At 43.8% G+C, this 144,179-nt stretch overlaps 1 protein-coding gene across 2 annotated transcripts; it reads right to left on the bottom strand.

The window, feature by feature from the left end:
• Positions 1–34,125: 34,125 nt before the first annotated feature.
• MAP2K3 (mitogen-activated protein kinase kinase 3) lies at positions 34,126–118,201 on the bottom strand. 2 transcript variants are annotated; one of them, XM_043976592.1, is made up of 12 exons: positions 117,818–118,201; positions 64,133–64,202; positions 62,198–62,246; positions 54,265–54,378; positions 53,700–53,819; positions 52,899–53,015; positions 52,212–52,263; positions 47,091–47,218; positions 45,233–45,310; positions 41,286–41,425; positions 39,665–39,710; positions 34,126–36,805 (listed from the first exon to the last, which is right to left on the bottom strand). In XM_043976592.1, the coding sequence occupies exons 1-12, from the start codon at positions 117,831–117,833 to the stop codon at positions 36,722–36,724; spliced, it is 1,014 nt and encodes a 337-aa protein (XP_043832527.1). In that variant the 5' UTR covers positions 117,834–118,201; the 3' UTR covers positions 34,126–36,721. The 2 variants fall into 2 exon arrangements, with proteins under 2 accessions (XP_043832527.1, XP_043832528.1); XM_043976593.1 differs by lacking the exon at positions 117,818–118,201 and adding an exon at positions 86,206–86,522.
• Positions 118,202–144,179: the final 25,978 nt, after the last annotated feature.

Below are 144,179 nucleotides of genomic sequence, written 5' to 3'. Positions count from 1 at the left end.
AAAATGGCAAAACACTCCAGTATCCTTGCCAAGAAAACCCCATATAGGGTCATGAAGAGTCAGGCATGACTAAGCAACTGCACAACAAAGAAAGAGCAGGAAATCTAGAGACAAATACCTGTGTGTCGGGAGTTTGGGGCACTTCTCAGGGACTCAGTTCCCTAATCTGTAAAATAGAAGGAGTTGGACTAGATGATATCTAAGGTCCCTTCCAGTTCAAATCTGTGTTCCCATGGAAGAATAAATTAGTCAAGTAATAAACTTAACAATTTCTAACTTTGTAAGAGATGAGGAAAGCCACTCAGTGAGAATCAGGCCAGAGGCACCTACAAATGGCAGTGTTATATTTAATAGGACCGTGGAAATAACACTAGGTGTTCACTAGGGCAACCAGATGGAACAGCGAATGAAGTGCCAAGTCTGGAGTCAGGAAGACTCATCTTCCTGAGATCAAATCTGACCTCAGAAATCTAATAGTCATGTGACCCTGTGCAGGTCATTTAACTCTGTTTGCCTCAGTTTCCTCATCTGTAAAATGGGCTGGAGAAGGAAATGGCACATCACTCTACCAGTATCTTTGCCAAGAAAACCCCAAATGAGGTCACAAAGAGTCAGATATAACTGAAAAACAACTGAACAGAAAGAGCGCTGACTTTGGAGGGCGAGAACCTGCATTTAAATCCTAGCTTTTTCACTTTCTACTTATGTGATCTGGAGCAAATCACTTCACCTCTCTGGCTGGCATTGGCGTCAGGAAGACCTGAATTAAAATCCTACCTCAGACACTTAGTTCCTAGGTATATGATCCTGGGCAAGTCACTTAACTTTTCTTTTTTTTGAGGGGTAATGAGGGTTAAGTGACCTGCCCAGTGTCACACAGCTAGTAAGTGTCAAGTGTCTAAGGTCAGATTTGAACTCAGGTCCTCCTGAATCCAGGGCTGGTGCTTTATCCACTGTGCCACCTAGCTGCCCCAAGTCACTTAACGTTTCAAATTTATCTATAAAATGAGGAAGTTGGATTTGCTGGCCTCCAACCTAATGCCAATATCCAACAAAGCTTTTGAGATATTTCCTAACCCTCAGACTCTGCTTCTCAGCCCAATCACTAGGTGCTCCTTCCCTGATTCTTCTTAGGTCTACTGAATTCTCATCCTGTCTCTGTTGCTAATTCCACGTGTACCCTTGGTCAAGTCATTTCTCTCTGTCCCTCAGCTCCGCCCCCCCCCCCTAAAATGGGAGGGCGGGACTAAATGATCACTCAGTTCCTTTCCAGCTCTGACGTTCTTTGCACTGTGAGTCTCAGAGTCAGGGACTGCATTCGGGCTTATCTCCTCCACCCCAGCTCCTCATCTCTCACTGCCCCTTCTCTAGCTTGTCTCTTCCTTCCCCTCCAGCTCCGCCTCTCTTGCCAGCTCCCAGACTTCACCCTCCCCAAAGGACCCCCCCCCCACTTTTGCAAATAAGCCACTTGATGGCTCCAGCTTTTCCTCCCCCCCCCCCATTCTGTTCTGTTTCCAATTTGCTTGCTCACTTTCTTGCCTTGTTTTATTTTTAGAGGCAGGAGGGCCCACTTGCACAAAGAATGATTTAAGTTAATTATAGGCCCCGTAACTGAATTACATCTCTATGCATGGGCTGGGATGCCAGGGAGGCAGGAGCTGTGCAGAGGAACCCAGCCCCTCGTGCGCATGCACACACACACACACACACACACACACACACACACACACACACACACACATGCTGGCCTTCTCTGCCCAGGCTGCAGCCTCCAGACCCCCCAGGGCCCTCCCTCCCCTCCCTGCTGTGGATGGCTACCGGCCCAGGTGCCCGAGGAAGAGTACACTCACTGGCACAGCTCGGCCAGGCCAGCTCTTCTTAAATTTCCCCCTCCTGACTTCTCCTCTCCTGTCCTCACTTCGCCTCTGTCTCTGATCACTCAGACCTAATGTGATTCTGGGCAGTGCTGGCCCTCAACACAAAGCCATGAACTGGCACGTCGGTGCCCAGTCTTGGCATATTAATAACGGCACTATTTCCATTCCACTTTCCTGAGGACACTCAGGTTTAAGGTAGATGGAAGGAAGGCAAAGCTTTATTTAATCCATTCCACTATCCGGCTCCCCTCAACACCCATACCCACAAACCTCCCCCCGCCCCCCAACACACACACTGAATAGATATAGGGACTGGATCTGTTATTTCATTAGTATATCCCATGTCAGGAAATTCTCTCTGCTAATGCAGGTCATCACTGTCTCTACACCTTATGTAGTCTTCTTTTTTTGTTTGTTTTGTTTTGTTTTGTTTGTTTTTGCTGGGCAATGAGGGTTAAGTGACTTGCCCAGAGTCACACAGCTAGTAAGTGTCGAGTGTGAGTCCAAATTTGAACTCAGGTCCTCCTGAATCCAGGACTGGTGCTTTATCCACTGAGCCACCTAGCTGCCCTCCATCTTACGTAGTCTTAGAGAATTATGTAGGGCTTGAAGGGAACTGGTAACTTGCCCTGGGCCAGTACAGGTCAAAGGTAGGACTTGAACCCAGACTTTCCTGGTTTTGAGGCTGGTTATGTCACTATGTCACTCTCCCTCCTATTTTCCCTGTTCCATGCCAGAGGCGATGGAACTTATGTTTCACAAATCTGGAGCTGGAAAAGATATTAGGGGTCATCTAGTCTCTTCCCCCTCATCTATAGAGTAGGAAATTGATGGAGATTAAGAGACTTATCTAAAGTCACACAGAGAATAAGTAGCAGTGAAAAGATTTGAACCCAGATCCTCTGAATCCAAATCCAGCGTTTCTTTATACTGTGCTATTAGATAAGTATTTTCCCATAATCACTGAGTTAGTGACAGAGCTGGGGCTTAAGAGCATAAATTTAGAGCTGAATACAACCTTAGCATCTATCGCAGAGGCCAGTTCCCCCAAAGTCACACAGTGAGTTAGCAACAAATATGGAATTTAGACCTAAGGCATCAGACACTTTGCTATTGTTGTTTAGTCGTTTTTTAGTTGTGTCTGACTTGTCATGACCTCATTTGGGGTCCTCGTTTCTTGGCAGAGATACTGGAGTAGTCTGCCATTTCCTTCTCCTGATCATTTTACAGATGAGGAGACTGAGGCAAACAGGGTTAAGTGACTTGTTCAGGGTCACACGGCCTAGTAAGTGTCTGAGGTTAGACTTGAACTCAGGAAGATGAGTCTTGGTGATGCCAGGTCCCACACTTTGTCTACTGTGCCACCAGCTGCCCCATCAAACACTGGAACCAATGTTTTTTTCAACTATATCAAGGACTCCTGAATACAGGGCCAGGGTTTTTTCCACTAAACCATGTTACTGTTGTTTTTTTTAAATTGTTGTTTTAATTGCCTATCCTGAAGGAACAAGCAGTGATCTGAATCTCCTCTCCAACCCCATTTTAGGATCAAGGAGGCTAAACCTTGGACAGAGCTTAGACAGGGCTTTAATCAAACAATCAATAAATATTACTGAGCCTTAACTACACGCCCACCCCTTAACTAACTGCTGGGTGGGGAAGGGGATGGGAGGATCCATAGAAGTATAGATACCCTCCCTTCCCCCAAAGGACTTAATTACAGTCTAGTTGGAGAGACTGCTGACTAGTGCTAAGCAGTGCGGTGCTGATTACATATGCTAATGTGCAAAGAAGAGATCATTTTGGACGGAAGTGGTCCGGGAAAGGCTTGATGGAGAAGAAAGGATTTGAACTTGGCATAAAGGAAGGCATTCCAGGAAGAGAGAGCAGAATAGACAAAGATATAAAGGTAGGAATAGGTATGACACTTGTCAGGAACTACTGCTCTGAGAGGAGCAGAGCTGGCTATGTAGGATGGAGCCAAGTCATGAAGACCTTAAATTTCATCTTTTTTTTTTTCCCTCTTTTTTTTTTTTGCTGAGTTCCTAAGAGACTTCCCAGATTTCCCTAAAACTATCCCCTCCATAATTTCTTTTTTTTTTCCTGTAGGGCAATGAGGGTTAAGTGACTTGTCCAGGATCACACAGCTAGTAAGTGTCAAGTGACTGAGGTTGTATTTGAACTCAGGTCCTCCTGAATCCAAGGCCAGTGCTTTATCCACTGTGCCACCTAGCTGCCACCTTAAATTTCATCTTGATTCAAAAGGCAACAGGGAGGGGAAGCTAGGTGGCACAGTGGGGCAGCTAGGTGGCACAATGGATAAAGCACCAGTCTTGGATTCAGGAGGACCTGAGTTCAAAGCCAGCCTCAGATACTTAACACTTACTAGCTGTGTGGCTCTGGGCAAGTCACTTAACCCCAATTGCCTCACAAAAAAAAAAAAAAGGCAACAGAGAGCCATTATGGGTTCTTGAGCAGGGTAAGGACATGAAGAAAAAGAATATTTGGGAGAAGATTAATTTTAACAGCCAGTGAGATGGTAGTGGATAGAGTGCCAGACCTGGTGTCAGGAAAACTCATCTTCCTGAGTTCAAATCTGGCCTCAGACATTTAATAGCTGTGTGACCCTAGGCAAGTCACTTAACCCTGTTTGACTCAGTTTCCTCATCTATAAAATGAGCTGGAGAAGGAAATGACACAAACCACTCCAGTATTTTTGCCAAGAAAACCCCAAATGGGACCACAAAGAGTTGGACACAACTGAACAACAAATTTTGACAGCATCAGAGGGATGGGTGGGGGAGAAATTCCAGGTCTGGGAAATAGTTAGGAAGGCACTGCTGTTGCTCTATTCCAATGAATAGGAAAGCTTGCCAGCATCCTCACAAAGTCCATCAGGGAGTGGGTAGGGAGAAAGGAAGGGTTAAGTCGGCTTTGAAAAGCACTGGCCCTGTTGAATAGGTGGTGCATTACATGTGCAGCTCAGACTAATAAAATGATATTCATCTTCTTGATGAAGCCCTTAGGGCTGCTGCATAACCCATTTGAAAGAAGATAAAAACCACAATTAAAAGTCCTCGTCTGTAAGTGCCGACCCAGGGAGTCAACTAGCACAGGAGGCTCAGGTCCTGCAGATCTTTAGTCACCGAAGGATCCAGCCCCTCCCCTTGGGTCCTTGGGTGAGCCCTTGACCTTCTTATCTCCCAGAAGCCCACAATGGTCTTTGTTCCAGAACAAACCTTGTGCCTGCACCCAGCCTCCTTCTCCTGCTGTTTCTTTTGGATCACCTAACATCTATAGTAACCAGGGTGTAAGGCATGATAGATTTGGAGTGGGGGGGGGCCCTTCGAACCCTAGCTGCCTCACACTAGCTATGTGACCTCAGCCAAGTCATTTAACTTCTCATCTGTGAAATAAGGAGATCTGCATGATTCCCAAAGACATATAATGAAGTCGCCTCCTGGCACAAAGGTAACAAGCTAAGGGTGCCGAATGAACCATAGTTTTTAGATTTCACTAATACAGGAATTTGTTCTATTTGACTATACATGTTTTGTTGTTGGTTGGTTGGACAGCTAGGTGGCACAGTGGCTAAAGCACCAGCCCTGGATTCAGGAGGACCTGAGTTCAAATTTGACCTCAGACACTTGACAGTTACTAGCTGTGTGACCCTGGGCAAGTCACTTAACCCTTATTGCCCAGCAAAAAAACAACAACAACAAAACCCTAACTTCTGTTGTTGATTGGGTTTATTTGTTTGTTTGTTTTGCTTGTTTGTTTTGCAAAAGATTGGTTTTTCTTGGGGAAGAGAAAATAAATTAAAATTTTAAATAATTAATTTTTTTTTAAATGAAAGGGTGGGGGCAGTTAGGTGGTGCAATGGACAGAGCACTGGCCCTGGATTCAGGAGGACCTGAATTCAAATCCGGCCTCAGACACTTAACACTTACTAGCTGTGTGACCCTGGGTAAGTCACTTAACCCCAATAGCCTCACCAAAAAATAAAATAAAATAAACGAAAGGGTGGGCTACATGACACCTAAGGTTCCTTCCATCTCTACCATTTCAACAAAACATTCTAAAATTGACTTCCAGAGGGAGTCTGTTGTCATCATTCAGTTATGACCAAAATTTTGTGACCCCATTTGGAGTTTTCTTGGCAAAAATACTGGAATGGTTTGCCATTTTCTTCTCTAGCTCATTTTACAGATGAGGAAACTGAGGCAATCAGAGTGAAGTGACTTGCCTAAAGTTATCCAGGTAGTAAGTAAGTGTCTGAGGTTGGATTTGAACTCAGAAAAAAGAGTCTTCCTGGCTCCAGGCCCAAGCACTCTCTTCACTGCACTAACTAACTGCCCAAGAAGGAATCTCAAAAGCCCTTGACCTTCTCATATCCCAGAACCTCACATTTGCCTTTGTTCCAGAATAGGCCTTGTCCTCCATCCAGTCTAGATAAACTAGAAATCAATCCATGAGTTCACAAGGTCCAGGGGGATAAATGGAAGAACATTTCACTGGGAAAAGATCACAGTGACAGCCACATGAGGGTTGTGGGGGACAGAGAAGGAGAGAGAGAAGAGTGAATCAGAAAATGGAAATAGAAATTATTATTTACAAGTGCAGTGATCAAAACAGGAAACCGACCTCTGTCACTTTCTTCCACTTAACCCAGGGGCTCAACCCTATGGATCTAAGCTCAGCCTTATTTACACTGGTAATGAATTTACAGAAGGCTGAGGCTCAGAAGGCCAGTCAGCCTGGCCCCCTCTGAACCTCTGGCCTTAGAATTTCCAGCAGGAGTGACCTGGATCCTGGGCTCCAGCCTCTGGCAAAAGGCTATGGAGAATTTGCATCTCTGGACTTTGTGGCTGTGGGAAGGGAGGCACAAGGGATATCTCTATAGAAACTTGGTGTTCCGGGTCCCCAGGTCCTGAGATCTCCCCTCATCAGAACAAGGAGCCTGGAAAGCTGTCAGCCCCATGCAAGCCTGTAGTCCCTGGAGAATGAAGAGCTGGTGTCTCAGGCCCTTCCTCTCCTTTCTCTCCTTCCAAATGTTTGTGTTTCCATAAGGGGGCCATGGGTCAAGATCCCTCAGGACAAACAGTACCCAAAGAACCAGGAATAGGCCAGCCCCAAAATGGCACGGTGTCATGGAAAGAGATTATGGGATCATACATTTAGAACTTGAAGGGACCTCAGAGGTCAACTGGTCCATTTTATAGATAAAGAAACTGAGGCCCTGAAAAATGAAATAATGTGTCCAAGGGTATCCGGTTGGCAAGTATCAGAGGCAAGATCTGAACTCAGGTCCTCTGACTGTCAAATCCAGTATTCTTTCTTCTGGATCATGTTCTCTCTCATTCAGAGGACCCCAACCTGAATCCTGACTCTGCTAACATACCTGTGAGACTTTAGACAATGTTCTTTACCTCTCTGGGCCTCAGTATCCTCCTACATAAGATGACGGGTTGGACTATATGAAAGGCAGCATGGTGTACCAAATAAAATACTGGACTTGGATTCAGGAAGATCTGAGTTCAAATCCTGCCTCTGACAGTTATTAGCAGAATGATTACTGGAGGATCACCCAGGTTGCTCATCTGTAAAATGAGGGGTATAGACTAGATGACCTCTGGGATCCCTTTCAGCATTAAACCTGTGGTTCCACTGTCATCTGATCTCTAAGGCCAGAGATACAATGGGTAAAGCACTGGACCTGAAGTCAGGAAGACCTGAGTTTGAATCTTACCTTTTATCCTTACTAGCTCTGAGACCCTGGGTGAATCTCAACTTCTCTCAATTTCAGTGTCTTTACCTATAAAATAGAGATGATAATAACACAGGCTTATTGTGAGGATAGAATGAGACAATATTTGTAAAACACTTTGTAAACCTCATTTCTTGTTGTCCAGTCATGAACAACTCTTTGTGACCCAAGAATCATAGCAAGTGAGGGGATTTTCTTGGCAAAGATGCTGGAACAGTTCAACATTTTCTTCTCCAGTGGATTAAGACAAACAGAGATTAAGGGACTTGCCCAGGGTCACACAGCTAGTAAATGACTGAGGCAGGATTTGAACTCAAGTCTTGTTGAGTTCTGGCCCAGGCCTCTATCCACTGAGTCACCTAGCCACCACCTTCAGAACATTCAACTACTATATAAATACTGGCTATTATCTAAGAGTTTTTTCTAAAAGCTCTGGTCTTAGGAGTTGTCAGTACTCTGAAACCTTTAAGGAAGCTAGGGGACTGAGTTCACTCCCCACCACCCTCAGTGGCCCAGGCCACTGACAGCTTCCCCACTAAAAGGTGCATGAGAGCGTAGGGGGAAGAGAAGACTGCCCTCAAGGGGAAATGTTCTCCTCCGTTGATGCTGAAACAGCCTGTCCCTGCCCTGAGGCCAGGAATGAGTCAGAGTCTCCCAGGGCTCACTTTGTCCAGGCCCAGAAGGTATGTAGAGAAAAAGATTTCCCCCCAAGCTAAGAAGGGATATAGATAGATGGATGGGTGGGTGGATGGATGGATGGATGGATGGATGGATGGATGGATGGATGGATGGATGGATGGATGGATGGATGGATAGATGATAGATAGATAGATAGATAGATAGATAGATAGATAGATAGATAGATAGATAGATAGATAGATAGATAGATAGATAGAAGGACAGATGGACAGATGGTCAAAAGGACTGATGGATGGATGGGTGGGTGTTTGGATGGATGGATGGATAAAAATAGATCTAGCTATATATCTAACTATAGCCATATCTATATATCTCTACATCTATATCTTTATATCTATTGAAATATCTACATATAGCTATATTTCTATTTCTCTATCACTATTGCTATATCTATATCTATGCATATATATTTCTATAGCTATACCTAGCTATATTTCTATATCTTTATATCTATCACCTTTGCTCTATCTCTATATATCTAAATCATGGTGTATATATATATATATATATATATATATATATATATACATATATATATATATTTCTATACCTATATCTTTATATCTATCTCTTGCTATATCTATATATATATGTATACCAATATCTAGCTATATTTCTATATCTTTATATATTTCACTATTGCTCTAGCTTGATATCTATATCTATATGTACCTATCTATCTACCAGGTGAAAGTCTGATTAAAGACAATCAAAACCCTGAAGCTCTGGGTCAGGAGGAAGACAGTAAAGGAAGGGGGAGCACAGTGTGAGGCACATTGTCTACCTAGGCCAGGGAGGGGCTGAGGGCCAGTCTCTGCCAGTAACTGCAGCCTCTTTTTTTGGGGGGGGGGTGAGGCAGTTGGGGTTAAGTGACTTGTCCAGGGTCACACAGCTAGTAAGTGTAAAGTGTCTGAGGCTGGATTTGAACTCAGGTCCTCCTGAATTCAAGGCCAGTGCTCTATCCACTGCACCACCTAGCTGCCCTCCCATCCTCTTCTTTTTTTTTTTTTTTTTTTGGCGAGGCAATTGGGGTTAAGTGACTTGCCCAGAGTCACACAGCTAATAAGTGTTAAGTGTCTGAGGCTGGATTTGAACTCAGGTAATCCTGAATCCAGGGCCGGTGCTTTATTCACTGCGCCATCTAGCTGCCCCCCATCCTCTTCTTTTAAAAGGACTATGTGACTCCTTTACAAATCCTGGATTTTAGCATCATCAATCTCAGGGCCATCTAATCCACCCTTTCTTTTTCACAATGAGGAAATCAAGGTCCAAGAAACATACCTAACCCCAACCACTGGGCCCCCTTGCGGTAGTTACTGGGTGATCACAGGATCATGGGGTTAGAGCTAAAAGAAACCCCTTCATGTTACAGTTATCCTGGAGAGGTTAAGGGAATTGCCCAAAGTCATGCAGGAAGTAAGCATCAGGGGCAAGATTTGAACCCAAGTTCTTTGACTCAGTATGGTGCTTTTTCCAGTATTCCCTTCTGAATCCTCACAGCAAGCAGTGACAATCCTAGAATATATCAATAAGTGCACTAGACAAGGAGTCAGTAGAGAGCTGGGTTCCAGGCCTAGCTTTACCACTGTCAAAATGACTTTGGAGGCAGCTAGGTGGCCCAGGGGATAGAGCACAGGACCTGGATTCAGAAAGACTTGAGTTCAAATTCGGTCTCAGACACTTGACACTTACTAGCTGTGTGACCCTGGGCAAGTCACTTAACCCCCACTGCCCTGTCCAAAAAAAAGACTTTGGTTAGGGCTTCAGTTTCTCCCTCTGTACAACTCTTGATCTCTGAGGTCCCTATCAGCTCTTGTAGTTGGATGAATCTAATCCCTTATAGAGCAGCTAAGTGGCACAATGGAGTCTTCCTGAGTTCAAATCCAGCCTCAAACACTTACTAGCTGTGTGACCCTGGATGAGTCACTTAACCCTCCCTGTTTGCCTCAGTTGCTTCATCTGTCAATTCTTTCCCCAACTCCAATCCATCTTGCATTCAGCCACTTAAGGTGATTTTACTAAAATGCAGATCTGACCATGTCATTCAAACCCTTCATAACCTAGCCCCCTCCTACCTTTCTGGCCTCTTACATCTCACTCCCCAGCATCCAGTGACCCTAGCCTCCTGGCAGGTTCCACAAACAAGACACTCCATCTCTCAGCTCTGGGCATTCTCTCTGGTTGTCCCCCCAGGCCTGGAATGGTCTCTGTTCTCCTCTGTTCTGACTATTGACCTCCCTGACTTCAAGTCCCAATAAAAATCCCACCTACTTCAGGAAGCCTTCCCCAAACTCTCTTACTCTAGTGCTTTTCCTCTGGTAATTCTTATTCATCCTGTACATAGGATACTTTGTATCTATTTGTTTGCATGTTATCTCCCCCATTAGACTATAAGCTCCTTGAGGGCAGTGACTGTCTTTTGCCTCTTCTTGGGTGTGTGTCCACAGCTCTTAGTGCAATGCCTCACATGTAGTAGACACTTAATAAATGTTTACTGATTGATTGTTCAAAGCTGTGCGATTTGGGGCATTTACCCTTCCTGGGCCTCAAATTGCTTCCTCTTGGGATAAAAATCACTCTAAGGTGAAAGTGTCAAAACAAGACAATTTGAAGATGTAAAACTCTTGCTATTTGAAAGTTACAGCTGTGAAAAACTCTAAGAAATGCCTGTGCACAGGTAGACCTTTCCCTCTTCCATGATTCAGTGCAGACTAAGCATTCCCACCCTACAGAACCCTGAAGAAACCAACCCAGAAATAGCTGAGCAGAAAAGTCGAGGTCATCCCCTTTCTCCGGGAGTCGGGAGGCCCGTTGTTCCTAGAACCTAGACACAGGATCACAGATTCATAGGAGCACAGATTTAGAGCTGGGGGCGGGGCGGGGGGGGGCAGCTAGGTGGCACAATGGATAAAGCACTGGCCCTGGATTCAGGTGGACCTGAGTTCAAATCCAGCCTCAGACACTTGACACTTACTAGACACTTAATCCTCATTACCCTGAAAGAAAAAAAAAATAGAGCTAGAAGGGGCCAGAAAGACCTTGGAGTCCCACTCCCTCATTATATGGGTGAGGAAATTGAAGCCGATCCAAGTTAAGTCATTTGCTCAGGGTCCCACAGCTGCTAAGGGTCTGAGGCAGGATTCCAATTTGGGACTTTCTGACTACAAATTCAAGTCACCTTTATTACACTATGCTGAGTAAGGCTTCGAAGTTCTTCTGGGGCTCACACCTCCCAGTCTTAAGGAGGGCACCAGAGAGAAGGGGGAGCAGATTCATGGCTCCATCCAAGTCAGCCCTCCCCAGGGCTCTGGTCAAGTAGCAGGGGCTGAGGGAGGGAGACAAAACCCAGGCCTTACCAGGAGAAACGCCCATCCAGGGGCTGCCTCTGGCTCTCCTAGGAGCCTTAATTCTTACAGCATCCTATCTGCCTCCTGCAATCACATTTCCAATCACCCAGAGAGCCCCTGATGACCCCAGGCTGGGGAAACCGCTTAGAGATGTAAGTGGTGTTGAACAGCTTAACTCTCCCACTCAAAAAGCAATTTGCCACCAGAATAGACTATTTGGGGCTGCTGAGACAAGGGGAGCGTTGGGAGAGAGGTGGAAAGAGAATAGTGACATTCAGGAAATGAGGCTAGAACGGGGATTTCTGGGAGATTGACCCCATCCTCTCTCCCTTGGGCACAATCCAGTCCCCATTCTTTTCTTCCTATGGGCTGGATTAAAACTCTTGTGGAATGCAGAACACCCCAACTTTAGCATCTGGACTTTGTCACCTGCATTTCTATTGCCTGACCTTGGACAAGCCTTTCTCATCATGCCTGCCTACTTCCCAGGGATGGTGAGGATAAAGCTGAGGTGATGCATGTGAAACCCTATTTAAGTCCTTGGAGCAAAGACTCTGTCCTACTAAGGGTCACAGGGTCATAGATGTAGAGCTATGGGGGATGACAGAAGCCATCCAGTGTAACCCTTCCCCTCCTCCCATTTTAAAGACAAGGAAACTAATGTCCAAAGAGTGACACTTAAAACCACACAGGAAATAAGTGGCAGAGGGGGATCTGAACACAGGCCCTCTGACCCGATCAAGGGCTTCTTCCCATACATCATGTTCCCTCTCAGGGGTTTGTTGTCACTCTGAGGTCTTGGATACCAACACCTAGGCTACCCTTTTGTCAAAGTCTCTCTCATGATATGAAGCACCCCACTACACCTACAGAGATTTTTTCCATTCTCTTGACTAGAAGCCCTTACCCAGGAAATCTGGAGCAACATTTGCAAGGTGTAGAACCCAGTAAACTGAGGCCAATTCCCTACATGACATGAAGGTAAATATTTCACAGGATTACAGAATAAAGTTAATTGTTAGAGTTAGCTAAGTGGTACAATGGATAACTTTGTAAAACTAAAAGCACTTCTAGAAAAAGGCAGCTCTAGGTGGTACGGTGGACAGAGCATCAGACCTGGAATCAGGAAGACCTGAGTTCAAATACAGCTTTAGATACATACTAGCAGTGTAACCCTGGCCAAGTAACTTAACCACTATCTGCCTGTGTTTCTTCATTTGTAAAATGGGGATAATAATAGCATGTACCTCCCAGGGCTATATAAATGCTAGTTATTGCCATTATGTAGTAGTAGTAGTAGTAGTAGTAGTAGTAGTAGTAGTAGTAGTAAATAGCATTTTATTTTTTTCTGATTACATGGATATTACCTTTATTATTAGAGTGAAACAAAAGAGGTTTTTGAATGAGTCATTTGTTCCAAAGATTGTGTGTATATATATATATATATATATATATATGTGTGTGTGTGTGTGTGTGTGTTTAAATATAAATACACTTATATATAATATATGCATTTTATACATATGTATATATTTTATATACATATCAGTCAAGTCACTTTGAATCTGTTTCCTTCTCCATAAAATGAAGTTAAACCAAGTAGTAGAACATTAAAGCCCTTTTCAGTTCCAACTTTCTAAGTTCCAAATTCCTTTCTAGCTCCAGCCTTGTTTTCTAAGGTTCCCTCCAGTTCTACCATTGTATAGTCTGAGATTGTTTGCAGGCCCAACCTTTTTTTTTTTTGGCAGGGCAATGAGGGTTAAGTGACTTGCCCAGGGTCACACAGCTAGTAAGTGTCAAGTGTCTGAGATCAGATTTGAACTCAGGTCCTCCTGAATCCAGGGCTGGGTGCTTTATCCACTACACCACCTAGTTGCCCCCAGGCCCAACCTTTTATGTTCTAAGCATGGAGCAGGGGAGAGAGTTCATTGACTCTGGAGTTGGTATTACTATGTGGATGAACTTGAGTGAGACATTTCATTTCCCTGAGCCTCAGTTTCTTTTTCTGTAAAACAAAGGTATTAGAGTAGATGGCATCCGAGATCCTTCCCTTCTCTAAATATATGGTATCTATAAATTACCAGGAGCATAGATCTCATTCCTGATTATTATACCACACAACCTCCCTGTAGGGGGTGCCTAGAGGCAACAGGCTGAGAGGAGTGTGCAAAGTCCAGGCATGCTTTCCAGTTCCGGTTTTCTACAGTCTAAGGTCTCTCTCAGCTCTTATATTCTAGGATTCTGTTGGCTGAGTGAAAGTACGATTTGTATCATGTGTCTTTTCACCAATAAGGCACAAAAATGTATTTTCCTTGAATAGGCCATAGTAGGTCCTGTGTGACCTCCTCAGAGAATCACTAATCTGGGCTTCAGCCCAGAATGGAGATCTCAAGACATCAGAATATTTCTAGGAGGTAGAAGCACAAAGAAAAAGAAATAAGGGAGTGCATCCCCCCATTTGGAAAAAAATCTTGTTACCAGGATTTCAATGATGCATTTCTAAGCCTCATTATTCTCCATTGCACTGACGGAAATTGGAGCCGGTCAATCAAATTGCTGCATGGCTGACGCCTCCTTATTGACTGAAGATAAAAGACATAAATCTTCAGCCATTTGCTGAGCAGCCCGTCTCTCAGGCCAGTCTCTCCCTAAGAAATGGGAACTTGGAAGGTGAGGTTGGCTTTCAGTTACCAGCCATGGCAGAGCACTCAGTGGTTCAGTCAAGCCATGAGAATATAACTGCTCCTCAATGCCTTGCTGCCCTAAAAAGTATCAAAGAAACCCTCAGAAGCAAAGGGAACATCTCATCCCTACTATGTGATAGAGTAGAAAGAATACTATCATCCGCCCTTTCTCTCCACCCTAAGGTACATTGAGCCTTACTGGGTACCCTGCCAATATACTCTCCATGCTCCCAAGGCTTTGTGCAATACCCCTGAGGACCCCCCAGGCCCTTCCATCCACTTTGCAATTGAACCCTCACACATGTGTTATCTCCCCAACTAGACCACTCTTTTTGAAAATGAGGACTGCCTTGATTCTCTCTTTGCATTCTCAACACATACATACTTAATAAATGTTTTTCTCATTCATTTATTCACTGGAGGAATGTGAATTATTATTGCTATCATCACTATTGTACAGCTGGGTGGTATAGTGAATAGAGTGCTAGACTTGGAGTCAGGAAGACTTGAGTTCAAATCCGGATTTATGACCCTAGGAAAGTCACTTAACCGCTGACTGCCTCAGTTTCCCCAGTTGCAAAATGGGATAATAAATCCACTGTGCCACCTGTATATATAAATACTATTAATATTATACTACTAATTATAATACTAATTAGCACTATGTGGTTAATTATATTACTAATTAGCATTACATGACTAGTTAAATGGCTAATTAGCATAATATTGCTGTTATATTACTAATTAGCATCATATGACTATATTACTAATTAGTAGTATGCTGCTAATTAGTATTAAGCTACTAATGTAATACTTATATTATTACTATTCTATCATTAGTAGTATACTACTAGTATTAATACTAACACTGCTATTAATTCGACCTTGGTCATTTCTTCTCTCTGAGCCTTGGTGTCTTCATCTATAAAATGAGGGTTTTGAACCAGTTGATCTCTAAAGTCCCTTTCAGCTCTAAATCCTATGACATTATGAAACCACAACAAAAATCCCCAGGAATCAACAACTATTTTCTCCACTACCCTGTAGGCCCAGCTCTATGAGGCCAAAACTATCGGGGAGAGTTTTCAGGGTCTTAGCTGACTGCTGATTCATTTTCTCTTTTCTCATTCTCTAAAATAGAACAAAGCACCTTCACAGCCTTGGGGTTGCTACCCCAGGAGAGGGAGGCAAGTTAGGGTTAGGATGGCAGAAGTTTCTGGCATAAAAATATATGCAAATAGAGCCAGCTAGGTGGCGCAGTGGATAGAGAGCACTGGCCCTGGATTCAGGAGGACCTGAGTTCAAATCTGACCTCAGACACTTGACACTTACTGGCTGTGTGACCCTGGGCAAGTCACTTAACCCCAATTGACTCACCAAAAAAAAAAAAAAAAAAAGCAAATAGAAATGTAGATAGGAATATCAAGCTTGGCCCCAAAGAAATGAAAAGAAAATATGTCTATCTCTCTTCCAGCCAAGGTGGGGGACAATGGGTGCGGAACATTAAATATATCATCAAGCTTAGTTTCTTCTTCTCCTCCTCCTCCTCCTCCTCCAGAACTGGGGGGAGGGGGGAGAAAAGATTGAAACTAGGTCCCCCCAAGAAACTCATTATTAATAGTTATTTTCTCACAGTTACTAATAATTACATTTTAAAATATGTTTATTTATTGTTCTATAAAAAATGACAAGCAGGATGATTTCAGAAAGGCCTAGAAAGACTTGTATGAACTGATGTATAGTGAAGTGAGCAGAACCAGGAGAACATTGTGCACAGAGACAATATTGTTTGAAGAAGAACTGTGCATGACAGATATTCTCAGCAGTACAATGATCCAAGACAATCCCAAAGAACAAATGATGAAGCATATATCCGCCTCCAAAGAAAGAACTGATTATACACAAACTGAAGCATGCAATTTTTTACTTTCTTTCACTTTTTTCTTTTATTCAAGTTTTCTTATACAAAATGACTAATATGGTGATGTTTTACATAATTGCACATGTATAACCTATATCTGATTGCTTCCCCCTTCAGGAAGGGGGAAGAGAGGGAAGGAGGGATAAAATTTGGAACTCAAAACTTTAAATAAAAATGTTTATTATTTATACATATATAATATACATATATATTTGCATTTATACCTCAGCTAGCCCTAATTCCAACTAACTAGGCTTCACTCCCAACCCTAAGCTTTCAATGCACCCAAAATCTCCTTAGAGACGAGACATCTAAGTGTTGCTGAGAATAGTGTTGGACCTGGAGTCAAGAAAGCAGGAGTTCGGGGGCAGCTAGGTGGCGCAGTGGATAAAGCACCGGCCCTGGATTCAGGAGTACCTGAGTTCAAATCCGGCCTCAGACACTTGACACTTACTAGCTGTGTGACCCTGGGCAAGTCACTTAACCCCCATTGCCCCGCAAAAAAAGAAAAAAAGAAAGCAGGAGTTCAAATCCTACCTCAAACACTTATTAGCAATGTGACCCTGGACAAGTCACTTAATGTCACTCAGCTTCAGTTTCCTCATCTGTAAAATGGGGATAATAAGAGCATAAATAGCACTTTGCAAATCTTAAAGTTTTATATAAATACTAGCTATGATTATTAGTATTATATTCAGTGTGGCTCTCCCTCCCTCTGCACAAACTACAATTCATCCACCCTTTCTGTTCCTATGTGGTTCTTAGAGCTATAACTTATTCAGGATGAACAGTACTTTAACTCAGGGTACTGATATTCAGAGCTATTCCGGGAAGGGAGTATTATACTTCTTCCCTACACTACCTATCACTACTACACCTCCATTCAAGCCCTTCTGCTGTCCAGTACCACTACAACTTTAAACACTTCCATAGTGCCATTGGATCCCCTCTCCTGGAGCCCTTTTCCTAAGCCTCACAGACTAAGAGATGCAATCTCTAGGAGATCCACTCTCTTCAATCCACGTTCCCTACCTCCCTCCTCTAAATTGAATTTGTCCCAGTTCCAGTTCCAACTCTAGTAATTTTCTCCTGTGACTTCCCATAAATTGTCCACAAAGGGTCTATTCAACACACTAGAAATCTTCCTTTAATTCCTTTCAGGATGTTAGCAGATCACCTGAGCTATCTACCTGCCCTGAACCCTTACCCCCAACCAAACCACCTGACTATCACCACCTCTCCCTAGGCTCAGTGCCAAGTATCTACAACACTAGAAGGAACTGCTAATGCCTGACTCCACTCTGCTGAGCAGTCACTGGAGTGAGCAGAATTCCCCCTTGGGGACTCTCTTCAACCGGGTAATTGTTAAATGCAATGTTATATACATCTCACAAGCATGTGACACATTTCTTGAAACTTATATTATAATAAACGCTGGGAAAAGAGACCAGACTTACTAATGGGTCTCTGGGAGCTCAGTGCTGGCACCAATCTGGAAAACAGAGTGATACTACCTGTCCCTACAAGCACAGGATTGATGGGTAACAATTGCTCTTAACCAGGAAGAGAGAAAGGAACCCTTGGGGGTTTGATAGGGATATCTGGGCTTTCTGCTCAACCTAAAGAAGGCCTGATGGCTCTAGCTCTGGGCAGCATCAAAATTGTCCTCCGTAGGGATCTGTTTATAAACTCTCTATGGACAAAACTGTCAACATGATGACCACCTTTCAGGGCCTAGCTTCTATGCCACCTCTTGGATGAAATCTCCCTCCATCCCCTCAATCAGAAGGCCTCATTTCCTGACCTGAAGTCCCTGTACTACTTCTTTTTTTTTTTACTTTTTTTTTTTTGAGTGGGTCAATGAGGGTTAAGTGACTTGCCTAGGGTCATATAGCTAGTAAGTGTCAAGTGTCTGAGGTCAGATTTGAACTCAAGATCTCCTGAATCCAGGGCCAGTGCTTTATCCACTGTGCCATCTAGCTGCCCCCCTGTACTTCTTATAATATAGCTCACAGTCCCCATTTCACAGGATCCCAGTTTCTGAGCTGTAAAGGATATTATAGGCCATATTATCCAACCTTCTCATTTTACACATGAAAAAACTGAGACCCAGAGAAGTTATATGGCTTGCCCAAGGTCACATAGCTAGTAAGTAAGGTTTATCCCCTGGGGATAGAGATCATGTCACTCATTTCAGTATACCCCATATTGCTAAGCATAGTCCCATGGTTGAATGAACCATCCTCTACAATCTACCTTTCCTCCTGGGGCAGCTAGATGCAATGGATAGAGCACTGATCCTGGAGTCAGGAGGATCTGAATTCAAATCTGGCCTCAGACACTTGACACTAACTTAACTGTGTGACCCTGGGCATGTCACTTAACCCCAATTGCCTCAAACATATAGAGCCATCTCCAGTCATCTAGATGTATATCTTGCTACTGGACCCAGATGGCTCTGGAAGAGAGACTGAGGTTGGTGACCTTGCACAGCCCTCAGTCACTTAAATCCAATTTAGTGCATCACCTCTTGACATGGTCCTCTTTGTGAATGAAGGACAAGGGGGCAACTAGGTGGCACAGTGGATAAAGCACCAGCCCTGGAGTCAGGAGGACCAGAGTTCAAATCTGGCCTCAGACACTTGACACTTACTAGCTGTGTGACCCTGGGCAAGTCACTTAACCCTCATTGCCCTGCAAAAAAAAAAAAAAAAGAAACTAAGGCCAAGAAAGGTTATTTAAATGTACCAAGGTCACAAAGGGAATAAGGAAAAGAACCAGGATTTGAACTAAGGCCTTATGATGTCAGGCCCAATGCTCTTTACAGTAATGTACCCTCGGCATTGTGCCCAAACCAGCTTTACCCAGCAAGCCAATTGTTAAGTTTTCTGCAGGAGCATTTATACCTCAGAACTCAGCCATCATTACAAATCAGGGTTTGATTTCTTGTTTTGTTGATTGTCTAGTCTTGAGAAAGTATTGCTAATGCAGATTAAACTTAAAGGTGTTTGTACATACATTTCCCCCCCCCAGAGAGCCAGGTTGTTAAACATTTAACAGAACACCCTCATCTTCCTCTCTAAACATGGCTTGAGCCCAGCAGGAGGGCAATAAAAGGGTCAGGGAATAAAGTCATTTCCAGATTGGAGGCCTAATGACTGGAGGCTAATAATAATGATAAGAAGAACTGGCATGTATATAGCAATTGAAGGTTTGCAAAGTGCTTTTCATCCATTATCTTATTTGAGTTTCACAATGCCTCCGATTACATGGCCATGCTATCCCCCTTGTCACTCCCTGTCACCTGGTGAATCAGGCCCATTCTTTAAAGCCCAAATCAAATGCCACCTTCTTCCAGAAGCCGTCCCTGTCTTTTTCCTCTAGATCTCCTGGGGCAGGGCTTCTTAAACCTTTTCCACTCATGACCCCTTTTTGCCTGATAAATTTTTATGCAACCCCAGGTATAAAGCTATATAAAATAGGTATACATAGCCTTTTACTGTTGCCAAATTTTTCATGATCAGCACATTCAGTTACTTGACCCTATATGGGGTCGTGACCCACAGTTTAAGAAGGCAGGCCATATGGTACCTTGTACCTCTTTAATTGGCTTATTTTGTATTACCATGTATTAGGAGTGGTAGTGTGGCAAATAGGGTGCTGGCGCTGGAGACAGGACAACCTGGGTTCAAGTCCTTGCTCTGTCACCTACTGGCTATGCAACTATGGACAAGTCAACTTAACCTCTAAGTGCCCCAGGTAACTCTTTCTCTCTCTCTCTCTCTCTCTCTCTCTCTCTCTCTCTCTCTCTCTCTCTCTCTCTCTCTCTCTTTCTTTTAATTTTTGGAGGCAATCAGGGTTAAGGGACTTGCCCAGGGTCACACAGGTAGGAAGTGTCTGAGGTTAGATTTGAACTCGGGTCCTCCTGACTCTAGGGCTGGTGCTCTATCCACTGTGCCCCCCCACCCCACCATGACTTTCTAAGATGGAGGACTTACTGAAGAGTTGCTGATTTGCATTGGTGGGGGGAGTTCCTATACCAGAGGTTTCCTACACAGTTCCAGACCAAAACAAAACCCAACCTTATATGTCCATTGTAGTTCATTGTCTTATCCCACTACTAGACTATAAGCCCCATGAGGGCAAGGCCTATGCCTGATATCTCCTCCAGCCCCTCCCCCCCACTGGACTTTGCAAACAGATGTTTAAATTGAATTGGAGTGAACCTAGACTTCTTCCGTCCCCCCTTAGGGCACCAAGGCAGTGCTAGGCTCATGGTAGGGCCCAGTAACTGAGTGCTCAATATCCCATGACCCCCGGAGCTGGAGAATAGCTGTTGCCACCTTCTTCCCTCAGTCACTGGGTTAAAAAAAGACTAGACAAATCTCTGGCCTCATCAAGGAACTTTTAACGAATGAGTTTTCCACTTGGGCAGGATCCCTTGTCTCTCTGCCTCCCACCTCCGACAGGGGCTGTTGCATTTTTAATGTGACTTGATGTGGCTATTAAGGCTGTAATTGAAACAGAGAGTCCTCACCCAGCTTTGTCAGGATGGGCTTTGTCAGATTTCAGCCGGCCTGAGACATTGATCATTTCCAGCTTCTCTGATGTAAGCCCTTCCTGAGACCCCCCAACCACCTTGCCAATGTCCCTCTGGCTCAAAGCCTACCAGGGAGATTAGAGCTTCCTGTTAGTCTCTTGAGAGAAAGCTGGGGGTGGAGAGAGCAGGTGGCCTCCTCCACGGAACCTTCCTTGATTTCCTCCCTTATCTTCACCCCCACTGAAATCAGTCTCCTTCCTCATATTTTCTTGTATCACTTTGATAAAACACACCCTCGCTCCCCCAAACCCACTTCCAGAAATCCCAAGCCCTCTCATTCTCAACCTTTGGAAATCCAAGGACACCAAGCTATAAGTAGAATAGGGAAGTGGGGAAAGGACTGGATTGGGAGAAAAGAAAAAGATTCTAGACATAGTAAGCCTAGCACTGTCTAGCACACATCCACTGTGTGACCTCAGGCAAATCACTGACCCTCTCTGAGCTCCCATTCACTCATCTGTGAAGAGTTAAAGAAGATGAGCTCTAAAGTCCACTCCAACTCAGCTCTCCTGTGGGTCTAGGATTTCTCCATCTCCATGTGGGAAAGAACTACACTGCAGTATCTGGATGGAATCATGTACAAGAGCACAGGAAACCAGAGCTAGAAAGGACCTCAGAAGTCATTAGGCCCAACCTCTCATCTTATAAAGGAGAAAACTTGAGCCTAGGAAGGTGAAATCACTTGGCCAGGGTCATATAGGTCATACAAATGCTTGTTCAAGGTCACATAAATATCAAAGTGGGGAGGAGAGGGGAGGAAAGGAGGAGGTGGGGAACAAAGGAAAGAGAAAGAGAGAGGGGAAGAGAAAAAGAAGGAGGAGAAAGATGGAAGGGGAGAGAGGAGGGGAAGAGGTAGAAACAGAGGGAAGGAGAGAGGGAGGAAGAGGGAAAGGGGGGAAAGAGGGGAGAGAAAGAGAGAGGGGAAGAGAAAAAGAGGGAGGGGGAAAATGGGAGGGGAGGGGGCAGCTAGGTGGTACAGTTGGATAAAGCACTGACCTTGGATTCAGGAAGACCTAAGTTCAAATCCAGCCTTAGACACTTGACACTTACTAGCTGTGTGACCCTGGGCAAGTCATTTAACCCTCATTGCCTTGCAAGAAAGAAAGAAAGAAAGAAAGAAAGAAAGAAAGAAAGAAAGAAAGAAAGAAAAGAAAAGAAAAAGAAAAAAAATAACAGTAGTTCGCATTTCTCTATCACCTTAAAGTTTATAAAACTCTCATCACAACAACTCCATGGGTTGTGGCACAGAGCAAAGAGCACTAAATTTTGAGTCAGAAAACATGGGCTGTAGTCTCTGGTCTGTTATTTATTAGCTGTGTGACCTCAGGCCAGTGACTTTACTTCTCTGGTCTCAGTTTCCTCATGCATAAAATGAGAGAGTTGGATTCCATAATATTTAAGGAACCTTCTGGTCTAAATCTGATGATTTGGAGGTGATAATGAGACAGTTTGCCACTGCCTTGTGGAAGAGACTCCAGAAAAGACCCAAAGAACTTGTCCCACCCTGCTTCAGCCTTCCCCCTTTCTCCATTAAACCCCTTGCTATGCCCAGCCCACGGCCCTATCCTAAGTCCTGAAATCACTAATGATTTCTTTCCACTCAATCTCTGTCCCTTTCCAAGCACAGTTTCCATCACTAGAACAGACTACTGAGGCATGAAAGCTATTTTCAGGGGCTAGAGAGTGTGAGGGACAGAGGATAGGTGGGGAGGGGAGACCCCAATCTACTGGAAACATACCTCAGTTTCTTGAACCAAAGGCTTCCCTGTCTCTTTCCCAGAGCCCAGCTGATGCTCCACCCCCCAAAAAAATTCTTATTCCACTCAGCCACCCAAGAGTGTGGGGGTGCTCCTCCAAGCAAGCCTGCCTCCTATTCCCTATGATCCCTTGGAGGTTATTATAGCTCACTTCCTCAAGCTTCAGTCACTCAGACAATGAGGAACTAACTGTCTCTCTAATTACCCAACTTGATGGTTTTGTTCTGACCAAGTTACAGCGACCCCAGCTCAGCAAGCTGCCAATGACTGGAAGCCCTTTGTGCAAATGGTACCAAGGACAGCTCCAGTGCCCTGCCCCCCTCCCCATACCAGGCCCCCACTCACATCCTGCTTCCAAACCAAAACTCTTCCTAAAGCAAGAAAGGGCCACAGGGTTTCCTACCCATGCTGACCTTTCTACCTGGGGGGCAGGGGGGACTGTGGGAAAGACAACTGAGGAGGCAGTGGAGAAGCTGACCAAGTTCTAAAAATCCCTAGTCTGGTTGGGAATCAGAATCATGGAACTTAAGCCAATATAGCATGTAAATATAGCCTGTAAAGGCTCTTAGAACTGAGAACACAGAAGGTCAAGGCTAGGAGGAGCTAGAAGAGAACTTAGAACAAAGGGCCATTCGGAAGGTACCTTAGCAGTCAACAAGTCAGCAAGCATTTATCAAGCAACTACTATGTGCCAGCTACATAGAACTCAGAATGTCAGAGCCTGGAAGGAATCTCTGATTCCTATCATAATAATAGCTAGCATTTACATAGCACTTTATGTTGTCTCATTTACATATGTATATCTCATACACATATGACAGCTCATTTATATATGTATAGTTCATATACATATATCCCATTTATATATGTATAGCTCATATACATATGATCACTCATTTATATATGTATAGCTCACATACATATATGTCATACACATCACATTTACATATATCTCATACATATGATAGTTCATTTATATATGTATAGCTCATATACATGTGTCTCATTTACATATGTATAACTCATATACACATGATAGCTCGTTTATATGTTTGTTCACATACATGTGTCTCATTTACATATATATTGCTCATATACATATGATAGCTCATTTATGTTTGTTCGAATACATGTGTCTCATTTGCATATGTATAGCTCATATACATATGGTGGCTCAGTTATATGTATAGCTCACATGCACATGCATGTCTCTCGTTTACATATGTATATCTCATATACATATGCTCTCTCACATACATATGTATATCTCACATACTTATGATGTCTCATCTGATAAGACAACCTAGGAGGTTGGTGTTATTATCATTCCCATTTTACGAATAAGGAGACTGAGACTGAGTGAAGTTAGGTGACCTTTCACACATCTTGCCACTGGACTCCAATGACTCTGGAGGAGCTAGTGAGGCTAACAATTTTGTGCAGTTCTGCCTCACTTAAATCCAAGCCAAGACATCAACCTCGTGATATCACTGGTCCTCTTTGAGAAGGAAAGACAAACAAGAAGAAAAAGAAGCAGGATTTAAACTCAAGACTCAGGATATCAGAACTGGGAGGGACCTTAGAGATCATGTAGCCCAAAGGTTCTTAACCTTTCCTATATGTGTCATTGGCCCCTTGGGCAATTTGATGAAGCCTACCCTTCTCAGGATGTGTTTAAATGCATAAAATAAAATATGCAGGATTGCAAAGGAAACCAATTATACTGAAATACACTCATCAAAATATCTTTTGAAAGTTTATGAATCCCCAGATTTGGAACTGCTGATCTAGTCCAACCCCATTCTCCTCCCCATCTTACAGAGCATAAACTGAGGCCCTAAGAGGGAAAGTGCCTTGTCAAGGGTCACATAGCCGATTAGTGGCAGAACAGGGATCTGAGTCTTTTGATTCTCCTGAGGGTACATTTTAGGACAAGTACTAAGCCATAGGCAGATTAGGCAGTTGCCTGTCTGCAATGCTTTGAGGTATTCCTAGGGATACTACTTACATGCCTCTCTACAGGTATATCTTTCCCCACCAAGCAGCACACTGCCTGAAATTGTATCGATTGTCATTCCCTTGAGTTAACCAGCCTCCCCTTTAATGGTGCAAATCCCTGAGTAAACACACAAAGCTACCATCAGACACACACAGAGCCTTTTAGTAAGAATGAATTTATTAAAACACAGCAAGAGCGGGGGCAGCTAGATGGCGCAGTAGATAGAGCACCAGCCCTGGATTCAGGAGGACCTGAGTTCAAATCCAGCCTCAGACACTTGACACTTACTAGCCGTGTGACCTTGGGCAAGTCACTTAACCCCAATTGCCCTGGAATTTAAAAAAAAACACACACACAGCAAGAGGAACTTTGATTAGATTGGGGAGTTAGAGTGAGAACTTTGCAAAGCGGGGGAGAGGGCAGCAGAACGGGGAAGGGGCAGAGAAAAGGGAGGCTTGAAGAACCCAAGACAAACTTCTCAGACTTCACAATTTGGGGGGAACTAGGATAAAGGATGGAATTATTTTGTTGGTCCTCTTCCCTTACTCAAAACTGGACCCTCCGAAATCTGGCAGAGTTCTACCCCATCTTGTCTCAGAATACTCCCCTCCACACACTATACTCTAACTAAACTAAACTAAACTATTCTCTATTCTCTGTCTCCTCAACATACATAGTTATCCCTTGCACCTGGTAGAGGAGGGGGAGAGGGGGAGGGAAGGGATGTGGTGCCCCCTCCATCTGAAAAATCGTGTAAAAGTTGTTGGCCTTCCCTTAGTTTGGCCCTCTATTCAGAGAAGTCTGAATTATTATGGTATTCAAAGTTAAAATATGTTGGCATTATACAATACTATACATATATGTTATGCATTTCTGAGTTTCTAACCTTCTTCTGTGTCATCTGCTGTTTCTGCAAAATTCCCATTTAATTTGTTATGCCAACCTGCGATATATTGAAACCCGCTATGGGGAAAGTTGCCATGTGGAAGGGACAACTCTACGGTATAATCTCCCGGCCCCTGTGCCTTTGCTCTGTCTGGATGCCTCCCATGCCTTCCCTCAGTATGTCTTCCCTCCTTTACTGCCCTTGAGGGAAGTAATCCTGGGACTGTTGAATTCTTACAGCTCAAATGTCACCTCCTCCAAGAAGCATTGGTTCTCACATCAGATCTTACACAGCACTTTGTTGGGACCTCACTCATTCAGCAAGCATTCAGTAAGTATTTGTGTTCAAAGCACCTACTAAGCACTTGTAAAATCCAAAACAACCTCTGTCCTCATGGAGCTTATATTCTCTCTAATACATTTATTTTATTTTATTTTGGCAGGGCAATGGGGGTTAAGTGACTTACCCAGGGTCACACAGCTAGTGTCAAGTGTCTGAGGTCAGATTTGAACTCAGGTCCTCCTGAATCCAGAGCCAGTGCTTTATCCACTGTGCCACCTAGCTGTCATCTCTAATACATTTATAAGGTTGCCCTTATTCAACAGATGAAGGAACTGGTTTAATCACTTGCCCAAGTGCATACAAGTAGTTAGCATCAGAAGCAAAATTTGAACCCAGGTTCCCCTCACTCCTGAGTCAACATTCTTTCCACCATTCAATGCTGCCTATCTTATGTTATAATTGTTGCTGTTGTTCAGTCATTTTCAGCAGTGGCTGACTCTTCATGACCCCATTTGGAGTTTTCTTGGCAAAGATAGAGTAGTTTGCTATTTCCTGCTCCAGCTCATTTTACAGATGAGGAAACTGAGGCAAACAGGGTTAAGTGACTCACCCAGGGTCACAAAGCTAGCCAGCATTTGAGGTTGCATTTGAACACGGGAACATGAGTCTCCCTGACTCCAGGCCCTGCACTCTATCCCCTGTGCCACTTGGCCACCCCATATGCTGTGATGCAATGCGTTACAGTTATCTGAGTAGGCATCTTATCTCCTTACTAAACTGTGAGCTCCATGAGGACAGGGAACTTTATAAGAACTTTGTATCTCCCGGGCAGCTAGGTGACACAGTGGATAAAGCGCCAGCCCTGAATTCAAGAGGACCTGAGCTCAAATCTAGCCTCAAACACTTAACACTTACCAGCTGTGTGACCCTGGGCAAGTCAATTAACCCTGATTGCCTCACCAAAAAAGAACTTTGTATCTCCTTTAGTATATAGAAGAGTGCTTTGCACACATTAGGTGCTTATTAAATGTTTAATTAATTTAATAATAGCTAGTATTTCTTTAACACTTTAAGATTTACAAACACTGTACAAATATTATCTCATCTGATATTCACAACCACCTTGGGAGGAAGATGCTATTATTATTCCTATTTTGACAGATAAGGAAACTGAGGCAGGCAGATTAAGTGACTTGCCCAGGATCACACAACTAATAAGTGTCTAAGGCTCAGTTCTTCTTGACTCCAGGTCCATTACTCTATACATTGTATCATCTATCTGTCCAAAATGTTTCTGTTGTCCCCACTCCCCTTTCCAGACTCCCTCAGGAGAGAAGAGCCCACCTTGTCCAAATATGGCACACAGGTTCCTTGTTCTTCCCGCTCCCTCCCAGTCCCCACCTCTCCCTACCTCCTCTGCTACCACCTCCTTTATGCAAACCCAGCTTAATGAAGATTGGGCAACACGGGGGGCATTCCTTAGTTGACCCATAAAACATACCATCGCCTACTCCTAGAGTGCATTAGTACAAAATCCTGCATACACATCTGGGTCAGAGATCTGGGTATTGTGCTTGGATGATAGGGAGGGACTTGGAGAGGGGGGAAGGGGGCGGGGCAGGCAATCTCCCCTCACTTAAGCTCAGTCACACAAATGTTTTTATCAGACCAGCCAGCAGTAGCCCTGGGAAGCACAGAGAGTCTAGTCTTAATGAACTGGATTACAGGAGAGGGGAATTCCATAACCTCTCTGGACCTCAGCTTCCTAGTCTTTAAAAGGGGACTGGTCACTTCCCAGCCCACCCCAAGTCCTGGCAACCACTTAGCTCCTTAGCCGCACCAGCCCAGGGGGCAAGAGACAAAAGTTGGCCTCTGCTGCCTCTCAGTGGTAAGAAAGGGAACAACCTAGGTTTTGATTCTGCAAAAACATCTTTCCAATTCATTTCCCCAAGACTGACAGAATATAGCCACCCTAGAGTGTCACACACAAACACACACACACACACACACACACACATCCCTTTTACTCTATTCATGCATGTAGAAACAACATATGTGTATCTAAAATCTTGGGGCAAGGGAAGCTGCACCTGTGACTTCATGGTGGTAGGGGATTCCCAGTATAGAAACTCCCTCCACCCAACATAGATGCAGAAAATCATCTGCAACTTAGTCTTAGATTGCTAACTGGAGCACTAAGAGGGTAATGACTTTCCCAATGTCACACAGTCAGTCTCTAACTTGCTGTTTGTTCTTCATTCTCAAAGAGGACCATGACATCGGGGTGATGTCATAACTTGCACTGAATTGGATTTAAGTAAGAGAGGACTGTACAAGATCATCAACTTCATGCTCTCCTCCAAAGCCATCTGGGTCCAGAGATCAAGACGACTGGAGATGGCCCTAGATGTTCAAGGAAATTGGGGTAAAGTGACTTGCCCAGGGTCACATAACTAATAAGTGTCTGAGGTGAGATTTGAACTCAGATCCTCCCAACTTCAGGGCCAGTGCTCTATCCACTGCACCACCTAACTGCCCCAGTCTGTAACCTGTAGTCTCAAGTAGCTGCCTGGGGCATTGACTTTAGATTTCCAGAGTTAAATGGGGACACTGATAAGTGAAATGGCATCCATGGTTGCACAGCTAGAATAAATCTCAGGCAGGACTTGAAATTTCCCCTTTCATCAACTGTGATAAACTTAGTTCTTCTCAGCAATACGATGATCCAAGACAATTCCAAAGGACTCATGATGGAAAATGTTCTCCACATCCAGAAAAAAGAACAGTGGGATCTGAATGCATCTGCATTCAGATTGGATCATACTGTTTCTACTTTTTTGTTTGTTTGGTTTTTCTTTTTTTCCCTTGTGCTCTGATTCTTCTTTCACAGCATGACTAATGCAGAAATATGTTTAATGTGATTGAACTTATATAATAACCTATATCAGATTGCTTGCTGTCTTGGGGAGGGGGGAGGGAAGGGAGGGAGAGAGAAAAATTTGGAACTCAAAATCTTATGAAAACAAATGTTGAAAACTATCTTTACATGTAACTGGAAATAACAAAATACTTGTATGACTTAAAAAAAAAAAAGAAATCCTCCCTTTCCCCTACTGTATGTATGTATATATGTGTGTCCAGCATAAAAGGCCTTCCAATCTCTGAAGAAGCCCCAGACTGCTTCTCTTAACATGTGCAAAATCACATGCACAGGTGTGTGAACTTGGATGTACACGTTTGCACATGCGCATGTGCACACACACACACACACAATGCCACGTGCTACAGGAGATGAGCTGCTCCTCTCTCAAGTGCTAACATGTTCTGAGCATTTTGCAACAGGATCTTGGCCAGAAAAAAAATTTTTTCTTCTGTCTTTTACATTCAGTGACTCAGTTTCCTGCCTCCTTCCCAAAGTCACTGTGTCTGACCTTTCTAATAAGTTACTTTCCCTAGAAGGAGTCAATCTCGCCCAACCTTGTTCCTTCCCCCCTCGTTTTTCCCATACATTTCTGCTTCAAGGTTTCAAGATAAAAAAGGTCGATTAGATGAGCAACAAACATTTTTAAGTGCTTACTATGTACCGAGCACTGAGAATTCACAGAAAAGCAAAAATACAGTCCCTATCAGGGGAAAAATATGCAAATAACAATAAGCATGAGTGATACATACAAGGTATTTAAAGGGAAGGTAATCTCAGAGAAAAGGTCCTGACCAGGGGGCAGCTAGGTGGTGCAGTGGATAAAGCACCGACCCTGGCTTCAGGAGGACCTGAGTTCAAATCCGACCTTAGACACTTGACACTTACTTAGCTGTGTGACCCTGGGCAAGTCACTTAATTCTCATTACCCCAAAAAAAATTTTTAAAGAAAGAAAAGGTCCTTACCAGGGGAGTGGAACAAGAAAGGCCCCTTTGCAGAAAATGGGATCTGAGCTGAGTCTTGAAGGAAGCCAGGGAAGCCAGGAGGCCGAGGTGAAGAGAGATTAATTTTACAGATGGGGAAACTGAGACCCAGGGAAATGAACATATGGAAATAGAAACACCAGTAGAAATGATCTCCTTTTTTTAAAGGGTATTTAAAGCCCTGATAAATGTTTCTGAAATGAAACTGTGAGGCCAGAGACAAAAGGAAAGAATTTGGGGGTTAAATAGGATTAACTTTGGGCTTATAGCTAGATAGCAGGCATAGTTATAGTCTTTGCACTCTCTAGTTTACAGTGACCAACCCCCCCTCCCCCCAAACAAGTGTGTGGGGTAGGAGTGAACTGAACTTGGGCTGCTCACAAAGCTCTCCCCTGGATAGATGAGGAAAATTCGAGTGACAGGGGTAGCTATGTCTGGGAGGAGAGCAGCCTGAGATCTAGAATTTGGGGAAGGGCGGTGACACCAGAGTGTTACAGCATGATGAATGCAGAAGTATGTTTGATGTGATTGGACACATATAACTCATATCAGATGGCTTGCTGTCTTGGGGAGGGGGGTGGGAAGGGAGGGAGGGAGAAAAATTTGGAACTAAAAATTTTATAAAAACAAATGGAAAAAAAAATGGAGCAGCTAGGTGGTGCAGTGGATAAAGCACCAGTCCTGGATTCAGGAGGACCTGAGTTCAAATCTGACCTGACACTTACTAGCTGTGTGACCCTGGGCAAGTCACTTAACCCTCAATGCCCCTCCAAAAAAAAAAAAATGCTGAAAACTATCTCTACAAGGAAATAGAAAATAATAAAATACTTTTAGGATTAAAAAAACAAAAATATAAAAACAAGAACCATTCCCCAACTTAAAAAAAAAACTAGAGTGTTAGACCTAAAGCCAATCAATCAATAAACATTTATTAAGCACCTACCATGTGACAGACCCTGTACTAAGCACTGGGGATGCATAAAGAGGCAAAAGACAGTTCCCGCCCTCAAGGATCTTATAATCTAATGAATAAGGGCAGCTAAGTGGCCCAGTGGATAAAGCCCTAGCCCTGGAGTTAAGAGGACCTGAATTCAAATCTCACCTCAGACACTAGCAGTGTGACCTTGGGCAAATCATTTAACCCCAATTACCTTAAACAGCTAGGGCCACCTCCAGTCCTGATAAATATCTCACCAGTGGACCCAGATGGCTCTGGAGGAGAGAGTGAGGTTAGTGACTTCGCACTGCCCTCCCTCACTTAAATCTAATTCAGTACAAGTCATGACATTACCCTGATGTCATGGTCCTCTTTGGAAATGAAGGACAGACAATATTTTGAATGTAATGGAGAGACAACATGCAAATAAATGAGCACAAGTTAGGAGAAACCTCATCAACAAGCCAATATGCGTTCATTAGGTGCCTGCTATGTGCCAGCTGCTATGCTAAGCACTGGTTCAAACCCCAGCTTCAATCCTTACTAGCTGAATGACCAGAATAGATGCAGACTAGGGGCTAGTTTGGAGTCTGAAAGACCTGAGTCCCTCTGAGTCTTGCTTCTTGATGACACACACAAGCATAGGGTAAGGGCAAGGACAAGACTTGTTTTAGTGTGTTGGGCAGTGCTCTTAAGTTACAGACCTGCGGCCGGTCTACATTGGTGGAGGGAGTCTCCACACCAAGAGTTTCCTCTGGATCAGACACCCCACCCCCCAAAAGTCATGTGACCATGGGCCCCAGTGAGGTCATTGAACCTCTTGGAACCTTGATTTATTCATCTGTAGTTCTTACCTCATGGAGTTGTGAGGATCAGATGAGATAACAAAGGTAACAGTCTTTGCAACCCTAGAGAGGTTCTATGAATGCCAACCCCTATTATTATCCTGGGACTGAACAAGGGTCTCATCTTCTGACAGAGATGCTATTCTCCAGACCTGGGGCAGGGGGGTAGAGCTGGTACCCTTCAAGTCTGAGGAGTCCAGGATCCTCAGGACATGTCAGGGAAATGGAGGATGGGTGGGTGGATGAAAGGGTGGATGGATGGATGGATGGGTGGGTGGGTGGATGAAGAAACATTAATCACTTCACTACATACCATGCACTGTGCTAAGCTCTGGAGATACAAAAACAAGCAATATATTCCCTGCTCTCAAGGAATTTGCATTCTACTACAAGAACATAGCACCTATAAGTGTTTCAGCTACAAGCCAGATGGCACGGTCTTCAGGGCATATCTTCTTTAATGTCATCATATTTGCTCATTTGACAGTGCCAAGATCTCTGGCGGGAAGAATTTTTTTTTTTCCCAGAGCATGCATTTGGCATGTCACATCTCCATAAAGGTTGTTTCTCTGGATGAGGGCTTCTAAGACCCAGGTTGCAAGAAGGGTCTGGTGGTCTGGGGGACTTTACTATCCACAGGGCTCATTGGCTCAGGGCCCCTGCCTGCCTCCTCTAGAGTCTGAGGGGAAGGGGGATTGAAGGTGATGGTGGTTTGACATGCCTGACAAGCTACCTTCTGTCTCTTCCTTAGGGCACTCTTGTTTCAACTACATTGGCCTCCCTGTGCCATTGGTGACAGTTGGTCAGCAGGGGAATAAAACAAATCTATGGGAATGGTAGCCAGGGAAGACTGGTTTGAACAGGGGAGTCATAAGGATTGTGATTGAAGTTATAGGGCAGGGGCAGCTAGGTGGCACAGTGGATAAAGCACCTGCCCTGGATTCAGGAGGACCTGAGTTCAAATCCAACCTCAGACACTTGACACTAGCTGTGTGACCCTGGGCAAGTCACTTAACCCTCATTGCCCCACAAAAAGAAAACAAAGAAAAGAAAAAGAAAAAAAAGAAGTTATAGGGCAGTGACTGACACATCTTTTCTGAGGCTGGAGGGGCAGAGTTGAAAATGGGGGAAGAAAGGAGGCCATGGCACAAAGACAGTCCAGAAGTGGTGCAGTAGGCCTGAGATTAGGTGAGATTAGGTGAATCCTCACCCATCAGAGCCCAGGGTCGTCAATCACAAATGATGATTTAGCAAGAATATGGTGTGGAGCAAAGCAGTAGGAAGAACCTTATTACTGTAGAAAGTGCACTGGAATTGGAAGCAGGAGACCCAAGTTCAAATCCTTAATTACTACCTATTAGCATTCCATAATTTCAACACAACATGAAGCCAACAGAATTCTAGTCTTGGGTTTCAGAAAGGCCTGAACTTTGTGGCATTTACAAAGTTTCCAGAGACATAATTTCTGGGTAGCAATCATTTTATTAATAATGCCAGCATGTGGAGCAGCTAGGTGGTGCAGTAGATGGAGCACCGGCCCTGGATTCAGGAGGACCTGAGTTCAAATCCAGCCTCAGAAACTTATCACTTACTGGCTGTGTGACCCTAGGCAAGTCACTTAACCCTAATTGCCTCACACACCCCCCCCCAAAAAAAAAACCAAAACAACAACAAAAATGAATGAGAGAGGACAGCCAGGTGGCGCAGTGGATAAAGCACCCAGCCCTGGATTCAAGAGGACCCGAGTTCAAATCTGACCTCAGACACTTGACACATGCTAGCTGTGTGACCCTGGGCAAATCACTTAACCCTCATTGCCCTGCCCCCCCCAAAAAAGAATGAGAGAATTAATATTCTAATGAGGGGCTTTGCTATAGTCCAATCAGGGTCTTAGGGGATGTAACTTGGATCACTCAAAGCTTGGTCAGAGACTTGTCAATTTCCATATCACCCATCTGACAAAAGGGAAAATCAATGAGCAGGAATGTACCCATTAGCCCAAACTGAGTCTTTGATTAGATCTCAGCCATCCTGGCTGAGTAGGTGTTTTAGAAAGATTTCCCACATGGTTGATTTCTGGATGAGGAAACAGAAAAGGGGGAAAACCTTGGTTCCGATGAAGTAATTAGTTATTAATACAGAGACAAACAATCATTTCTCAGAATTTGAAACCATCCTAGTTATGTGACCCAGAGCAAATCCTCTGATCTCTGTTTAAGCTGTTTATCCTATGTAAAATGGGAAAGGGGGAGGGGGTGTAGAAAAGGATTCTAATCAGTCTTTTTCCAATTCTACATTGATGACCCAGTAAAATGGTCAGAAATCCTGGATCCAGGGGCAGCTAGGTGGCACAGTGGATAAAGCACCGGCCCTGGAGTCAGGAAGACCCGAGTTCAAATCCAGCCTCAGACACTTGACACTTACTAGCTATGTGACCCTGGGCAAGTCACTTAACCCTCATTGCCCACAAAAAAAAAAAAAAAAAAGGCTTCAAATAATATACTTGTATCCGAAGGCCCCAGAAGGATGCAGGGTTTTTCTGTGACAACCCCCCAAAGAAAAAGAAACAATTAACAGTTGTGGTGGTTTAAAGACGTATGTTCACACAAAGGCTTCTTTCTTTTTTTCTTTTTTTTTAATTTTTATTGAAAACAGCAACCAAGTTCTAGCCAGCTCCCTATCAGGGAGCAGAGGGGCAGGGGCCATGGCAGTAGGACGGCTCTACCTCTTTACTGGGACAGGTATTTAAAACCTTTTTCCCCTTCAATTTTTTTCTTTAAAAAAAAAAATGTTTAAACAATCCACAAAACAAATCATTTGCAATGGGAAAATACATCCCTTGGAAGTCAGAGGTACTCTTCCCACTAGCACCCACAGTGGGGGAGCTGGGTGTTAATGGGTAGGAACTCACCTGCCCCACACTCCAGCCCCAACCTCCTCTTTGAACAGAGGCTTTGGGGGCTCAGTGATGTCCCCATCTGCCCCCATCACTACCAATAGCCAGCCAGACATTGCAAAAGAGCAATGCCTTGCAACTGGGTATGCTAATGCCCCCCCCCCCCCCCCCGTGGGAGGAGTGGAAGGCATCTAATCCATGCAGGAAAAAAATAGCCAAACCCTCAAAGCAAGAGAAAAACAAAACTTAAGATAAATTAAAAAAAAAATTAAAACTCAAAACAACCAGGCAAGTGAATAAAGTGTATGGCCAGACTTCACTCCCTAAGTGTAGGCAGCTGTTAGCAGGGTACCCACACATATTACCAAGAGTCAAGATGGTTTGCACATTTACTCTTTTTTCTTGAGGGAAGGAGAAAAGGAAGGAAGAATCTGGAGACAAAAACAAGGGCCTCTGTTCCCTTCCCAGGACCACCAGTAACATCCAACCCTGGCTGACCAGCTCAGATGGCAAAGCTCCCACAGCCACTCCCCAATGAGCCACTTAAAAACCCCTCCGAATTATACAATCCTTGAGATAAGATGAGTCCCCGCCCTCGAACAGCTTCTTGACTAAATGCTCAAGACAACTTTACAGCATCCATACTATACCTCCCCCCATCTCCACCTCCAGTGGTTCAAAGATAGCTAGACAGTCCTCAGAGACAATCACTGGTCCTACAGTTTATTTCCACCCCCACACCACCCTTGAAAACTGCAACAATTCTGGCTGGACATATAGCCCCTCTTGCTCTTACCCCCAAGGGAAGTTCTCAGCAGGGGAGATCGGGAAAGGTTTCATGTTTAGGGCTGTCCTTGAACTAACCCTTGAAGGAAGCTAGGATTTGTAGGAGGTGGAGGGAAAGAGCCAGAGAGTCTTTTAGGCAGGAGGTGCAGCCTGTGCAAAGGCCCAGGAAAGGGGACGGCACTGACCCATTCACAGTAATCAGGCCTGACCCCCCCAGAGCCCAACTCCCCCCAGGAGGGAGAACTACATCTGTCATCAGATTAAAACAAGGAAGTCATCTGAAAAGTTCATTATATATAGATATAAAAAATATACAACCTATGTTCTGTCTACCTTATACAATTTACTGTTTACATAGGCTCATAACACTCTTGAGTTGTCAGATGGAAAAAAAAAATTTTTTTTTTTAAAAAAAAAAAAGGACCTGATCTGATCCCCAAGGCTGGTATGGAAGAGGAGGTTTGGGAGTCGATTCTGGAGCAGCTTAGCAAGTCACTGGGCCATGGGGCGGCTAGGTGGCACAGTGGATAGAGCACCGGCCCTGGAGTCAGGAGTACCTGAGTTCAAATCCGGCCTCAGACACTTAACACTTACCAGCTGTGTGACCCTGGGCAAGTCACTTAACCCCAATTGCCTCACTTAAAAACAAAACAAAACAAAAAAGCAAGTCACTGGGCCACGAGGGGGAACTTGTAGGGCCTTTTACAAAGAAAACTACCAGAGCACCAGGCCAGTCACTGGTCATGGTTGGGCTTCTTCCCATAGCCTCACTACAAGACATCAAAGGCCACTCAGCCAATGCCATCCCATTCACCACCCATCCCTTGGAACTCAAAGCTCTCCCTCCAAGGAGAGGGAGTCCAGAGTCTAAAAAGAAAAATGGGATTTAGGGAATGGAAAATGGAGGGCACTGGTACGGGGATGGAGCCGGTGAGAGGTATCAGGAGGAGGACAGACTTCTGCAAGGCAGAGAGAAAGAAACAGATCTGGGGGAAGTACTGAATGAATGAACAAAAAACGGCAGAGCTGGTAGTCCCAGAAACTCACTGTACTCAAAAAACACTGGGCAGCTCTGCTTCCTAGGTCAGTTTTCTTGGCACTTGGGACAAACGGCACATCACAAGGCCTGAAGAACCTACCCTCCTCCCTCCTTCGGAACCACCCTCACCCCAACTCTTCAAGCCTCAGTTCCTGTCTAAGCAAAGGACTGTCGGTCTCTCAGTCCGTAGGAGTCTTGGTGACAACAGTGTCACTGGCAGAGAAATTCCACATGTCTAATACCGCGTGGGCTTCTGTGGAAGCAGCGGCCAAACACTGTCCTTGGCCTTGGATGTCCATGGTGCTGGCTAGGGAGCTCTTTTAGCTCAAAGATACACAGGATGGCACGAGAATACACTAACGCCGTGCTCCAGGCTGGAGGTGGACAGGGCTGGGGGCTACGTGATCTGTGCAAACCACCGAGAACGCCGTTCCTCATTTCTGTTTTCTAGGGACAGGGGAAGAGGGTGCTCCACAGGGCAGTAATGTCCTTCCCCTATGAGTCCTCGCCCAGGATCTCCTTCACAAAAGCAGCGATGTCTGTCTCTTTGGTTTTGTGCAAAGTAAAGAAAGGATGCTCCTGTGGGAGAGGAAAGAGAAGCCGGGCTGAGTTATTCCATCATGAACAGCACAGGATGAGGTGCTGGGGCTGTTCTCCCTTCCTAACAACCTCCTTATCCCTCCAAATCCTACCAGCTTTCCTGAAGCTTCCTCAGTAGCTCCCACCTTCCCGATGGCTCGTTGTACTAACTGTCTGTAACACACATTCCAGGAAGCACATCGCTCGACCAAGAAACAGTGGGCAAAAAAGAACTGGTCTTGGAGTCGGGAAGACCTGGGTTCAGTTCCCGCTTCTGAAACACACCAGCTTGTGAGGCCCTGGGCAAGTTTCTTCATTTTCCAGAGCTCCCAAACCATAAGTTTTCAGAGAAGGTAATAAGTGACAGAAGGAGGTTTTCCTCCCTATCTCACCGAAAGCACAGAGCTAGGCCCTATCCTATGTATCCTATGTATTATCCCAGTAAGAGCATGGACAAGAAGTCAACAGCACAACAAGATTGAAAAAATATGGGTGTGCATTTGTGTGTGCAAAGGTCCCGATGATCTGACTAAGAGTGTAAGGTCCGGAGGCAGCTAGGTGGCACAGTGGATAGAGCACCGGCCCTGGATTCGGGAGGACCTGAGTTCAAATCCGACCTCAGACACTTGACACTTACTAGCTGTGTGACCCTGGGCAAGTCACTTAACCCCAATTGCCTCACCAAAAAAAAAAAAGGGGGTGTAAGGTCCGTGAGAGCAGGCACATTTTCCTGTCTCCCACAGTCGGTAGGATACCCCAGAGACAGATGCTGATTAAATTAAATAGACCAATTCCCTTTTCTATTCCCACCCCCCTGACAGCTCTGCAAGCCAATGGAGCAGGAGTTGCCCCCTGACAAATGTCTGGGTAGCTGCTACTCTTTCCCTTCTTCTGATTGCAGTTAGGCAGGTCCTTCAGTCTGTCTCAGGCTTTGGAGAAGCCCGTGACCCCTAGCTGAAGCAGCAGCTGATTCCAGTTCTAGAAAGGCCAGGTAGAACGTGTTCTTTCCTGAGGGGTAGAGAGCCCCATCCTGTTGGTCCCCTGTAGTAGACCAGCACGGCTGACTTCACTAGTCACCAGCTAACATTAGCAGATATTAATCTGCCTATCCAGTAGACTCAGAGACTTATTTGGTCTCAGAAAACAGACTGTCTTTTCTGAAGTGCTTTTGGGTTTCAAGAACCCTTTCCTCACAATAACCCTGTAAGAAAACACAGCTTAGGGGGCAGCTAGATGGCACAGTGGATAAAACACTGACCCTGGATTCAGGAGGACCTGAGTTCAAATCAAGCTTCAGACACTTGACACACTTACCAGCTGTGTGACCCTGGGCAAGACACTTAACCCTCATTGCCCCACCAAAAAAAAAAAAAAGAAGGAAACATAGCTTGAATATGATTCTCCCCACCTTACAATAAAGGAAACTGAGGCTCAGAGATGTCACATGACTTGTCCAGAGGTCATACATGTAGTTATATGGTGGAGCTAAGTAATACCTGAACTCAAGTGTTCTGCCTCTAAGACCAGCACTCTTTCCCATCCCTGGGAGGATAACCTGAGCTTAGGCTGATCTAGATCTGAGCAATTACCTTAGACTTGACCCAGGCCAGAATTTTATCCCTTTGAGTTAAGCAAAACTTAAATGGGGCAAGTCTTCCTTAGAAGGCAAGAATCAGTTCCCTCAGTGAATTCTCCCTGCTATGGCACCATCAATTCAAGGCCCCACAACCCACAAACCAATCTTTGCCAGGAAGAAAAAGGCTGAGATCCACCATTTTCTAAGCTGAAGCCACCATAGGGTACAGTTCCAAGTGACATCACCCTAGCTCTGGGCCACCACTGACCACAGGAACACCAGCCTGATGGGCAGCCATCTCTGGGGCTCAGCTATCCCAAAAGCAGACCACGTCAGAGGGATTTTTATCCTCTGGCCAAAGCCAGAACTGAATCCGGCCCTGGTACCGGCTCATGCCTGGTGGCCAACCAACTCCTCTTGAGGTCCCAGCTGTGGTATGGGAATTTTCCCTTCAGGCTTATATGAGCTCCACATGGACTTGAGGAAAGTCACTGAGTCACCAAGCATGCCTCCTTCTGTCCCAGGCCACTTCCCCCCAGAGCTAATTAAAGCTCAGGGCTTTCCAGCCCCGTGCTTGCTGACTTCCCACTGCTGGGTAAGTCAATGGCCAAATTTTCCCAAAAGCATTTCTGAGGCACATCTCAGAAAGAGGTGTACCCACCACCCCATCCTCCATATCTACACCAAAGGAGATGTTGCTAATCTCAACTTTATCGAAAGAAACTGGGGGAAGCTAGGTGGCACACTGGCCCTGGATTCAGGAGAACCTGAGTTCAAATCCGGCCTCAGACACAACACTTACTAGCTGTATGACCCTGGACAAGTCACTTAACCCTCATTGCCCTGCAAAAAAAAAAAATCTACTCACCTGCCCATGTTCTACCCCACCCTCCAGCTAAATAATTCATTTAGGGGTAGCTAGGTGGTGCAGTGGATAGAGCACCAGCCTTGGATTCAGGAGGACCTGAGTTCAAATCCGGCCTCAGACACTTGTCACTTACTGGCTGTGTGACCCTGGGCAAGTCACTTAACCCCAATTGCCTCACCAAAAAAATAGATAGATAGATAGATAGACAGACAGACAGATAAATAGATAATTCATTTAACATGGCTAGTTAACTCATTCTGAATTGGCTGGTATTCAGACATCTCCCCAGTTGGGTCTTTGGCCTGCCTCCAAGGGCAGTCACTGCCTCTGACATTCTGGGGGATGCCACATGGTACGTTCTTTACACTTCCAAGGTATTACTTTTACATCAGGAAGCTGATTCTCAGGTACTCACCATTAGCTGCAGGTAACTCATTCGCTCTGCAGGATTCTTCCTCAAGCTACAATGGAAAAGCAGGACAGACATGAACCCTCTGAACAGGGGGTGGTGAGCAGTAGACCATACATTCTTTCCCCAGCTTGACACTGTCCTGCCCTAATTACACAGAGAGCCCAGAGTGACTTTGCCAGCCAGGGCAGCTTGCTAATAGGCAGAGCAGATGCTAGAGCATCCAAGTTGGAACCATTAGCAGGGACCAGCCCTGACTCCAGGGGGAAGCCTAGAATTCACCCAAATCAGACATGTGCCATGGGATATCCCCTGTAGTGGACCAACAAGGCTGACCTCACTATTCATCGGCTAACATTTGAAGACACTGGGTCTTCACCCAACCTAGCCTAAAACCAGGCTTCCACACCACTTCCCCACCACCATCTTGTACACCATGTGTACCCCACAACATTCCCCTTCCCCGCTTCCCTTTATGTCTTGTAGAATGTAAACTCCTTGAGGGCAGGGACAATCTTGCTTATTTGTATTCGTATCCCCTATCCCTTAGCTCAGTGTCTGGCATATAGGACTGCTATATTACTAAATGTTCCATCTATACATCAGTCTTCAAACACATGAAACACTGTCATGAAGAAGGAAGAACAGGTTTGTTTTATGGCTCCGGAGACTGAAGATAAACAAATTATCAGATAGGAAGATTTCCATAGGAGCAGAAGGGACAGCCCTCATTTTAGAGATAAGGAATCTCAGGGGCAGCTAGGTGGTGCAGTGGATAGAGAGCACTGGCCCTGGATTCAGGAGGACCTGAGTTCAAATCTGACCTCAGATACTTGATACTTACTAGCTGTGTGACCCTGGGCAAGTCACTTAACCCCAAATGCCTCAAAAAAAAAAAAAAAGATAAGGAATCTCAGATCCAGAAATAGCAAGTGACTTGACTTGCCCAAGATCAAACAGATGGTAAGTGGCTAAGGCAGGATTTGAAACCGGGTGTTCCTGACTCTGAGTTGAATGCCCTTTTCACGATGTCAGCGGTTCCCATTTCATGGTATGAAAATCCCTTGGAGGTTCATGCTAAAAAAAATTTTAAGAGCATCTTACTCACTAAATCACTTCAGACTATATGAGTAGTTATTAAATTACCCTTTTCTGAAGGGGTTTTACAGAACGAAATAATGTTGAGAACCACTGCACTATGTCATGGTGCTTCAGTACAAAGATGAATATCCTAAAGGTAGAAGTAGACTAGGCTGCCTTGAGTAGTCCATCAATGGCAGGGTTTAAGCACAGGCTGCCTGATCACCTATTCCTGTACCGAGTCAGAGGCTGGACCAGCTAGGTGACCTCTAAAGCCCTTTCCAAGGGTTTTTTCCCTGAGCCTCCAAGGAAAGTGGTTAGAAAGGAGGCTCCTTGCCCACTCTCTCCTCCACGACCGCCACCACCCTAAGACAAGTGTATGGCCTAGATAAAGCACTGGACACATGGCTAAAAAGCTCTGGAAATTTAGCTAGTCCCACTGGGAAAGGGGAAAGACCTCTCTTTCTCCAAGAGAGTGATTTTACCTGAAACTGCAGCTTTCAAAAAGCCACTACCACCATCACCACCACAAGGAGAAGACACTCACCATTGGGCTGTGAAGTCCACAAACTCAGGGGAGAAGCGGTCAGCAGGGAGCTGGGGAGAAGGCTCTTCAACCACCTGTTTCAGCTGCTGGAAGGGGGTCCCCCACGACTCATACGGAAACCGGAGGATAGCCATCTCAATCTGTAGCCCGGGGAGAAGGCCTTTTAATCACTGCCCCCTCGCCCTTCCACAACCCCACACAGGCTGTACCTCACCCAATCCTGTACCCACGAGAGGGGAAAAAGTCAAAATACTGGTATCACTCTACTGGGCAGTCAGACCAAAGGTTTGGCCCCCACGATCCAGGCAGCTGAAGCAGAGGAGAAGGATGGGTGTCCTACCCATTCAGTCTGATGAGCTAAGCTGCTCAACATTCTTTCTAGAGCATGGGGTAACTCATCCCAAGAAGGGAGAGTCACCAGACATGGAGGCTCACGTACACAAATCCCACACAGACAGGTCCCTGGCCACTGCGATACCTTGTCTCGTGTCACAAAGCTACGGGATGGGTTCCTACATGGTCACGAGGGTCTAGAAACAATGAGCTCAACCAGGGATGGAAATCAGAGGACAGAAATAGACTCATATGGGGACCTACTTCTTGGTCATTAAGTCACTGAGGTCAGGGCAGCTAGGTGGTGCAGTGGATAGAGCACTGGCCCTGGAGTCAGGAGGACCTGAGTTCAAATCCGGCCTCAGACAATTAACACATACTAGCTGTGTGACCCTGGGCAAGTCACTTAACCCTAATTGCCTCACCAAAAAAAAAACAAAAACAAAAAAGTCACTGAGGTCTAGCAAGGAGCATCCAGTCAAGGCAGATTTCGTCTAGGAGCTAGGGTTTTAAAGTTGCTTAGTCCTCTTCTACCAGGTTTGAAACTCCATCAGGTAGGACCCATAGGAAGGGTAAGTCATCTTAATATGTTCTGTCAAAATCCTCACCAAAAAAAGGGAGTGAAGGAAGCTTCTAACTTCAGTAATAAGAGATTATTCAGTAACTAATAAGGGATTCAGTTAATAAGCATTAAGGGAGTTCTCCTAGTCCTGATATAATCCTGTGATCTATGATCACATGATCCGAGAAGCATCCCAACTTTCCTCATACTCATTATAAGTCATACAGAGACACATGAAATAGAGATGATTTTCAAACCGCCTCTTGAATTATTTTTTAAACTTGAGAAGCAACAGTATCTTCATTAAGTGAAGGTTATCTGTGTCAAGGGGCAATTGTTCATTAGCTTAAGCCTTTGACTGAAACCACCATTAATGTGGAAATATCAAATTGTCCTTGAATCATGCTAGAAGAGACAGGAGAATGAAAGCCAGAGAATTTTAAAAATTCAACTGCAGCTGTTACTGAAAGGCGCAAGCGACTGATGGGCTCAAGAGACTGTAGTTCAAACAAATGATTAGAACTGGAAATAAAAGGGTAAACATGCTCTTAATTAGTGAATTTGCCAATTCCTCACTGACATCAGCCCAAACTCCATGTTTAAACAAGACTCATAGAATGTGTTTATAATTTATGCAGATCTAGAATTGTAGGTGTAAACATGTCATTATGTTATGTATGTACACACACATATATACTATACTATACACACACAGATATGTGGAGGCCTCTCTTTCAAAAATAAAACCTAAGTAATTCAGACACACCACTGTGGAAATGGGGGTCGTTCCACATGCTAAGGTGAAATTTATCTCTGCAGAGGCCAAACCAAAAAAAGGTTTGCTCAAAAATCAATAGCGTAAACAAGCAAAATGTCAAAAGTACTCAAAAGCACATAGTAGGTATTCAATAAACACTTGCTGATTGATCAAAGACCAAAAGAAGGAACTGAATAACATTTCTGCAGTCACAAAAATCTTACTCATCAAAACACACACACACACACACACACACACTACTTCTGCACCTAGAACTTCCATCAGAAGATCAAGGGGGTAAGTCTATCTCTTAAGGTCCTCTTCTTATACTCAATCCTAGATTCTAGGATTTATTTAAAGGAATGAGACTCAGTAGTTTCCCCCTTTAGAGTACTCCAAATAAGCATGGATGGTTATGGTTCTTCGCCTCCCTCTCTCCCTCCCTCAGGCAGGGGGGTCATGAGCATCTGGTTGGGGGGGAGAGGCCAAGAGGTCAGACTAGGACATATGTGGCACAGGCTAGCACATGCATTTGAGAAAACCTAGAAACAGCCACAGGAGGGCAGCATTAAGTAGTGGCTCTCCCGGCTCCACAATGGGAACCAGCTGGGTTTCCTACAAGGCAATCTGGTTGGCCTGGTTCTTCTGGGACCAGTGTTAAGGCACTTCCTGTACTGGGGGAGGGAGGAGTGAAAGGTGCCCATGAGCTCACTGTTTTGGACTGAAAGTGGAGTCATGAGGGTGGAGAAATTCTGGAGAACTCAGCCGGAAGGCATGAAAACTTTGGGGGAGATGGTGATACTGGCAAACAATGCCAGGGCAGAGTCTGGGGAAAATCCACTGGACAAATAAAATATCTGCATGAAAGGCCCTTGGGAGAAGTACAAATTCATTCCCTCTTTCTAAGACCCACAAAGTAGGGGAAAGGGGAAGTGAATCAATGCCAAAAGTCTGAGAATCTCCCTAAATGCCATATTAATTAATGCATGCCCAGAATTTCCCTTGAACAACAGTGCACCACCTAAATTCTATTTTTAAACACAGAGAAACGCCCAAGTTATCCTAACCTGGCAAAAAGTTCTCCCCAAAAACACTGGTGTGAGAGAATTCAGGGACTAGCAACCAGAGGCATCCCTACAGTTCAAAATTGGGGTAATTGGGGGCAGCTAGGTGGCACAGTGGATAGAGCACCGGCCCTGGACTTGGGAGTACCTGAGTTCAAATCCGGCCTCAGACACTTAACACTTACTAGCTGTGTGACCCTGGGCAAGTCACTTAACCCCAATTGCCTCACTAAAAAACAAAAACAAAATTGGGGTAATTTACCCCCAGGCATCTGTCATAAGAGGAAGGAGGAGGTGGAAAGCTGAGATTTCAATTTCAAAGGGACCTCCGGGATCATGTAATCCAACCCTCTCTGTTTTATGAGGAAACAGCCAAAAGTAGTGGTTCGCCCAAGGTCACGGAGGGCAACAAGCTGCAGGCTCAGCATTTGAAAGCATGTCTTCTGATTGCAAATCCAATTACATTCATTTCCACTACAAGGTGCCATATCCTATGTTGATGACACAGGACAGTGACTCAGAAGGAGTGGAGAGTGGGAGGAAGAAACAGTTCCACCAACTGATACTAAAAAAAAAAAAATCTGAGGCCCATATATACAATCACTCCATAAAACCTTCCACCCAGAAAAACCCCCTTCAGTGCTTGCACAAGCACCCACCCACCTGAGCGCAGCTGCCTACTGCCCTGATGAGATTTCACTTAAGGCTAACCTCAGGGTTCATTTTACCCTGATCTCACTTGGATAAAATCACAGGCTCATAGATTTAGAGCTGGAAGGGACTTGAACGGTCATCTAGTTAACCCCTGCCCCTCCCATTTCACAGAGGAGGAAAACTGAGGCCCAGAGAAGCTAATCCTCCCACCTATGAAGTGACTTGATTAATTTCACACAAGGCTGGCAGAGGAGTCAGGCTTCAAAACCCAGGTCCTCTGACTACAAATTCGGTGCTCCCACTGTACCACGCTGCTTCCTCTTCCCCTTCCCTGGCTCCCAGGTATATCTCACACCATCTTCAGCCCCATTCCCACGCCTCCCTGACCCCAGTACACAGAACACCCCTAATCACTTCTGATTTCTCCATGTGCACAATGGAGTTTTTTTACTTGACTTCTGGAGGGATGGGGGATTGAGGGGGGAGAATTCCCAAAGCCTTCCTCCTCCCCCTCCCTCCCCAGCCCCGGGTGACCCACAGGAGGCAGCTTGGGCCAGGGGCATCTTACAGCCTTTACCATAGTGATTCCCAGACTCCAGACGTCTGACTTGACATTATAGCCTTTTTGGTTCAGCTCCGGGTTGATTCTCTCAGGCTGTAAGAGTGAGGAGGGAGTGAGAAATTAAAAGCAGCTCATTGTTCTTATGACTCCCAAGGAGGATTCCTACCCCAGAGTCCAACCAAAGATAACAAACGCACAGAATACACCCAGCAGGCTAGTGACAGAAGGTCCATACAGGCCATGCTGGCCTCTTTGGAGAGGTAGGCGGGGGCCGCTAGGTGGCACAGTGGATAGAGCACCGGCCCTGGTGTCAGGAGGACCTGAGTTCAAATCTGGCCTCACTTACTAGCTGTGTGACCATGGGCAAGTCACTTAACCCCAACTGCCTCACCAAAAAAAAAAAATCAATGTGAATTTTTAGGGGGCAGCTGGGTGGTGCAGTGGATAAAGCATTGGTCCTGGATTCAGGAGGACCTGAGTTCAAATCTGACCTCAGACACTTGACACTTACTAGCTGTGTGACCCTGGGCAAGTCACTTAACCCTCATTGCCCTGCCCAAAAAAAAAAAAAAAAAAGAGAGGTAGGGGGCACCTGAGGGGAGAGAGAGGAAGAGGGGGAGCTGGGGGCCACTCAGTAGCAGTGGCCAAAAGTCCTCCCCCAAAACACTGGTAGGAGAGAATCCAGGGGACTTCAATAACAATGCCTAGCATCTGTATAGCCCTTTATGGACCACCTCAGTGATACTCAAGGTGCCCCTGGGAGGTAGGTATTATTATTCTCCCCATTTTAAAAAACTTCAAGAAGGTTCATTCCATTTACTCAAATGATCAAATCTGAGACCTGACAAGAACCTCAGAGAAATCACGGAGTCTGAGGCCCTCGTTTTACAGAGAAAACTACAGTCCCAATGTGGGGGAAATGGCTTGTTAAATGTCATAGTGAGCAGAAGAAAGGGGACCAGAACCCAATTCCCCTGCATTGTGCAGTCTAGTTCCCTTTGCATCATACCACGCAGCCTCCTTTGCACCCCTTCCCCTTTTCCCCCAACTATGGTCTAAGGTTTCCATAGCTTGTCAGAAACAGCTGTCCTAGTGGGCAGTATTTATTTAAAAAAAAAAAAGTTTGTTTATATCCAGGAGATAGGAAAAGTGTCACCACTTGGTGCCAATAAAAATGTCACTCTCACAGTGAAGAATCATGCAGTCTGTACTGTACGTGTTAAGAACTTTCCTTCAGCTCTGCCCAGGAAGGGAATCAGCAGCATGGATGACACCAGAGAGTGAATAATCCAAAAATTTTTCTTACTTGGTTTTTGTGATAAACATTTTCCTCGCACGCCACCTCCCACCCCAAATCTCCTTCCTAATTAGGTTTTGGTTTGGCTAGCATACAGTCCCTGAGAAGACACAAGCTTAGGAGGGGTGAGGGAAGCAAGAAGTCCATTTGGTGGAAGGGGGGGAAGCTGATCTAGGGTTAAAAATTAGCTGTGGGCAATCCTCCCAGCAAAGAACCCACACACAGCCATTCCCAATTTAGCATCTCATCTTCAGGGCTTTTCCGGAAGCTGTGCAGTTTAGCCCAAGGCCCCAGGACCCAAGACTGTCAAAATTAGAGTAAAAAAAAAAAACACACATAAGAGAATACCAACAACCCACAGCATGGGGCTTTTATTGGTTTGGTAACTTTCACTATCTCCATTTAGCAAGTATGAAAATGATTTGTAAGCTCAGAGCCTTATGTCTGGTCCCAAGTTGCCCAAAGTTACAATTTTTATTAGCAGAAGCTTCTCCTGGGAGGCCACTATATTGTTCTGTGAGACGACAGGTGAATAAACTAGGCCCTCCCTCTGATCTAGATTGTGCCTCTACTTACAGCCATATAGGGTTTGCAACCAGCATCCATGGTCTTGGCAACTGAGTCCACCAAGTAGCCGCTAATCCCGAAGTCACACATCTTTACGTGGCCTTCCTTGTTGATAAGAACATTGGATGGCTTGACATCTAAGAGGATCCAGGGAAGGAGATAGAAACATGATCAAAAAATTTTTTTAAATTTATAAGATGAAGTACAAGGGGAAAAAAAATGAAGTACAAGGGTAGGAAATAAGGCTTGAAGAAAAGGCTAGAGAAAAGAAAGGGGCTTCCAGAATAGTATTTGTCCTGGATCACATGGTTAGTGACAGTCAGAGCTAAAACCCAGATGTCCTGCCTCCCAGAGAGATTGCTGCAATGACACATAGCTAGACCGCGCTTGATGGCTAGTCTGGGCACCACACTTTAAAAGGATCTAGACAAACATGAGTGTGTACACAGGACTGTTCAGAATCACATCCTATAAAGGATAGTTAATGGAAATGAAGCTGTTTATCATGGAAAAGATAACATTTAGTAAGCAATGTGAATGGGACAGCTAGGTGGCTCAGTGGATAGAGCACCGGCCCTGGAGTCAGGAGTACCTGAGTTCAAATCCGGCCTCAGACACTTAACACTTACTAGCTGTGTGACCCTGGGCAAGTCACTTAACCCCAACTGCCTCACTAAATAAATTAATTAATGAATGAATGAATGATTAAATAAATAAATAAATAAATAAATAAATAAATAAAACAAAAATAAAACAAACAACAAAAAAACCCCAAGATTTCTAAGTCTACATTGCTCCATTTAACAAGAATGATAGTAAATATTTTAAAAAAATAATAATAATATAAGGGGCAGCTTCCTAAAAACTGGGATGGCCTAAAAAATTGGATAATACAGTATTAAAGTGATGGAGGAGAATGTAAAGATTATCTCTAGTCCAGGGCATCTTAACCTGCAATCTGTGAACACGTTTGCTTTTTAAAATGTCTAGCTACATTTCAACACAATCGGCTTCCTTTGTAATCCTATGTGTTTTATTTTATTTAAAAACAATATGTGGGGCGGCTAGGTGGTGCAGTGGATAAAGCACCAGCCCTGGAGTCAGGAGTACCTGAGTTCAAATCCGGCCTCAGACACTTAACACTTACTAGCTGTGTGACCCTGGGCAAGTCACTTAACCCCAATTGCCTTACTAAAAAAAAAAAAAATATGGAAAAAAGATTACTCTGAGAAAAGGTCACCAGTAACCAAAAAAGGCCTATTACACAAAAAATAGATTAGGACCCTATGATCTAGCCCAACTCTTTTTAAGATGAAGAAAAAGACCAAGAGAGATTAAGTGCCCTGCCTAAAGTCATAGGTAGCAAGTAGCAGGGCTGCAATGTGAAACACAGAACCTCTGAATCCAAGTCCAGGACTCTCTCCATAGCTCCAATTGCCAATATTTTTGAGAAAACAGGCCTTTATAGGAGAAACTTCCTGTAAAATGTTTTGATATCACTTCAATGTCCAAGGTATATTTTAGCAAAATGTAGTTTCCCTGATTATCTCTTAATTAGGTTTATTTTTGCTTTTGTTTTGTCTAAGAACATGATTGCTACCCCTGCCCTTTTTTTTAACTTCAGCCAAAGCATAATAGATTCTTCTCTATCTCCTTATTTTAACTCTGTGTGTGTGTCCTTCTGCTTCAAGTGTCTCTTTTGGAACATACTGTTATATATAACTATGTGTTATACATATAAACATATATGTTTTATATGTGTACGTGTGTGTATATATAACATAACATATTGTTAGCTTTTGTTTTCTAAATCCATTCTTCTATCTGCTTCAGTTTTATGGGTAAGCTCATTCCATTCACATTCACAATTATGACTACAAACTGGATTTCCCTCCATCCTTTTTTTTTTCTGTTTATTTTTCTCTCTCTCTCTTTTTATCCCATCCCTCCTCAAAAGTCTATTTTGTGGGGCAGCTAGGTGGCACAGTGGATAAAGCACTGGCCTTGGATTCAGGAGGACTTGAGTTCAAATCCAGCCTCAGACACTTGACACTTACTAGCTGTGTGACCCTGGGCAAGTCACTTAATCCCCACTGCCCTGCAAAAAAAAAAAAAAAAGTCTATTTTGCTTCTGACCACTGCTTCCCTTAATCTGGCCTCCATTTTATCATCCCTAACACCCTTTCTCTTATTCCCTTCCCCTACTATTTCCCTGTTGGGTAAGACAGATTTTTATATACACACACAAACACATATTCTTCCTGCTTTGAACCAATTCCAATGAGCTTGAAAGTCTCCAATATCATTAAATGTCCATTCCCCCCTGCCCCCCAAAAGATTATACTCAGTTTTGCTTGATAGTTGATTCTTGGTTGTAATCCTAACTCCTTTGCCTTCTGGAATATGATATTCCAACCTCTCTGCTCTTTAATGTGGAAGCCATTAATTCTTGTGTGATCCTGACTGTGGCTTCATGGTATTTGAATTGTTTCTTTCTGGCTGCTAACAGTATTTTCTTCCTGACCTGGGAACTCTGGAATTTGGCTATAATATTCCTGGAAGTTTTCATTTTGTTAACTCTTTCATCAGGTGATCAGTGGATTCTCTGGATCTAAGATACTGGGGCAGTTTTCATTGATAATTTCTTGAAATATCATGTCTATCAAGAAGGATGCTCTCAGAAAAACCTGGAAAGACTCACATGAATTGAAACAAAGTGAAATGAGCAGAGCCAGGAGAACATCGTATATATAGTAATTGCAATATTGTATGATGATCAAGCGTGAATGACTTAGCTATTCTCAGCAATACAATGATTCAAGATAGTTTCAAGGACTTTTAATGAAAAACACTATCCATATCCAAAGAAAGAACTGATGGAATCTGAATGCAGATTGAAGCATCCTTTTTCTTTATTTTTCTTGTGTTTTTTTGTATATGTTTTCTTTCACAACATGACTAACATGGAAATAAGTATTTCTTAACTGTACATGCATAACCTATATTAAATTGCTTGCCTTCTCAATGGGGGGGAAGAGGAAGAAAGGAGAGAGAATTTGGAACTCGATTTTTAAAAAATGAATGTTAAAAAAATGTGTGTACATGTAATTGAGGGGAAAATAAAATATTAATTTTTTTTAAAAGAAATATGTCTAGCCACTTTTTTTGATCATGGCTTTGTTAGTCCAATAATTCTAAAGTTATCTCTCCTAAATCTATTTCCCAGGTCAGTTGTTTTTCTGATGAGATATTTTACATTTTCTTCTATTTATTCCATTCTTTTGACTTCATTTTTTTGTTTCTTAATGTCTCATGGAATCATTAACTTCCACTTGCCCAATTCTAATTTTTAAGGAGTTCTTTTCTTCAGTGAATTTTTGTGCCTCTTTTACCATTTGGCCAGTTCTGTTTTTAAGGTGTCATTTTCTTCAGTATTTTGGGAGCCCCTTTTAACCAATCTATTAATTCTCTTTTCATCATTTCCTGGCATCACTCTCATTTCTTTTCCCAATTTTTCCTATACCACTTATCTCTAACTCTTTGAGGAATTCTTGTTGGGCTTGTGTCCAATTAGCATTTTTCTTTGAGGCTTTGGTTGTAGGTGTTTTCACAATGTTGTCTTCTTCTGAGTGTGTCTTGGTCTTTCCTGCCACCAAAGTAGTGTTTTATGTCAAGTTCTTTTTCTATTGTTTATTCATTTTTCCAGTCTATTTCTTGACTGTTAAAGTGGGGCTCTGCTCACCTGGAGGTGGGAAGGCATTGTCCCAAGCTTCAGGCTTTTTCATGCTGCTGTTTTCACAACTAATTCTGGGGGTCTGGTTGTTGTTGTTGTTGTTTATGCATTCTCAAAGAGGACCATGACATTGGGGTGATGTCATGACTTGCAGTGAGAGAGGGCTGTGCAAGAGGGGCCTGGTTATGCCCAGGAAGGACCCGTTTCCTTGCAGCTGCAAGTACTAGTGCTCCTTTCTGCCTTGGCACTACAACCAGGGCCCCTTCTCCCTTGTGATCAACTGATCACAAATGTTCCTCTCTACCCTGGAATTGCAACCAAGAACTGAATATGAGCAACAGAGTTGCCGAATCAGCACCAGATGCATCCAGTGTCAGCAAAAGGTCACCTATAATCTTTTTCTGACTTTGTCTGACTCTTATCTGACTCCCTTTTACTGTCTCTGGGCTGAGAACTCTACAGTCACAGGTCTCCAAAGCCCCCTGCTGGTGGTGCATACACTCCAGGCTGACCCCACACCTCCCTACCTTGGTGTCACAGACCTCTACTACTGACCTCCTAAGTTATCTCAGGTTGCAAAAATGCCTCACCCTAACCTTCTGCTTCTCCAAAATTTGATTTGAGGCATTATTTTAAAGTTGTTTGGAGGGGGATGTTTGGAGAATTTGGCTGGGCTGCTGCCTTTAATCCATTATCTTGGCAGCTTAATCCACCCTCCAAATAGATTTCTAAAACACTTTAAGATTTACAAAGCTGGGGCAGCTAGGTGGTGCAGTGGATAAAGCACCGGCCCTGGATTCAGGAATACCTGAGTTCAAATTCAACCTCAGATACTTGACACTTACTAGCTGTGTGACCCTGGGCAAGTCACTTAACCCCTACTGCCTTGCAAAAAAAATTTTTTTTAAAGATTTACAAAGCACTTTTTCCAAAACAACTTTATAAAATGGGTAATGCAAGTATAATTCTCCATTTTTATGGATGAGGAAACAGAATCTCAGAGAAGTCCCATGATTTAAGTGTTTAGCCAGTGTCAGAGATAGGATTTGAATCCAGGTTTCCTGGCCCAACATTCATTACACAGCCACCCTTCCTCCACTGATTAACAAAAGAATAGGGCCACATTCTAAGTGGGCTTTGTCTTCTGCTACTCCTGGGTCCGGGAAACAAAGGGGGCTCAATAAAAGACTGGCTTCCTGCCTAGAAGGGTCTCTACCTCCTACATCCTCCTAACTCCTTAGACTCTAAGGATTCCTAGGAATCTGCACAAGGAAGGGAAACACATACCTCTCTGAATTATCCATAGTTAGTTCATTTAATACTGTAGAATGATGAAGAGTGAATGAATGAATGAATGAATGAGTGAATGAACGAACAAACACAAGGGCAGTGCTTACCTCTGTGAATCACAGACAGTTTACTATGTAAGTGCTCCAGGGCTCGAACAATCTTAGAATGCCAAGGGAAAGAAAAGAGGAAGGAAGAAAGAGTTAAGAGTTATTCAGGCATAAAAAAGGCTTACTGGTTACTTAAGGAGGAGGAGGGGAAACCCCACATTTCACATTTAAAGGGGAAAGAAATAAAGGGTCTCTGCTCTACACATGGCAGCTCAGCAGTCAAGTTCAAACAATGAGGCGCTGGGCAATTTTGAACCAAAAATAATGGGATCCTAGAGTTAAGTAAGCTGGAAAATTACAGTAAAGGGGGTCAGGAACTCATTTGCTTCAAAGACTTTTCAAAGTTGCAAAGCACCCCAACTGGGAATCCCCAAGGTCCTAAGATGCCGGGGCTACCATGTCACTCCTCAGCACATCTCCCAACCCAAAAAGCCTTTAATCCAAGAGCTAAGGAACCTAGTACCCATGAGAACCAACAGATGACTGAGAAATTGACCATTCACATGGCTCAGGAGGCTTGTGCCCAGCAGATCCACTCTTCCCCAGGCTGGGATCCTCACACTCCCTCATCCCCAGGCCATTTCTTGAGAGGATTCTTGTGTTAAGATGACAAGCACCATGTCTTCAGCCCCCACCCTCTCAGCACCCCAAATCCAAACAGTTAAAGAGGGTAGATCAGCTACTTACAGACACTGCTATTTCGCCTAGAATATCCTCTGGTATGGTCATCTCCTTCTCCAGAACCTTCTTATAAAATTTGTCCAGGGAGGTATCCATCAGTTCCATACAAATCCATACATCACCCTGGTGACAGCGGAAAACAAGGGAATCAACAGGAAAACCCTAACCCTCCTTTCCCCACCCTTCAACCCCCATTGTTACCCAATGCTAGGGTACCTACACTAAGCCAAAGGCCTGGCAGAAGTGACAACCACTTCCAAGAGAAAAGGAGAGAGCTGGACTAGGAATCATGAAGACCTGAGTTCAAATCCCAGCTCAGGCACTTTGTAGCTATGATCCTGGGCCTCTCTGTGCCCAAGTTTCCTCATCTGTAAAGTGAGGGGGTTAGATTCCATGACCTCTAAGATCCCTTTCAACTCTAACTCTGTGAGCCCATGATCCAGGGTCTAGTTACCCTGGGATTTTATTCAATAACTATTACAGATAGATCAAGCTATCCACTGGATCTGATCACAGTGGAAGAGGAGACTCCAATTATGTTCGTATATGTATAGATACATACATCTATATTCACACTGACATCACACATACACACATCTTGTTTATACGTAGCTGTATGCACATTGGCTTCATCAGATTGTGAGTTCCTTGAGGGCAGGGACCGTTTTTGCCTTTCCCCGGCACTTAAAGGTTTGCTGACTTGACTGGAGTTTTTGATCCTCTGAAGTCCCATTTGCCCCATCCATCCATCCTAAGCACAGGGGAAAGCTGTGGTCCAGTCACATCTGTCTATGCCCGCCTTATTACCTCTCTGAAAAGGGCCCCATAGAAAGTGACAGTATAGAAGCAGTCGACAGTCCTCATGGAGATATCCAGATCCATGAGGAGCCTCTTCTGTTCCTGAGTGTTGACGGTCGCTCGGATCCTCTGGGGAGAGAAGCGACGACTTGAAATAACCAATTCTTGGAGCCTATTGCACATCCCCTTAATGAGGGAGGGTACAGGAGAAAGCCTGGCTGTGGGCACTGTCAGAGAGCTGTGACTCTGGGTGGGAAGGAATACGAAAAGCAGAGAGCATTTCTTCTGCAAGTCTTCAATAGGAGAGTCTCACCTGGTCTAAGGGAGTCTACAGCTATCTCACCCAAAGGTTAACCAATGAACAGAAGACTTCTTAAGGTCATTTCCAGACCTTTGAGTCTTTTCAAGTCTAGGAACCCATTTTCCTACTATTTTCCCTGATGAAGACCCTTCTTTCAGAATATTCCAACCCTCTGGACAAGAGCAGTAATAACTGGTACCAGGTTAGGCCATGGGTCTTAATGCTCACCCCTCCCCTACTGCCATTTGTCTGATTCTGTGGCCCCTTTATTACCTTAACAGCCATGATGGTTCCACTCTGGGCATGTCGAACTTTCTCCACTACCCCGTAGGCACCCCGTCCCAGCTCTGAAATGGACACTAAATCATCAGCTGCCACCTCAAAGTTCTGGAGGGACAAAAAAGAAGAAGAGTCATAAGGCCCAAGACCCAAACAATGCCCACACCCTAGAAATTCATGTGGGCATTCTCAACTCCCTCTCCCCCCAAACACATACATCAAGGGCTACCATCATGCATGGATGTAACATAGGAGAGGGGGCAGCTAGGTGGTGCAGTGGATAAAGCACTGGCCTTAGATTCAGGAGGACCTGAGTTCAAATCCAGCCTCAGACACTTGACACTAGCTGTGTGACCCTGGGCAAGTCACTTAACCCTCACTGCCCTACAAAAAAAAAAAATACACACACATAACATAGAAGAACTTGGCAGCTTAACCGTCTATGAATGAGGCCAAAGCCTTCGCATGACCTCAAGGAGTCAGCTGGACTACATCTCCTTCACCAGTGCTAAGATACTATCCTTGGGTGGATAGGAAAATCTTCAGATCCCATAAGAAATCAGTAAGATGGAAATCTAGCTTCTTCCTGCCCATGGCATGTGCCATGACAAAAACAGTCAAAGGTTCAGAAATTTTTAAATGACAATGAGTCAGGGGCCCCTATAATAAGGAAATATCATCATTGTTTACTCCAGACTACTGAGGTGTTAACCACCAACCATCCAAATTTAACACATGCCAAGGATGTTTTGGGTATGTGTGAGAGTGTGTGTGTGTGTGTGTGTGTGTGTGTGTGTGTGTGTGTGTTTGTCCCCAGAATTTAGCACAATGTCTAACACAAAGTAGGTGGTTAATAAATACTTATTGAAGGAACAAAAACCCTAATAGATTATAAGCAGGGAGACTGGTTCGAAGAAAAACCACAGAAGAAGAAAGACACAGAGGACTGTTATCACCTGGTACCTTCACACCTGTGACAAACCTGCCAACTATTCTCACACTGTAAATGGAACTGTTAGGGATAGGTAAGAAGAGTGAGGGTGAGGAGCCAGAGCAGGCCCTGCCAGGGGAAGAGGGGTCACCCTCCAGTCCATAGACATCATTCCACTCATTCCAATACCTCCAGGGAAACTCAGGGGGAAGTCAGGGTGTCAGCAGCCACCAGCTAGGGCCTGGGCTTGACTTTTGGGTCAGTGTGAGTGGGGGGAAACTGAAGCAACAATCTATGGAGCCCCTGATATTTCCTCCTCCCAACTTAAAGCACATAGCAGCAAACTGGCAGTCTCAACAAAGAATTTAGTCTAAAGGACCAGGAAGTTAGCGTGTCAAGGGAACTGATAATGGGACAAAACCATCACCACAACAAAAAGTTTTCTTTCTTTTGCTCTTGGGAACAGCTACATTTCCCTAAAAAATCATTCAATGCTAGGCCATTTGGATGGGTTTTTAATCATCAAATGGGAGCTACTGGTCCAAAGGACCTCAGGGCACCAGGAAATCTTACCATCCCAAACACCCAGATATCTCCTTTGTCACAAAACAAATGCCACCTCATACAACTTCCTTCTCACATTCTGGAGATAAACAAAATGCTCAGGGACTAGAAGGAAGGCTCCTCTGGGCCTCTTATAAACTTGATCTACTGGGAACCCCAGGAAACTGGACTCCATGGAGGGCCCCTTTAGAAGGGCATTTCCCACATGATTCGAGTGTTTATAGACAAACACGCACATATGCACTGTTTAAAGTATTTAAAATGCTGGGTCTGGAGCAGCTAGGTGGTGCAGTGGATAGAGCACCGGCCCTGGAGTCAGGAGGACCTGAGCTCAAATCCGGCCTCAGACACTTAACACTTACTAGCTGTGTGACCCTGGTCAAGTCACTTAACCCCAATTGGCTGGCAAAAAAATAAACAAATAAGTAAGTAAATAAATGAATGAATGAATGAATGAGTAAATAAATAAATAAATAGCTGGGTCTAAGGGCTGTTAGAGCAGCAGCCCTGGGGTCAGAAGAACCCAAGTTCAAATCTGGCCTCACATGCTTACTAGCTGTATGACCCTGGGCAAGTCACTTAACTTCAACTGCCTCCCACCCAAAAATAAATAAATGATGGGTGTGCATCTTGGAGGTTTGCAAAAAGACTACTATTCTGTTCTAGTCGAATCCTTTCTAAAGCTGGTTTTATTTACACCCCTTGGTAAGAAAAAAAAAGCCATTTATTTTCACAATGGGATAATACATAGGGACAGGGGATAGACATGATTTCAAGCTCAAGAGAGGAACTTCCTCTACTAATACAAGTTGGCACCTTCTCTGAAACTTACAATCTCAGGGTATAGTCTTGGTCTACCTAAAGTTGAAAGTTGAAACAACTTAGCCAGGGTCACACAACCAGTATATGTCAGTGGCCAACTCACTAACCCACTGTGCAGTGTGGCCCTTCACACACATTCATAGTTTCGTAGATTTAGAGCCAAAGGAGACACTGAAGCTGATTCAGTTTGACTCCTTTTTATAAATAAGGAAACTGAGGTCAAGAGCATGGCTTGCCTAAGGTAGAACCAGGTCTCAAATCCACATCCTTTGACTCCAAACCCAGTGCTTTTCTCCAGTGCACAACTCTTCCCTCTACCAGCCCAGACCTGTGGCTGACAGGTAGAAAGAGGTAGGCCTGGGGTCAGCTAGGTGGCGCAGTGGATTAAGCACCAGCCTTGGATTCAGGAGTACCCGAGTTCAAATCTGGCCTCAGACACTTGACACTAACTAGCTGTGTGACCCTGGGCAAGTCACTTAACCCCCACTGCCCCACCAAAAAAAAAAAAAAAAAAAAAAAAGAGGTAAGCCTTCTGAAAAGAAAGGAGCCAGCAGCTTGATTACCCTCCTGTACTGAGGAGGAAGGATAAAGAACAGAGTTTAAGTGGAATAAGCATATCACCTGTCCCCCTTCCTGAGATTTCTCTCTAAAATTGTTTTTCTAACACACTATTAGAGCCATGATTAGAAATGATTTTACCCTCGGCAAGTGACATTTAACCTGGTATACATGGAACTGCTAGGTGGCCAATTTGACGAGAATGAAGATTATCTTCCATTTTCTCTCTTTCTGTCTGTTTCTCTGTCTCTCCTGTCTATCTCTGTCTCTCCTTCAGTCTGTCTGTCTCCCTGTGTCCCTGTCTCTCTGTCTCTCTCATATAAATAGTTGTTTGCATGTTGTCTCCTCTATTTAAATGTAAGTTTCTTGAGGGGAGGGACCATGTTTTTGCCTTTCTTTCTATCCCCAGCACTTAGCACAATGCCTGGCACTTTGTAAGTACTTAATAACTGCCTTACTGATGTTAATGAAAGGGAATAACATGAAGTTACACTAGAAGAAGGCAGCGAGGTAGTGCAGTGGGTAGAGCGATGGGCCTGGAGTCAGGAAGACTCATCCTCCTGAGTTTAAATCCAGGCTCAGACACTTACTAGCTGTGTGACCTGGGCAAGTCATTTAACCCTGTTTGCCTCAGTTTCTTCACCTGAAAAGTTAGTTAGAGAAGGAAATGGCAAACCATTCTAGTATCTTTGCCAATGAAAACTCCAAGTTGGGTCACTCAGTCAGACACAACTGAAAATGACTGAACAATAACAAACTCTACAAAAGTACATGGGAGCCAGATTGTGGAAGGCTTTAACCATCATGCTAAGAAGTTTGCATTCTAATCCCACATGCAATAAAGAATTATTCGAGATTTCAGAGGAGCAGTGTCCTGGCCAGTTCTGCTTTAGGAATGTCATTTTGGCAAGCATGGAGAGCACCTATTTGGTACAAACACCCAATATGCTAATTATAAATAAATTTTTCCTTCTTTTCATCGGAGAAAACTAGGATATAACAGAAAGTGGACTGGCCTGAGTAGCACAGACGTGCCCAACAAGCTCCAGAGATTACACATACTTTTGGCCAAAGCAATCAGAGCAAGCTTCTGCCCCCAAGTGACAGCTGCAAAAAGCTGCACATGCTCACACATGAACTAAGAAAGATCTAGCACAGGCACTTTACTTCACACAAAGGAAAGGGCTCTTATAAATTCTCTTTCTGTCTCTGTCTCTCTCTGTCTCTCTGTGTGTCTCTTTCTGTCTCTCTGTCTCTGTCTGTCTCTGTGTCTCTGTCTGTCTCTGTGTCTCTGTCTCTGTCTCTCTGTCTCTGTCTCTCTGTCTCTGTCTGTCTCTGTCTCTCTGTCTCTCTGTCTCTCTGTCTCTGTCTGTCTCTCTGTGTCTCTTTCTATCTCTCTGTCTCTCTCTCTGTCTCTCTGTGTCTCTGTCTCTGTCTCTGTGTCTGTCTCTCTGTGTCTCTGTCTCTCTGTCCCTGTCTCTGTCTGTCTCTCTCTATCTCTCTGTCTCTCTCTCTGTCTCTCTGTGTCTCTTTCTGTCTCTCTCTCTCTCTTTCTCTGTCTGTGTCTGTCTCTCTGTGTCTCTCTGTGTGTCTCTTTCTGTCTCTCTGTCTGTCTGTCTCTCTCTGTGTCTGTGTCTCTGTGTCTCTCTGTGTGTCTCTTTCTCTCTCTCTCTCTCTCTCTCTCTCTCTCTCTCTCTCTCTCTCTCTCTCTCTCTCTGTCTCTCTGAGGGAGCTTAGTTGGTGCATAAGAGGACCACCCCACCCAGGAAACATCCTGTGTGACAATGGGGTGATCACAGCCTCAGGAAGAAGCCAAGATCCCACTGGGTCAAGGTGTTCTACTATCATGCCTATAGGAAGCAGGCTAGGGAAAAGGGGGCTCTGGCTTCCCCTAGAATATATGGCTTTAAAGGGTGGTTGCTCAACATTGTAAAGGAAAAAACTTTTTGAAGACTTAAGAACTCTGATCAGCACAATGACCAGCCACAATTCCAGGAAACCACTGATGAAACATGCTTGCTACACACCTCTTGACAGAGAGGTGACAGACTCTGGGCTCAAAATGAGACATATTTTTTGAATGTGACTAATTTAGGAATTTGTTTTGCTTGACTATGTGTATTTCTTACAAGAGTTTTGTTTTTCTCCTTTCTCTTCTAATGGGAAGGAGAGAAAATAGATTTTTATTCATTGAAAAAAATTTAATTTTTTAATAGGGTGGTTTGGGTTTTTGTTTTACCAGTTCTGACTAAATGTTTTATTTTGAGAATATCCAGTAGCCCCAGCCCACCAAAATCTTAACAGTAAGTCAGCAGCTCCCTCCCCCTGAAGACATGAGCACTCTCCTCCTAAAGAATGGATACACTGGGGGCAGCTAGGTGGCACAGTGGATAAAGCACCGGCCCTGGATTCAGAAAGACCTGAGTTCAAATCTGACTTCAGACCTTTGACACATACTAGTTGTGTGACCCTGAGCAAGTCACTTAACCTTCACTGCCCTGCCCAAAAAAAAAAAAAAAAAAGAATGCATACACTAATTCAGTTCCACCTTGGGGCTCCCAGATCTCAAGGTGCTTGCATACACACACTTTCTTTCTTTTTTTTTCTTTTTTGTGAGGCAATTAGGGCTAAGTGACTTGCCCAGGGTCATACAGCTAGTAAGTGTCAAGCATCTGAGTCTAAATTTGAACTCAGGTACTCCTGACTCCAGGGCCAGTGCTCTATCCACTGCGCCACCTAGCTGCCCCTAATACACACATTTTCAAACTTCATCCCAGACTTTATTATCATCTACATTTTCTCACGAAGCCAAGGATTCTTACTAGATTTCAAGGGAGAGTGGGGGTCCATGAACTTGAATAGGGAAAAAGATCACATCTTCATTTCAATAGAATTGATTTCTTTTGTAATTCTATACTTTATTTTATACATTTAAAAGAATTATTCTTTTTTTTCTTTTGGTGGGACAATGAGGGTTAAATGATTTGCCCAGGGTCACACAGCTAGTGTCAAGTGTCTGAAGCCGCATTCGAACTCAGGTCCTCTTGAAGCCAGGGCCGGTGCTTTAGCCACTGCGCCACCCAGCTGCCCCCTTGCTTGAGTTCTTAAGGAAGGGTGTAGAGGGAGGGAGAGAGGAAGAGTATTCAGAACACAAAGTTTTTAAAAATCTCATTATCAGACCTGCCCTCCAAAAGCTAGCTGATCTCTGAACAAAGCAAAAAGGATGAAAAGGCCCAGGCCCAATTCAACAAGAGAGAAATAATGATTTCTCTCTGTTTCATGTATGAGTGAAATTACAAGTCAAGTTCTTAATCCCTCCCCTTGTGCAAGTGTTTATTCATATACTTATGCACAGAGAAGTGACTTGTTCTTAGTAAGCATCTATGAAGAAACATGTAAGAAATACTCTTGGGGAAGGGGCTAGGTGGCGCAGTGGATAAAGCACCAACCCTGGATTCAGGAGGACCTGAGTTCAAATCCGGCCTCAGACACTTGACAGTTACTAGCTGTGTGACCCTGGGGACAGGCTAGGCCTTTCCTTTCCACACAGCCTGTCCCCCATGCCTGGAGTGCTTTCTCTCCTCAGCTCCGTATTATAAAATCCCTCGGTTTCCTCCCGAGACAGCTCAAGGGGCCTCATTGCCCCACCAAAAAAAAAAAATTAAAAAGAAAAGAAAAAAAAAGAAATATTCATGGGGTATTATACTTTGTATTGTACAATGCATAAATAAATGATATATACATGGAAAAATTTTTGAAAAAAAAAAAAAGACTTAAGGTCTTAGCGATAGAAGGTAAATACCTCCAAAATCTCTTCCCCCCAGCCTTCAATAGAGCTATTTAGAGATGCATCCATTCCAAGAGGTCTGTGTTAGTAACTGATGACCTGAGGGTGACTTGTTTAATCCACCTAAGCCATGTTCTCTGGTCCTAACCCCCACCACCACCAAGTCGGCAGAAGGCGGAAGAGTCCAAATTCCATTCAATTTAGCACCTGCCCATGGGAAGGTAAGCAGTCAGATATAACTGATCCCATGCATAAGAAGGTCTATATATAGTCTCCCTGTACACAGACTCACGCAGTCCCAGAGGATGCTGAGCAGGGAGAACAAAAACCAGAAGCTATTTCTAGCCGGTACATCGGGCCTCCTGGAGCTAGGCAGAAAGAAGCTGCCCGGGGACCCAGCCAAGTACTCATCCAGCAACCCTCCCTGCCCCGACTTCTCCTCTAGGCGGGTGACAAGGCAGACCCTTGAGGTCCTGGGGCTTGGGGGGAGGTGGGGGGGGAGGGGAAGAATGGGAGCGCTACAATGACAGACTTATGTCTGGAAGAGCTAAAGGGCAGCCATTTCAGCCCCTAGCCACAAGCTGGGTGGAGGGAGCTGGAGATGGTCCCTGACCTTTCAGGGTATACAGTAGTCCGTAGAGCAGAAGCCCCAGACACCGCTTGGAAAAGCTTCCCCAGAAAACCTCAAACACCCTCTAGTATTTGCTTACAGGGTCTCTCTACATATCCTAGACGAAGTCCACAAGTCAAAGCCCTGGATAAATTGCTCATTCACTTAGAGATGGGGCCCTCGCCCTGTACCATGAATCACACCCAGGCAGAGAACACAAAAGCGCCTTCTCTTCTGCCCCCGACACCAGGGCCCCATGGAGACTTAGAGGGAGACGGGAAGGATGCTGGTGTTGTACCCTCCCCCGACAAAGAACCAGTTCCTTCAGAGGGGGAAGATGGCAAGATCCTTTCCAACAGACAGACTTGGGGGAAACTAGATGGAGCTGCCCTTAGCCTGATGGAGATCCAGAGGGGCATGCACAAAAATTCCTCTTTGGGGAAGGAATTGTTCAAACACTCCAGCTCTCTCGGGTCCCAGGGGAGGACAAAGGAAAAAATCATGCCAGAAATTTTAAAATGCCCATGGAGGTCATTGTTTGGGGGAAGTAGATTTTGTTTTGTTTCGAAAGGTTAAGTCCCAATAAGAGAAACGTGACAAAACAGACATCTTTTCACAGGTCAGGAGAGAGGAAATGTCGATTGGCACTATATACCTTGTCACCAATTGTAATGAAGGTCCTTGAGTCCAGGTTCCTGGGAGGCCTGGAAAAAAAAAGAAAAAGAAAAGAAAATCCTATGAGTCTTTTCACTTTGGGGGTGGGGGGTAGGGAAGGGTGTCCAGATGCTCAGCTGTGTGTGAGCATCACAATTAGAAGGCAGCGTAATAGAATGAGCACCGGGTGAAGATCTGGGTTCTCATCCTAGCTCTAACTCTCAATAGCTATGTGACCCTATGTAACTCACTTAACACTTCTAACCTCACTCTCCTCTTCTGAAAAATGGGGATACCCACCTACTTTCACAAGGTCACTGTAAGCCTCAAATGAAACAATGGATGTGAAAACACTTTATAATTATATAACATCAGCTGAGTCATCACAATCACCAGAAGAGCCTCCCTGTTCACTCTGAAAGCTGACACCAATATTTTACTCACAAGGTAATGATCTCAGCCTAAATCACGTGTTCTACCCCATGGTAAGGTGTCAAGTGGACAGACAGACACCTTACTGACTCAAAGAATTCAAGGCCCCATTGCCTTCCTCCCCCAACTGGCTTATTTCATGATAGATAAAATACAGACTCATCTATCTTTTTACACTCTGGTTCTGAACTATCTTTGCAGACTGCTCACATATTATTCCTCCTCTCACACATTCTGTATATCTACCAAACTGGCCAGTTTGCTGTTCTCCATAAAGAACATTCCATCTGCCTCTGCTAGGCCCTTCCTTTCCACACAGCCTGTCCCCCATGCCTGGAGTGCTTTCTCTCCTCAGCTCCGTATTATAAAATCCCTCAATTTCCTCCCGAGACAGCTCAAGGGGCCAGTTTCTACAAGATTCTTGTATTGAGTGCTCTCCTAACGCTTCCCTCCCCCCCAATTACTTTGTGTTAATTCTGTCTAGATTTTGTACATGTTTATCTATATGCTTGACATTCCCTTTCCCTCCTCCACAGGTGAACTTAAGTCCCTTGGGGGCAGGGATTGTTGACCTTTGCTCTGCATCTCCGGCATCCAGCTCGATGCCGCTGAACACTTGTTGAATTAACCGAAATCCTGCCAGAGCCACGGTGAGGGAGGGCACTGGAATTGGGCACTTTACAGAGGGTAAAGAGCATGGCAAAGCCTGAACAAATGGCTCTGTTTTCAAACACTCACTCCCCCACAGTAACAGATTATGCCCATCGCCGAGTGTTGGCATGAGGAGGCAAACGCTGAGTAAAACAGTGAGAGCAGGTCAGACTTGCTTACAAGCCTGAATTAAAAGGTCTGCTTCTGACTTCGCAAAGCCACATTTAAATGTTCTCAGCAATAGGTGACCCGCTGCCGATTAGGTCTCACTCCCAATAAGAGTAAAGTGGCTATTTATCACTAAGGTTAATTAATCCAGCTCCCCAAAATCCTCCCAGAAAAACCCCTGACCAATTACTACACTGGCAAAGACAAGGTTCAGGATCTCAAGTTACCCCATAAAAAAGCATACCTAGGGCTAATTTGTGGTGGCCTAAAAACATTTTGGGGGAGCAAAAGATGAAAAAATTTCAGAGAGAAGTGCCTCTCAAAAGATCACAAAGCCCCATTTCAAGGGACAAGGTCAGGCCCATCTTCAGGTTTCTTCCATTCTTCTTCCTGTCCATGCAAAGGGTTACAAAAAGTGGCTCTTTGGACTTCAGGTAGCCCCCCCCCTTTTACTATTTTCTGATGGACTGATCGAGAACTAGTTCTTTTTACACTAAAGACTATTTATAGATAGCTAACATGTCCCAACGGGATTGGAGGCTTCCTGAGGGAAAGAGCCAACCAAGCTTTGTATCTCCTCCCACTGAGTACAGTGCCACACAAGCCTACTGAACTGGAAGAGCCCCTCCCCACTGAAGCTGCCACTTGCGAAAGACTGCATGGGAAAAGACAGCAACAAACTTACGTTGGGTTGGAGACAGGCGGCTTGTTGGAGAAACATTGTATTTTTAAATCCTTCTTGTTCTTGATTTTTCCTGGAAAACAGAAAAGTTCATAGAGATCAGAAGCTCTCTTTAGTAGGGGTCTGTGTGCTTTCTAAAAAAAATTGGGGGGTGGTGGATAAAGCACTGGCCCCAGATTCAGGAGGACCTGAGTTCAAATTCGGCCTCAGACACTTGACACTTACTAGCTGTGTGACCCTGGGCAAGTCACTTAATCCTCATTGCCCAACAAAAACAAAAACAAAAATTTTTTTTACAACTATTTCAATGATATTGGTTTCTTATCTAATCCTATACATTTTTATTATGCTGAGAAAGGATTCATAGGTTTCCCTAGGCTGCAAATGGGGTTTAGGATGCAAAAAAAGATTGAGAACCCCTGAACAGACACGTGCAATAATAATAGCTGGCATTTAGAGGGCCCTTTTGAGGTTTGCAAAGCACTTTCCACATCTTATTTCATTTGAGCCCAATAGCAATCCTGCCAGGAAGGAACAAGAAGAATTATCCGTGTTTTACAGATGAGGAACCTTTGACTTAGAATTATGAAGTCACTACAGCAAAACTGAATGTCAGGGGCAGCTAGATGGCACAGTGGATAGAGCACCAGCCCTAGAGTTAGGAGTACCTGAGTTCAAATCCGGCCTCAGACACTTAACACTTACTCGCTGTGTGACCCTGGACAAGTCACTTAACCCCCATTGCCTCACTAAAAAAAAAAAAAACTGAATGTCAGAGGCAGAATCTGAATCCAGGGCTTCCTGACCCCAGGTCTAGCGTTCCCTATGCTATGCCTCTCCATATTACACAATCTTTCCAGATTTCTGCTGTCTCTGCAGAAAATTCTGGTAGTACCCCTAAACTTTGTACTTCTATCAATTATACCCCACAAGCCTTCGGGTCTTCTTCCCCTCTTCCTGATCAATATCTCCTCTTCTTCTCCTTCTCCTACCCATGCCCTCCCTCCCCTCCTCCCCCCCACAAAGGCCCATCTGCTGGTAAAACTTGAGAAACTGGAGCATGAAGGTGAAATGATTCTCAAGGTCGGTTGATCTCAGAGGCTGGGCCAAGGGGAGAACTATGCCCTCCTGACTCTTTGTCCCCTGCTCAGACTCCCAGCCCATGCCTCAAGCATGAAGTAACCGCAGGCCCATGGTCCCTGTCAATCAGCTTCTCCACCTGGCCTGGAATTCTGGGGGCCAGGCAGCTGTCGACCTCCCTCCACCTAGCTTGCCCCAGAGACCCAGGACATGACCAGGCAGGCACAAGAAGAAAGGATCTGGCAGCCTGACAGATGAGGGGGAACTACGGCACGACAGTCCTGCGAGGTGATGCCATCTCTTTCAAAAAGCAGGAGACTAAAGAGATGCCATACCCTCTCTAGTTACCAAGGGTCAGAGGAGGCTTCTGGGAAGAGTCATGCTCAAGTAGCATTTACCAGGTAATAGAGGGCTGGCTGCCTTAAAGTGAGAGGATCATGAATCTAGTGCCGGAAGAGTCTTCAGGGTTAATACAGCTTATTTGGAAACTGAGGCAGAGGGAGGTTAAGTAATTTACCCAGAGTTGTCAATAAGTAAGCATAAAAGTTTGTATTTATTGGGATTTAAACCCAAGTCTTCTGATTGGAGAGCCAGCTTCAGTTCCCTATTCCAGGGGACCCTCAGCCCAGCATTTCCAAGCATCAACCACATATGCCACCCAGTACCTCCCTCAGATGGAGTTTTCTACCATCTTTGACCAAAGACAACTCCACCTAACATCAGGGAAGCCGAGTTCTCTCCTCTGAGGCAAGTGCTGGCTTGCATTGTGTTAACCCATATTCTTCCCATCCTGCCATCCCTCACCTCTCTAACAACCGGGTTACCATCAAGAAGACTATTCTCAGGCAGCTAGGTGGAGTAGTGGATAAAGTACCAGCCCTGGATTCAGGAGTACCCGAATTCAAATCTGGCCTCAGACACTTGACACTTAACTAAGCTGTGTGACCCTGGGCAAGTCACTTAACCCTCATTGCCCTGCAAAAACAAAACAAAAAAAAAAAAAAAAAAGAAGACTATTCTCTGCCAAGCTGAAGCTCTCCTCTGGAAATGAATTATGGGAAGTGAAAGCCTCCTCTGAATTCCTGGAACTTGCTACCCAGCAAAAGTTTCAAGTTCAAAAGCTTTTGAGAGATAAAACTGATAAAACCCAGATTTGCTAGATAAGCAGTAACAGAACTGAAAGTTAAAACACTAAACAAAGAGGCAAGAATCTAATATTTCTGTTCCCAGTTCAGTTGGTGACTTGGTGGTAGACAAATATCTCTGGGCTTGTTTGCCCAAGTGTGAAAGAAGGATCCCATCTGTCCAATGATGACCTCATTGAGGTGAGATGGGGGAGAGTGAAGAGAGAATAAATGAGTCAAAGAATGGATGACCACCCTGGGTTGGTGATTCAGGCCCTCAGAAGAAAGGTACTAAAAAGTATACTTTTTTTCAGGAGGAAAGTGGAAGGGGCCAGACTTCCAATAGCCCAGTCATCATCCTACAGGCAGACCACATCCTCCTGAAACAGATCTAGACACAATCACTTCTATCCAGCACCAGAATAAAAGGGGTCACTAATGCTAGGGGAAAGAAAAAGGTCATTGATACAGTAAAAGAAAGGTCATGGGGGCAGCTAGGTGGTGCAGTGGATAAAGCACCGGCCCTGGATTCAGGAGTACCTGAGTTCAAATCCAGCCTCAGACACTTAACACTTACTAGCTGTGTGACCCTGGGCAAGTCATTGAACCCCCATTGCCCTGCCAAAAAAAAAAAAAAAAAGGCCATGACCTCTTGCTCCAGAGACCTAGGTCTTAAACATAGCTTATTATGTCATAGATAAAAAGGCTGATCTCTCATCCTCCACTGGGGATGGATAGCCATGGGTGGAGCCATTTTGGGGCCACCAAACAAAACTTTCTGCTCTCTTCTCTAATGAAGTCCTAACCAAATACAGCCATACTGAATTATCCTTCTGGGCTCTGCAGTCTCCATTAGGAACAGTGAAGGCTGCCAGGCTTAGCAGGATAGTAGGGGAAAAGAAGGAGGTAAGGCCAGGGTGGAAAGATAACACTATAAGAAAAGACAGCTCCTAGAGTTGAGCTATTAGACTGACTCCCAGCAACAATTCATTTTGACTCAACAAGCATTTATTAGGCACCAACTGTGTGCTTGGCACAGAGATACATGCTAGTCATACAAAAACAAAAATGAAAACAAGTCCCCACACCCATGAAACTCACAAATGAGTCACTTTGCCAGGCTTCTGGGGCTACAAGAAACCTATGGATTCTAATATGGAGAGGAAAAAAAATGGCTCAGTTTAAATCCCTCAGAGTCAAGCACCCCAAATCACTGAGGTTTTCATTTGCCTAGGGAAATAGACAATTATCTCCAACCATCTTAAAACCCATTTCTTCCATGAAATGTTGAGGTTAAGCAACTTGCCCATGGCTACAGTGCCACTGCCAACAGCAGGATTTGAACCCAGCACACTGTCCACTGTGCCAATGTGTGTGCCAGCTTCATCTCCCCAAATACTGTCAGTTTCCTGAGGGTCAGCACTTCGTGTTATTTGTTCTCTGGGTGCTATGGGCACTTAAGTGAATTCTCAAGAAGCTCCCCAGGCAGAGGGCTCATCCAAGGACACTGCTCCTGCAGACGCAGCCCTACCCATCACTCGATGAACGTACTTGCTCGTGGAGGTGCTCAAAGTCCCACAGCTGTGGGTCAGACACAAGCAGGGAATTTTGCCAAAGACTTGGAACTTTGGAGGTAGGTTGGCTACTTGTCTCTCTCAGTTTGGGCCACTAGAGGTCGCCACGTCCTTGTAATTTCGGACGGGCCCTTGCCTTCCCCAAGCTACTGGGGATAGGAGAACCAGGGGCTTAGTCACAGCAACCACAGTCTACACTGTTCATCCTCCTCAGCTCCATTAGGCAAAGTTCATACCAAAAGAAAGGTCTAGCCAGAGCATCCGTGTTAGAATCGTGACGACTGTCGAGGTTAACTCTCATAAGAAATACACAGAGTGGGGATCAGCGGCCCAGTCCAGTTCAACAAATATTTATTAAGCATCTACTACATTCAAATGAGTATTGACCCAGAGAACATTGCAACGCCCAATGGTTTTGGAGTCAATAGTTTCCTATTACCTCTCGGTCCAAACATAAAATCCTTTGGCTTTCATTGTTCGGTTGTTTCAATTGCCGACTCTTGGTAGCCCCATCTGGGGTTTTCTTGGCAAAGACACTAGAGTGGTTTGCCATTTCCTTCTCCGGCTTATTTTACAGATAGGGAAACTGAGGCAACCAGAGTGAAGTGACTTGGCCAGGGTCACACAGCCAGTTAATGTGTGATTTGAACTCAGAAAGATGAGTCTTCCTGACTTCCAGGCCCAGCATTCAGTACTTATGACCCCACCGAGTTGTCCTTTTAAAGCCCCTTCCTACCTTTCCACTCTTCTTTTTTTTTTTTTTTTGGTGAGGCAATTGGAGTTAAGTAACTTGCCCAGGGTCACACAGCTAGTAAGTGTTAAGTATCTGAATCCGGATTTGAACTCAGGTCCTCCTGAATCCAGGGCCAGTGCTCTATCCACTGTGCCACCTAGCTGCCCCCTTTTCCAATCTTCTTACACTTTAATCCCCTATACTTACTGGTCCTCCAACTTGAGACCCCATCTCCCTCCTGATTCCAGGCATTCTCACTGGCTATCCCCCATGCCTAGCATCCTCTGCCTCTTCAGCTCCAACTCTTGGCTTCCCTCGAGTCCCAGCCAAAATCCCACCTTCTAGGAGAGGCCTTTTCTGGGCCTCCATAATCTTACTGCCTTCCCTCTAAGACGGCCCGCAATTTATCCCTACGTACCTTGTATGTACACAGGGTTATTTATATGTTGCTTCCTCCATTAGACTGTGAGCTCCTTAAGAGTAGGAACTGGCGAGGGCAGCTAGGAGTGGATAAAGCACTGGCCCTGGATTCAGGAGGACCTGAGTTCAAATCTACCCTCAGACACTTGACACTTACTAACTGTGTGACCCTGGGCAAGTCACTTAACCCTCATTGCCCCACCAAAAAAAAAAAAAAGAGTAGGAACTGGCTTTTACCTTTCTCTGGATCCCCAAAGATCAGCACAGGGTCTGGCACACAGTAGGCACTATATAAATGCTTGTTGACTGACTGGGTTCAAATGTCAACTCTGCTATTTACTGCCTATCTGACTTTGTTCAAGCTACTTAACCTCTCGCCAGAAGAGGTTCTTTATCTATAAAATAAGGAGCGGATACATGACCTCTGAAGTCCCCTCAGGCTCTAGATCTATGACCCTATGACAATGGAGAGGTATACAGTAGGTGTGAATTTTTTGTAACATGTTACAAGCAAGGAATTAAGGACTGGCATAAGATTGTCAAAGAATAGTCTAAATGAAAAATGGTTACATGGGAAAGGGAGGGTGTAACTATTGGAATGACGCCACCTGCTGGAGACTTACTGTAGAAGAGTTCTGCCCATGAAGCGAAGGTCTTTGAGGGCAAGACCAGGAGTCAGGAAGTGACGCAGGCTAGTGGGAGGAGGAAGGAAGAGACTGGCGCTCAGTCTCACGCTCTTTCCTCTGGACTCTGGTGGAGAGCGGAGCTAGAAATGTGCTCTCCCTTTAATAGATAGGAATCTAGGCCTTTCTCTCTCTTTACCAAATTCTTATTCTCCTTAATAAATGCTTAAAAGTCTAACTCTTGCTAATGCTTATAATTTATTGGCGACCACTCATTAGATATTTTAGACAGTTTAGCTAGAATTTTAGCCCTTAACAAGGGATAACTGTTGACCAGCCTGGAGGGTTCCACAGGGAAATCAAGGCAAGCCCCCAGCACACTGAGAGAACCCAACCTTTTGAGGAGGAACTGAAGGAAAGAAATGGACAAGAGTCACGTAGGATGGGCAGCCATGGATGGGTTGTGAGGTCAACAGATCAGCCCATCAGTGAGATCACAGATAATAATAGCAGCTAAAAATGTATATAACATTTATTGCTATATGCCAGGCACTGAGCTAAGCATTTTACACTTATTACCTCATTTGTTCCTCCTGGGAGGTAGGTGCTATTATTATCCCCATTTTACAGATGAGGAAACTGAGACAAGCAGAGGTTAAATAGCTTGCCCAGAATCATGCAGCTACTGAGTAGTGAGGCCAGATTTGAACTCGTCTTTTCTGATTCCAGTCTTTGTTCTATCCACTGTGCCACTGAGCTGCTCTTACAGCACCTAGCTGCCCACAGTTCCATCAGAATATCTAAGTATATGCAGGACACTGACGTAGGCACAAAAAGCATAAAAACACGGCCTGAGAGAAGCAGCAGGGCATAGTAAAGAGCATGCCTCAGAGAGCAAGAAGAAGCCCTGGGTTTGATTCCCAGCTCTCCCAATTCTCTAGCTCTGTGATTGTGGGCAAGTCACTTCTCAGCCTCAGTTCCCTAATCTATAAAAATGGGGACAATATTACTCAAGCTACTTACTTTATCTTGCAGAGCTGCTTCAAAAGAAGCATTTTACACAATTTATAGTGCCCTAAAATCAAATTATACAGATGGAAAGCAAGAGAACAAGAAATTAGGATGAAAGAAGACACAAGGAAAGTTAAGGAATTGCTAGATAGATCCACAAGCCAAGACAAACTCACTGATGTTACATATTATTTAAATACACTGTATTACATGGTTATTATTACATGCTTCTTATATAGGCATATGGTAATACTGATAAGAAGGGCTTAGGCTCAAAAGAAGGTGAAGCAAGGTCAAATGCACAGCAAATCACTCCTGAGAACCAGGGATGCGAAAAGGATCATGATGGTCAGAGGTCAGGTCACATGTAAGAGGTGACACTCTCCACTAAAACCTTTAAAGATCCACTGGAGGGCAATTAAATTCCACAGCAATGACACTCTAACAGTGAATCAATTCACCACTATGTGAGATTGGGCTTTGTTGTTTTTTCTTCAGTCATTTGGGTCATGTCTGACGCTTGGTGACCCCACCTGGGGTTTTCTTGGCAAAGACAGTGGAGTGGTATGAGGAAACTGAGGTAAACAGGGTGAAGTGATTTGCCCAGGGTCACACAGCTAGTGTCTGAGGCCAAATCTGATCTCAGAAAGATGAGTTTACTTGATTCCAAATCCAGTGCTCTATTCACTGCGCCACCTCCCTGCCCCAGGCTCTGCTATACCTGATGGTAACCCCCTGGGGATACAGTGCCATCTAGTTCAACCCATAGCCTAAAAAGAATCCCCACTACAGCATACCTGATCATTCTGGGTACACCCCATGGCTTTGTCCTGGGCTACCCTCAGTCCAAGATTTCATCAACTTCCATGGGCTCAGTGACCATCTCTATGCAGATGGCCCCCAGGTGTATCTATCTAGCTTTGGTCTCTCTTCTGAGCTCCAGTCTTTCATCAGTCAGCCAGCATTTATTAAGCACCTACTATGTGGCAGGCACTGCGCTAAGTGCTGGAGACACAAAGGCAAAAAAACAAACCAACCAACCAAAAAACCCACAGCCCCTGCTCTCAAGGAATTCACAGTCTCATGGGGGAAACAATATGCAAACAACGATGGACCAACAAGATCTCTATGGAACAAGATATATACAGGATATGTTGGAGGTGGTCTTAGAGGGAAGGCCTCTTAGGGTGAAGAAGACTCAGAAAGGCTTCTTGGAAAAGTCAAGATTTTCACTGATGTTTGTGTAAATCATGTTACCATTTTGACCTTATTTTAGTGTGAGATGTTATCCATACCTAGTTTCTGCCACACTGTTTTCCACTTTTCCCAAGAAGTTTTTGTCAAATAATGAGTTCCAAAAGCTTGGATCTTTGGATTTATCATATACTAGATTACTGTAGTCGTTTACTGTAGTGTCATTTCTACCTATTCTATTCTAATGATCCACCTCTCTATTTCTTAGCCACAACCAGATTGTTTTGATAATCACTACTTTATAATACAGTTTGAGATCTGGTACTGCTAGACCACCTTCTTTCATATTTTTTCATTGATTCCCATGATATCCTTGAGCTTTTGTTTTTCCGGATGAATTTTGTTATTATTTTTTCTAGATCTATAAATTTTTTTGATAGTTTGGTATAGCACTAAATAAATTAATTAAATTAGGTAGGATTGTCATTTTTATTATATTGGCTCAGCCTACCCAAGTTCACTGTCATTGGAAAGAAGTCAAGAGGCAGAGATGAGGAGAGTGCATTCCAGGCATGGGAGGACAGCAGGCCTGAGATAGAGTATCCTGTCTGAGGAACAACAGGGAAGTCAGGCTCACACAGTAAGTGAGAAGAGAAGGTCTAAGACTGGGAATGCTGGAAGAGGCCAGGTTCCAAAGGTCTTTATAAACCCGAGGATTTCACATTTGATGCTGGAGGTGATAAGGAGCCAACTGTCTATTAGCTATTTCCAACTGGATGTCCCAGAGCTATCTCATTATCCTTTCCCCCAAAGTCACCTCTCTTCCAAATCTCTGTTATTTTTGTCAAAAACACCATCATCTTCTCGGTTATTTCTGTTTGCAACCTTAGAATCATGTTCACGTTTTCACTTTCAGCATGGTAAAGTGAGTGCCCTTAGAGGTCCAGGGTCCAAATCCTGCTTATTACGTAGGTAACCATAGGCAAGTACCATAAAGGCCTCAGTTTCTTCATCTGTAAAATGAAGAAGTTGGCCTCTGAGATCATTTCTAGCTTGAGATCTTCAATCCTATGTATGACTCACCTCCCAATCGGGACATTTTGTTGTTTCTTCCTCCACAACTCATCTCGCATCTTTCTCGTTATCTTTACTCATACCACAACTACCCAGCATAGGCCCTCCTTGCATCTGGCTGGAACTCTTGATTCCCTCTCCTCTCCCCCACTCCACCCCCCCAGCCCCCCCCCCTCCCCTCTCCCTCTTCCCCTTTCCCCTTGGAGGCAATCTGGATTAAGTGACTTGCCCAGGGTCACAGAGTTAGTGTCTGAGGTCAAATTTGAACTCAGGTCCTCTTGACTCTAGGGCCAGGACTCCATCTGCTACACCACCTAACTGCCCCCTTAAACTCTTACAATAGCCTAGCTTCCTCTTTAGTCTCCATCCCATCTCCCTTCTCCAAACCATCCTCCAACTGTCAATGAAAGCATGGCTCTGACTATTACAGAACATACAGTACACTTGGGCAAGTGATAACACAGGACATAAATGTGCAATACCATACAACAAATACACTACAGAGCAGACTATATGACAAGGTTAAGAAATACAAGGAAACATGAAGATAGAGATATTATTTCTAATGGCACCTGGGGGTGGGGAATCAGAGAAGGCTTCTTGGAGGAAGTGGCATGTAAGCTGGACCCTAAAGGGTGGCTAGAAGTGGTTACAGTTCAGAAGTCTCTACACCTAGCTTCTTTTGACTCTTCTTTTAAAAGGGCAGGGGAGGGGCAGCTAGGTGGCGCAGTGGATAGAGCACTGACCAGGGGAGTCAGGAGGACCTGAGTTCAAATTTGATCTCAGACACTTAACACTTACTAGCTGTGTGACCCTTGGCAAGTCACTTAACCCAATTGCCTCACTAAAAAAAAAAGGGGGGGCAGGGGAATGGGGCAGCTAGGTGGCACAGTGGATAGAGCACTGACCAGGGGAGTCAGGAGGACATGAGTTCAAGTCCAGCCTCAGACACTTACTAGCTATGTGACCCTGGACAAGTCACTTAAGCACCACTGCCTCCAAAACAGGGCGGGAGGAGGCACGCAGGGGAAACAAGCCCAGGCAGACCCTACAAGCAAAAGGAATGACATACACAAAGACAAAGAGCCAGGAAAGCATTAACACAATCAAAGAATCACAGATCGAAGATGGGAAAGGTAGCTAAGAGGACACCTAGTGAGTCCTGGGAACATTTTACAGCTGAGGTAAAAACAACTCAGAGTGTGACCAAAGCCACAGTAATACTAAGTATCAATGGCAGAATTTGAACCCAGGTCTTCTGTCTCCAAATCGGATGCTCTTTCCCTGACATCATGCTGGCAACTGACTTAAATTGAATACCTAACAAACTGGGAACTAGGACAGGATTCTTTCTTTCCACCTGTGACTTAAAGGGGAGAAGAGGGTAAGAGCAGAGCAGGAAGAGAAGAACCTTGGGCTGAGAGGAGGGCTAGACTCATCTCTACTATCTGCTGAGATAACCCGCTGCCAATTCAGACCAAGCACAGAAAAACTAACAAAAGAACATTCCTGAAAGTCAGAACAGCTCTGGCTGAGTGTGGTATCCCAAGCCCTTCTGGGCTCACTGAATGAGACCTTGTGCTCTGTCCTCACCATCGAGGAAGAGTCAAGGACCCTTGCTGAGCACCCAGTCCGGCCCTCTGCAATCCTGTAAGCCCTTTCCTCTCCTTAACATTGTTCTCTATTCTCTGCCTTTTCCTCCTCAACCAAGGATCACAAGGAGAGAAGCTATTTCCCAGCGCTGTTTTAATTCAGCTGCAAGAGGGAGAGGTCTCAATATAGAGGAAGTCTAACGATGCCAACACATCTGCAGACACAAGGCATGGGTCCCAATTTGGAAGGGGGGGGAGTGGCAGTGACGATCTGAGTCTGTTCCCTACTTCCTGCCGGGCCCAGAAAGGATACGCATCCTTCCTTCTGCAGGAAGCCAAGAAGGACTCCCAATAAGTACAACTGATCCCTCTGCCACAGGATAGGGAGAAAAGTACAATGGGGTCTGGAGCCAGAGATCCAAGTTCCTCCTTGGTGACTCCTTTATGACCCTCTGTGCCTTCCAGTCTCTCTAAGCCTCCCTTTCCTCTCTATAAAATGGGCATGTGATAATACCTGTGCCGATGAGATAATGCATACTCTGAGGCGGAAAGGACAAAAGTGCTGGTATTTAAACAGGACTCTAAGGTTTTACAAAGCAGTCACCATCCCTCAGCAACTTGGACTCACAATAACCCCGTGAAGGTGCTCATTGAAGATTATCTTTGATTCCATTTTACAGATGGGGAAATGAGCTCAGAACGGTGGCATCCCACAGCATCCCATAGCTAGTGTCAGGACCCAGAGATGAATGCAGATCTGTCCTGCTGCAGACTAGAAAGCTCCCTGAAAGCAGGGATTGTTTGGTTTTTGTCTGAGGGCTCTAACACCTACCCCAGCACCTCCCACAGAGCAGGGGCTGCTGAGGTGAACACCATTAACTCCAGGTCCAGAGCTCTTCCCATTAGACCACACTGCCCCAAATCCCTAGGTCACTCCAAATACAACTGGCTGGTTTGCTCCTGTTTCAAGAATAACCCACAAAATCAGGCCTCTCACAAGCCATTCCTGGTCCCTCAGCGCCTGAGAACCCATGTGAGGGGGATGTACCCAAGAGCCCAGCTGTTCCAGGGCCACTCTTTGCCAATAGGCAAGATTCTCCTCCTAGGAGCCACTAACCTCCAGGTCCCACTAACCAGGAAGCTATAAATAGGACCAGAAGAATGCAACTCAGCTGACCTGTGGTGGAGATCAATTTAGCTTTCAATGACCCAGGAGAAGAAATTCCCAGGCTGATCTGGATTGTTTTTTCAAGTTCTTTCTTTTGCAAATTTGAGCAATAAGCAAAAAGCAGCCTGGTAAAAAGGCTGTAAGCTGCCCAGCATTGGGGGGGGGGGGGAGAATGCCCTTAGCCTTGGACCCCTTCCCAAGCCTCCACTCCATCCATTCATTTAGCAAGCATTTATTGAACACCTGTATGCCTTGTACTAGGTACAAAGACCCAAAAAAAAGTCTCTGCCGGGAAGCTAGGTGGCGCATGGGCAGCTAGGTGGCGCAGTGGATAGAGCACCGGCCCTGAGGTCAGGAGTACCTGAGTTCAAATCCGGCCTCAGACACTCAACACTTACTAGCTGTGTGACCCTGGGCAAGTCACTTAACCCCAATTGCCTCACTAAAAATTTTAAAAAATTAAAAAAAAAAAAGTCTCTGCCCTCAAGGAATTTCTATTCTTGGGAGGGGGGCACAGGGGAGAAACATAAGGGAACAAAATAAATAAAAGGTAATCTTGAGAGGAGGGAACTATCAAGTGAAGATACCAGGAAGAGCTTGACATAAAGGTTAGTACTTGCATTAAGCCTTGAAGGAAACTAGTTAGGCATTTCGAGAGTGAACTTGCAGTTAGAAAGACTTGGATTCCAATCCTGCCCCAGTCTCCTGAGAGAGGTGTGACCCTGGGCAAGTCACATAACCTCTCTCTTAACTTCTAGTAAAAATGAAGGGGGGGGCGCAGCTAGGTGGCACAGTAGATAAAGCACTGCCCCTGGATTCAAGAGGACCTGAGTTCAAATCTGGCCTCAGATACTTGACAGGTACTAGCTGTGTGACCCTGGTCAAGTCACTTAACCCTCACTGCCCTGCCCCCCAAAAAAAATATGAAGGGGGAAAAGGGGGAAGGGAAGGAGATGACCTTCCAGCTCCAAGTTGATGCTTCCATGATCCTAAGAAAAAGGTGAAGAGAGAAAGCTCCTAGCCTTTACAAAGCACCGAGATGGAATGCAGTGGACCAGGGACAGCCAGTTTGGCTAGAACACAGAGTATGTGAGAAAAAGGAAAATGCACTAGGCCCAGAAGAGGTAAGCCGGAGTCAGATTCTGAATGGCTTTAAATATCCAAAAGGGAAAAGAGAGAGAGAGAGAGAGAGAGAGAGAGAGAGAGAGAGAGAGAGAGGAATGTGTATTTTATCCCAGATCAAGAGGGATCCACTTGACTTTGCTAAGTTGGGGGATAAGTTTCTGTACTGTGAATTGTAACTCCTCTCTTATTAAAAGTTAAGTCGGGGCAGCTAGGTGGCACAGTGGATAAATCATCGGCCCTGGATTCAGGAGGACCTGAGTTCAAATCCGGCCTCAGACACTTGATACTTACTAGCTGTGTGACCCTGGGCAAGTCACTTAACCCCAATTGCCCCCCCCACACACACACACACACACAAAGTTAAGTCATCAGACAACCCCAAAACACATCCAAAAAGGCTCCCCCTCTCCAAGATGTGAAGGGAGGGAAAAAAAAAGTGCACTTAATGGCCCAAGCCTCACTGAGTAGCCTGACTCTCCAGGGTATCCTAGTTATAACTCTCTCCTGCCTCTCTCTGCATAGCCTGAAACCAACAGCCCTACATTAACTGGGTCTCCTGTGGGTTGTGGCTTCCAAAGCCCATCAAAACCCCAAAGGAACTGTCCCATCCTAAATCCATCCAGTAAGAAGAATTGGGCCAGGGGAGGGGGGGGGGGCAGCAAGCTAGGTGGTGCAAATGGATAAAGCACCTGGATTCAGGAAGACCTGAGTTCAAATCCAGAATCAGACACTTGACACTTACTGTGTGACTCTGGGCAAGTCACTTAACCCCCACTGCCCTGAAAAAAAAAAAAAAGAATTGGGAGCTAGACTTAGAGCTTGCCTGTGGGACCCAGAAGCCCTAGGGAGTCACCAATGTCTTCACCACCTACAGCCTCCAGGGACACACCCTCTGGCTGGGAGCCTTCCAGGATAGGTGAGCCATGTTCCTAGTCAAGCTTAAGACTGCATTAAAATCTGGAGGGGTACTTGCATCTGGATGTATACGTGTGCATATACAGATAGACAAAAATCTATTTTTTTTACAAATCAGATTTTAAATGCATTAGGAAGCTCATAGTTTCATGAATCTTTCAATGAATCATTTTCCCAAGGATTCTTTTGCAATGCTGATGGGTACTAGAAAGACATTAGATTTGTAATCAGAAGACCCAGTGTCTGAATCTCAACCCTGCTATTTACTTACTGGCTCTGTGTGACCTTGGAGAAGTCATTTAACCTTTTGTTGGCATCAGTTACCTACCTGTAAAATGGGAGTGAAATATTTGTATGACCTACCTTATTATAAGGGATCAAAAGATATAACATATTTAAGGCACCAGATGAGGCTATCATGATTGTCACCACCTAAACAATCAATCTGGCGGTTTCAGGTTTTCACATGGAGAATTGTGTGTTTTGTTTTGAAGTTTCCCTCCCTTCTGAACAAGGCACAGGTATTATAGATGCGGACAATAGAAGCACTGTGAGTAACAACACACCTTCAATCAGTGACTGAACCTAGGTTAAAAATCAGGGCTAATGGAAGAGCAAGAAGCGCCCCTCCACCCTCAACTGCTGTCTTCTACAGAAGTTGTCAGAAGAACACCATTATCTCAGAGGTAGTGTTTGGTTTAACCATGAAGTCAAAATAGCAGCCCTGTGGATGGAGTACGCATAAACACAGTGGGGGAACTCTCACAAATTTTTAAATTTAATTTAAAAATTAAAAATTAAGTTATTTTAAATGAAATTCATTCAATTAAATTAACTTTAAAAGTTAAAAAAAATTAAAAATAAAGATAACAATATACCACAAAAAAAACTGATGTAAATAAATCATAACATGAAGGAAAAAAAAAAAAAGAGACCACTTCCAGTCTAACAGTCATTTTTAGTCACTAGCTAGCCAGGTTTGAAACCATGCTAGCCCACTGTAGATTTGTTGACCCCACCCAAATCTGATCTCTTTTCCTTCTTCAGCACTTTGTAACTGTCTGCACTGGGAATGCTTGCATTAAGTTAAAAATTGCTAGTATGTTGCCTTAGAAGTAATATGCTATTTTATTTTACATATTTCAGACTACCAACCAGACTATAAACTCCTCAAGGGCAGGGCCAGTCCTCTGCTTCTTTTGATAGCACTCAAGGACTCCACACAAGGCTTTGCACAACAAAGGGGTAATATCCCTAAACACCATCATCTGCAGATAGAAGGCATTTAATACAAGCTTATGGATTTGCAAAGTGCTTTACATCCTGTTTCTCAATGAATATTAGTATATTATTCCCCCATTTTAGAGATAAGGACAATGACGTCAATGAAGGTAAAGTGACTTGCCCAGAGTCACACAGCTAGTGTCTGAGGTCAAACCTGAACTCAGGAAGAAGAGTCTTCCCGACTCCAGGCCCAGCGCTATCTACCATGCCACCTAACTGCCCTCAAATTTAAAATTTTAAATCCCCATAATTTACCAGAATCTAAAGTGGTATCTTACTAAATATGCTAATGGGATATAACAGAAACCCTGACAGAGGGAACCCCTACCTAAATTAACTTGAAGGACTCCATACTTGTCCCCACTCTGCAATCAAAGAGGGGAGCTGAAGTAACTCCAGGCATTAGAGTGTCCATAATGGGGAAATAGAGAACCTGAAAACACCTCTCTCCAAGCAGAGGCCACTTAAGGAAGCTTGATGCAGTGGGGCAATATGGAGTCTGGTTTTGAATCAAAACTTTGCCACTTACTACATGAGTAAATCATGGGTTCTCTTTGGGCTTCAGTTTCCTGCTCTGTAAACTGAGAAGGTTGGACTTATTCTAATGTATGTATGTGTATGTCTAAGATGACTCACAAATCAGAAAAGATAATTTAAAAAAAAATCTCTTCACAGTTCTGTGGCGAAATATCCTTTACAGGGCTGTCACCACCTCTAATTAGTAAATTGCATTAGCTCCCTATTACCTCTAGGATCAAATAGAAACCTTTTTTTTTGGGGGGGGGGCCTTAAAAGTTCTTCATAACTTGGTCCCCGTCCTACCTTTCCACTCTTTTTGTACACTGTTTCCTGCCCCTGGCTCTGACCGTACTACCCGACTTGCTCTTCCTCACACAGCTCGCTCCACCTCCCCTCATGTTGCTTTTCTACTGCCTGTCTCTCATGACTGCAATGGTCTGAATATCCTTTCATGTCCTTCCTCCACCAGCTCCTAATACCTTCCCTTCAAAGGTTACCATGTATCTCTCTGTTTTGTAAGAAACTTATTGTTGTCTCTGTAGTAATAAAACCTTCTTGAGAACAGAGAACATTATTTTGCTTTTGTCTCTGCATACCCAGTGCCTAGCACGAGGACAAACATTAGGCACTTCATAAGTGCTTATTGAATGATTATACCCCAGGAGTCTATGACCCTAAGTGGGGCAGCTATTCATTCAACACATACTGAGAATCTATCCTTTGGGGGCAGCTAGGTGGTGCAGTGGATCAAGCACCGGCCCGAATTCAGAAGGACCTGAGTTCAAATATGACCTCAGACACTTGACACTTACTAGCTGTGTGACCTTGGGCAAGTCACTTAACCCTCATTGCCCCATCAAAAAAAAAGAAGAAGAAGAAGAAGAAGAAAGAAAATCTATCCTTTGCAAAAAGCAGCTTGGTGGCACAGTGGAAAGAGCACTGGCCCTGAAGTTGAGATGGCCTTGATATAGGAGGCAAAAAAGGGGTTAACAGAAAAACCTAAGATCCAAGCTCTAATTCAGATATTAGCTCTAAGAGAGATTCAGACCTCAGTTAATGGATAACTTTCAAGTCAGTATGCTAAGATCTCTTACCCACATAAATCAGTACCCATAACAGGAACACAGGGAGGCAGGCCATGAAAACCTTAGACTATAACAATGATACATTAACAGACTATAGAAACTCAAATTAGGGATAAATGATAAATGAAGATATTTTGGAAACTAGCCATGGGAACCAGAAAGAGACATGCCCAGAAAAGGCCAAAATTTGTCCCCAGATTCACCTTATGACCTGTAAACCCCAAAAACACACCTCCACAGAAAAAGGTACCCGCCTTGGGGGTTGTCTTAGGACCCCAGGAACTCCAAAATAGGACAGGCCCTCCCCTGCACCTCCCTAAGGTGGAGATTATTATGAGACTGACAATCAATTTATCCATACTATAAATATAACTGTCTTTTCTTTCACTATTTGAGAGATACCTTTCCACTATTCTTGTTCTCTCCCTGTGTTCACTCACAGTATTGCAATAAAACTTGGGAAACTGAGTCATGTCATTCCTTTGGGACCACTCACAATCAATTTGACCCTAATTCCATCCCACATCATTCTGAGTTCAAATTTCACCTCAGACACTTACTAGCTGTGTCACCCTGGGCAAATCACTTAGACCCAATTGCCTTAAACATCCAGGGCCATCTCTCATTGTCCTGATAATGTATCTTGCCACTGGATCCAGATGGCTCTGGAGGAGAGAGTGAGGCCAGTGACTTTGCACAGTCCTACCTCACTTAAATCCAATTCACTGCAAGTCATGATATCTGTCATGGTCTTCTTTGAGGAAAAAAAAAAGACAAACAACAACAACAATCCTTTGCAAGACAAAGTACAAAATATAAGTAAGACATGATATGATCCCTGGCCTCATGGAGCTTAGAGTATGGGAGAGGAGATAAAACACAGACAGCAAGAATACACGATAATAATACTTAATAAGTTCATTAGAAATGTGCAAAACATAGTCACACCGCTTAAAAGTATGTGTCAAACTGGGAGTGAAGCCAGTCTCCCACAGTCATGGCTCTTTCCACTACATCATCCCACCCATTAGCCGCAGAGCTCACTCATCTCATCTCTACATCTCAGGAGGATAGGGCCCATTGAAGGATATGAACAAAAGAGGAACTGCAAATGATCACCAACCATACGAAATCATGGCTCCCAATCACTAAGAGAAAAATACAAATCAGAGAAGGCCTAAGTCCTCACACCCAGCAAACTGGCAAATCTGACAAAAGATAGGAATAGTCAATGTTGTAGGGGCTATGGGAAGATAGGCACCCTGGCATATTGCTGGTGTAGCTGTGAATCGGCACAAGTGTTCTGGAATCATGAAAATCAAGTGACTAAAATGTCTGTCCCCTTTGACCTGGAGATTCCACTGCTAGGCATATAGCTCAAGGAAGTCACTGATAAGAAGCTTCCAAAACAGAGTAAAGTAAGCAAATCCAGGAAAACAATATAGACAATAACTACAACAATGTTAATGGAAAGAATGACAAACACAAAACAACCAAGAGTGAATGTTGTAAAATTACAAAGAACAACTATGAGAAGACATTCCCGACCCTATTCCTTTGCAGAGAAATATATGCAAATATTGAATATATTTTCAGACTTTTTTGATAGAATGAGCAATTTTGCTGATTTTTCCCTCTTTCTCTTTTTGTCTTTTAAAAAAATATATTGGGGGCAGCTAGGTGGCACAGTGGAAAAAGCACCAGCTCTGGCTGGATTCAGGAGGACCTGAGTTCAAATCCAGCCTCAGACACGTGACATTTACTAGATGTGTGACCCTGGGCAAGTCACTTAACCCTCATTGCCCCACCCCACCCCCCAAAATAAAAATACTTGTTATATGGGTTGGCCCTCTGGGAGAGGGGAAGGATACTGGGAGAAATTTTGGCAATGTAAAAAACAAAGGCTATCAATACAATTTTATTTTTTAAAAAGGAACATGGGATCATGCACTTAAAATACAATGATCAGGGCAGCTAGATGGCACAGTGGATAGAGCACTGGCCCTGGAGTCAGGAGGACCTGAGTTCAAATTTGGCCTCAGACACTTAACACTTACTGGCTGTGTGACCCTGGGCAAGTCACTTAACCCCAATTGCCTCACCAAAAAAAGAAAAAGAAAGGAAAAAATACAATGATCAAAAGCTTAGACTCAAAAAAGAGATTTGAGAATTTGCCCCCTTCCTGTGTTGCAGGTGTTGAGAGTACAGGTGCATAACACTATATATGATGTTGGATTTGGTTGGTGTGTTGGTTAGCTTGGTGAAAGGTGCTCTTTTTCTCCTTTCTAAAATTCTTTGTTTAAAAGGACAACCTGCTGAAAGTGGGGAAGAAGGAGAGAAATACTGGGAAATGCTGCTGATATAAAAACAAAAGGCATCAATTAAAAACATTATTAAGAGAGAATGGGGGGGGGGGCTAGGTGGTGCAGTGGATAAAGCACCAGCCCTGGATTCAGGAGGACCTGAGTTCAAATCTGACCTCAGACACTTGACACTTCCTAGCTGTGTGACCCTGGGCAAGTCACAACACCCATTGCCCACCAAAACAAAAAAACAAAAAAAAAGACAGAATGGGGCCGGGTGGTTTAGAGAGCCTCTAGCCCAGATAGGAACATCAATAAAAACAACCCCCATTCAGGTCAGCCCAGAACTCAGCATAGTGTCTGGCACAAAACATTCTTAATAAGCCCTTGCTGATTGACTGTTGGTTCTCTTTGGGGATCAAACTGTGATGGATGGAAGGGTTTACACTTTCCTCCCTGGAGTCACAGTTTCCTCCAAGCCAGGGGCTTTCCTACTATTCTTACCCAGGGCTCAGGTTAGGAATAAGGAACCTGAATGCATGTGTGTAGTTGCCCTGGGCTGTGAGCCCAAGCCTGGCGCCTAAGAGGTGGGGTGGGCAGGCTCAGCTTGACAGCTGGACAGTCTCCCACTCAACACGTCTCGGCAGCATGTGATAAGCACTTGGGAGTATGATGTCAAGGCCCTCCCAGCAGCTGTGGGCCTTTACCTTTGGAGTAAGAAAACCAACCGGAAGGAAGCTACCCCTGCCCCTTCCACCTGCTCTCAGTCCCCCATGACTCACCAAAGAGGCCAGCAGAGCAGCAAGGGAAGTGTGAGGTCTTGGCCCTCTCCCAGAGGTAACATAGTACAGTGGAAAGAGCCAGACCTGGGTTTGAATTCTTCTCTGGAGTTTCTGACTTTAAGCAAGTCCTTTAACCTGCCAGGGCCACGGTCTCCTAATCTTTAAAAAGAAGGGGTTGGTGGGTGGCTAGGTGGTGCAGTGGATAAAGCACCGGCCCTGGATTCAGGAGTACCTGAGTTCAAATCCGGCCTCAGACACTTGACACTTACTAGCTGTGTGACCCTGGGCAAGTCACTTAACCCCCACTACCCCACAAAAAAAAAAAAAAGAAGGGGTTGGTGGGGCAGCTAGGTGGCGAAGTGGATAGAACATCGGCCCTTGATTCAGGAGGACCTGAGTTCAAATCTGGCCTCACACACTTGACACTTACTAGCTGTGTGACCCTGGGCAAGTCACTTAACCCCGATTGCCTCACCCCCCCCAAAAAAAAGAAGGGGTTGGTCTAGTTGGCCTCAGAGGTTCACTAGTACAGTAAAGAGAGGACTAGACTTGGAATTAGAAAGACCTGAGTTCAGGTCCCACCTTAACCATTGTATGGGTGACCATGCATAAGTCACAATTTCTCTGGGCCTCAGTTTCCTCATCTGTAGAATGAGGACTTGGACTAGATGGCCTCTTAGGTCCCTTCCAGCTCTGGGTCTATAGTCCTACAATCCCTTCTTCCTCCTCCTTTGACACCAACCGCCCCATTAAAAAAAAAAATCACAACAATGATTTGGAAGTCATTCTGCAGTGCTTCCTAAATCACATGTCCTCAAAAGCAAGCACTTCCTTCTGGGCTCCTTCTCTACAGCCTCCGGGCCTTAACAGACCTCTTAACTTCCCTGACTGACAGATCAACCATACTTGCCTGTCACCCAAACTAAGCACATAGTCCACCTTGTATCCCAGGTTTCTTGGCATACACAGTTCACCTTATTGACTCCACTTGGCCCCAATGCATTAGTCAGAGGAAAGCTAGGAGCACAGGGCCAACATCAGAAAATGCAATTGTTTGTCGGAAGTGACCTTTGAAACACCTCCTCCTCCCCACTGCGCAGGCCACCTGCAAGCCCCATTTCCCCCCAGGACCCAAAGATTCAAGGTGCAGAACAAAGCCCGGGCGCTCCCAACCCTTGATTTCCTGGAACTCTCATGCCCCATCAATCACCTGCCATTAATTGGTCTCTTGCATAAGGAAATGCCACTAAACACAAGGAGCTGGGATAAAGAGAAAAGTATAAAGAAGAGAAGTACGTATATATTTGGGGAAGAGCAAAGGAGAAAAGCCAGGAATCCCAGTGCCCCTAGAGATACAAGAACAGGATCTAGGTCACCATGGATAAACTGAGCAACTTCAAAACAGCTTTTAGCTAAGGAAACACTGCACCAAGTCCAAAGGGGAGGCTGGCTCCCACAGGTTCCTGCAATTACCCTGAACAAAACTGACTATACCACAGCCCAGAAATGAGCAAATCAGTGTGGTTAAGGGAGTAAGAATGCAAGTGAAAGGGGCAGCTAGGTGGCACATTGGATAAAGCACCAGCCCTGGATTCAGGAGGACCTGAGTTCAAATCCAGCCTCAGACACTTGACACTTACTAGCTGTGTGACCTTGGGCAAGTCACTTAACCCCAACTGCCTCACCAAAAAAAAAAAAAAAGAAGAAGAATGCAAGTAAATAATTTGTGTTGGAGCAAAGTCTTTCAGACAAATTATCTTATCTTCTTGCTAGGGACAAAAAAATAATTTGTTATGCACACAGAAATGGTTCATCACAACAGAAAGAAGAACTGGGGGGGGAAGGAATAAATATTCTATAGACACATACACGTCCCCATCTGCATTCAAAACAGGGCAGCAGAAAAGTCGTAATTACAAAAGAACACCACCATCACCTGTTCCACCTCTGCTGAATCAGGCTAGTGAACTGCAAAGTCTGCAGGTCCCTTCACCCATGCTGGGCCTGCCCAATTAAAGGGAGGGAGGTGAGGAGAGGGAGGGGCCTCGTTTGTTCAGGAAACACCCAAACTAGCACCCCCCACCCCCCCACCCCCGGCCCACCAAGTTCCATTAAAAGACAAATAGAAAGTACACCCACTCTATCTTGCAACCAGGCAAACTGTAGCTAGTTGCTGTTGGATTGTTTTTTTCTCTGAAGTCATCCCAGTTAACTACCTCCCTACCTACCTAGCGAAGGCTGGCTTTCCAAGCAAATCACTATCAATACATATTTGCATTTTCCATTTGGGGGACCCTCCCGAGGAAGGGAAAGGGCAAGCAACTAACGCACCGTCAAAGCAAAGGTGAAAGTACCACCAAATTAAATAATCCTTGTTTAAATAACTAGGCTCCACTAGAGCTCCGCCCCCACCCCCCACCCCCGCCACCCTAGCCCCATTTCCACAGGTTTCCGACATTGCAACATATACCTTGCCTTTTGTCCATGGCTTCCCAGAAATGAAGCAGAGAACCGAGCTCGCCCGAGAAGGGGGGGGGGGGGGGAGAGGAGAGGAGCCTAGGAGTCGAACTCAAAAGCCCTTCCAGCAAAACATCATTAGGGCTTACTTCCCACACAGGCACAATAAACAAAAAAGGTAGGCACACAGGAAAGATTGCAAGTGACCTGGGCTTTCTGCGCCGCTGCCCTTCTCTCCCCGACCCCAAAGCAATTTGCTCGGTGCAGGATTCCTAATCCTGCAGCCTGGGGCGGACGGGGCACAGGGAGAGAATCGGGAAGCTGGGCAAGGTAGATTGGGGCGGGGGGGGGGGGGGGGGGGGGGGCAGGAGTCAGTGCTCTCTTTCTTTCGCAGGCAGGAGCCGTAGCAGCTGAAGTTGGGCAGTCCCAGCTCAGATTACACTTGAAAGCACAGTTGTAAAAGCTGCAGCAGTTAACTAGCAAGTGACGTAAAACAGGAAACTGGACAGAGGCCAGAAAGCATGGAGGCGCTGAAGCACAGGATTGTTTAAAAAAAAAAAAGGAACACACACAGCGAGAGAAAAACTTTCTGGATCGGGACACGTGTTATGGAGACTAAGCTGGGCACTTTTTATTTCAAATGTTTTTTTTTTTTTTGAAAGGTCTTTTTTTCTGGAAAGGAGACAAATGAATGTTGCAGCGGGCTGTTTCTAAAGTGAAGTTTGAATTCTCAACACCTAAGTCAACTTTTGCAATTCTTCTGCCCTGTGAAATGCCCCTTTCTGGCACCCTGGGAAATGTCCCTCCTGGCCTCCAGGTGCTGTTAGAAGCTGCTTGGGTCCACTGCACACAAACCTAGGCCCGTTTGATCCTACCTTCCCTTCCCCCCAACCCCAACTAGTTTCAGCTGGGCTAAAAGTCTGCAAAAGAAAAAAAAAAACAAAAACCTGCTTCCCCTCCGGGCTGCTGAGCCCAGTTTGTGAGAGTTCTGGAAAAGTTGGCTAGGTCCCCAGGAAAAATGCTTCAGGAGCAGAATTCTTTATTTCTTCAAGTGCATGATCCAACATGACTACTTCTGCAGTGTAATAAGCTGGTGCATGAAAAGCAGTCAGCTGCATGTTCATTCAGCATTGGACAGCAGGCACCCCACCTCCTCCAAGAGGAGATTTAAACTTGGACAGATAATGTGCCCAGCTAGGTCAGGCAGTAACTGCCCCCTTTCTAAAGGGTGCAAGAATCTCCCCATCAGTGCTGCTTTCGGAGTATCTCCAGAAACAAAGAAACCACTGGGAGCCTGTTCTGCAAGAGAAATTGTGTTTATTTCCCCCTCCTGATGATTCACCTCCCCTATCAGTTTCGGGGCAGCCTGCAGTCCAACCCACAGCACTGCAACCTGCGTCAAGAGTGAAACTGGAGCCCTTTGGAGTCCGAGAGTACCAGCTGCTAGTGTGAAGAAGTACAGACTGCTATGCCAAGTTAACAGCTTTGAAAAATAAGATTCAAAAAAACAAAATACATAAGCCTTGTTTAAAGTGCATAAGAGGCAGGAAGTACTTATTCTGGATAACACACATATCAAAGGTTCCCTGCAATGCTCTGGAGGTGACCAGATCTGAAGTCTCTGTCCTGCAGGTGCTGTGCAAACCACAGGGTCCTGACAACAGAGCAGGACAATGTGCCCTTGCACAGCATCCCAAAAACAATGTGGAGAGGGTAGTTGGAGAAAATAAGCAATGTGGGGCTGGCTTTCAGACACAAGGTTCAATTTTTGGGTGTCTCCCAGCCACCCCTAGCAAATCTCTTCTTTATTCTTCTTGCTCAAGTGTCCCCATTCCTCAAATCAGGCTTCCTTGCAGAGACTTAATGGGAACAAACCTGGCACAAACATTTCTTGGCAATGGTGTACTCCTGTTTCAAACATCGGTAAAATGTAGCATATGGGGGGGGGCAGCTAGGTGGCGCAATGGATAGAGCACCGGCCCTGGAGTCAGGAGTACCTGGGTTCAAATCCGGCCTCAGACACTTAACACTAGCTGTGTGACCTTGAGCAAGTCACTTAACCCCAACTGCCTCACTAAAAAAAAAAAGTAGCATATAGGGGTACACAAATGATAAGGCAATATGCAGAGAATCAGCTAGAAAGAGGAGCAGGAATTAGAAAGTTTAAAGCATAGGGTTTTGGGGGTTTTTTTTGCTGAGCAATTAGGGTTAAGTGACTTGCCCAGGGTCATACAGCTAGTGTCAAGTATCTGAGGCCGGCTTTGAACTCTGGTCCTCCTGAATCCAGGGCTGGTGCATTATCCACTGTGCCACCTAGTTGCCCCCCCCCCAACATAGGGTTTTTAACTTTGTGTCTGTGAACCTCTGTGTGTGCTGGGTTGGTTTTTTTAAATAACTTTATTGATCATTTTATTTCAATATAATTGGTCTCCTTCTAAGCTTGTGTTTTATCTTATTCTGAAAAAGGATCCATGGGCTTCACCAGACCACCAATGGGATCCATGACACATAAGAAAGTCAAGAACCCCTGATTTAAACTGAAATCTTCTGCTCGGGTTTCTCAGAAATCAATGTGAAAAGGTTTGACAAGGTGCATGTTAAGTTCGAGCATCACCCAAGATCCACAGAATTTAAGTTCCTGGGGGAGGGACTGGTTTTTAGTCTGTGTACCTAGAGGCACTGGGCAGCAAGGGACAGAGGTTGGACTCGGCCTAGAGTCAAGAAGAGAGGAGTTCAGATTCAACCTCAGACACTTACTTACTAGATGTGTGACCCGAGTCAAGAGATGTGACCTTTGTTTGCCTCAGTTTCCTCAACTGTAAAATGGAAATAAAAACAGAACCTACCTCCCAGGGTTGTTGTGAAGATCAAATGAGACGTTTGTAAAAAGTGTTTCGTACAGAGCCTGGAACACAGTAGGCACTAAATAAGCTTATTCCCTTCCCCTCCCCCACCAGTGCCCAATAGGGTGCTACGAATATAACAGGTGCTTGATAAATGCTTGTTCAGGGGGCAGCTAGGTGGGCAGTGGATAAAGCTCTGGTGCTGGATTCAGGAGGACCCGAGTTCAAATCTGACCTCAGACACCTGACTCTTCCTAGCTGTGTGACCCTGGGCAAGTCACTTAACCCTCATTGCCCTGCAAAATAATAATAATTTTTTTTAAAGAGTGCTACCATTAAATGCTTGTTCAGTGCATTGAGAAATGAATGCACTGAGACCTGCAAGCAAAAGACTCCAGATCAAGTTGCATACAGTCAAGGATTCAATCTAATCTTTCTCAACAAGACTCATGAGAGTCTAATCTCTTAAGGGAAGAAAGAAGTCTTAGGAATGGTCGTCCATCAGAAAGAGTTAAGGACAATACAGAAAGTCCTGGAAATATTCTGCACCAGAGGTGTCAAACAGGCTGAGTGCTGCCTAAACCAGATTAAAATGTAGTTGGGAGGGGCAGCTAGGTGGCGAAGTGGATAGAGCACCGGCCCTGGAGTCAGGAGTACCTGAGTTCAAATCTGGCCTCAGACACTTAACACTTACTAGCTGTGTGACCCTGGGCAAGTCACTTAACCCCAACTGCCTCACTTAAAAAAAAAATGTAGTTGGGAAATGCTTAACAAAATTAATAAAAATACATTAGAACATAGATGATGTTAATACGTGGTGGATTGGGGGGGGGCAGGGCAATGAGGGTTAAGAGACTTGCCATGGGTCACACAGCTAGTAAGTGTCAAGTATCTGAGGCCAGATTTGAACTCAGGTCCTCCTGAATCCAGGGCCCGTGCTTTATCCTTGGCACCACCTAGCTGCCCCCTAATACATGGTTTTCTCAGTTAATCTGTATCTGCAGGGATCCTTATGTATAGTTTAATGACCCATTTGATACCACTGGTCTACACAGATTGTGCATCAATATTCTTCTATTTATTTATCTGCTAGATTTGTCTCCAAGAGAGTTTCTCATACTGTCAGTCAAGGAGGTATAAAAGGTGGTATATGCATCCCACCAACAGAGCACAGAAGAGGTAAGAGAAAATTCTGCAGCTTTGCCACCCTCGCCTCTCCTGGAGGCCGGCCCTCAACCCATCTTCTAGACTCTCATTTGATGGAGTCAGCCCTTTTACAGGGTATAAAGGTAACTAAACCTCCTGTCCCCAATATCAGCCTAAGAGAAAAGGCTCTAGGAGGTAATTAACAAGTCCTTCAACATCAATCATCATAACTATCATTTGTATAGCACTTTAGAGTTTATAAAGAGCTTTACAAATATTATGTCTTTTTTGGGGGGGGGGAGGCAATTGGGGTTAAGTGACTTGCCCAAGGTCACACAGCTAGTAATTGTCAAGTGCCTGAGGCTGGATTTGAACTCAGGTCCTCCTGAATCCAGGACCGGTGCTCTATCCACTGCGCCACCTAGCTGCCCCTACAAATATTATTTCATTGGTTCTTCACAACAACCCTGGGGAGTAGGTTACTCTCTTCATTTTTTGTTGTTTAGTTGTTTCAGTCATATCTGACTCTTCTTGACACATTTTTGGGTTTTCTTGGCAAAGGTACTGAAGTAGTTTGCCATTTCCTTCTCAAGTTCATTTTACAGATAGGCAAACTGAGGCAAACGGGGTTCAGTGACTTGCCCAAGGTCACACAGCTAGTGTCTGAGGTTAGATTTAAACTCAGGTCTTTCTGACTCCAGACCTGATACTCTATCCACTGTACCACTTATCTGCTCTATCTCCAGAAAACAGAGGCAAGAAAGAAGTTAAGTGACCTGCCCAGAGTTGCATAGCTACTAAGTATCTGAGGTGGGATTTGAACTCAAATCTTCCTGAGTCCAGTTCCAGTGCTTTATCTATCTTTAGCTGCTCATCTACACACAAACACACACACATACACACAATATGCATACACACTGTGCACATTGTATGCCAGATGCTGTGGAGATTCAAGAGAATGGACATAAAAGTTTCAGCCTACATAGACTCTTAGAATTCAACCTGAGAGATGAACTAGTGCAACCTCACATTTTACAGATGAGGAAACTAGGCCTAAGTAGGTTAAAGTGACCAGTTCGGGGCCACAGGGAAATATTGGCAGAGCCAACTCAAGAAGCCTGGCCCCTAGAAGAGGGATTTTGCCACCAGATCACACACTAACTTTTTTTTTTTTTTGCAAGGCAATGAGGGTTAAGTGACTTGCCCAGGGTCACACAGCTAGTTAAGTGTCAAGTGTCTGAGGCTGGATTTGAACTCAGGTACTCCTGAATCCAAGGCCAGTGCTCTATCCACTGTGCCACCTAGCTGCCCCACACACTAACTTTTAAAAGATAAGCCTTGAGGACAAAAACCACAGAAGGAATCATTGAACCTCAGAACAGATGGAACTAGGTAACAAGCACCTGAATAGTACTCCCCTCTAGAACCTCCCCTAACCTGTTCGGGACAGTTGGGATCTCTTAAAGATCTTCCGGGCGGCTAGGTGGTGCAGTGGATTAAGCACCGGCCCTGGATTCAGGAGTACCTGAGTTCAAATCCGGCCTCAGACACTTGACACTTACTAGCTGTGTGATCCTGGGCAAGTCACTTAACCCCCATTGCCCCAAAAAAACAAAAAACAAAAACAAAAATAACCTAGTGAAGGAAAGGACAAACCACTCCGGCGTCTTTGCCAAGAAAAGCCCCAAAAGGGTCGTGAAAAATAGAACACAACTGAAATTCAATAGCAACAAACAGTACAGCGCTTAGCAAGAGTAAAACACATAATATAATTCATCCATCTCCTTAAGATAAATGGATTTTAGAGTTAAGACATTTAGGTTTAAGTCCCAGCTCTGATACTTAATTACCTCAAGCAAGAATCTATGGAAAGGGGGCAGCTAGGTGGCGCAGTGGATAGAGCACTGGCCCTGGAATCAGGAGTACCTGAGTTCAAATCCAACCTCAGACACTTGACACTAGCTGTGTGACCCTGGGCAAGTCACTTAACCCCAAATGCCTCACTAAAAAAAAAAAAAAAGAATCTATGGAAAGAGCTTTCCAAAACTTAAAGCATTGGGGGCCTCACCAAAAAACAAACAAACAAACAAAAACCTTAAAGCACTATATATAAATGCAACCTATTTTGTATTACCTCCACGACACTTTGTAAGTCACTTCCTCTTTCTGGACCTCAGTTTCCTCATTTGTAAAATGAGGAGGGCTAGACCTCTAAGTTCCCTTCCAGCCCTAACTCCTATAAGCCTGCCAGCCTCATGCTGTTGTGATATAAGGAAGCTGCTCTGTAAATCCTAAAGGGCCATGGAAATCAAGTTATTATTAGTTTTGTAATAATGGCCAGAATTTAATTTCCTGTTTAAATAGGAGGGGGAATAACGAAGCAACAATAAGAAAAGGTGTTTTCCTAGGCTCCTAAAACCCAACACAGCTACTAAGTGTCTGAAGTGGCATTTGAACTCAGATGCTCCCAACTTCAAGGCCAGTGCTCCAACTAGCCCTCCTGGAGGGGGTGGAGTGTCATGTTCAAGGAAAAGAAAGGGGGCTTTCTGTTTACGATTTGCTTATGATTCATGATCATTGGATAATAGAGAACATGGAAGGCAGTAAAGTGTAAGACATCTGGAAAGATAGGGAAAGGTATAGGGGCAGCTAGGTGATGCAGTGGATAAAGCACCGGCCCTGGAGTCAGGAGGACCTGAGTTCAAATCCAGTCTCAGACACTGAACTACCTGTGTGACCCTGGGCAAGTCACTTAACCCTCATTGCCCTGCAAAAAAAAAAAAATAGGGAAAGGTAGGTTGTGAAGGACTTTCAAAGCCAAAACAATTATTTTATACTTGTCCCTGGATGTAACAGAGAGCCAGTGGCATTTATTAAGGATGTGGTATGGTCTGGACCTGCACTGTAGGCAAATCAACTTGGGCAACTGCAGGAAGGATGGACCGGAGCAGGGAGGGACTGTGGCAATAGTCCAGCTGAGAGGTGATATGGGCCCACACCAAGGTGCTGCCTGTATGAATGGAGAGAAGATGTATAAAGGAGATGTTGTGAAGGCAGACAAGGTCATTCTTGGCAACTGATTGGAGTGAGGATAAACGAGGAGCTAAGAAGGACACAGAAGTTGCGAGCCTGGGTAACTAACTACAAGAATGGCAGCTCCCAGGGGCATCTAGGTGGCGCAGTGGATAGAGCACCGGCCCTGGAGTCAGGAGGACCTGAGTTCAAATCCGGCTTTAGACATTTAACACTTACTAGCTGTGTGACCCTGGGCAAGTCACTTAACCCCAACTGCCTCACTTTAAAAAAAAAAAAAGAATGTTGGCTCCCTTGACAGCGACAGAAAAGTCTGGAAGGGGAAGGGGCAGGGGTGGGGCGGAGGCTTACAAATCAGGGAGATAATGAGTTGTGGTCTGCAAGTGTTGAGTCTGAGACGTCCGTGGGACAGGCAGTTCAAGAGATACAAGAGGCAGTTGGTGATGCGACACAGAGAAAGAAAAGAAAACCACATGACCTTTACAGTCCTCCTTTCCCTTCTCGTTTTCCTTAATGAAAGACTAGATGATCTCAGAAGCTCCTTCCCAGGTCTAACAGCCCTATTATGATTCTATGGCTTAATCTTCGACTGAGGGGGGCATCTAGGTGGCACAGTGGATAAAGCACTGGCCCTGGATCCAGGAGGACCTGAGTTCAAATCCAGCTTCAGACACTTGACACTTCTAGCTGTGTGACCCTGGGCAAGTCACTTAACCCCAATTGCCCTGCAAAAATCTTTGACTGAGGCGCAATTCCACCATGTGGAGGCATAAGTTATCTAGCCAGTTATACCAGATTCAAAGCTGGATTTGGTACCCACCTCCCCAAATAGCTTGATTCTGGAAACACATTTAACTCCAGATGATAAGCCAGCTACCTACCTCCATATGACTGGGAGTTCCTTGACAATGGGGGTGGTCTTTTTGTCTTTCTTTGTATCCTGGGTGTTTAGCACAGTGCCTGGGATATATATGTAATAAGGGCTTATCAATGTTTACTCAAAGACTAGTAAAGATTAGCACCTCCCTGAAAAGAGGCACTAGCTCATGAGCCCATCAACCTAAGAAACTAGCAGACAGGGGGCAGCTAGGTGGCACAGTGGATAAATAACTGGCCCTGGATTCAGGAGGACCTGAGTTCAAATCTAACCTCAGACACTTGACACTTATTAGCTGTGTGACCCTGGGCAAGTCACTTAATCCTCACTGCCCCACCAAAAAAAGAAAGAAACTAGCTGGCAATGGGTCTGATATAACTATAACAACGGCTGAAATTTACACAGACCTTTAAGGGGGTCATAGAGTGATAGTTTTCATTTTTTAAATAATATTTTATCTTTCCCCAGTTACATGTAAAAAAACCATTTTTACACTTTTTTTTAAATTATGAGTTCCAAATTCTCTCTCTCCCTCCCCAACCCAAGATAATAAGCAATCTGATATAGTGAGCAATCATTTCCATAGTGTTTTAATGTCATTATCTCGTTTGATCTTCACAGGATACTGTGAAGGAGATAATACAAAAATATTATCTCTTTTTTACTGAAGAGGAAACCAAGGTTACAAGAGGTACAGTGACTTGCCCCCAGTCACATAATTACTACCTGATGGGGCTGGAGATTTAGACTCATGTCATCATACCCCAAGTCCAGAGTCCTGTCTACTTATACCCCTGTCAATTCTTAATTATTCATTCAATAAACACTTCTTCAATGCTTAATGTGTGCAAGGCACTATGCTGGTGATAGAGACCAAAAAGGAAAAGTTCACGTTCTTGAAGAGCAAGACATTTAGCAGACAGAGAAATATAACAAATACAACGACAGCATCCAAACTTGGCCCATGTGATCCCCATGACCTCTAAGAATGTTCTAAGGATATTTGAGGCAATCAAGTGGCTTGCCCAGGGTCACATGGCTAGTGTCAAGTGTCTGAGGCCGCATTTGAACTCAGGTCCTCCTGAGTCCAGGGCCAGTGCTCTATCCATTGTACCACCTAGCTGCCCCCTAGCTTTCCCTATAAGGCCTTTCATGATACCTGACCAAGGTGCTAGTGCCTCACCCCAAAATATTACCTTAAATCTATTTTTGAACAGAAGCAGGCAGAATGATATAGTGGATACAGATCCAGCCAGGAAGCGGGAAGAAATGAGTTTCTACCTCTGAAATATAGAAACTGCATGATCCAAAACAAGTCCCTCTATCTCTCAGTGCTATAGGGAGTAGTGTCACTCTCAAAAAAGAAAGAGGGGAGAGGACCACTGAACCATATATAAGGATCCCCGTAGGACACATGTTGACTTAGAAAACCATATATTAACTTCAGCTATGTTCAAATGTATTCTGAGTTATTTTGTTTATTTATTATTATTTGTTTTGTTTGTTTCCCAATTGCATTTTAATCTGGTTCAGGCTCACTCAGGAGTTTACTTCTAGAGAAAGTGACAACCTTTCACTGGTAGAGACAGTTACCTCAACTGAGAGTGACCTATACCAACAAAACCCCAAGTTCAGTCCCTACCTCCTATATACAAGGTGTCCTGGAAGTATTTAGTACAACTTTAAGCTTTAATAACTTCAGAAGTATCAATACTACAAACTCACAAAAAAAAATTGAAAGTTTATTTAAATTTATTTTACACAATGCAGCTAGGTGGCCCAGTGGATAGAGCACTGGCCCTGGACTCAGGAGGACCTGAGTTCAAATGCAGCCTCAGACACTTGACACTTACTAGCTGTGTGACCCTGGACAAGCCACTTAATTGCCTCAAACATCCAGGGCCATCTCCAGTTGTCCGGATGTATATCTTGTCACTGGACCCAGATGGCTCTGGAGGAGAGAGTGAGGTTGGTGACTTTGCACAGCCCTCCCTCACTTTGATCCAATTCAGTGCAAGTCATGACATCACCCTGATGTCATGGTCCTCTTGGAGAAGGAAGGACAAACAACAAAAACAATAGGGGAAGTTAGGTGGTGTAGTGGAAGGGTCACATCAAACCTTTCATGCATGCAGCACCCAAACCTCATTCTTTGTCTGATCTTAAGGCTAGGGTTACAAATGCAATCCTTTCAGTCACTGAGCGGCAGCTGATGAAAATTTTTACAAAGTTCAAAAATCAATTGGAGTAAAATGGAGCACAAGATGGTGGTTATGTTGAATTTTAATAAGAAATGTGCCAATATTTTAAAACACAAATAATTAACCATCCATGGTTTTGTTTTCTAATTGGTAGCATTTATACTTGTAAAGTAATTACGGCTTAAAAACTGCACTAAGATATTTGGGACACCCTGTAATTTAGTACATAGTACAAATGTATATGATGTTCACATTGCCTGACTAAAAGAACAGAAGCTCTTTGAGGGCTGCAACAGCTTCCTGTTGATTTGGGCATCCTCGGCACCCAGTGCACTGCCTGGAAATGTGATCCCTCTCCTCCTGAGAAAGGTACCTAATAAATGCTTAACCACTGGAGGGATCAGGAATGACTTCCACTAACAGGAGCTACCTGGACAGTTCCCCTTCTGTAAAATGGGCCTGAGAAGGAAGCGGTAAAACGCACCAGTACCCTTGCCAAGAAAACTCCAAATGGTGTCACGAAGAGTCAGGGAAGGGGGCAGCTAGGTGGTGCAGTGGATAAAGCACCGGTCCTGGATTCAAGAGGACCTGAGTTCAAATCCAACCTCAGACACTTGACACTTACTAGCTATGTGACCCTGGGCAAGTCGCTTCATCCTCATTGCCCTGCCCCCCCCCCCAAAAAAAAAGTCAGGGAATAGGTAGGAAGCCAGTTTGGTTGGAATACACCATGTGTGGAAAGCAATCCTATGAAAGATGTCTGAAAAGGCAGTGCAGAACAACATGCCTCAGCCGGGCACTGAACGCTGAGGAGTCTGTATTTTAGCCTGGAAGGAATAGAAACTCACCAAAGATTTAACTGCTCTTCAAGTTATCTACACTCCTAAACCTGGGGAATGGGGTCAAACTCTCACACTGGTTTTAAGTCAAACATAATAACAGAGAAGGCAAATTAATTAAATAAAAGTCAGATATACGTTGGCAGATATTTGATATGAACATATTCCAACATCACAAAAATTACATTTCAAAAGTCAACCATATGCTTTCCATCTCCCTTCTCCTTTCTTTTGATCAATTTTCAAAGAAGTCTGTATTTAGGAGGGGAGTGGGGACCATAAATGTGTTTGCTGTTTTCCAGTGGTGTCAAATCAAACAGAAACAGGATCCCTGCTCCACATATTGACTTACTTTTAACATTGAAATGTTCTCTACATTTTCGTGTATTTCTCTTTATTTTGTTAAAAGATTTCCCAGTTAAGTCTGAATCTGGTTCAGCTGCATTCAGGAAGATTGTGGGCCCAGGGAGGCCTGAGTATTTGACCCCCCTGCTGGAGACAAAAACCTCAGTTCTGTCCACCTACTGACCTGGGGGCCAGTAAAAGGTGACAGTGATACCACAGGTAAATGCCAAAAGAAAAATGTTTGCAGCCTAATGATTTCTGAAAACTATTTAGGCTAGACCAGACAGAAATCTGCAAACACAAATACCACACAGACAGAACAGTAAGAACTAGCAGATGTCTGTTTAGCAGCATCAACTCCCCTCACCCAGTCTAAAATCCTATAATAGCTCTCACCCATCAAGCACCTTATGGACTGTTTTACCTCATCATCATCATCATCATCATCATCATCATCATCATCATTATTATTATTATTATTATTATTATTATTATTATTATTATCGGGACAATGAAGATTAACTGACTTATCCAGGGTCACACAGCTAGTAAGTGTCTAGTGTCTGAGGCCGAATTTGAACTCAGGTCCTCCTGAATCTAGGACTGATGCTTTATCCACTGCACCACCTAGGTGCCCCTTTACCTCCATAGTATAAATGAGAGGAGGTTAGGTGACTTGTACCAGCTCACAGAGAGCTAAGCAAGGGGCAGGCTCCAAACCAGCCAGGGTCTTCATACCACCACTCTTCAAATCTGGATGGGGTAGGGGGAGGGGAGCAGCATCACCTTCACCAGGAAGACTGCTCAACAGATGGGCAAACAAAAGATCTTCTGTAGAAGTACAAGGAATTCTTAAGTTACTGCACAGAGCTCAGAGGAGTTTCCCATCAGCATACAAGGCTAAGGCTGCTGGGGAGGATCAAGATTTTCCTATTAAAACACCGCACACATTCCACTTGGTCGGGGGCCAGCTTGCTCCAGCAGAATTCCACTCCCCATCTGCATTCCAAGCTGCAGGGTGCCCCAATGAGCCAGCTCCTCTGCACCAGGGCTTCTTAAACTTTTTCCACCATCGACACCTTTTTGTCCAAGAAATTTTTACATGACCTTGGGTCTATATAGGCATATAAAATAGGTATACATTACCTTTTACTGTTGCCAGATTTCTCCCAACTCCCACATTCAGTTACTCGACCCCATATGGGGCTGTGACCCACAGTTTAAGAAGCTTTGCTCTATATGGTAAAAGAGGGAGTTCGTGCATGCATGTGCACACATATACTGTGTGTGCATGCATCTGCACAAACACAGTGTTTTACCAGTTTAGAAATGGAAAATAGCTCTCCCACAAGGGAAGTGAGAAATGTCCTGGCTTTGGATTGCACTTAGAAACCTAGGTCGCCGTCTACAGGGTTTAGGCCTCCTGCATGGCTGCAGAGCTGGAGAAGAGGGACCCAAGACAACCCCCAGGGTAACCAAAGGGTAACTAAACAATCTGCTGAGTCGGGTCTGAAGCTCCTTCTCCTCCCCACCTCCCCTTGCTACCATTGAGGCCTCCACTTAAAACCCAGGCCCTCAGGAAGGTGGTTTGACTGCCTGCCCAGGGCTAGAACTCAAAAGCAATGCCCCAGAATCCTCCTGACAGCTGCCTCCACCCCACTTCAGTGGTCACAAAATGGAACATTCCTGGAAAAGAGCTGTAAGCAAACAAAACCCCAAACTCCCAGGCATATGCAAGGCAGCAGGCCCCACCACCTCTAACTAGAACTGGTAGGAAAAGGGGCTGGTTTGGGATGAGCTCTCTAGTTCTGAGGCTGGCTGACTGGCTGGCTGCAGACAGCTTCATAAGGAGTTTGCACGAGCGAGTAGAAGAGCTAGGTGTGTGGTTTTACCAGATAACACAACCTCTCCAGTGCATGGAGCTGGGCCTGAGGCAGGGTACCAAGCACAGCAGCTATCCAGTGTAGCCACTCTCCCCAAACACTGCTCTCCAAAACGCCACACAGCCTTCTCCCAGGGGACCCTCCCAGGATTCCTCGGATGGGCTTCATTCTTCCCATTTAATTAGAATCCTAGCATCTTAGAGCTGTCAGGCTGCAGGGAAGGCCCTGCCCACTCTAGCCAATCCTGCTAAGAGGGAAATTATTTATTCAATCAGAACCCTCCACAGCTGTTTCATTGGGCTTGGAGCAGAAAAGCACATGTGTCTCTAAGATAACAGAAATAAAACCTACTAATCGGCCACACTTTGTTTTCCATGGAATGCATTTATGCAATGACCAGGAGTTGGCTCTTTAGGAGATCTTGGGGAAACGTAGTTAAATTCTCACATCTTGTGGCTTCACAGTATGGAAGCAGTTCCAGCAAAGAAAGGCAAACTCTCCTTCCTAGGATTAGGTACCACTGGGCAGAATGTACCTTTACCTCCGCAGGGGGAAGGGAAGGAGGAAGGGGGAGTTTGTTCTTCTTTATATGTTTTCCCTGTACAGGGCAGCCATTCCAAAAGCAGATTTGTTATTCTAAGCAATGTAATGGCCAGCCATGATTCCAAAGGATGGATGATGAGCTATGCCACCCACCGCCTGACAGAAAGGGGATGAACTCGAAGGATGAAAAGGAGATGGACATTTGTGGACACGTACAGAGTGGGAATTTGTTTTCCTTGGCCCTGCATATTTGTCATGAGTTTCTTTTTCTTTTTCTTTCAAAAGTGGAAGGAGGGGCAGCTAGGTGGCACAGTGGATAGAGCACTGGTCCTGGAGTCAGGAGTACCTGAGTTCAAATCCAGCCTCAGATACTTAACACTTACTAGCTGTGTGACCCTGGGCAAGTCACTTAACCCCAATTGCCTCACTAAAAAAAAAAAAGTGGAGGGAAACTAAAGGAATGCTTATTAACTGAAAAATGTAATAAAATAAATGATTTTTAAAAAAAACCCAGATCTCTTCAAATCACCACTGCAGTACATTTCTGTCATTTATTAGCTATGTAACCTTTGGCAAATACTTATCTGAGCCTCAGTTTCCCCATTTGTAAAACAGGGTTAACATCTACTCTTCCCATCTCATGGGCCTGCTCTATGGACCAAACGAGATCATATCTAAACATGTGAAAGTACTTTGAACAAGAAAATGCCATGCAAAGGTAACGCAGTACTATTAATCAATCAGCCCACTGGTATTTATTAAGCACTCGGGGATCTAGTTTTCTCATCACATCCTGTAGCTAGTATCCTTGTGAAATACAATACAGGTGCCCAGCTGGGCTTCTTAAGCCCTTAAGCCACAGAGGGGAAAAAGAGAGTCCCAAAGTCCCTACATAGTCTCACTCTGAGTCAGCTCCCTGGTCCCAGAAGCTGACATTCGACCAGACAGCTTCAAATGAGTTTTGAGAAGCAAATCCTCAACAACTCCCATGCACATATATACTAATATACATTATGTTCCAAGTGTCTTCATCCCCAAAAGACTAGATTAATTGGGGCAGCTAGGTGGCACAGTGGATAAAGCACTGGCCCTGGATGCAGGAGGACCTGAGTTAAAATCTGACCTCAGACACTTGACACTTACTAGCTGTGTGACCCTGGGCAAGTCATTTAACCCTCATTGCCCCACCCCCACCCGAAATTTTTTTAATTAAAAAAAAGAAGACTAGATTGGAGGGCTGGCAAAAATGATCAACCAGAGAAAATTCATAACATTGAAACACAAACCTATTCACCTTTCACCATCAAAACCACAAAACTTTTTTTTTTTAAACCCAGGAAGGTACAAACACTAATGTGGATGGAGCCTTCCAGGTGACACTTTTTGACCAACACATGCTCATATTCCAGCCCTTCTGAGTCACGCATTTGTTTTAAGAAATGTGGTTCTCTGAAACAAGCAAAACTTCACTGCGCCCCCAAATTTTTTTTAATTGAAATCAAGCAAGGAAGGAAAAAAAAAACCCTGCCATCCCAAAGACCACCTGCCAAATACTTACATGTGTACTAGACTGAGTTTCTAGTAGACTGGGCATTCCCCAGCCAATTACAATATCTTTACTGAGCAAGAGCAGTGAGTAACTTTCTCACTAACCAAAGGTAATGGGGATGGGGGGGGAAGGGAGGAAGAGAGAAGAGGTGGAGAGAGAAATTTCTGGAGAAATCCTGACTTCTCTTTTTGCAGAGAGGGCCCCTAAATTTCATAAAAGGCTCCCAGATGGCAGAATGACACTCTCCCCACTCTCTATTCCTTATACATGTACGAAGAAGGCCAACCTGCAAATACACAGTACATACACACGGTATGTTTGTTTATTTAAGTATTTTATTCTAATCCTGGACCCTGTGGAGTAGAAGAGCTGGGAGAGAACCCATAATGAGAACCTACTCAGCAAGAGCACACGCCCAGTGGGATTACTGCCAAGGACCATACTCAAAGAGAGCAAACAACAACTACGTAGTCCTGGTTCTTTTGTCCCCCCATTTTAAACTGGTGAGGCCAATTCCCTGTTTCAAGGGGAGAAAGGCATTGTTCATTCCCTACCGCTGGGCTTCAGAGTGGAAACTCCATCAGTAGGTCGAAACAGCAAAGGGGGAGGAGGGAGATGACCTGCCCTTCCACATAGCCCTTATGAAAGCCACTAATCCAGCAGTTTGGAGCTTATTGTATTTGTTTCTATTCAGATCCTGCCTTTGGAAAGGAATAGAGAAAGGGAATAGAGAATAAATCTTTATTTGTAAAGATCTGACCTCCCCTCCCTTTATTTCTCCTTTCTATAGGGACCTAAGCCCCTATAGTTTGACTATCGTGTAAAAGAATGAGAAGTTTCTTGTAGCCTACTGCTTTCTGGGGACTTTAAAAAAATATATTATTCTTCCCCCCCATCCCCCGATTACCAAAAATCTATTTTCTCTCCATCCCACCCTCTGCCAAATTGAGAACTCTTATCTTCCTAGTCTCTTAAAATTTATCAAGCCACTTTTTATGTTTTTATGTATTTCTTTGTTACACTGACAGGTTAAACATCAGTAACAGTTACTTTGTTTAAAAAAAGAACTTGTAAGGAAGAAAGAAAACATTCAGTCTTAAATCCCTTGATTACATAAATGCAGCAGAATATTCTCTCGTCGTCCGGGACAAAAGGTATTTAAAGTTTGTGCTCCATGCGTGCACGCGCGCGCGCGCACACACGCACACGCACACGCGCACACACACACACACACACACACACACACACACACACACATATCTAGCCCTGACTACCATCACCTACACCCCGATCCTAGTGACTCCCGCCCAATGGTTCATGGCACCAAGGCCAGAACTCAGAAACCAGCAAGAAACATTTCACATGGTGCCTCTGAGGAGAGATCACCAAGTTCCTGATCCCTGCTGTTTCACGCTGGGAATCAGTGTCTGGCTACCACTACCCAGAGCCCCTGATTTCTTCTTGTATGTGGGCCCTGTTATCTCACTGTGTGACTACCAATGACCCACCTGCCTGGATAAAAAAAACCCTCTTGCTTATAAAGCTGGGATTTCAGAGGGGCCTTGGCATGCTACAGCCCCTTATCCTAAGGGAAGGAGATCAAATCCTTGCCAGGAACAGTACTTGGCACCTTCAACTGAGATGACCTCCTTCCATATGTGTGCCTCACCCTGTAAATCATTAACTAACTCTCCCGGAAGCAGTCAGGAAAGGGATAGGGCGCTGCTGAAGGTCCCAAGTCCTCCTCTTGGCAAACATCTGGTCTCCGGGGTGGAAGAGAGGGGAAGGGAAGACATTCCTTGACAAGATCTTAAGATCCTGCCCAAGATAGTAGGGGTAGTCCTACCCTCACTCTTTCCTGTCCCAAGACAGGCCTGGACTTTGGAGCACAGGTCCCTGGATATGGTACTCCCAACGGTGCTTCCTGCAGCAGCCAACCTCTCATCTGTCCCTGAGCTCTGCTGAGCTGTAGTCACACTATCTGAACTGGGAGCTGAGGATATCATTTTGCAGGCCTGCAGTCATCTGGACCTTAATCAGCCTTCAAGAAGCAGCTGCCTAGCCAAGACTGCAGGTGCAATACAATATCCTGCCTCTGTCAGACAATGGGCCCTGCTGCTTCTGCAAAGTCCCCGCTTCAAAAGGCTAGTCCTAGCATGTCTGGCTCACACTGCGAGGAGGCCCCCAATTTGTTAAGCTGCAGGATGCTGGCCAAAGCTAAGCACGCAGAGCTATGGAATGCCCAAATACCCTGCAAGGAGTGGTGGGCAGCACAGAAACCAGAAGGACAGACAGAATGAAAGGCTAAAAGGAAAGCAGCAGCTCAAAGACACAAGCACAAAAAGGAAAGAATTCCTTTCCAGTACCCATCCCCAAAGCTCCCATCCAGAAATTCCATCCTCAATGGGCGATTTACTTAAAATAAGCCCACTGAATCAACACCATGATGTGGTTACCCAAAAAAGCTAATTCGATCCTATGCATAAAGAGAAATATAACACCCAGAAAGAAGTAGGTGAGACTCTGTCCAGACTCTGCTGGTCAGTCCCCAAATGGAATAAGGCATCTCTTCTGAAGCAAATCATGCTAAAAGAGATACTGACCGGGCAGCTAGGTGGCGCAGTAGATAGAGCACTGGCCCTGGAGTCAGGAGTACCTGAGTTCAAATCCGGCCTCAGACACTTAACACTTACTAGCTGTGTGACCCTGGGCAAGTCACATAACCCCAATTGCCCCACTAAAAAAAAAAAAGAGAGAGAGATACTGACCAAGTGGAGTGAGAAAAAAGGCCATTCCCCAGTGAAGGGCCTGGAAACCACACTTGACACAAACAAGGAAGGATGGTATCATCAAGAAAGATGGTTTCAGGGGGCAGCTAGGTGGCGCGGTACATAAAGCATCGGCCCTGGACTCAGGAGGACCTGAGTTCAAATCCAACCTCAGACACTTAACACTTACTAGCTGTGTGACCTTGGGCAAGTCACTTAACCCCCATTGCCCCACTAAAAAAAAAAGAAAGAAAGAAAGATGGTTTCAAAACTCTGAAGGATGCAGTGACCAGGCCTGTCTTCGGGGCCAAGGAAGCCTGCTACCCACTTCTTGGCAGAGAGAAGACGGACCTTCAAGTGCGAATGAAGCATACATTTTCAGACATATCCAATGTTCTGCTTGAACATACTTGTTACAATGATTGTACATGCATAACCTCTATAAGATTGCTTGCCATCTTGAGGAAAGGGAAGGCAGGACGATTTAGAACTCAAAGTCTTATAAAAAATGAATGTTGGGGGCAGCTAGGTGGCACAGTGGATAAAGCACCGGCCCTGGATTCAGGAGTACCTGAGTTCAAATCCGGCCTTGGACACTTGGCACTTACTAGCTGTGTGACCCTGGGCAAGTCACTTAACCCCCACTGCCCCACAAAAAAAAAAAAATGAATGTTGAAAACTATCTTTATTTACATGTAATTGGAAAAAATAAAATACTATTTTTAAAAAATGAATATACTTGTTTACAAGGGAGGACTTCTATGTGTGGGGGAGGAAAAGACTTAATGGGTAGCAAAGGGATGCAAAAAAAAAAATCCAGCATGAAATACTTTTTAAAATACAAAGAAAACAGCAAAAGGAAGGTCAGAAAGGGACAGAGGCAAGTAGACCAGTTAGTAACCTGTTAATATGTGTAATTTAAAAAACAAACTATGCGGGTCTGCTAGGTGGCGCAGTGGATAAAGCACTGGCCCTGGATTCAGGAGTTTCTGAGTTCAAATCCAGCCTCAGACACTTGACACTTACTAGCTGTGTGACCCTGGGCAAGTCACTTAACCCCCATAGCCCTGCAAAAAAAACCCCAAAAAACAAAAAACAAACTATGTTACAGAAATTCACAGTTTCATATCCTATTCTCTTTTCTGTTCTTTGTGTATTGAAATATTCATTTTTGTTAAGTGCATAAGAAGAAATAAACTTTATATTTAAAAAAGCAGATGAATGAAACAACTCAGGCTGTTTAACTTAGAGGAGAAAAGATCCCCACCCCCACCAGTAGGCAAATATGTGAAATTTGTCTTCAAATATGGGAAGGACTATCACCTGGAAGAGGAAGTGGGTTAGTTCTATGCAGTAACAAGGAAGAATTAGGACCAAGAGATAGAACTTACAGAGATGAAATTAATCTATAACACAAGAGATAGAAAGAGAGAGTGAGAAATAACACTAGAAAATAAAACAACCAAAGAGAGCTAATACAATTTAATTTAAAAGCAGAGTGGAACAAATGAATCTGCTAAAGTACCAGGAGCAAAAAAGATGTAAAAACAAACCAAACAAAATAAACTGAGAGATTATATATTCAGCTGGCTAAATGACACACTCAAAGAAATTAAGTAATACATGGAAATGCTACAAAAATCATTGTGTTTTTGTTGTTGTTGAGTCATTTTTCAGTCATGCCCAACTCTTCATGACCCCATTTGGGGTTTTCTTGGCAAAGACACTGAAGTGGTTTGCCATTTCTTTCTCCGGTTAATTTTACAGGTGAGGAAACTGAGAGAAACAGGGTGAAGTGACTTGCACAGGCTCACACAGCTAGGAAGTGTCTGAGGCTGGTATTGAATTCGGGTCTCCCTGACTCCAGGCCGGGTGCTCTATCCACTGCATCACCTAGCTGCCCCAAGAAAATCCTAAAATCAAATAAAAGAAAAGTTTGAAGCATTTTTTAAAGTCATTCAAGGATTAAGGAACATGAAAAAGTTCCAAGGACAGAGATTTCAGCTCAGTACAAGGACAAAGTCTCTTAATATTTAGAGCAGTTGAACAATGGAGTGGAATGCATTACAAAGAGGGAGCTCTGTCAATCACAGAAAGCAGGGATACTGCAGTGGGGTAGTAGGATTTCCAGGGTTATATCAGATGATTTCTGATGTCCCTTGAAGTCTGGCATTGGGTGATTCTGTGAACCTGTGTGCAAAGCCCTACCCTAGGCCCCTTGCAGACCCAGGCCAAAATCGATTCATAACCTCACTAATCCATTATAACCAAACAACACTGTCAAGTCGTGAAACTCTATGGTAACCTCCTCTGACCAACTGCTTACTTATAACACTGACAATGTTTTCTCTTGAGAGTTGACTGTCCCTATAACATCATTTCAAAAACATCCTATTTCCTTAAAACCAATTAAGGATTTTACATGGGATATGCTCAAAGAACATCTAGTCCCCAAAGAAATTACAATTTACAGTAGTGAAGGAGCCAAACCTTACACACATGATATAAATAGGGAATATTTGCAAAGCAGTATGTGAATAAAGGCAAGGTACAATGATATAAGTTATGCCTAAGTGTTGGGAGGAGAGAGAGAGAGAGAGAGAGAGAGAGAGAGAGAGAGAGAGAGAGAGTGTGTGTGTGTGTGTGTGTGTGTGTGTGTGTGTGTGTGTGTGTGTGTGTGTGTGAGAAGAGTAGGAGTAACCCAAATAGAGTATGGTTAGTCAAAGAAAAGACTTCTTGGATTCATTTTGATGTCTTGGAGGAAATCAGAAACATTATTTGTCAAGTTGTTGGAACAGCTGACTTACATGAACTGGTGGAAGAGAAAATAGGAGGGAGGAAAGAATTACAAGAGGAAGGAAGAGCTAAGTTAAGGTGCTGGGGCATAGGATTTAAGGGAGTAGTGTGCAGATGACCTTGGTTAGATGGAGAAGCCATGCTGGGAAATGGTCCATGATGACATTATAGGAAAGCACTTGATAATGCTCTTCCAGTATAAGGAAGAAGAAGGAATAATGGACTATGAATCAATAGCTGAAGACATATGTTTAACGTGATTGTACATATTTAACCTATATCAGAATGCCTTCTGTCTCGGGGATGGGGAGGGAAGGGAGGGAGAAAAATTTGGAACTAAAAATCCTATAAAAACAAATGTTGAAAACTATCTTTACATGTAAGTGGAAAATAATAAAATACTTTTATGAATAAAAACAAATGAATCAATAGCTGAGCCCTACTCTTTACCTTCATGGATTACTTCATGACCTTGGACAAGTCTTTTCACCTATTAGTTGACAGGGCTAGACCTGACACTTTCTAAGCTCCATCTCACACTCATTCTAAGGGAAGTCAATGATTTTTGCTAATATAAAATCAGGTTTCCTGAACTGAACAAATCCCTTGCCTTGTAGAAACAGCTCTGACTCTGGAGTAAGAGGACATGGGTTCAAATTCTGCTTCTGATGCTTACTATCTGTGTAACCTTAGGTAAGGCAACTTAATTTCTGGGCCTCAGTTTCTTCATATATAACATTAGGAAGGTGGACTAGATGGCATCTTAGGTTCCTTCTAGATCCAGAGTTAAGATTCTATAGCATCAAAAATAATTAAATTAAATTTAAATTATCAATAAAATTATCAATGTTTACTGACTGACTAGTAAAGATTAGCACCTCCCTGAAAAGAGGCACTAGCTTATGAACCCATCAACCTAAGAAACTAGTAGGCAGGAGGCAGCTAGGTGGCACAGTGGATAAAGCACTGGCCCGGGATTCAGGAGGACCTGAGTTTAAATCTGACCTCAGACACTTGACACTTACTAGCTGTGTGACCCTGGGCAAGTCACTTAACCCTCATTGCCCTGCCCAAAAAAAAAAAAAAAAGATTCTATAGCATCTCCACTCTGAGGTGCTCTCTCTTGATTGGTCAGTCCCTAGTCTGGCCCACCATTTCATGAGGTGCCCAAGCCATGCTCATTTCCACTCCTCCTATCTCCAGACTCCTCTACCTCCTTCAGATCAGCCTTGCCCAAGGAGATCCCTCCCCTAGCCCTTTACAGCTTCCTCTGAAATGTTATCTTCCCCTATCACAACATACAAGTTATATCTTCAGAATATATAAGCCCGGGGCAGCTAGGTGGAGCAGTGGATAGAGCACCAGCCCTGGAGTCAGGAGGACCTGAGTTCAAATCCGACCTCAGACACTTAATACTTACTAGCTGGGTGACCCTGGGCAAGTCACTTAACCCAATCACCTCACTAAAAACAAAAACAAACAAACAAAACCACAAGAATATATAAGCCCCTTGAAGCTAAGGACTGTTCTTTTTGCTTATATTTTTATCACCAGCACTTAGCACAGTGGCAGGCACTATTTAGGAAAATAAGTGATCAAATTATGGGATTTCTATCGTCAGTTTCATGCTTATCAGAGGTGAGATTTATATGTATTTATGTTTGTATATTTAAAATATTTAGATACTTGTCTATTATATTATACACTTATCTGTTCTATTTTTTATACACTTGGATTATATAACACTTATATCTATAATATATTTACACACATATATTGTACATAATATACTATATACTGTCTATGACATTCTGTGTTTTGCTTATTTAAAGACTCAAAAATAAGCATTGATCACTTAAAAGCCATCATCATGAGTTCATAAAAAACAGGTAACGCCAGACTAGACTCAATTCTTTTTTTTTAAGCGTTTACGAGACCAAATCAGGGAAATGCTAGACATCACATACCAAAATTCCAGCAAGAGAGCTGACAGGGAAAAAAAAAAGAGAGAGAAAGAGAAAGCTGACAGGTCTCACAATATCACCAGGGATGAAATGGAGAAACGTAGGTGAGGTAACAGCACCATTAGGTAGCTTTGAATTATGCTGACTAAATGCCAAAAATCATCATCACTGTCAACAGATCACAGATTTTAGAACTGAAAGGGAGCTAAACTGAAAACTGCAGCATGCCTGACATCCAACCTGCCTGAAGCTCTCGAATGAGCATGAACTCACTACCTCCCAAGGCAATGGATTCCATTCTGGAAGGAAGACTGCCAAGGAAGGGGGGGGGGGGGATGGGGCCAGGCATCTGCCCTTGTTCCTCTGCTCTTTAACACTGTTATTGATAACTTGGATAAAAGCATAGATGGCAAACTTATATGATGACACAAAACTGGAAAGGGTTGAAGGGGGGGTCAGGGGTGGGGATCAAGATCCAAAAAGATCTCTGCAGGCTAGGATGACAGATGAATCCAATCAAAGGAAACAGAAGATGGGTAAATGTAAAAGCCAAAAGCCGGTTCAAAAATAAGATTATTGAATCGAATGAGTATGGTGAGGAGAACAGCATGACAAAATCATGTGGCCTGGAAGCTTGATACGAGTCAATACCGTGATAATATAGTCAAATGAGTTGGTGTGTGGTCTTGGGCTGAATGAATAGAGAAAGCCAAGACAACCAAACCAAAGGAAGTTAAGAGTACCTCTGGGGGGCAGCTAGGTGGCACAGTGGATAGAGCACTGGCCCTGGAGTCAGGAGTACCTGAATTCAAATCCGACCTCAGATACTTAACACTTACTAGCTGTGTGACCCTGGGCAAGTCACTTAACCCCAATTGACTCAGTTAAAAAAAAAAAGAGTACCCATCCTATCCTATGTCTTCTTCAGTCAATCCACACCTAGAATTAGTTTTGGGTGCCATCTTTTAGAAAAGACACCCACAAGGTGGAATACATCCAGATAATGAAAGAACTAGAGCCTCTATCACATGGGAATCAGCTGAAGGAAGTAGGGAGCTGCAGAATACTCCTGTGGGACATTACTGCTGTCTTTAAGTATCTAAAAGGCTGTCAGGAGCAAGAGAGATCTGACTTGCTTTGCTAAGCCCCTAAAGACAAAATCCAAACCAATGGGTAGGTGTTGGCAGACCAGTTGACTCCAGCTCCACACGAGGAAGTGTTTTTAAACAATTACAACTACATTAGCCGGGGCGACTAGATAGCGCAGTAGATAAAGCACCGGCCCTGGATTCAGGAATACCTGAGTTCAAATTCAACCTCAGATACTTGACACTTACTAGCTGTGTGACCCTGGGCAAGTCACTTAACTCCCATTGTCCCACTAAGAAAAAAAAAAAAGAACTACATTAGGAAGTAGTGAGTTCCTCATAAGTGGAAGTCTTTGAGTAGAGGTTAGATGGCAAAGGTGTAGAGGGGATTAGTTATAGGTTGGTATAAAGCAGGAATTCTTCAATCTTTTCTGTGTCTCATACCCCTCTGTCAGTCAGGTGAAGCCTAAGGACCCCTTCTCAGAAGAAAGTTTTTAAATGCATAAAATAAACTACATAGGATTACAAAGGAAACAAATTCTATTGAAATAAAGGTGTCATTTTTTCCCATCCAAATTCATGCGCTCCCTGAAATCTATCCAAGGAACCCCAATTAATTAGTCCTATCCAACTCTAATTTTGTGAGACTGATGTTTTGGCATGATGCCTCTGGCCAGAGGCTCAGGTATCTTTCCCAAAAAAAGGGGGCATCCAGCTAAAAACACCTGTTCTCCTGTGCTCCTACAGCCAAAGATTTCTGCTAACCCTCTCAATCAGCAGAGCTGGGGAAACTGTCACAAATGGCTGGGGCTATTGGGGCAGCTAGGTGGTGCAGTGGATAAAGCACTGGCCTTGGATTCAGGAGGACCTTAGTTCAAATCCAGTCTCAGACACTTGACACTTACTAGCTGTGTGACCCTGGGCAAGTCACTTAACCCCCACTGCCCCACCCCCACCCCCCAAAAAAAGAATTACAAATGGCTGGGGCTGGAGAGAAGGCAATGGCCAGTCTTTGGACCACTGAAGCCTGTATAAGTCATTGTTCTACTTGGGCTCCAGGGTGCTGGTTCCTGTGACAGGTTATAGGAAGCTACCAGAGTTTCTCAAGAAGCAAAGTGACACATAAAAATGTTTTCATTGCTCTATTTGGTGGCTGTGCATTTTTCAGTGACAAGTTTCAGAGGCTTCTCAGGGGACAACTGGGATGCCATACACAATGCCGTATCCTGCAGGCTGAATGAAAATATCCCTGGGAAAAACTGCCAAGTGGAGAAAAAAACAAACTCATATTGAAGGAGTCCTATGACAAAAAAAAGAAAAGAAAAATAGTGGCTGGAGGTCCTTGGCCCTTGAGACTTTAACTATGCTCATCAAAGAGACAGAATGAAACAGACAGACAGAGCCAGATTCCAAAGCTAAAAATGCACTTGACATCTTAGCAAGCATGGTATACTTGAAAGCACTGAATTTGGGACTGCTAGGTGGCACAGAGGATAGAGCACTGGCCCTAGAGTCAGAGGACCTGAATTCAAATCCAGCCTCAGACACTTACTGTGTGAGCCTGGACAAGTCATTTAACCCTGAAGTCTTCCAAAATAAAAAAGCAAGCACTATTAAAGGTCCTAAATTAAAATCCTGGCTGTGTTACTTATTCCCTATGCAGCCCAGAGCAAGTTAATTTCTCTGGGCCTCTTTTCTTGTCAATTTCTCTATTGACACACATTTAATAAGTCCTTTGTACCAAGCACTATGCTAGATGCTAGCTACACAAATGGGGGGCGGGGGGAGTTGGAGAGGAGGGAAAAGAAAAAAAAAAGGAACTTCCTTCAAAAAACTTGCATTCTATCAGAGGGGTATAACACATATCAGAAAAGGATCTGCAATTTGGGGTAGTTCACTTCCACAAGCTTCTGAAATCTATAATAAGTTCTATGATCCAAATGCAAAACCTTCCGCCCTCACAGTAACCTAAGCAAAAAAAATTCCAAGAACAAGAGGAGGGGGTGGGTGGAAGAGGGGAGGGAGTCAAATTAACCCAATCCTGGACTTTGATCTTCTTCACTCCCAGATAAGCCAAGCCAACTGGGAGCAACCAACTAGGTTAGTCTATGACATGGGCTCCCAAGGGCATGAACTATGCCATCCCTATGCCCCGTACATAGCTCTCTGCTGTGGGTTACAAAGTATAACATGTGGCCCTTACCCTCTAGAGGATTACACCAGCATTAAGGAGACAAGACACACACCAGTTAAACAACAACTCAAAGCAATGTAGGATTAAATGCAGAATGAGCACGGCCATGCCCCATGATTAGCAGGTATTCATTACTGAACCAAATCCAAGCCTTAGCGGCAGTAAGGACTATGGGAATTCAGAGAAGAAGGGAGTTATCACAGTGGGATTTGAAGGTCAGGGACAGCTTCATGGGGAAGGTAAGACTTCAAAGATGAGTCTAGGACTTAACCGTCAGAGAAAAGGAAAAGAGGCAAGCCTGGTGGGACTAACTGCATGAGCAAAGGCTCGGAGGTAGGACGAGTATGCTATGTTTGGGGTGCAGTGAGAAAACTTGGCCTGGTTAGACTAAGTCTTGGTCTGGGAAATAGCCAACAAAGGCTGAAAAGACATGCTGAAACCATACTGTAGTTTTTTGAGCAAAGAGTGAGGCCCTAATGAATAATCTAATATAGTACCGATGAGGAAACTGAGGCCCAGAAACATCAAGTGAATTGTCCAAAGTAACAGAGCTAAGATTTTTTTTTTTTTAGTGAGGCAATTGGGGTTAAGTGACTTGCCCAGGGTCACACAGCTAGTAAGTGTTAAGTGTCTGACTCCAGGGCCAGTGCTCTATCTAATGCACCACCTAGCTGCCCCTCGGAGCTAAGATCTTAACCCAGGTCTCACTCAACGTCTCCTAGTTGACTAACAATGGAGGGTCCTGTGTTCAGAGTTTGGACTTTCTCCCATAAGCAATAGGATGTTCAGCAGGGGCACAACATGAGAGAAGTGGTGTTTTAGGAATCCCTAACCAACAGTGCACAGAAGTGCACATCTGGGAAGTTAGGAAATTAACAGAATGATCCAGGTATGAACTGGCATCTGGAATGGAAAGAACTCAATGAGAGACAGGGGAAAAGTTACTGGAGCTCAACTCAGCCAAAAGCACTGTAATCTGGAAATGATCCAGCACCTACCATCAAGAATCAAAAGCTCAAGACATACGTCATTAACTAAACACGAGGAGCCACAACTGACCACAGCAGCACTAGGGCCTGAAAGCTTTCCAAAGAAACATACCTACCAATGAGATAAAGTCAAAAACTTGATTTATCATCTAACTCACACTGGGGCTTTTAAAAGGGCCTGCACCTCTGCACCACCCTGCCCTTGGTCCTGCTCATATCCTCCTTTTCTACTGTTGCTTTTTTTGGGGTTTCTATGATTACTGTTAGTTAAGACCAAAGAGGAAGGAGTCAGCAACAGGAAGCATCAAGAACAGATTGGGTTTGACTTAAACAGGCAAGGGAGGGGGAGGGGAGAGCCAACAGGAGAGGCCTCCAAACCTCAATGGAGGGTCTGTGGACCTGCATTCTTTGCTTCCTTTGGGTCCCTTCCTTTCCCTCTTTTACTCCCATGTAACATTGCCTAGGTTGTGTAACCTAGTTATCTCAATAAAAGAAAAGCAGAAGCACACCCCACTGCCTTCACAATCCTTGTGCTAAGGCAAAGGTTTTCACATCTATATGTAGTTGATCCAAGAGTGAAGTAATCAGACACCGAGGTTCAGACCACAGGACTGCATACTTGGAGTTTGGGGATCAGGGGAAAAAAACAGGCATCCCAAAAACAATCCCTTTAAGGAGTTATTTTTAATGGAGTCTGTCCATAGCCAAAAATGACTTAGGTTATGAAATCCTTAATTATTTTTCTGATGTACTTGGGAAAAGGCAGTGTGGTACAGTGATAACCACACAGTCAGGAGACATGTGTTCAAATCCCCATTGTGTATACCATAGACAAGCTCATTAATTTTCCAGGACCTCATTTTTCCTCATCTGTAAAATGAGGAAGCTGGACTAGATGAACTCCAAGGGCCCTTCCAGTTCTAAATCTTTGATGCCACGATGATGACCTAATAGGAAGATATTTCATCATCATTTTTCTGCACTTACAGAAGGCTCCTGAGCTAAAAAACATTGGCTGTGCAAATACATATTAGTAATCAGTTGATTTGGAGGAGTGAAGGACCACACATTAGCTGGAATGCCTTGGGACAGAGTGAGGTAAGGACGTCACTATTTTCTGCCCAAACCAGAGGAACATGTGCAAGATGAAACCAGCAATCACTCTTTTCAATTCGGGGAAGCTCTCCCAAAGACAGCAGAGAGGCTCAGCCCACCAAGAACTTCCTGGACTACTGACTAGCATCAGGGTTATTGAAATGAGAAGTGAGAGCCTGCTCAAGTAGAAAGAAGGGCTCTAGCCAGATCAAGCCAGGAAACAAGAGTCCTAGAAAGGGAATCTATGGGGAAGTGGAGGGGTGAGGGGCCAGGAGGGCTGAAACATCGCCCTTTTAAGCAGCCAATCCAACCCTGTTGTGTCAAGAGGCTGGTTCCAACACGCATGTTCTGCCTGTGAGTCAGCAACCCCATTCAGTAGCATTTTATTGCTGCTGATTCATACCTTGGCTACACAGGAAGCTGGAGTCCACTCTTCCCCACTTAAAAAAAAAAAACAACGCAGTTTAAGAACTCTGCTCAATGAAAACCCCAAGTTACAGGCACCCTGATATAACGCTTCCTGTGCGTCACTCAAAGGGAGGGGGAAGTCCCCCTCGGTGTTGCCTCCACCGCTGGATTCTTCACCTCCTTAGCTGCCATCAAGGAAAAAAAAAAAACCAACAGAGTTGAAGTGCCATGTATTTCCGGGTCTATGACACTACACTCTTATGTCAGGCAGAGCCCAAGGCAAAAAAAAAAAGGTTAAAGCTGAAAGCTGGACAAAGTGGTATGTCTGCTAGTCATCGGCCCAGAAATTCAGAAACAGGTTCAGGTGCCTAGAGAAGATCTCTCACAGGAAGACAGTGGAGGGGAGATTTTTTTTTCCCTGATGGTTTTATTTTCACTTTATGCAATTTGACTTGAAGGTGATACAGTCTTGGGTGAGACAATCCTGCACCAGGGCCACATTCAGAACAAATATAACAATCTGCTAAACTATGACAGAGATTTATCTTTTGCAAATAGAACAGCTCCTGACTTGACTACTAAAGTTGTAACATTTAAAGAGAAAGAGTATCAAGCAGGCCAGATCTTAAAATACAGTTGCTAAGCAGGCTGGGCTGCACTTTTGCACACAAACTTTCAAAGTGCACTTAACCCCAAAGAGCAACTTCTCCACCCACCCACCCCCCCAAAAAAGGTGTGTTCTGTCATTGGTAGCAAAGGAGGAAGCTCTCAGACTTAAAACCAAAGAAAAGCCTTAAGGTCAAGCGACAACCACTCCCTATTTTGTTCAAATTCCTTGGAGTCCACAGAGTGGGGAGCTCCACACTCCCAAAGCCAAATTGGAAAGCCAGCTGTGCAGCAGCTTGTTTCAAGGTTTATTTTGCTGCTCTTTTGCATCCCTCCCATCTGTGAAGAGAAGCCAAAGAACTGGTCTAGAATCCATTCCCACTGTGGGGTAAGAATCAGGGGAGGTCACAGTGCCATTCATAGGGTCAGACTAATGACACACACTCTTATGTCAGGGAACGGCAGCTCGCCTCAGACCTGATGTCTTAGAGCTTTTTTTATGAGACAGGAAAATTACAAAGCCAAAGTAAGATCGGCATGACAGATTAACTTGGGCTACCTTCAAAAGATTCCTTGAAAAGCTTAGCACATCAGCCAGAGTGTCAGAGTTAATTTTATCTCCAGACAGGGTAACCTGTTTATACTACCTTAGTGATGGACAAAGCAAGCTACTGGGACAACCAGGTATTAAATCATCGCTCTTTTTCGAAGACACTAAACATCATAACCTGTTTACTTCTCTCCCTAGGCAACTGTAATCATCAGTTAAAGCCAGTTGCTCTAATCAGACCCTAATTACAAAAGCCTTGAACCCTAGAAGGTTTATGAAGCTGATCTTCTTTGCTAAAAAAGCCTCCCTTCCAAGAAATAAATTCATTCGTTCATCCAGTGACCACTTACAAAGAATGCTCAGAGAAATCTCGTATTTAACATCTTTGAAATACCTTAAGAACTATGAGAAGCATGTTATTCTCTGGCACGTGCTGGTTCCTTCATGCTCCTTCACCGAGTAGTTCGATTGTTACTCATGAACAGTTGGGCAACGGTCAGGTATCTGGCATCCCCATTTATGTAAGATGTAATTACAGTTTAAAATCTTGCTGACCTCAATAATGTACAGCCCCCAGCCAATCCATACTTGAGTGCTCAAGTCACGGAAACCTAAGGTGGCAGAAATCTAAATGATGACACATTCATCCCACCCGACTGATGACCAACACAGACTACAGTGCATATTTTCCCCTGCTGTGTATTTTCCAATGAAGGATGAAATGAGAAACCTGCTTGCCAGGGCTTCCCCCCTTTTCGCAATCTTCAGGAAGCAAACCCAACAGGGTCAGGTACTTGTTGCTGTCTCCCCAAGATCCTAATTGACTAGGCTACTGGGTTTACAAACCGTTGGCCAAAGGAGTTTTTCCCTTGCTTCTCTGCAACAGGTCTCATCAAACAGCCCCCTGTCTCTCTACTCCCCAAGCTACAGTGAGTAAATTAAGAAAAGGAAAACCTGTTAGCAAGACGCATTAATCTACTGTTCTGTCAGGTCGGGAATTACTTTAAAGAGACTCAACATTTTATACAAGTTACTGACGTGCCAAATCAGCATTTTCCCTTACCACAAAATAACCCCCTTTCCTCCCTCCTAGCCCCTTCCCTTGCTTCTCCCACAGGCCTGAGTTCCCCTAAGAATGACAAATCCTTCTCTGTTGCTACTGCCTTTTCTAAATTTCCAGGAAGGAGCCAGGAGGGGGTGGGGGAGAACACAACAGTCCTTAGCCTTCCCAGAAAGCGTCTGCCAGCCTGGGAGCAATGCAAGGCAGCCGAGCTCTTCACGAGGAGGATCCCAAGAGCCAGGGCTCCCCAAAATGCTCCCCAACAACCCTAACTCGCTGCTTCTCCCAATTCAATTAGAGAAATTAAGGGACTGTGCAATTGTACACTTCCCAGGGCGCGACCAAGGTTTAGTAATAAACGCTGGAGTATGTGGAATTGAATTTGGAAGGCTTAGATAAGATAGGTTATCCTCCCCAATTCACGCTTGGAAAGGAGGGTAAGACAACCAGGGCGCACGGAGGCCTGGAAAAGGCAGGAAGGGCTCAGTGCAATTTGGGGAGCAAAAGAAGGAGAGTTGCCGGGAGGGGAGGGCGATGGTGACAGGAGCAGGCTTATTGTAATTTCCAGATAAGTTTGCAGCTAGGAAGAAGGTGGGGGTAGGGTTCAGGGTAGCAGGAAGGAAGGGAAGGGAAAGACGCGGGGAGCTCTCTGCAGAACTAGATGCTAGGAGGAGTGCGAGGAGATTGGGGAGAGTTATGGGAGAGAACCTGAGGTCCGCTTGAGGGATCTGGGGTGTGGATAGAGGGGTGCAAGTGATCCAGCGGTAAGGAGGAGCGGGGGAGGTCCGGGAGTCCGACTGGGGGCAGTGCCCCGGGAGCCGGGGTGCGGCCGGAGGCCCTGCACCTACCTCTGGAGAGAGACATGCTGAGGCCGGTGGCGCGGGGCCGAGCTCCACTATGGCCTGCGGGCGGCGGCTGGAGGCTAGAGGCTAGAGGCTGGAGACTGGAGGCTGGAGGCTGGAGGCTGGAGGCAGGCAGGGGCTGCGACTGGCGAGCACGGAGGGGGCGGCTAGTCCCGGGGGCGGCAGGTGGCGGCGGCGGCACCTCTAGGCAGGGTCATGTCTCTCCTCCCCCGGGCGGGCGGAGCGGAGAGGGTTCCTCTCAATACATCCCCACCCCCGGCCCCCCGGGGCTGGCGAGATTCGGACAGAGAGCCACGGGCGGAGGGACTGCGAGCTAGCAGACAGGCGAGCGCAAGCGTCCGCTGAGGGCGGCGCCGGAGCCAGACTGAGCAGCGGCGGGGAGGGAGGCTGGGGAGCGGGACAGCACCGCGGGAGGCGAAGCCCCGCCTCTCTTCGGCCCACCCAATGGAAAGCCGACTCTCTGCACGTTCCCCGAAGCCCCGCCCCCTGCCTCTTAAAAGATAGGCCCCGCCTCCTGAATGAAACACGCCCTAATCTCCCTCTGAGGCAGAGTTAGGTATGTATACTAATAATAGCCAGCCCGTCCGTCTCGCTCTAAAGTTGGCCAAGCGCTTTCCTTACCTCCGGTGGAAGTAGATGGTGCAAGGATTATGACTTCTTTGCAAAAATGTGCTGGCAAGTATTTAACAACGGGCTCTGGGGAGGGGGACCGGATATAAGCACAATACGTAAACCAAGTCCTGATTCACAGATTTTGCATATACCCGAGGTGGAAATGCTTTCACTGAAAATTTAAGATGTGAGGGTGTGAGCCAGCACATCCCCTTCCCATTTGTCAGAGGACAGAGACGACTTTAAAGAAGGGAAAGGACTTGGAGAGAACAGACAGCTAATAAGTGGTTAGGCAAACCCAGGTCGTCTGACTGATAAGTTTTAATAACAGCTGACATTTATATGGTGTTTTAAGGTTTGCAAAGTGGTCTCCATTTAAATATCATTATTCTCATTTTACAGATGAGGAAAAAGACACATAGTATCTTACCCACCCAGGTAATCATAATGTCCCACAAAGCCAGTCAGAGTTGAAACTGGAAGTAATAATCAAGTCTTAAGACCCCATTACACTGTATATAAAAGGCACAACTCACACACACACATATTCAAATACATACTTGAAATTAAAAATACCCAATAATACATAAATGGGTCTGTAAATTCAATCAATATGGGGGGGGGGCATTGAGGGTTAAGTGACTTGCCCAGGGTCACACAGCTAGTAAGTGTCAAGTGTCAAGTGTCTGATTTGAACTCAGGTCCTCCTGAATCCAGGGCCAATGCTTTATCCACTTCACCACTCCCAATATATGTTTCTTTTTAAGCACCTACCATGTGCTGAACCCATTGCCAGGCCCTTGGGAAGAAGAAGAGAAGATGAAATCTTTACCTTCCAAAAATTCACCATTTACCTTGAAGATAAGACTGATAGAGATAAAAGAAAAGGCAACACAAACAATTCGTGATAAGCCCCAAATGCCATTTAGTATGGACTAGAGTGTTCAAGAATTACTTCCGAGAGGAAATAGGATTTGTTCTAAGCCTTCAAAAATTACTAGGTTTGGGGGCAGCTAGGTGGATAAAGTGGATAAAGCACAGGCCCTGGATTCGGGAGGACCTGAATTCAAATCCAGTCTCAAAACACTTGACACTTACTAGCTGTGTGACCCTGGGCAAGTCACTTAACCCTCATTGCCCCTCAAAAAAAAATAATAATAATTACTAGGTTTGAGAAATACAAGGGTCTAGCTCCGATAGCTGAGCCAAGGTAGAGAGGTGAATAATGATCTAGAGGCACACTCAGATATTCCTAGATATACCCAGAGAATTGACCTCACTCTTAAAGGGAGTATTAGACTAGCTTATCCTAAGGTCCCTTCCCTCTAACATTCTGTCAGTCTAGAATAGACCTATATACATATACCTGTTATTGTCCAACCACACAAGAAATCCAATGTATTTCCTGAGAAACATCTTTTTGGTCTTCTCCTGGCCTACTGTTCTACCAACTCAAGCCAGAATGAATTTATTCATTCTCCCACATAAACACCACCCCACCCCCATACATACATACACACACCATACCTCCTTTCTCATCCTCCTCTGGCTGAGTTTTCCTGAAAGTTTTTATGCTATTCTATAGGGCTCTGAATCTCCACCAGACCATGAAGCCTCAAAGGATGAAAAGACTTGGAGTGAGACAGAAAGGCGAAGTAAGCACCTTTGAGAGAGGGAAAAGAGGCTACAGCCCAGAATGCAAGAATTCAGGTAGTCTCACTCCTTCAGTTCTCTCTCCCTCTCCTCTCCAGAATTATTCCTTAAGTACCCATGGATGTGATTGAGCCATGGGGTTTATAATCAGAGCCAGACCTACACATTGGCTAGGCAGCCTACTCCCCTCACTCCTTAGTTCATGCAAATAATGTTTATTAGGCACTTTCTGAGTTCAAGGCCTAATCTCTAGGAGAATAAAGCTAAATAAAACAAGCTCCTTGGCCTCAAACATCTTGTTAAAAGTAGAGGTGAAGGGGCAGGTAGGTGGCACAGTGGATAAAGTACCAGTCCTGGATTCAGGAGGACCTGAGTTCAAATCCAGCCTCAGACACTTGACACTTACTAGCTGTGTGACCCTGGGCAAGTCACTTAATCCTCATTGCCCTCCAAAAAAAAAAAAAAAAAAGGAGAGGTGATTGGACATTAAGATTTATATAGGGGGGCAGCTAGGTGGCGCAGTGGATAAAGCATCGGCCTTGGATTCAAGAGTACCTGAGTTCAAATCCAGCCTCAGACACTTGACACTTACTAGCTGTGTGACCCCGGGCAAGTCACTTAACCCCCATTGCCCCGCAAAAAAAAAAAAAAAAAAGATTTATATAGGGAGGGGCAGCTAGGTGGCACAGTGGATAGAGCACCGGCCCTGGAGTCAGGAGGACCTAAGTTCAAATCTGGCCTCAGACACATAACACTTACTAGCTGTGTGACCCTGGGCAAGTCACTTAACCCTAATTGCCTCACTAAAAAAAAAAAAAAGATTTATATAGGGGGCGGCTAGGTGGCGAAGTGGATAAAGCACTGGCCCTGGATTCAGGAGTACCTGAGTTCAAATCCGGCCTCAGACACTTGACATTTACTAGTTGTGTGACCCTGGGCAAGTCACTTAACCCCCAGTGCCCTGCAAAAAAAACCCAAACAAAAAAAAAAAAAGAAGAAAGAAAAGAAAAGATTTATATAGCACTTCCTATGTGCTGAACACTATGCAAAGTACTTTGCAATTATTATCTCATTTGATACAACAACCCAGGAAAGTAGGTGCAACTATTATCCCATTTTACAGATAAGGAAACTGAGGTAGAGGTTAAATGACTTGCTATATACACGTAAATATAATACAATTGGGAAATAGTAGGTATACAAAAAGTGTTATGAAATTAGAGAGAGTTTATTTTGGGCACCAGCTAGCTGATGCCTGAAAGTCTATCATCAGGGCCTACCTTGCTTTAGCTTAAAAAGTTGTCACCTTGGGGGCAGCTAGGTGGCACAGTGGATAAAGCACTGGCCTTGGATCCAGGAGGACCTGAGTTCAAAACCAGCTTCAGACACTTGAAACTTACTAGCTGTGTGACCCTGGGCAAATCACTTAACCCTCATTGCCCTGCCAAAAAAAAAGAGAAAAAAAAAAAGTTGTCACCTCTTAAAATGAAAATCCCTCACTCACACATTAAGCTTTATATCTCATTCACTTCCTTAGTGTGAATAAATTTCCAAGATCCTTTTCTTGTTTTTGTTTTTGTTTTCGGGGTTTTGTGTGTGTGTGTGTGTGTTTTGTTTTGTTTTTTGTGGGGCAATATGGATTAAGTGACTTGCCAGGGTCACACAGCTAGTTAAGTGTCAAGTGTCTGAGGTCGGATTTGAACTCAGGTCCTCCTGAATCCAGGGCCAGTGCTTTATCCACTGCACCACCTAGCTGCCCAAATATTAATTGCCCTTTTTTTTTTTTGCAAGGCTATGAGGGTTAGGTGACTTGCCCAGGGTCACACAGCTAGTAAGCGTCAAGTGTCTGAGGCCAAATTTGAACTCTGGTCCTCCTGAATCCAAGGCTAGTGCCTTATCCACTGCGTCACCTAGCTGCCCCCTGATCGTTTTCTTAAAGAAGGTTTTGATAAGTAAAAGGAGGAAGCACAACAGTTTAGTAATAATAATTAACATTTATATAGTACTTACTATGTCCCAGGTACTTTGCTAAGTACTTTCCAAATATTGTATCATTTTGATCCTGAGAGTTAGGTGCCGTTATCATCCCTATTTTACAGATGAGGAAACTGAGGCTAACAGAAGTTAAGCTGGTTGGTTAGTTATTGTCCTTTGTTCTCCAACTACTAGTGTTCATCACTACGTTGGGATCAAGGGATAATGTGTCTGACTCTGGCTGATCAGACAAATATGAGCTCAAAAGAGTTCTAGCACAGAAGTTAAATAACTAATGGACAAGAGAGGATAGAATAAGACACCTGACTGGATAAGGGGGAGCCAGTGCCACAAAAGGTGGGAAATCCCTTAAAGCAAATATTGCCTAATTCATGGTTGCATATAGGGTCAACCCTTTTTGTGGCAATCCCAAAAGGAAAAACTGAGTTATCTAATATAAAAATAGCAAGGGGCTTGGAACCCAGAGGCCTGGGTGGGTAAGTGTCCTGGCTCTAACCACAGGAAAGTCACTCAACACTTCTAAACGTCAGTTTGCTGATCTGTAAAATGACAATGAGAATAATACTGCCACTAGTTGTCTACCTCACAAATGGAAAGCAAAGTAAACCTTAAAATGCTACATAAAGGGGGCAGCTAGGTGGCGCAGTGGATAGAGCACCAGCCCTGGATTCAGGAGGACCTGAGTTCAAATCCAGCCTCAGAAACTTGATACCTAACTAGCTGTGTGACCCTGGGCAAGTCACTTAACCCTCATTGCCCTGCCCCCCCAAAAAAAAGTGCTACATAAAAATGAATGATTAGGAAAGCTGAAAGAGACCTTAGAAATAATCTAATCCAACTATCTTATTTTATTAACTGAGGCCCAGAAAGGAGAAGAGATTCACCCAAGGCAGAATCATTATATCACACTGCCTTCCAGACTTTACTCATTAGACAATCCTGACTGAGCCCATCCAGCCTTGATCCTGGATGACAGTATTCTAGAGCTAGAGATGGATAGAACCTCAGAGGCCATCGATTTCAACCCCTTTGTTTTACATGTGAGGGAAAAGAGGTCTGAGAAGGTTACGTAGGTGGCACAGTAGAGAAAATACCAGTCCTGGATTCAGAAAGAATCTGCTCTCAGACACTAGCTGTGTGACTTAACCATTGTCTGCCTCAGTTTCTGTAAAAATTGAATGATATTTGTATAATTGAAATAATAATAGCAAGTGCCTCCCAGAGTTGTTGGAAGGATCAAATGAGATAACAATTGTAAAGCACTTAGCATGATGCCTGGCACATAGTAAGTGTTATATAAATGTTAGGTACTGGGGCAGCTAGGTGGTGCAGTGGATAAAGCCCTGACCCTGGATTCAGGAGGACCTGAGTTTAAATCCGGCCTCAGACACTTGACACTTAACTAGCTGTGTGACCCTGGGCAAGTCACTTAACCCTCATTGCAAAAATAAAAAAATATAAAAAAATAACCTTGATAAATGTTAGGTACTATTATTTTAAGTGGCTTACTCAAGGTCACGCAGGGAGATAAGTATCAGAAGTGACATTTGAACCTAGGTTCTTGGGCTCCAGGGCCAGTCTTCTTACTAATACTCTTCCACCTCCCCAACACCAAAATATTTATGAGAGAAATCTTTGTTCCATCTACCTAGATATGACTTACTGCCTCAGGACCCACGTCAGAGCATCCCAGAATGCTTTAGAGCTAGGACAACATGTAAGTCAACATGTACAACCGACTGATAAGGTCACTCTCTACCAGCCGTGCCAGGGACGTCTTCACCTAGTTTCTCACCCACCTTCATCATGAGGTGTAGTCAGTGTAGTAACTACAGGTACAGTAAAAGGAAAGAAAGAAAGAAAGAAAGAAAGAAAGAAAGAAAGAAAGAAAGAAAGAAAGAAAGAAAGAAAGGAAGGAAGGAAGGAAGGAAGGAAGGAAGGAAGGAAGGAAGGAAGGAAGGAAGGAAGGAAGGAAGGAAGGAAGGAAGGAAGGAAGGAAGGAAGGAAGGAAGGAAGGAAGGAAGGAAGAAAGGAAGAAAGGAAGGAAGGAAGGAAGGAAGAAAGAAAGGAAGAAAGGAAGGAAGGAAGGAAGGAAGGAAGGAAGGAAGGAAGGAAGGAAGGAAGGAAGGAAGGAAGGAAGGAAGGGAAAGAAAGAGAAAGAAAGAAAGAAAGAAAGAAAGAAAGAAAGAAAGAACCCAAAATTCAGTTCCAAATTTGCCACTTTCTAGCCATGTCTCTTCTCTGCTCTGTGACTTAGTTTCCTCCTTTGGAGTGTAGAACATTATTATAGTAGTTGACCTTAGAACTCATTGAGTCCAATGGCTTCATTTTACAAAGAAGGAAACTGAGGCTGGAGAAGTGATTTGCCCAAGGATACTCAGCTTATAAGTATCAAAACTAGAATTTGAACACAGGGCTGCTTCTTCTAAAGCTAATGCTCTTTCCATCCCATTTTTTTAAATTACAATAGCACTTGCCCTCCTGAACCATTTAGTTCAAAGATGAAATGACAATGGGCATGAAAACACATTGTCAATTATGAACGTGTCCTATACCTTTCTATGGTCCTTGGCCAGGGTAGAGATGGTATGTCAACCCAATTTAATCCAGATGAATAAACATTTACCGAGCACCTACTATGTTCCTATCTCAGTTCTCTTAAGCCACAAGGGGGCCTGGCAATCCCTATTGCCAGTGACAAATTAGATCTCAGCATCTGGTGACTCCAGATAATTAGACCACAGGATCATAAAATCTGGAGCTAAAAAGGACCTGGGGATAATTCTATTCAGCCCACACATTTTACAGATGAGCAAACAGAGGCCCTCAGAGGGGAAATTACTTGCCCTAAGTCACTGAGGCATCAAGTGGCAGAGGTGAGATTGGAACCCAGACCATAAAGCCCTTTGCTGACTTGAAAGCACTATATAGTCCTTTTTAGTCCAGACCAGTGGGAGATTCCCTTTGTGGAAACTCTTTGTCCATAATATCTGCTGGTCTATAATTTAAGGAGAATTGCAATGGGGATACTGAGGACTTAAGTGATTTGGACAGGGTCACACAGCGAGTATGTCTCTGAGGCCAGTTCCCTGTCCACTACTAGGGTGCCTATATAAATGCCAGATGCTGAAGCAAAAAGAATCACACAAAGTTTTCTTCCCAAACTAAAAATGCTTTGACTTGATGGCAAAAAGGCTAGCTTGACTGGAGTGAAGTGTTAACTTGAAAAATTGTGGGAGATAAACTTGGAGAGAGGGGCAATATTAGGCAGGGCTCTCAAGGGTGAAAAGACCATTTGTAGTCAACAATGGGTAGCCATTGTAGACTTGTAATCAAAGGAGTAACAGGAATCCTTCTACTTCCTGAACAGTAACCTAGCAACAGTTGCAGAATGGAGTAAAGCCACTCTCCCAGTGGCCAGAGAGAATCCAGAGTCAGGAAGAGCAGCTAAGGGGATAATTTAAGCCTTGACTGTAACCATACCTTTGATCCTCCGGCAAGAGAGTGTAAAAGAACTTGAAGAACTTGCAAAAAGACAAACAAACAAAAAAAAAACCCACCACAACAACAAAACAAAACAAAACTGGACTTGAAGTCTGGAAAATAAAGTTAAAAAAAAAAAAGAAGAAAGTTCAAATCCCAGGTCCACGCTTTCTGGTTGTGTGACCCTGAGTAAATCACATAATTCCCCAAGTCCCAGTTCCTTCATTTGTAAAATGGGCATACTGACACCTTCACTATATTCTTCACACGGGAATCACTTTATAAACCTCAAATACTGAAATTCTCAGATGGAGAGACCTTTGATCTCATTGACCTGGACATTCCCTCCAAAAATGCAGATAACAGCCCATCTCTAAATGGGAGTCTTGTCCATGTCTTCCATCCATGGTGGGGATCTACTCAATATTGTGGGAACTTTCCTCAATTTTTCTTGATATCTATGTAGATGCAAGTTGTGGTGGTGGTGGTTGTTGCTGCTGTTGCGTTGTTGTTATTGTTATAGCCTGATGCTCTTCTTCACCAAGGAAATGTCCACCTCCCTCCTCACATCCTCAATCCCATCCAAGAGCAGCCTATCTCCAGTGCCACCTAGCGGCCAGGCTTTGTGGAAACCTAAATCAAGATAGCTTTACTCCCCCTACCCACCCCCTTAACCACCTCCCATCCCTGCTTAGAGAGATGCCCTATGCATCTGTAAAGGAGCTTTAAATGATTTAAATAGGGGTGGCTAGGTGGCGCAGTGGATAAAGCACTGGCCCTGGATTCAGAAGTACCTGAGTTCAAATCCGGCCTCAGGCACTTGACACTTACTAGCTGTGTGACCCTGGGCAAGTCACTTAACCCCCATTGCCCCGCAAAAAAATAGATAAATAAATAAATAAAATGATTCAAATAGATATATCAATCATCTGTTGGGCAAGCTCATAGTTGAGGAAGCAACTGCTCTCTCTTCATTTCTATAAGACTTCAGATTCACTTATTTTAGAAATCAGGATAAACTGACCACCCAGGTTCCTCTATACATGGATCCAGTTCAAATTCTTACCATGTATACCACCTTGAACTTCATCTTTAAACTGAAAAGGCTGGGCCAGATGACCTCTGAAGTCCCTTCCAACTCCAAATCTACAGTTGACCCCAGATAGGTTAAGTAAATTGCCCAAGGTCACTCAGGTAATATGCATCCAAGGTAGGATTTAAACCTAGGCCTTCTGACTTCAGAGCCAGTGGGATTTTTTCCCACTATGCTCCACTGCCTCCTTAACCTAAGGCCTTTAGGAGCCACTCTGACTGCTTAAAGAGGCCATGTCTAATGGAAGACCTCTTATAATGAGCCTTTTTTAAAATATAGCTAGGCTGGTCCTCAGATATTGGCCCATACTCAAAGATTCTTATTTTGGAAGGACTGACTGACCAGGACATAGTTACTTCTTCTTCTTCTTCTTCTTCTTCTTCTTCTTCTTCTTCTTCTTCTTCTTCTTCTTCTTCTTCTTCTTCTTCTTCTTCTTCTTCTTCTTCTTTTCAGTTACTTCTGATGGGGCATTAGAAGACTTAGAGGAATTAGTAATACTTCAAGAATCTTTCATTTCATCTATGTGGGTATCCCCTCTACTGACAAGATCAAAACCACAATATAACTTATTAGGTAGTCTTCCAGAGTTGCTATGGCCAAAAGAAGTCCATCTCCTTTGGTGCCAATGTGGTGATGAGCTTACCCAAAATTAGGAAGACTAGTAATAAGAGCATAGATTTAGAGCTAGAAAGAATTTCAGAGGCCATTGAGTCCAATTTCCACATTTTACAGGTGAGGAAACTGAGTCACAGAAGCTAAAGTACTTGCCCAGGGTCACATAGCTGATGGGACTGAAGCAGGATTTGAACTCGGGTCTTCCTGATTTCCAGGTTCCATGCTCTTATCCACTCTCCCATCTAGCCTCTAACAAGAGGCATAATAGAGCTGTAGTTGAAACTTTTCTAGTGTGTGGTGTGGGTTTTTTTAAATCTTCAGGTCTTTTTCTCTAGTCTTTGGTATTGAAGGGAAGTTATAATCATACTTTTTCCCAAGTGATTTCATCAGTGTGAATATTCCCTCCCCCAACAAAGACACCCAACCCTCCTTGCCTTAATAGATGGTTTGCAGAAGTTGCTAGGGCCAAAAATATTCATCACCTAAGTGATGAGCCCCTCTGAAATTAGCTACCTACCTCACCAAGCTGTGGTGAAGAAAGTTGTTTGTAAACCTTCAAGTGCTATATAAATGTGAGCTAATATTAGTATTATTAGCCAGGCTGGTCCTTAGATGACACACAGTCTGTCTCCAAGCCTGAGTTGCAGGCCTTTCCAGCTGGCAGATCTGGCCTTCCAGAACTTGTACCATCTTGGCATGGTCTTCAAGAACCCACCCAGGGTCACCTACAGGCCACCATGAGGCAGCAGGAAAAGGCTGTAATGGAGGGGAAACACCATATATTGAAAATATACAGATTTCATTGATTGAAAGCCAAAAGGGACTTCAGAGACCACTAGATAGAAGTCTCATATTTTCTAAGTGAGGGAATTGAAATCCGAAAAGCCAATCTGTTTGTCAGTAAGCATTTACTATATGCCAGGCACTGTGCTAAGCACTAGGAATAAAAAGCAAGGTGATTTTTTAAAAGCCCCTTCCCTTAAAAAGCTTATAATACTGGGGCAGCTAGGTGGCACAGTGGATAGAGCACCAGCCCTGGACTCAGGAGTACCTGAGTTCAAATCTGGCCTCAGACACTTGACACTTACTAGCTGTGTGACCCTGGCCAAGTCACTTAACCCCCATTGCACCACAAAAAAAAAGAAAAAAGAAAAGTGATTTTTCTTTAAAATTAAAGCTTTGAATTTGAATTTGGGTTATCTCAGATTTACCTTTTAATTCTGAATCCTAAGGTCCCAACAGATAATTAAAATTATATTTGTTTAGTAAATTGCATAAGACAAGAATGAGTTCAAGCTCCACATCCACCACTTATTAACTGAGCAAGTCATTTAACCTATCTCTGAATTAACATATAAAAAATGGGGAGGATAGTTCCTACCCTGACTACCTTACAAGCCTCTTGGGAACATCAAGTGAGGTAACAGATCAGAAGGCACCTTATAAACTGAAAGACACCATAGGTGTCAAAGGTTATGATATGTGCATAGAAGAGAAAAGAAGGAATTTCAGAAGGAAGCACAGATAAGCAGGACAGTTTTGAAAGTAATATATGAGATTTATTATATACTTTTTTCTTAAAAAAAAGCAACATGTATAACCTATATCAAATTTCTTGCTTTCTCAATGAAGAGTAGAAGGAAAAAGGGAGGAGGGAGAAAATTTGGAACTCAACATTTGAAAATAGAACATTAAAATTGTTTTTACCTGTAATTTGGGGGGATAAAATATTAATATTTCTTTTTTTCTTTTTTTTTTAGTGAGGCAATTGGGGTTAAGTGACTTGCCCAGGGTCACACAGCTAGTAAGTGTTAAGTGTCTGAGGCCGGATTTGAACTCAGGTACTCCTGACTCCAGGGCCGGTGTTCTATCCACTGTGCCACTTAGCTGCCCCCTTAATATTTCTTAAAAAGAAAAAAGCAAGCAGTATGAAATGAAGATTTTTCAGTTTTTTATGCATTTTTCTTTTTATGTTCTGTGAATATGGAAATGCTCTTTTTTGGTGTTTAAATTCAGAATTTAAAAAAAATTTAAGAGCTTATATGTGGGGCTGCATTTGGCTTTAGTATTCTTCAAAAAGTAAGTTCAGGGGCGGCTAGGTGGCACATTGGATAAAGCACCGGCCCTGGATTCAGGAGTACCTGAGTTCAAATCCGGCCTCAGACACTTGACACTTACCAGCTGTGTGACCCTGGGCAAGTCACTTAACCCCCATTGCCCCGCAAAAAAAAAAAAAAAAGTAAGCTCAGAAGGTATTGTGAAGAAGTGGATTTTAATAGTCCAGAGAAGAGGTGACTGAGTGTCTGAACTCAGTTGGTGACAAATGTTAGTGGAGAGGGGTGGGAATGTGAGATATTGTGAAGATTTAACTCAGTAGGATCTAGGACCTGGTTGGATGAATGGGTTGAAGGAGAAAGAAAAGTAAAAAATTACTTTCAAGTTCTGAGTGATTGGAATGAGAGTGGCACCATTAACAGAGATAAGAAGGTCAGGGAGAAGGAAACACATTTAGACCAACGAAAAAAATTAACCATGCCATAAGCCAACTGTACCAGCAGATGGTCATCTGCAGGTTTGAGTTGAAGGGTTAGGCAGCTCCCTTTGTTTCCCCATGTCTCCATCCAGATACTGTAAGTCATTTAGCGCAGTGTCTGGTTCATAGTAAGTGCTATCTAAATATTAGCTATTATTTATCATTATTTGATTAGCAATCAATCAATCCAACTATGGCTTAGTCACAACAACTAACACAGGGCTTTGCACTTAATAGAGGCACAGAAAATGTGTGGGGTTTTATAAAAAGGAATGGCTATGACCCAAGGATATGACTCTGGGCTCCCACAGACTAGGTTCAATATTGAGGTATAAGTAACCCTAAAAGAGCAATACCTCATTGATTTATTGCCTCAACTCAGAATTTACTATAGGTAAAACTCCAGATATAGATTGCTTAGGACTAGGTTTCCAAAGATGTGGGTAACAGAATCCTCAAATCCTGTACAAATGTTCAAGTTAACAAATGTATATTGGATACAGGACAGTCTTTATTTCCTATCCACCCCCCCACCCCATAGAAAATATAGATGACACAAAGGACTCACAGGAGCCCATAATCAAACCCTGAAAATGCATAAAGTACTCCCAGTGGCCCATAAGTAAACAACATAATTGTCTTCTCCAATGAGTCATTTCCATTTCCACCAGGGTCATGAAATCCTTCTAATTCCATGACACACCATTGTTTGGACTCCCCTCACAACGGACCTGAACTTGGTTTTGTCAGGAAGTCAATACACCAACATTCTTGGATCAGGTGGCTAGGAAATCCCCCTCCTCTAACCAGAAGGTGGGAGTTGAGGGATGACATCACCCCTGGGCTCCCTCTAGGGTGTATTGAAAAACACACAGAGCTTCTTCACACTTTTCCACTATATTCCATCATTCCCCAACTGCTGCTATGTCTTGGACCTGAAAAGTCTACTCTTAACTTTCTGGCCTCTGATCTGTGCTCAGAAAAGTACAGGAAAAAGGAAATCCAAGTCAGTCAGGCCCTCTTCTTTGTACAAAGAACTGCAGCTCCCTTGTTGCTCTGCATTGGCATGAATCTGGTTTTGCTTCTCTTGTGTTCTCTCTAGACCTCGAAAACAGGGCAAAAAGGAATCTGAAAGGTCTCATTTTTATTCTCCAGTGAAAAAAGCTGGCTCCTCCCACAAAAAAGAGATCCTTCTAAGTCCTCTGTGCTGAGGCAGCATAGCCTAGTAGATAAGAAACTGGACTTTGAGGTAGGAAACCCTGGGTTTAAATCCTACCTCATGTTTTGCATGACTGCACATGTCCAATCTATATCAAATTGTTTGCCTACTCAAGGAGTCAGGAGAGGCGGGAGGGAGGGAGAGAATTTGGAACTCAAAAAAAATTTTTTAAAGGTTTAAAGTTTTGTTTACATGTAATTGTGGAAAAAAAGGAAAAGAAAGGAAAAGAAAAAAGAGGCAGCTGGATGACACAGTGGATAAAGCACTGGCCCTGGATTCAGGAGGACCTGAGTTCAAATCCAGCCTCAGATACTTGACACTTACTAGCTGTGTGACCCTGGGCAAGTCACTTAAACCTCATTGACCCACCCCCCAAAAATGGGGGGGCAGGGCAAGGGAGGACCTGGGAAGACATGAAGTGATGCAAAGTGAAGTGAATAGAACCAAGAAAACATTGTAACAGCAATATTAGAAGAATGGGGCAGCTAGGTGGCGCAGTAGATAGAACACCGGCCCTAGAGTCAGGAGGACCTGAGTTCAAATCCAGCCTCAGACACTTAACACTTACTAGCTGTGTGACCCTGGGCAAGTCACTTAACCCCAATTGTCTCACTTAAAAAAAAAAAAAAGGATGGTCACCTGTGAATGTCTTAGCTATTCTCAGCAATACAATACTCCAAGACAATTCCAACGGACTTATGAAAGATGTTATCTGCCTCCAGAGAAAAAACTGATGGACTCTGAATGCATATTGAAGCATACTTCTTTTACTTTCTTTATTTTTTTGGGGGGGGGAGTCTGTGTTTTCTTTTGTAACATGGCTAATATGGAAACATGTTTTCCATAATTACAAATGTAAAATCTATATCAAATTGCTTGCCTTCTCAAGGAAAGGTCAGAGGAGGGAAGGAGAGAATTTGGAACTCAAAATTTTAAAAATCGAATGCTAAAAATTGTTTTTACATGTAATTAAGAAAAAACAAATCACATTTTTAAAAAATTGGGATGCAGCTAATGTATAGACATATACATACAAATGTACATATATACTAATCTGGCTTCAGACACTTCCTAGATGTGTGACCCTGGACAAGTCATTTCACTCTGCCTCAGTTTCCTCGACTGTAAAATCAACTGGAGAAGAAAATAGCAAACCACTCCATTATCTTGCCAGGAAAACCCCAAATGGGGTCACAAAGAGTCAGACATGGCTGAAACAACTGGACAACATCAAAATAAGGGATTTGGGGGGCAGCTAGATGGTGCAGTGGATAGAGCACCAGTCCTGGAGTCAGGAGTACCTGAGTTCAAATCCAGCCTCAGACACTTAACACTTACAAACTGTGTGACCCTGGGCAAGTCACTTAACCCCAATTGCCTCACTTTTAAAAAAAAAAGGGGATTTGGGTGTTAGACCTCTAAGACCCCTTCCATCTCTAACAGTTTTCAGTCTTATGATTCTATAAAGCAAAATGTATAGAATAGAACCAGTAGATCTCTTTCCCTTCATAACAGTCTTCTTAGGTTCCCTTGAACCCCCTGTCCCAAAGTATTGATTCTAAAGCATACAGCCAAAAGGTTTTTCTTCCAGTCCTAACCCAAATCCCTCCTGATATGATTTCCCTGTGGAACTAAAGGAGATGTCTGGGAATGGGGGAGTCCTGACTCCTAATCCTGGCTCTGGTCCCCATACTCAGTGGCAATCACAACTCATCCTCCAATCATGTACCATCTTCACCAAATGCTTTGGAGCAGTTAAGAACATCCAGGAGAAAGGAGAAGAGTTTATGACCAAACAAGAATAGAGAATATTATGAAATACAAAATGGATGATTTTGATTACATTAAATTAAAAAGGTTTTGTACAAACAGAAGCAATGCAGCCAAAATTAGAAGGGAGGCAAAAAGCTGGGAAACAATTTTTTATAGTCAGTACTTCTGATAAAGGCCTCATTTCTAAAATATATTGGGAACTAAATAAAATTTATAAGAATCCAAGTCATTCCCCAATTGAGAAATGGTCAAAGGATATGAATAAGCAATTTTCTGATGAAGAAATCAAAGTTATCTATTGCCATATGAAAAAATGCTCTAAATCACTATTGATGAGAGAGATGCAAATTAAAACAACTCTGAGGCACCACCTGACATCTATCAGATTGGCTAACATGACAATAAAGGTAAATAATAAATGTTGGAGAAGCTGTGGAAAAATTGGAACATTAATGCATTGTTGATGGAGCTGTGAACTAATCCGACCATTCTGGAGAGCAATTTGGAACTATGCCCAAAGGGCTATAAAGCTGTGCATACCCTTGGACCCAGCAATACCACTTTTGGGTCTTTTTCCCAAAGAGATCATAAAAAAGTGAAAAGGACCCACATGTACAAAAATATTTATAGCTGCTCTTTTTGGGGTGGCAAGGAATTGGAAATTGAGGGGTTGCCCATCAATTGAGGAATGGATGAACAAGTTGTGGTATGAATGTAATGGAATACTATTGTGCTGTAAGAAACAATGAGCAGGGGCAGCTAGGTGATGCAGTGGATAGAGTACTGGCCCTGGATTCAAGAGGACTTGAGTTCGAATCCGGCCTCAGACACTTGACACTTACTAGCTGTGTGACCCTGGGCAATTCACTTAACTCCAATTGCCTCACTAAAAAAGAAAGAAAGAAAGAAACGATGAGCAGGCAGATTTCAGAGAAACCTGGAAGGACTGATGATGAGTGAGATGAGCAGAACCACGAGAACATTGTACACAGTATCATCAACATTAGATGTTGCTCAATTGTGATAGACTTGATTCTTCTCAGCAATACAACAGTACAAGATAGTTCCAAAGGACTCATCGTGGAAAATGCTCTCCAAAACCAGAAAAAAAAAAAAAAAGAACTGTGGAATGTGGATGCAAATTGAACCATACTATTTCTTTTGTTTGGGGTACTGTTTTTCTTTTTTGAGATTTTTCATTTTTGCTCTGATTCTTCTTTCATAGCAAGACTAATGCAGAAATTTGTTTAATGTGATTGTACATATGTAACCTATATCAGATTACTTGCTGTCTTGGGGAGGGGGGAAGGGAGGGGAGGGAGGGAGAAAAATTTGAAACTAGAAATCTTATGAGAACAAATGTTAAGGGGGAAGCTAGATGGCACGGTGGATAAAGCACCAGCCCTGAATTCAGGAGGACCTGAGTTCAAATCCGACCTCAGACACTTGACACTTACTAGCTGTGTGACCCTGGAAAAGTCACTCAACCCTCATTGCCTGACAAAAACAAAACAAAACAAAAACACACACACACAAAAAAAAACCCGAAATGTTGAAAACTATCTCTACATGTAACTAGAAAATAATAAAATACTTTTATAATTAAAAAAAAATAGAACACCCAGGAGACTCAGCTGAAATGAGTATCCCTCTAGGCAGAAAGGTGTGTTGACCCTGTCCAAGATAACAAGGAACAAATGAACCCCAAAGAATTCCAGGAAAAAGTAAGCAGGTTTAACTCCTCATCGAGCTTTAATGGCTCTGTAATTACCCTGCTGTTATAGGCTTTTATGTCTATAAAAAGTTTACATGGCCCTGTCCTGTACAAAACAAATTGGGCTCATACATATCTCAGCAACTTAATGAAAGGAATGCTTTAATTGCCTCTGCAAGAGTCCAGACATCTCCCAAACTCTATGTGTTCTTAAAGTCTATTCTAATTAAACAAAGAATTAAAGCATTCCCACTCTCCTTCCCACCCCCACCAGCTGCCCCTATTGCCACAGTGGGCACTCTGAAGTGGGGGGATCCAAATAAAAACTTTAAGCATTATTCAGTGCATTGTTGGAGACCCAGCCTGGATATTGGCTCCAATTAAGAAGATGTCCCTATGAAAATCATAGATCTGGAGATAGGAAAGGATCTTAAAGGTCATCTGGTCCACCCTCTTCTTTTACAAAGGATATTGATGGGGCAGCTAGGTGGCACAGTGGATAGAGCACCGGCCCTGCAGTCAGGAGGACCTGAGTTCAAATCCGGCCTCAGACACTTAACACTTACTAGCTGTGTGACCCTGGGCAAGTCACTTAACCCCAATTGCCTCACCAAAAAAAAGGATATTGATGAAATGAGAAGTCAGGTGACTTTCCTGAAGTCACAAGTTGAGTAAATGGAAGAAATGGAACCCATCTTATGACTCCAAATTGAGTATTCTATCCACTGCCCCACACTACCTGATTTCAGAGTAAGTGGCATAGCCAAATATTGCAAAACTCAAGGAGAGTTCTATGAGTTGGGTTCATAATCATCACATTTCTTTCTCTCTTCAGCTTTGACAAAGTGCGTTCCCAACAGCAAACTTAGAGGTGGGTATGGAGTATGTTATCATCCACAGAGAATCAAAAGGAAACCATTTTAATGAATAATAAAGTTATGAATAATAAAATGAAGCCTGTCAAATAAGTATCAAAGGCTGAATTGGAATCCACGTCTCCCGACTCATAAATAAATGAATAAATTTATTATATGAATAACAAATAAATATGAAAGTTGAATCAAATGCTCAATCATGAATGTCCTGACAGTGTCTTAATTGTTTTTTTTTTTGTTTTGGGGGGGTTTTTTGAGGGGCAATGGAGGTCAAGTGACTTGCCCAGGGTCACACAGCTAGTGTCAAGTGTCTGAGGCTGGACCTGAACTCAGGTACTCCTGAATCCAGGGCCGGTGCTTTTATCCACTGTGCCACCTAGCCGCCCCCCCCCCCCCCCCCGTGTCTTAATTGTTAAGCTGCTGATCCTGCCTCTGCTTTTAATTCTCCTAACCAATTGTGTGACCTTTGGCAAACCATTTAACCACTAATGGACCTCAGTTTCCTCTTCAATCATCCTAGGATTCTAAATATAAGTCATCAGATAAACCAGATATGGTCCTCTCCTATCCCCAAATACTCAAAGCCTAATAATAAATAATCCTTATCTCCAAAGAATACAGACTCATTATCTTATTTGGTTTCATACCAAGCCCATGAGCTCAGGAAATGCAAGGGATGACTAGTTCCATTTCACAGATGAGAAAGCTGAGACCCCTGGGAGGCAAAATGATTTAAACAGTCATGCACAGTGTCATGGGAAGAGTCAGCAAGAGAACTTGGGCCTCATGACTTCCCTGTTTGTGAGAAGCAAATTAGGTCTCCACCTGATCAAAATAGGACCCTGGGAGTGTGCACATACCTAAGAAGTCCTATTAGCTGTGTCTTAGTCCTGCCTTAATCACTGGATTCTCTGCATTTTCTTAGGCAAATCAGGTGGTCTCTCTGGGTCTCAGTGATCCAAGCTGTTGAAGGGAAAATAGGCTGCATTTGCCCCCCTTCTTTTTTTTTTCTTTTTGGCGGGGCAATGAGGGTTAAGTGACTTGCCCAGGGTCACACAGCTAGTTAAGCATCGAGTGTCTGAGGCCAGATTTGAATTCAGGTCCTCCTGAATCCAGGGCCATTGCTTTATCCACTGCACCACCTAGCTGCCCCTCATTTGCCCCCCTTCTTAAACACCAGTTTGGCATAAGGCAATTGTGAGTGCAGGAAGCAGATGGAAAATTACAATATGGCCCATATCATCCATGCTCCATGACCACTGGATGGTAGGTCAAAAGTCCAAGTGCTCCAGGTGTGCCAGGATGACCCTTATATGAGGAAATGGGATTGTTGGTGCCTCCTAGCAATCTTGCCTGGGGAATTTCCTCTTATTGACTAGTGTTTGAGAGGCACAGTCTTTGTAAGTGGCTTCTCTAAGTGTGTGTTATGTGTAGAAACAAGTTCTTTCAGTTCAGGATACGTAGGTGTTCTGGAACAGAAAGGTTCAGGCTGACCTCATCCAAGCAACAGGCCAATCTGCTCACTGAATCCCAGGGTGTGAGAGCGGGAGGGGGACTTGCTCTAACCACTCCAGGCCCCGAGGAGCTGAGTGACTTGCTCCTGGCCAGGAAATAAGAAAGCCTGGCTTCTAGCCCTTCTCAGAGTTGGGATTTCATCCATTGATATAGGTTGCTCCAAAGGAAAAAAATTCCCTCTACCAGTAATAGGTTCCCTCTCCGCAATCTATCCAAAGGTGGCTAGACAACACTGAGAGGTGGCTGGGACACACAGACCCAACTGTGTAGGAGAAAGGCAAATCAGGACCCGAACCAGTCTTCCCAACTTCAAGGTCAGCTCTCTTAGACACTCTATCATTCAAACACAGTCTTCCTGATTCCAAACTCGGTGGTTTTTCTGGGCTTCCTGAATGCATCTCTCCTACCTCTTAACAACCCTTCCACATTTATCTTCTTAAAGTACCAATTCCATGTGTGGCTAATGCAGAAATTTGTTTTGCAGGTCTATGCATATGTGTAATGGGTTTTATTTTCCTTGCCTTCTCAGTGGCTGGAGGGAGGGAAACAGGGAAGGGAAAGAATTTGGAAGTGAAAATAAAATTAGATTGGATTTTTTTTTAAATACCACTTTTGGGGGCAGCTAGATGGCGCAGTGGATAGAGCACCGGCCCTGCAGTCAGGAGGACCTGAGTTCAAATCCGGCCTCAGACACTTAACACTTACTAGCTGTGTGACCCTGGGCAAGTCACTTAACCCCAAATGCCTCACCAAAAAAAAAAAAAAAAGTACCACTTTTGTCTTGTTACTGCCTCGTTTTAGGAAAACTTGTTTGTTTGACCTTCTTTCCCAAAGAGGACCATGACATTGGGGTGATGTCATGACTTGCACTGAATTGGATTTAAGTGAGGGAGGACTTTCCTCCTTCTTTCTTCCCAAGTGATCTGTGTCCGGTGGCAAAATATATATTGGGACAACTAGAGATGGCCCAAAATGTTTCAGGCAATTGTGGTTAAGTGACTTGCCCAGGGTCATATAGCTAGGAAGTATCTGAGGTAAGATTTGAACTCAGGTCCTCCCAACTTCAGGACCAGTGTTCTATCCACTATACCATGTAGATGCTGCTTTAGGAAACCTATGATGGCTCCTAAGAAATGACAGAGATAAAGAAAGAGATAGAAACCCCAGAAAAACTGAGCGTTCTCTTTCAGAGGAAAAGATGGACATTCTATGAACTAGGGGACTTCCAAGGCTTCCTGAGAAAAAGACCAGAACTGAACAGAAAATTTGATCTCCAAATACAAGACTCTAGAGAAATATAAAGAGGTAATCAAGGGAGAGAAAAGGGTTGTTCAATGATGTTAAACTGCTTGAGTCCATATGAGAGAGGATAATACTTTTAACTCTTGAGATCTGTATCTCTATAAAAGTATTGTTATTAAATCAACTTTGACATGAAAGAGATAGAAAGATATAGCTCTACAACTATATCTATATGTCTTTAGACATATATTTCTATATCTATCTGTCTATAGACATGTATATCTACATATCTATCTATAGATAACTATATTTATATATATCTATAACTGTCTATAGGTATCTATGGAAATAGAGGTAGATAGATATCTCTACATCTATAGAGAGATAGATATTACAACTACATCTGTATGTCCATAGATATATCATATCTATCTGTAGATATTTATAGAAATAAAGATAGATGGAATCTTAAGTAGCACTTGCTGGTCAAAGGCTTTTACTATCACATTCCACCAGGACTGTACTGTTAATGTTTAATAACCACCTTGGCAAAATTGGGGTGGGGAGGAACACAGGACACGCTTTTAAGTTCAATCTGCATCATTAATATTTTCTCCAGCATTTTCTTAAATCTAGGCAATCCACAAAATGAAAAATTAATCCACGATTTATAGCATTTGCTGATTTCCAAGGTGTAAATGCTCACACTGAAAATTTAACAATCAGCCCAAGAGCTGGTAAGATCTAGCTCCAGCACACCCCTGGACCACCCCAACTATCCAACCTGAACTCTCCCCTTACCAGCCCCAACCCCCAAAGGAAGCCTGAAATCCATTCAGGAAAGGCTCCTTACTACTCTGCCTACTCTATGCCTGTTCCAACCTCGGAAGTCTTTCCATATTCATGTGATCCCCTTTCCTGTTTTGCCCTCCATGCCTCTCTGCCTACATAGCTCCTACCCATCCTTTTGGGGACAACTCAAATCCCACCTTCCTCATGAAGTCTCCCCTTAGCACCCAGACCACAATATTCTCACCTCCTCTGAACTCTGTCTATCTTTACTGTCTGGATCTCTCCCAGGGCAAAGTCAAGTAATCTCTCTTTGATTCAGCTTCCTAGGGGCAGCTAGGTGGCACAGTGGATAAAGCACCGGCCCTGGATTCAGGAGTACCTGAGTTCAAATCTGGCCTCAGACACTTGACACTAGCTGTGTGACCCTGGGCAAGTCACTTAACCCTCATTGTCCCACCAAAAAAAAAAAGTAAGGGAGGTCATTCCTCTGCTCAAAAGTCTTCAGTGACTCCCTATAAAGTTCAGACTTCTTTGCCTAGCATTCAAGGCCTTCCATAGTCTAGTGCTGGATCTCATGTAGCATTAACATGGACATTCTATAGTCTGTATTCAACATAAACTATATGCATAAATAAATGGGACAGGACTGGACTTGTGATTTCAATGGTATAGGGAACTCCCAGATGAATAAATTCCCTTTTTCCTTTTGCCAAAACATTTTCACACTGGCCTTGTAATTTAGAGTCTTAGAGAATTTCCATGGGGCACAGAGAGGTCAATTGACTTGCCTAGGGTCACACAGCCAGGGTATGCCAAGACTCCACTCATATATAAATGAATATATGTCTGAAATGTATGTATGGGTGTGTTTATATGTGGTATATAGGTATATATGTATGTATGTATGTATATATAGACCAGGCTACCACTCACATAAATGCACGTGTCTGAAATATATATATAGAAAGCTAGAGATCTATGCATATATGTCAAGCTACCACTCATATAAAAATATACATGTGTGTGCATTTATATATGCATGTATACATGCATACATTCACGCATACATGCATGTATATGCCAAGCTACCTCTCATAAATAAATGTATATATGTATGGGGGCAGAGCTAGGTGGCACAGTGGGTAGAGCACTGGACCTAGAGTCAGGAGGACCTGAGTTCAAATCTGGTCTCAAACACTTGACATTTACTAGCTCTGTGACCCTGGATAAGTCCTTTAACCCCGATTGCCTCAAACATTGGAAGTCATCTCCAGTTATCCTGATGTATATCTTGCCATGGGACACAGATGGCTCTGGAAGAGAGAGTGAAATTGGTGGCTTTACACAGCCCTCCTTCACTTAAATCCAATTCACTGCAAGTCATGACATTACCCTGATGCCATGGTCCACTTTGAGAATGAAGGACAAACAACAACATTATATGTCTGATATATATGTGTATATATATGTGTGTGTGTGTGTGTGTGTATATATATATATGTATATGTATGTATATATAATATTAGTTATATTATATCATATCATTATATTTATACACCTATACTGAATATACAAATAGATTGCTTTTTATAACTATGCATACATTTTGTTTATGATACTCAAACTACATTTTTATGGTTTACTTCATATTTATATATTATTTTTAATATTATAGATATGAGCATCTTTGGAATAAAATATGTTCCACATTATACAGGCTGTCCCCAAAGTCTTAGTGCAGTTGTAAGCTATTAGCAGACTTTGGGAACACCTTGAATATTCAATATATGTGTGTGTTTTTAAATGAATGTGCAAAGCAGAACAGCTGGTCTTGGAATCAAGAGTATTCCAAGGGTTCAGATCCTTTATCTGACATATCCTGGCTGTATGACCTTGGGCGAGTCACTTAGTGGTCCCAGGCAACCCTCTAAAGATGGAAGGTGAAGAAAAAAGTGCCCTATATTGGTAGAGACTTTCCTCCTTGGGAGTTCCTTACAACCTGGAAAGCATAGGTCCACCCCCAAAACAAACAAACAAATAAATAAATGGATGATTGAAGAAATAAATAAATGGATGCAGCTAAGTATTATATTTTAGACTTTATTATATATACATATATGTGTGTAATACATATATTGTATTTGAGTATTTATGGGAAAATATATATGGGCATCTATTAAATATATGTGTGTACATGTGTATTGTAATATATATTGCGTGAGCATTTGCAAATATATGTATGCATGTTTATATATGTATATAAATTATAACACACATATATTGTTTGTGAGCATTTGTAGATATATGGGTACATGTATTAGATATATTGTGCTATATATGTGTAATAAATTGTAAGGGCATTTATAAATAACATATGCATATATTACTATATTTGCACAACATGCTTATGGACATCTATTGTGTCTTTGTAATAAATATGCATGTTTATATTTGTTAAATATATGTATTGTAGTGTACAAATATTGTTTGTGAACGTTTATAGATATGTGTGTCTAGGCATATATCATAGATGTATGTATATGTGTGTATTATGTATGCATGTGTATTATATTGTGTACTTTGTATGTGTGATATAGATTTTATAAATATATGTATGTATATCTATTAATATGTTTGTATACATATTTATATGACATATACACAAATTATATATAAACATAAATATAATTGCATTTATATAGGTTAAATATGTGTGTAGATGAAATACACATGTGTCAGCATTTATAGAAGTATGTATATATAAACTTATGTGTATAAATATAAGTGTATAACTATTTGCATATTTTAAATTTTTGTTAAATTTTATTTATATATTATATTTACATTGTCATATATTATAGTATATACTATATTATATTTCTACATATTTGTAAATTTTTATTTTAATTATTTTAAAATTTTTTAAATATATCCATAGTCATCTAAATGCTATGCAAAATTGGGAATAGAACAACTCATTAAGGAATCTGGTGACGTGTGCCAGTCCTTTGAGGGGGACTATTTCCAGTCACCTGGGGCAATAAGGATGCTTTAGAAGAGTCTTGATAGAAACACAAATATCCAGGTATTTGATCCATGTAGAATAAACAAAATACTGAAGCCTTTTGAAGGTGCTTGCCAGGGGTAGGGTTTGACAACTCTGCTGTGTTGACTCTGGCAAACCTTTGGCCAGGGTCCATCTGTCATTTCTAGATAGGCTTGTCTGTTGGTCCACAGGTCAGGTTTTTGAATATGAGCCAAAACACAGAATTAGAGCTGAAAAGGGGCGTTGGAGATTGCCTTTGTCCAATTCCCTCATTTTACAGCAGGGGAAACTGAGGTCCAAGGGAAGTGAAATGGCTTATCTAAAGGGTTGCACATAGAGCTACCTAATATTCCCTCCCAGGCCAGTGCTGGTTTGTGATGGGAAGCAAATCAGTACTTGTTCCCTAAATGTTTTATTTGCTCCTGGAAGGAGGAGGCTGAAAATAAAAGAGATATGTCCCATTTTTTTAAGTTCCATGGCTATTTGTCAACTATGCATTCTTGGAGACTTTGGGCAAAAAAATATATATATACCTTTAGTTGATCATATTTCCATTTAGCCAAATCAATCTGAATCCCTGAGGTATAGATCACATAAACTATAGCTACTTGTGCTTTAGCCCTCCACTAGAGAGCATAGCTTCCAAGAGAGTAAGGCTTCTGTTGGCTTAACTAAACTTTGTTTCCCCTCCAGACACCGGCAAAAGTTACTGATACAAATTTTTTTTAATGAATGAATCCCTGGATGGCTTTAGGCAAATCATTTAATCTCTATGGGCCTCAGTTTCATCCTCTGTAAAATGTGGGCATTGATTCATTGATTAGATGATTCCTAAGGTCTCTTCCGGGGTAGCTAGATGGCCAAGTGGATAGAGGGCCAGGTCTGGAGTCAGAAAGACTCATCTTCATGAGTTCAAATGTGGCCTCAGACAATTACTAGCTGTGTGACCCTGGGCAAGTCACTTCACCTGGTTTGCCTCAGTTTTCTCATCTATAAAATGAGCTGGAGAAGGAAATGGCAAACTACTCCAGTATCTTTGCCAAGAAAATTACAAATGGGGTCATGAATGTTGGACACAATTGGGGGTTGGAGGCGGGGAGAAGAAGAACATAGGATATGTGAAGGGGAGTAGTATAACTAAGTCTGGAAAGGTAGTTGGGAGCCAGGTTAAGGAATGATTTTTTTTTTTTGGTGGGGCAATGAGGGTTAAGTGGCTTGCCCAGGGTCACACAGCTAGCAAGTGTCAAGTGTCTGAGGTCACATTTGAACTCAGGTCCTCCTGAATCCAAGGCCGGTGCTTTGCCCACTGCGCCACCTCGCTGCCCCCTAAGGAAGGATTTTAATGCCAGTCTACGGAGTTTGTGTCTTATCTTAGAGGTAATACAGTAGGGACAGGAGGGCTGGGGGCAGGGTGGAGGTGAGGGGGCCAGGGAGAGCACTGAAGATTTTTGACCAGAGGAATGACATAATCTGACCTGTGTTTTAGGATTATGAATTTGGCTGCACTGTGTAGGATGGATTAGAGAAGGGGGAGAATGAAAACAGAAATAAGTTAAGGATATTGTAGTAGTCCAGGTGAGAGGTGATGAAGGCCTTGAACTTAGGTCAAGTCAAAAAGTGTGTAATAAAATTGCAATACTACATAAACTGTTTGAAAAAATAGGAAGAGATCCTACCAAATTCCTTCTATGACACAAATATTTGGTATCCAAACCAGGGAGGGTCAAAATAGAGAAAGAAAACTATAGACCAATATCCCCAATAAATATTAATGCAAAAGACTTTTTGTTTTGTTTTGGGGGGCGGGGCAATGAGAATTAAGTGACTTGCCCAGAGTAACACAGCCAGTAAGTGTCAAATGTCTGAGGCTGGATTTGAACTCAGGTCCTCCTGAATCCAGGGCCAGTGCTTTATTCACTGCACCACCTAGCTGCCCCCACAAAAGACTTTTTTTTTTTTAAGTGAGGCAATTGGGGTTAAGTGACTTGCCCAGGGTCACACAGCTGGTAAGTGTTAAGTGTCTGAGGCCGGATTTGAACTCAGGTAGTCCTGAATCCAGGGCCGGTGCTCTATCCACTGCGCCACCTAGCTGCCCCACAAAAGACTTTTTAAAAGAAGCATTTATGGTACACTTATTACTTGTCAGGCACAATGCTAAGGGATACAAAGAGAAGCAAAAAAGATAAT

Source organism: Dromiciops gliroides, chromosome 1 (genome assembly GCF_019393635.1).
Source record: "Dromiciops gliroides isolate mDroGli1 chromosome 1, mDroGli1.pri, whole genome shotgun sequence".
Taxonomy (NCBI): Eukaryota; Metazoa; Chordata; class Mammalia; order Microbiotheria; family Microbiotheriidae; genus Dromiciops; species Dromiciops gliroides.
This window is presented reverse-complemented; position numbering and strand designations above follow the sequence as displayed.

Excerpts from the sequence above, each read along its gene's own strand:
- MAP2K3 (XM_043976592.1), bottom strand. Across the intron at positions 54,379-62,197 it reads TCATTACAATTGGTGACAAG|AACTTTGAGGTGGCAGCTGA; the intron begins GTATATAGTGCC and ends TTGTCCCTCCAG. Across the intron at positions 45,311-47,090 it reads GTTGCAAACCCTATATGGCT|CCTGAGAGAATCAACCCGGA; the intron begins GTAAGTAGAGGC and ends TCACTCTTACAG.